We start from the raw sequence: 121,896 nt of genomic DNA on the forward strand, positions 1-121,896 counted from the left end.
TGACAAATGGGGACACGGAAGATGCAAAGTGAGTTACTGACTGCCCCAGTTGCTGGCTTTGCTAAATGTTTCCGCAGCTCTGACTCTCTTTGGAGATAACTGTGGTGACACTATCACACAAATTTCAAGTAACTCCATTCTTAGTAAGATGTCAGGAAGCCGCTCCAATATATAAAGACATATGACTGTGATTTCGGAGCTGGAAAAGGAAATCCCAAAGAGTTCTTAACTTTGAGAGACAATTGCAAAGCCCTTGAATAAATTTGCCTTCTATACTGCACTTAAGCCAAGGGAGATTTTGGCTTTGGGGAGCTCTGTGTAGTTAGGGGAGGGAGACAGAAAGCAGATGAAAGGAGGTGATGGCATAAGCTTGCACAGCTCCTTTATATTTTATGAAAGACATGCCTGCAACTTTCTAACTTAGCACATATTTTTATGGCCTTCTCTGAAACGAACTCCAACAATCAATCTGGCTTGCTTGCTTATCTTACCCTGTTAAGCATGACGTTTCTTGTTAGTGCTATCAAATAAACAAATACAGGGGGGAAAGGGAGAGTTTAGGGTTTGTGACTCACTAAAGGCTGAGTCGATGGGTCTCAAACCCTCAGTGAGCTCATCATCCTGGGAGGGTAGCCCATCTAGAAGAAGGAAAACTCTGATCCTAAACCTATGTGGGAAGTCTTCAGGAGTAGAACTGGCTAAGGATTAAACCCCACACAAATTCAGAGTAGAGTCCCTAAGACAACTGGATGGTGCCTGCTATTTCTCCTTCCAGCAAGTCGTTCAGCCAAACTGGTGCCGAACACATTGCTCTGCTTCCCTTTGGACCACATCTTGCCCTCTGGGCAGCCCAGCGCCTCCAAACACACAGCTCAGGCTTGCATCCCAGGGAGGTCATTTCAGTTCTCCTAATGCAGTGGTTTGACTTCACCCCTGGAGGCGCACTCCATTCTCTCTCTCTCTCTCTCTCTCTCTCTCTCTCTCTCTCTCTCTCTCTCCACCCCACACCCCCACAATTGTAGGTAGCAGCTCTCCAGGAAAATGCCTTTCTCAGCCTTGCTACCTGGGACAGCTTAATTTAAATTACTGGGGATGGAAACTGGTGCTTATAGAAGTACTCAGCCTCGGGCCTAGTTATGGACGCTGATGACCACAATGAAAACTACATGGGGAGACCTACTCTGTATAATCTGTGAACTGACCCTTACCTAACTTGCTGCGTTTGAGATGTATGCGTTACTGGCTCAATTTTAATTATTTATTTTAAACGTCTATAAGTCACCCTTCATCCACAAATGAATTTCAAGGGCAGCATAAAAATAAAGTCAAAATTACCACACACCCCAAAAATTGCTCTCTTACCAAGCACGCAGGGAGCTGAATCTAGAGCTTCTGGTGGGCTGTTAGTCTAGTGTGCTGGACCAGAGACGGTCTGAGCCCCACAATTGGGGGAAAGATTCCTGTACTGCAGGAGGTTGGAGTAGATGACCCCCGTGGTCCCTTGCAACTCTGATCCATAGTTCATTCTGGATGCATTCTCTGACCCAGCAGGACTCCACTTAAGTTCTTATGCCCACTGGTTTATCTATCTAAGTGTTTTTTTATGTGGTCTGGCAGCAGCTCTCCTCGATCTCATGCAAATCTCTTTCTACAGCTTGTTACTTGAGATCTTTTAATGTGGCAATGCTGTGTCTCGCAGCTAAGAACTTCTGCGTGCAGAATGTGTGCTCGGATCTGCCCTTGCACACTCCTGCCCCAATACTACTGTATCTCTCTCAGCAGAGTGTTTCTGATGTGGGCTACCTGGAGGTCTGCATGGCGCTGAGGTTGAGCAGCTTCTCTAGGCAGGCCCCTTCAGCGCTTCTTTGGGAACCTACGGACCAGGGGAATACAAAATAAAAAATGATCTGTAACAGAGGTGACCATGCATGTGAGCAAAAAGGAAACAAAGTGGGGTTACTGGGGCACAGCCTTGAAAATGATCTAGGCACTGCACAGAGAGGGCAGAATAAGCAACGTGTGCTTTCCTGAAAGTTTAGTAAGTCTTATCCAGTGAGGGGAAAAGACCAAACAGTGAAATTAAGGATAATTTTATAAATTAGCCCTTAAAAAAAAAAGCATACGCAGTGAAGTCTACTGTAATTGCAGGACTCCTGAGTCAAACACTGATTTTATAAACTCTATTAAATGTACACTGTAGGCATATATTGTGAAAAGCTACCCTGCTTCCTGGCACAGATTCTTCCACCACTTTAATTGCTCAAAAATATTAAACTTTTATAAAGAAAAATGCTCTGTGTTAATTTGACAAAGACACTGCTGCCTCCTTGTGGAATGTCATGTCTACTGTTTTTTTGCAGATAAAGTTGCTCAGATTCAGAAGGAGGTAGACTCCACTTTGGGAGCAGGGCCAGGGCGGGAGAGTGCTAGAGTTCTGTCTAGTCTTGTTACATGGGATCAATTCCAATCTGTTACCTTTGAGGATGTGGACAGGCTGCTTGGACAAGTGAAACCGACCACCTGTCTCCTTGATCCTTGCCCACCCTGGCTGATAAAAGCGAGCCGGGAAGGGCTGGGCGATGGGCTCTGCAGGGTGGTGAATGCTTCCCTCTGTGAGGGAGCCTTCTCAGACCCGCTGAAAGAGGCAGTCATTAAACCGCTTCTTAAAAAAACATATTTAGACCTGGCCAATATGGCCAACTATCGCCCAGTCTCAAATCTTCCATTCTTGGGCAAGGTGATTGAGCGGGTGGTTGCCGAACAACTCCAAGCATGCCTGGAGGATGCGGACTATTTGGATCCCTTCCAGTCAGGATTCAGGCCTCATAATGGGACTGAAACTGCCTTGGTCATGCTGGTTGATGATCTCCAGCAGGCTAGGGACAAAGGTGAGAGCTGTTTCCTAGTTCTACTGGATCTCTCAGCGGCCTTTGACACCATCAACCATAACATCCTTCTGGACCGTCTAGAGGGGCTGGGAGCTGGGGACACTGTCATACAGTGGTTCCGCTCCTTCCTCCTGGGCCGTGTCCAGAAAGTGGTGTTGGGAGATGAGTGTTCAGACCCCTGGGCTCTCACTTGTGGGGTGCCTCAGGGTTCCGTCCTTTCCCCCATGCTTTTTAATATCTATATGAAACCGCTGGGAGAGATCATCAGGGGGTTTGGACTGGGTGTTCATCAGTATGCAGATGACACCCAGCTCTACCTCTCCTTTAAATCAGAACCAGTGAAGGCGGTGAAGGTCCTGTGTGAGTGTCTGGAGGTGGTTGGAAGATGGATGGCGGCTAACAGATTGAGGTTGAATCCTGACAGAAGTACTGTTTGGGGGGGACAGGGGGCGGGTGGGTGTGGGGGATTCCCTGGTCCTGAATGGGGTAACTGTGCCCCTGAAGGACCAGGTGTGCAGCCTGGGAGTCATTCTGGACTCACAGCTGTCCATGGAGGCGCAGGTTAATTCTGTGTCCAGGGCAGCTGTCTACCAACTCCACCTGGTACGCAGGCTGAGACCCTATCTGCCCGTGGACTGTCTCGCCAGAGTGGTGCATGCTCTAGTTATCTCCCACTTGGACTACTGCAAGGCACTCTACGTGGGGCTACCTTTGAAGGTGACCTGGAAACTGCAATTAATCCAGAATGCGGCAGCTAGACTGGTGACTGGGAGTGGCCACCGGGACCACATAACACCAGTCCTGAGAGATCTGCACTGGCTCCCAGTACGATTCCGAGCACAATTCAAAGTGTTGGTGCTGACCTTTAAAGCCCTAAACGGCCTCGGTCCTGTATACCTGAAAGAGCGTCTCCACCCCCATTGTTCAGCCCGGACACTGAGATCCAGTGCCGAGGGCCTTCTGGCAGTTCCCTCATTGCGAGAAGTGAGGTTACAGGGAACCAGACAGAGGGCCTTCTCGGTAGTGGCGCCCACCCTGTGGAACACCCTCCCTTCAGATGTGAAGGAAATAAGCAGCTATCCTATCTTTAAAAGACATCTGAAGGCAGCCCTGTTCAGGGAAGTTTTTAATATTTAACACTGTACTGTTTTTAACACTTGATTGGGAGCCGCCCAGAGTGGCTGGGGAAACTCAGCCAGATGGGCAGGGTATAAATAATAAATTATTATTATGATCTACTAAACAAGAAGGCTCTCTCAGTCAGTGGCTCTCCAGGCGGGAATGCTGGGCAGGCAAGCCCTTCTGCATCAGGGCCAGTCTCATTTCTCTCGAGCAAAGCTTGAAAATGAAAAGGACATTGTCAACATTTTCACGGCCTTTATATAGTGTGACCACACACTGATTCTTATCTACAGTTCTGGTTGCTGCACCTCAAAAAGAACATTTTGAGTAGGAACACAGGCAGACATGAGGAACTGTGCCACGAGGAAAGGTTACAGCAATTGGAGAGTTTTGTTTAGCTTTTTCTAGAAAAGGAAAAGGTGGGGGCATGACAGATTTATGAAATTATCCATGGGTCACCTCCTGGGGCCCTGATGCCAGCATTGGGTGGGGCCACAGGCAAAAATGGACACTTCTGTACAGCCGGCTAGTGAAAGGTGTGCCTGGGGAGAGGGCAGATGGCTGAAGAAGTATCAAAGAGTCAGAGAATCACAGAGTTGGAAGGAACCCCCAGCGGTCATCTAGTCCAACCTCCTGCAGTGCAGGATTCTCAACCTGCAGGGCTCCATCCTGTCTAAAACTGGACCAGACCATGCCACGCGTAGCTTTGCAAATGTGCTAGAGACTCGGTGGTGGTGCCTGGGACTGACGTTTCCTGGTTTAAAGCATTCTGTTACAACTTGAAAACAAATGCTGATTTTCCTTCAAAGTGAAATTGGGCTACCCATTTACCATTCCTGTCTTGCATCATACAACCAAATCCCTGTGATGCTGCTTTCTCTTTCCAAATTTGACCCACCTATCCTTGGTCTAAGACAGGGGTCTGCAACCCGTGGCTCCGGAGCCGCATGTGGCTCTTTTACACCTTTGCCGCGGCTCCGGGGCGGATACTAGCGAGGGGAGGAGGCGCATTGTGTGCCCCGACACTCCCCACTGTGGCGGGCGCTGTACTGGCTGTGACATCGCAAGGGGGCAGTGCGTGCGTTAGTCACGCACTGTCCCAACGTCACCTTCCCGCTCGCCCGCCCACTACATGGTAAGGGGCATGTACGCTGGTCACTGCATTGAAAGGGGGCATGTACGCTGGTCACTGTTTTGAAGGGGAGTGAAGAACACACACACAAAAAAAGGTAACTTGTTAATTTAACGTTGATTTCTATGAGGAGGAGTAATTCTGAGGGGCCAAACAAAGAAGAAATAAAAAAAGTGACAAAAAAGTTATTTTTATAATGACGAGTTTTGCGGCTCCCAGTTTTTTTCTCTTCGGAAACGGGTCCAAGTGGCTCTTTTTGTCTTAAAGGTTGCAGACCCCTGGTCTAAGACAAACAGCACCACCAAACAAGGGGAGTCAAAGTGCTGGCATTGGAGGTTCCCTTTTGGAAAGGGGCCATCTGCTACATTTCAGGCTACATCAGATTATTCTCAGGACGAACTCCTTTATCTCTAGGCCGCGCACTAGTTCTACAGGCTGTGGTTGGGGGAAAGAGTGGTTTTTAAAGAGGTTTGAGCAGAGGCCCAAAGCATAACTGGGTCGCTTCAAGGAAATGATCAGTAATGGTAGAAAAGCTTTCCTAAGGTCCACTTGTCCCCATGCCAGTGATCCTTCCCGCAGCCAGAGGGGAGTTTTGTGCATGTACGAGGCCACACTGGTACGCAGGAGGGACGGTCATATAGCCTGCCTTGGTCAATGCTCTCTGGACACTGAAACACCCCACAGAACCCTCCACAGTCCACACGATTTCAAAGGCAGAAATACATGCGTTCCTCAGGTGGGAAGCTGACATGGAAAGGGTTTTCCCAGAAGAGGAATGTTTGAAAAACCACACACACACACACACACACACACACACACACACACACACACACACTGCTCTTTTCCTAGAAAAAGAGCTGCTGCAAGAACTCCCACCTTCTTTTTGACAGACAACCTTATGTTGTTGAGCTTTTTTTAGAGAGCGCCAAAAACAAAAAGGAAAACAATCTCAGCATTTTTTCTTAAAACTAACAGCTCTTTAGCAGCCTTGAATGTATCCAAGAGCAGGGGCGCCTTACCCACAGAGGCTAGTGGCACGGGGGCCACGGGGCCAAGTTCTGGAGGGCACCAGGGAAGAGGTGGAGGCTGGCATCAGCCTCCTGGCATCAGCTCGCCGCCCTTGCCCGCCTCCGCCGTGCTGCGCCGAAGCAGCTCCGCACCCGGAGCCTCCATCTGCCATGGCCACCTAAAAAAATCTGGGAAATGGGGGGGCGCCGGAGGGAGCTTTGCACCACGGCGCCGGATATGCTTAAGACGGCCCTGTCCAAGAGCAAAACTTTGGGTCTTGTTGTATCCACCCACCTACAGGGCAAGTGAAGATTATCTGTGAGCAAATGTGAAAAATTATGCACCAGAGCCAATGCAGCTGCCAATCTGTCCCTCAAGTGCCGCCTGCCATCTTACCCCATGTGTGGATTTAAGAGTTGATTTAAAACCAGTCTCAGGAGGACCTCTGGGTGCATGGCTCTGGCATGAATACTGTATGCCCTTTGTCTTGCATCAAGCCTGCGGCTCCCATGTTTTGTCACCAGATGGCAGAATTCTCCATAACAATAGCAAAGAGATACAGCAGAGAAGAATGACGTGGAAGAGCGAGCGGCAACTGGAAATAGTAGCTTTCAACTCATCTGTTTCTATTGAAAGTTTTACTACCATTCCCCCCCAAAAAAAATCAAAGAAAAGAAAATTCTGAACCGACATTCAATATCAAGTCTCTCCCCCCATTTTAAAGAGGTTTAAATTTTAGTTTATTAGATTTGCTCATAAATTTTATAATTTTATGCTTCAATGTGTCACTTGCAGAGAGTAATTAAAGAACACAGGTTCTTTAATCCAGCTAGGTTTTGCTCTTCCTGGCATCTGTCTGTCTCAGGAGACAATGGAGGAGAGCGCCTTTGGGCATAAAGTCAAGGTTGCAGCGCCTGCTGTGGCTGTGGAGGCCGATACGGGAGAGACATGTTTTGTTGCAGTCGGGGCAGAGGAAGGCGTCCGGTTGGGCTGCTGCAGATGCACCAGGGCACATCTTCTCTCTCCGCTTCTCCTAGGCTCTGGTCACTGCTGTGGATACATGACTTGAGTGCCTGTCTCCAGGCCCTGTGGCTGACTGCAAGGGACTCCCAGAAATCCCACGGCAGGGTCGATGTTGCCAGCCTTCATCCTTGGGGATCCTGCCATCTTCCATTCTACATGACCAAGGCAGCGCAGATGTCGTCTACACTGGTTGTACTCACCCATTAAATCAATGAGCATGGCTAAGTTTGGTCCATTATTTTCAAGAGGTCTGCTCTGAGTAAAACTTTCTTGCATGCCACCCACAATGTTTGAGTTGAAGCCCATGTATATTAATTCATATATAACCCTGGCTTTTCTACTAGTTCCATCATTTTGTTTAAATATTAATTCACAGCACTGCTAGATCCTCCACAGATAATAGTATGTTTTACATGTCTTTCTAGTCAACATCCCATCAATAACACAAAGTGGCCATTATAATCCGAGTGATCCTTCCTGTACCCAGAGGGGAGTTTTGTGCATGTAGGATGAGTTATTATAATTATAATTCAATTTCTCTCTTGGTTTTGCATTAAAGTAAATACACAGCATAGTGCCATTGTTTTTGGAAAGGAAAATATTAAGAGATAATTATAAGAGATAAGAGATAATTAAGCCTGGTGGGGGGTTGGGGGGGAGGCAGTGTGGTCTATAGGGCACAATTGGTCCTCAGGTAAAGAATGCTAAAAATGGGTGCCAATTCTTTTGAGAGCCTTGCTTTTAGAAAAGTGGGAGGCAAACAAACTGAGAGGTTTCAGAACTTCTAACCCAACCCCTCCACCAAAGCAAGTCATCTGGGACCCAAAGAATCCAAACAAATACTTACCAAGACTCTCCTTGAGAATCAAAAACATTTTTTTGACCATAAGAGAATTTTCTCTCTCTTTTCCATTGCATTCAGGCCAGGTTGTGTGCAGAAACACGTTGCAACATCTATTATCATTTCTCAAAACAAGCATGGTACTTCAAACAATGCGTTTACCATCACATCTAAGCTTGGCCTTGAAGCACAGCTAAAGGCTCTGGATTTCGGTCTATGTCTGATGGATCTGGATGCTCGACCCTGTACCACCCTCACAACAGATCATACCGACTCAAGGTTTATTCTCAGAGAGGCCACCACCATGGAAGAGGGTTGAGAAGAGGGCTGTGACACATAAGGACAATGAAAACTTCCAGTCTGGACCAACGGCACCGTTGCACAAAGGACCCCTCAGTTTAAAGGACCCCTCAGTTCAGAAACTAGACTATACATGAATCCTGTAAAGGAACTGGACTCAGAAACAACTCTCCTTGAGTTCAAGGGGGCTTACTCCCAGGCAAGTAGGCGCAAGATTGCAGTCTTCATTTCTTTACTGGGCTGATCTACTACAAGGCTGCAACAGCCATGCCGTTACATGCAGAATTGCTTTGATGTTTATCGGAGCTAAATGAATACAGCTTCTGTCTGTCTACCAAAGACAAGTAATAATTATCTGAAGGGTGGGAGAAATGGAAGGAGAACTGCATGAAGAACAATGGATAATAACAAAGGCTTTATTTAATCTGTTTCAAAATAATAATAATAATGAAAAAGGTCTAGACTTGTTACCACCCAGCTTCATCTAGAAATGCAAGGAATGTAAGAATTGGCGCAATCTATCATTTGGCACTGATGTTGCATATGTTCTGGAGAATTATCCTTAAATTTGTCTAATCTTATAGCAACACACCTCCCATGGTACAAAGAGGAAAAACAACAAGGATATTTCCGTTTGGACTGTTTTGTATTAGATTTATTACAATATAAAAGTTAGCTCCAGCCATACAGTAAGAGATCCCCATCTCTTGCAGACCTGCTGGCAGGGCCGGCCCACCCAGGAGACAAGGCAAGGCAGCCGCCTTGAGCAGCCCAAGCCCAAGAGAGGCAGGGCCGGCAGCAGCACTGGTTTCTGGCAAGATCTCGCTGAAATCTCATGAGATCTCACAGCATGCACAAGATCTCACAAGAAGCCGTGGTGCCAGCAGGGCAGGGAGGCAAGTTTCTGTTTCGGTTCAAGCGGCAAAATGGAACTCACCACCTCTGGTTCTGGGCGATCCATTGTATGTGAAGATCCCTGGAGTGTAATGGTCCAGGCAGCCATACCCAGCCCCAAATTGCCGGCAAACCCAGCTGTCCCTCCACACACTGCTTTTGCCTTGGCTTGAAAACATAAAACTGTTCTCCCTCACACCTGGTTTCCTATGTGGAGAGAGGACTTCCGTACGGAAGAGCTTTCAGTCATGTTAGAAGGGATACAGCCCAGGCATGAATGTATCTTTCACCTCAGTGACAAATAGGCCTTAGCATGTGCTAGTGATGTCAGCACAATTCTCCAACTTCTCATTTATGTAGAAATTTAGGGTGTTGTGGTACACCAGTGTCTGCCCTAGAACCAACCCTTCTGCCTTAGATGGTCTGTCAGTTTTTGTCATGAAGTAGTAACTGATTTTGACTCAACAAAAAAACAGGGGATTTTTACTCACTGCTTAAGTACATAATATCTTAATCATTTTGATGAATGATTTCTGAAATTCTCTGAAATTTTGAATTACTATTACTTTATTGAATTGTATCACTCATTTTTATGAATTTGTTGTTTGCTTTGTATATGCTATTGTGTTTGATAGTACAGTGGTTGCAATGTTTGTTGTTTTTCAATCTTATTGTGATTATTGTGAGCTCAACATTTGTTGTTGGAAAAGCAGAATATATAAATATTAAATCAAATCAATGTTAAATCACATACTATAAGTTATGTTGACTGACTACTTTGTGTCTTATATCTGGCCAGTTACACACCTCATGGAGTGATTTAGTGTTAAAAACCTGCCTTGGACTGGGCCAATGTTCATCTGAGTCAAGCGTTTTGTTTGTTATAATGATCAGACATGTGCTGGGAGTTTTTGAGTTTCAGGAATAGAAATATTTCCTGAAAAAAACATTTTGCTTATGTGGCCGTTTACTTGGATCATGTGCAGTTCCATTGTTTTCTCTACCTGACTGTTGCTCCGTCTTTCTTCTTCATGTATTCGTCTAGCTAATCAAACATCTTGTAGTGAACAGAATGATGTCACAAGGCTATAGCTACTCAGATTTGACTAACAACTTTATTGTATTTTATGTGCTGTAAGTCACCTTTCATGAAAGAGCAGATAATAATTGTTTTTTTAAAATAAAAGAATAAACAATACAACTACAGTGGTGCCCCGCAAGACAAATGCCTCGCAAGACGAAAAACTCGCTTAGACGAAAGGGTTTTCCGTTTTTTGAGTCGTTCCGCAAGAAGAATTTCCCTATGGGCTTGCTTCGCAAGACGAAACGTCTTGCGAGTTCTTGCAAGTTTGTTTCCTTTTTCTTAAAGCCGCTAAGCCGTTAATAGCCGCTAAGCCGCTAAGCTGTTAATAGCCGCTTAGCCGCTAATAGCCGTGCTTCGCAAGACGAAAAAACCGCAAGACGAAGAGACTCGCGGAACGGATTAATTTTGTCTTGCGAGGCACCACTGTAAATGTAAGTGAAATTTTCCCAAAGAATGTATAATTGCCAGATTTTCAAGTAGCACCAAAACAATCAAGTTCATTTATTGAGATTCTGCCTGAACCACTTTGTAAGTGATATTGCAGTACAGATTCTCACTCTCTCCAGTTAAGTTATTTGGAACCCTTCAAGATTTGGGAATGGTGACTGATTACCTGAATTACCAAATGTTTCAACAGTGCTGATTTATTTAATTGCTATTTCTATAAATGCACACACACAAAGCGGGCATGGGGACATGTGAATAATGTCATATAGTTAAGTCACTAGGTGGTATTGGACATAGTTCTATCAGAGTAGAGTCAGGATTTTTCAAGATTTTTCTGCTCTGGTTAGATAGAGACAATGAAGTCCTTTCCCCACTTTCTCAGTTTACTTCATCTTAATGAATGCAAATGGTATTTATGACCTGATCAACTATTTCATCATGCAACCTGCAGCTGCTCATTTCCGTAAATTTTCTTACATTTATATCCTGCCTTTCTTCAATCATAGAATCGAAGGCAGAGTATACAAGGTTCCAAGTCAGTCACGCTCCTACTGACCAGACCTAGTCCCTGATGGTCTTCAGCAAGATGTGGCCTTTTATACGGTCAGAGTCAGACCATGCTCTCATCATATACCCACCTGATCCGCTCTACGGAATATTAATCTGGCTCCCTTCCGATGACAAAAAAATAATAAATAGATTTTTCCCCACCTCTGTTTTGCAGTCCTTTAGATGCTGGAATTTGTTTCTTGCGCTAAGCAAGTTGCACTCAGGCTACATCAAAAGCATGTCCAGAATCCCAATCACTGGTTCAGTTCAGAAGAATGATTACAACCTTAAGCATGATGGGTAAATGTAAGGATATTAGCTGTTAGGATTGCTATTGAGGTCAGGATTTTAATAAGTTCCGTGTTGTGTACTGCCAGGATATCAGATTTATGCAGTTGCAGTTTGGGTACTAGCATTTTTAGCGTCAGCATTTTTGTAGCAACAAACCAGATAATGTCAGGGATTATTGAGTCCAGATAGTTTGGGTGCCTGCCTGCCTGCCTCCCCTCCCACTAGGAGAACCTTCATCAAACTGGTCTTTTACCAGAAGGAGAATGCAACACTTTTCTTTCACCAAAACCAAGCAAGACAATACAAAGGCTAAAAAAGGAGACTGTTTAGCTTTATATCTTTGGAAAACTTTAGTGTTAACCACATACAGTACATTACATATGCATTTTATTCGCCGCTAATAAACTGCAGGGTTCATTTCTTTCCATCAGGCAACATGTTCCAAGCATGTTTCCAAAACTTTTATTTTTTCCAGTTGTACTGCAAGACTCTGAAGAAAAGAAGAAACTGAATAGCAGCGTAATCGAATGCATTCCTATTTAGCATGAAGGGAGCAATACACACCCAAGATGTCCTGGGATTAACAAGTTAAGATCCAGCAGATCTCCAGCTCAGCCAGCCAATTCCCAGCTACAATAGTGCAAGCCCTGCACCCTGGCTATGCCAGCTGAACAGAGACCGGTGGATCTTATGCTGGCGTAAACCCTAAAAATATTGGTAATGCAGGAGAGTGACAGCCAGGAGCAGGGCCAAGCAGTGTCAGGGGGAGACTAAGCTGCACCCTAACTCCATGCAGCTCCATGCAGCTCTGTCAGCGCAGCAGAATTTACATTGGCGGAAATGGTGTAATTGTCAAACTCTGTTTCAAAGGCTTGTTTTCCTTTTGCCAGGCTTAAACAGCTCAGACAGCAGTAGCTGCACTCTGGAGCGGAATAATTTTTGCCATCTTCCTAAAGTTATAGGAGGATTGCAGCCTAAACCTGCAGCTGCTTTGGGAATGCCAGTGACCCAGATGGCATTACTACACCAACAAAGGCTTTTAACATGTAAGTATCAACTGTACGGGGACGCGGGTGGCGCTGTGGGTAAAAGCCTCAGCGCCTAGGGCTTGCCGATCGAAAGGTTGGCGGTTCGAATCCCCACGGTGGGGTGCGCTCCCGTTGCTCGGTCCCAGCGCCTGCCAACCTAGCAGTTCGAAAGCACCTCCGGGTGCAAGTAGATAAATAGGGACCGCTTACTAGCGGGAAGGTAAACGGCGTTTCCGTGTGCGGCTCTGGCTCACCAGAGCAGCGATGTCATTCTGGCCACGTGTCCCAGAAGTGTCTTCGGACAGTGCTGGCTCCCGGCCTCTTGAGTGAGATGGGCGCACAACCCTAGAGTCTGTCAAGACTGGCCCGTACGGGCAGGGGTACCTTTACCTTTTATCAACTGTACGAGGATTGATTCAGCTTTGCTGACCAACAAAATAATATGTAATACAACAATAATATTTAGTACACGAATTTCAATATTTATTGCAATCATTAACAGTCTCCACATACCACTAACTGAGAATTCCTTGAAGATGTATTTCGTGTTTAGATTGTTTATTATCCTGGGACATAAGACAGATTAGTGAAGCCCGACTACTCCTCTTAAGAGTGGAACAGAGTTTTTCAAGAAACAAAGGGTTCTTTCTGAAAAATACGGCTCCATTGAGTTCCACCTTGAGTAGCATTTGCCATATCATGGGCCAGATGAGGAGATTTCACCCCTCCCATATCCAAGAATCTGCTGATGAGTCTGGTGATTTTCCAGAGAGGAGGGGCGGTGTTCTGCTCTCTACTTATTCCGCTCCAGCCTAACATCAGTCAGTCAGTCAGTCAGTCAGTCAGTCAGTGTGTCGGAGAGAGAGAGACTGAGTGTTAGAGATCGTGTGTAGAGATAAGGTTGCTGCTAAGAGCAGCTGCAGGCACTCAGTGCGGTTCAGCATTCTTTATGCTTAGACCTCATTTAGCTCTGTATATAGTTGTGTGTTATAGTTGTAGATAGAATAAAGAAGATATTCTACAGAGCTGCTCTCCGAGTCGTTTATACTCTGCTATACTCTGCTATACTCTGCTGTGTGACGACTGTCTTCTTGTGGAAGTGAATCTCTAAGCTGTCCATAGCACTTTGACCTGTTCCTGTGTAGAAGGTGGTCTCTGGAAGTGCTACCCAGCTCGCCTAGCCCAGTCGGGGCTGAAGTGGATGAGTCCAGTTGGTGGCACTGGCTCAAGGGCGATGCTGACACCAATATCATTAAACTATATGTGTTTCCTTGATTCCCCTGGACATCAGCAGCTGCTGCTGGTGGAATCATATTATCATAGAGTCCCTAAGGATCATCTAGTCCAACCCCCTGTGTTATGTACTGAAGTTCTCACCCTGGGCCAGCAGGGGGATACTGTAGATAGTTATGCAAATGAAGGATCAAAAGTGACGTTCAGTGATTGGATAGTTTGTATGCAAATGAAGGATCGAAAGTGATGTTCAGTGATTGGATAGTTTTAGAAAATGGCAACAGTTACATTGTTCTGGAGCTCTATATAAGCAGGCTGACTGAGCCCCTCAGTCAGTTCTGTTCCAGCTTACAAATAAAGAGCTGCTTTGGAAGAATCGCTGTGTCGTCTGATATGTTCGCCCACAACTTAACACCCTGCAATGCAGGAATCTTTTGCCTTATGTGGGACTCAAACCCACAACACTGAGATTAAGAGTCTCATGCTCTACCGACTGAGCTAGTCCAAGTCCAGACAAGGTAAAACATGGTGCAATGACTTCAGGACACAGCAGAGATAGACTTTGTGCAGGAACACTTCTCTCTCTCTCTCTCTCTCTCTCTCCCTCTCACACACACACACACACGGTATCTCATACATCATACACCCCATTATTTGCTGTGCATTCCAATAAGCTGCAATTCCATCTCTAGAGGTTCATTGAAATGAACTGCGAGTTCAGCTTGGGCTACTCATCAGTATTTTATTCTTACCAGCCTTGTTACCCAGTGCTATTGCTATCTGCAGTGAACAGATACTATGACATACTCACTAAGAGACAGCGCTGCCAACCAGAAAATCCCCTGTCTGTCACCATTTCACTAGTGACCTCAGGCAATCTGCTCTACCCCGGCTCCCTCTCCTCTCTGCTAAATAGTGACAGGAACAGTAACTTACCTAGCAGGGGATGGGTTGGAAGATTAAGTAAAATAATTGGCCTCTTGGCTGCTGTCTTATTTTGTGCTGTAATTTTAATGTATCTGGTACTGTATGCCACCTTGTGATTTCAAATGAAAGGCAGCATATAAATGCTTTAAATAAACACACTGATATAATATGTACCTTGATCATAGAATCATAGAGTTGGAATAGACCACAAGGGCCATCGAGTCCAACCCCCTGCCAAGCAGGAAACACCATCAGAGCACTCCTGACATATGGCTGTCAAGCCTCTGCTTAAAGACCTCCAAAGAAGGAGACTCCACCACACGCCTTGGCAGCAAATTCCACTGTCAAACAGCTCTTACTGTCAGGAAGTTCTTCCTAATGTTTAGGTGGAATCTTCTTTCTTGTAGTTTGGATCCATTGCTCCGTGTCCGCTTCTCTGGAGCAGCAGAAAACAACCTTTCTCCCTCCTCTATGTGACATCCTTTTATATATTTGAACATGACTATCATATCACCCCTTAACCTCCTCTTCTCCAGGCTAAACATGCCCAGCTCCCTTAGCCGTTCCTCATAAGGCATCGTTTCCAGGCCTTTGACCATTTTGGTTGCCCTCCTCTGGACACGTTCCAGTTTGTCAGTGTCCTTCTTGAACTGTGGTGCCCAGATCATCTACAGCAGTCCAAGATTGTAAGCATGTACGTATTTCCTTGCCAGAAAACAGCAGTTTGTGATATTTACAGTCTGCACTATGCTCTCCTTTCGGTGTCCTTCCCCTGTTTGTTTCCTGTTGTGGCCTGGGAACAGGTGAGTGTGGAAATCTGGCCGTGCGAAAGTGTGAGTGTCCTGCCTGGTTAAAAACTCTTTGCACTTTGACAACTAGCATGTCAAGGAAAAGGCATCCCTGGCCGGCTGGCTGCCTACATGTAGGATCTTGAAAAATATATCTGAGGAAAGATTCGTACATGCATCATCCTGCCTCCATTCAATCAATCTGTGGGACGTTCCACATGCGCTGGGCATGTTTAGCCTGGAGAAGAGGAGGTTAAGGGGTGATATGATAGCCATGTTCAAATATATAAAAGGATGCCACATAGAGGAGGGAGAAAGGTTGCTTTCTGCTGCTCCAGAGAAGCGGACACGGAGCAATGGATCCAAACTACAAGGAAGAAGATTCCACCTAAACATTAGGAAGAACTTCCTGACAGTAAGAGCTGTTCGACAGTGGAATTTGCTGCCAAGGAGTGTGGTGGAGTCTCCTTCTTTGGAGGTCTTTAAGCAGAGGCTTGACAACCATATGTCAGGAGTGCTCTGATGGTGTTTCCTGCTTGGCAGGGGGTTGGACTTGATGGCCCTTGTGGTCTATTCCAACTCTATGATTCTATGATTCCAGCAAGAGCTGCACCAAAGGATTCTCCTCATTGTGTAGCTCTGCTGAAAGTCAGAAAGGGGGTCACACCAAGGACTGGAGAGCTGGTCTCCTGCTCCAGATTTCCTTACTTTGGAGCCGCCTTCCATGAAGCCGAGGTGGCTAATCTGTGTTCCTGCAGATGTGGATGAAATACAGCTTCCGTCCATCCCAGCCAGCCGGGCTGAGGGGCAGAAATTAGGCAGCATCTGGAAGGCCAAAAGTTAGCCACTTGTACTATAAGGCTACATAGAGGTTTAAAATGCAACCAGCGTGGGGAAACAGGTTATATGCATTCTCTATGCATTGTGTGGTTTATAGTTTGAAATTATCTTCTTCTTGAGACTACGGGATAGGAAATTGGGCAGAGACAGTGAGTGGATATCGGCGATCATCTGCCACATGGTAACTTACTATGGCCATACTGCTAGAGGTGAAAATGTGTGATAAAAGGAGCATCCGCACGCACTCACCATGTGAACAACCATGCCACCACAAGGTTATTTCACATGCCACAAACTGAGTTGAGTTATTACAGAACAGTTCCCCTAATATCTGGCAGTAAGATGTTGGGCTGGAAAATCACATGCATGGATTGAGCTCATTGCTTTTGGGGATTTAGGATATGACACTTCGTAGTTACATAGAAACTTTAGCTCAGAGTGGCAGAGAAGCTTTTACACTTCTTTCTCCCTGTGTTTGACATTAGATAGATGGACAAAAATGTACACACACCACTCAATCCCATCACTGATTGACAGCTTGGCAGCCTTTCCCTTCAGATGTTTTAGATAACACCTCCTATCAGCTCTGCCCATTGGTCATGCTGGCTGAGGAGCTGGAGGCCAGCAGTATCTGGGTACATCAGGTTGGGAAAGATGGCATTGTAAGATGGCTCACAGTCCTGCATCTGTTTGTTCACATTGTGTGTGTGTGTGTGTGTGTGTGTGTGTGTGTGTGAACTCATCGTCCGAACAAGAAAGTTCTGTTCTGTTTCAACCTCTACCCTATTAGCTACTGCAAACACATCCCCACTGTAACCATTACCGTCACCCCTGTTTTTCATTTGCTTTGTGGTTTGAATATTGTCCAAATATTCCTGCCTCCAGGGGCACATCTGCTTGTATATATTCCTTCTTGTTTATATAATGAAAAGCCAAATACTGGTGCCAAATGGTGGACCCAAGAGAACTTTAACAGGGCATCCAAGTCCTGCGATTTGGCACAACAGTGAGATTTCCATATTTGTACATTCAGGCTGCGTGTATATTAATTATTATTTGTCAAGTACTGACTGTGCTTGGCAGTGTGGAAAGCATGGAGGCAGACATAAATTCTGCTACACACAAAAACACTCTCTTTTTCTTTCTTTTCTATAGTCTATACTGTAAACAAAAGAAAGAACTTGACGGTGATGGTGAAGCGCGATAGCAAGTTGCTAAGGTGTCCTGTTGTCATAAAAGAACATGGCAGGAAAGAGAGAGCAATTCTGAAGATGGCAGCATAATGCTACGTTAGGAACCGACCAAGAACAAAGATATTTCACCAAGAACCCAGTAAATTTGCTGGTTTTGCTGGCTACCTGAGACTGCAAAACTGAGGGGTGTCATTAGGGATGAGTAGCCAAAAAAACAACAACAGGTCAGCTGCAGAAAAGAAGAGGCAGGACACGCTTCTTTTTATCCCACACTATCTTTTAGTTAATCTGTACATCTTAAATGAACAAACAGATTTGATGCTGGGCTCTGTCAAAATTTGCTAGGCCTGTCAAAACCCACGGGACTCTTGCCTTGATCAGCTCTGGGCTCCGTTCCTGAGACCAGAGTGCTCTGCCCCAGCTCCAACACAAATTCGAGGGCAGAATGTATCCCAGCGTTACCCATCCGGCCATGTCACAAAGCTTGTGGGTTCCTTTGGGTGGGTGGACCAGGCATTTTGCAAGCCTGAGCGAAGCACCAAGCAGAGGCCTAAAGCCATAAGCAGCCGTGGGCTTGTTGACTATTGTCTGGCGTGAGCTGAAATGTTGTAGGAGAGAAACGTGTTGGTGAATGAAAATAATAAAGCTTTCGAGAGCAGTATGGGCGTTATGCTTAAATGTGGTGAACATTTCTTTTATTGTAATACCATGTAAATAGCAAAAACCATGAAAGCCTAACCGCCCACATGCAGTTCTTTTAGCCTGTGTTGGAGGGGGAAAGCACAATTCCGTACGTTTCTCCTGCTATGGAAAACAGCTGAGCAACATACGAGTGGCATTCAGGAAGCAGAGAAAGAAGGCAGTTCCTGCCTCATTAGCACTTTATTTTTGTCAATCTGATATACCTTGGGAAACGATGTCTGCTTTTCAGGCTCAAAGGCATCATCTTACTGAGCACTATAAATGCAACCCTTCTTAATTTAGGAAATGCTCTGCTGCACATCTCATTTCCAGCAGTTTTCCCCACAGGATGAACCCACTTTCTGTACCAGACCCAGCCACGTCATGTTGTCCAGCTCCATCTTGCTTTTTAAGGATGTTTCGGTGACCAGTCAGTCAGTATAATATAGAGCAGGTATGGGGAACCTTTTTCAGCCTGGGGACCACATTGTCTCCTGGACAGCCTTCTGGGTCCAGTGGTGGGTGGCGCCAAGGGCCAAGTAGGTGGGGTCAAAAAAGAAAAGTGGCCAGAGCCACAGGTGTCCCTCTTACCTTTGAACATATTGTCGAGATGTCCCAAAATTCAGAACATTTGGCTAAAACATGATTAATGTTTGGAATGATGATGCTGTACAATCAAGTCATTGTAATTCTGGGGTGTCTGATAGATGTGGGAACTGAGCAAGTATATATAATTATAGTGCTGTTTTTCTAGAAAAAGAGGTGCCAGAGCTCACCATGAACTTCTCCCTTGTTCTCTTAGAGTGGCCATGGCACCCACCTGAGAAGTGTCGGAGCTGAGCTCTGGCTGAAAAAAAGTTATACATTTATCATTTGTTATTGGCAGAGAGGATTTTGATAGTTCAGCATTAGACAAAAGTAAAAGCTACTTGGAAATTAATTATTTGTCCTTGTTGAAATGTTTGCAACTCAGTTATCTGATGCTTGATGTATGAGATGAGATACAAAGATTCAGTCAAAGAAACTGTAATACAAAACAATATAGGCAGCATCTCCTCTTAACTGTGATCTCATTCAGACTTCTCTGGACACTAATGACAACCTCTTTGAGAGTTTTAATTATCGGATGTGTTTTCATTGACTGGCTGATCTTTCCTTAACTTGTGATGCACTGGTGAGTCACCGAGGTGAGGTCTCTAAGCAAGTTCTCCCCCCGGCTCCTGATGATCCCACCTCCATTCTGCTGCCCCTCACGCCACTTCTTCCCACAGGCTCACCTTCAGCTCATTTCCAGAGGCACCTTTGGGAGGGTGGCTGCTTTGTCTACTTCGAGGTGGGTGTGCACAAAACAGTTTGGCAGTCCAGATGCAGACCATAGTCCCCTTCCGCTCCAACCAACAACATTCTTTCCCCTTTGCTGCCACATTCTGGATCAACATACATTTCTGGAGATACTTCAAAGAGACATCATATGCAGAGACCACTGCAGTGATCCAGCCTGGATGCAGATAAGGCCTGTTGTGACCATGGCCAGATCTGATCTCAGGAACGGGACATGTTTTGAAATATTGTGCATTTTTGAAATTTTGACAAATGGGAACAATTAGAAACAAACCAGCATATTAAACTGGGCTCAGAAACAGATGATGAGCCAGTGCAGTTTAAAACAACAACTGGTGAGGCATATCGTCTGTGTGGTACAGCAGTCTAGCTGTCATCTTCTCTACTTTCTATAGTTTTACTCTTCACATTCTGCTGTGAGTAACCAGAGGGATCTGAAAACAGAATATTGTCCTTGATGAACCGTGGCAAACACCTGAAGGCAGCCCTGTTTCAGGAAGCTTTTAATGTTTGATGTTTTGGTGTGTTCGTGGCTGGGGTAACCCGGTCAGATGGGCAGGGTAATAATAATGATGATGATGATGATGATGATGATGATGATGATGATGATGTCATTTAAATCCCATTGACTTGGATGTCCCATTGTCAACCTGGGTTACAAACTAGCTGGTAATGTTACAATATTGCTTTTAGGAGTCCAAGAAAATAGGACTATGCAAGCAATGTCATCACCAGTTTTCCTTAAGACCATAAGAGGAGCCCTGCTGTATCAGACAAAAGGCTTATCAAGGCTGCATGCAGTTTATTCTATTTCCCCAATGTTTCCTTACCTGATAGTTTCTGCATTTTATTTGGTCTTTTGCATCACATAAAACCCACGTCTGGCAATCTAGCGGAATACAGTGAAAGTTTAGCACTCATTTCGGTGTTGATTGTTTCTGGAAAAAATCCATTTGCAACCCCATTAAGCCAGAAAATCACAGCAGTAAAGTGACAAAATTTGCAGCTGTATACTGGCAAAATGCTATTTCCTGCCATTTTCATGGGTGAATCAGAATCACACATGCGCAGAAGGTGTGGGGGAGTAGCAATGCTATCCGGTGATGTTCCTTGTGCCACACCGTGGCCCACTGAAATGAAATGAAATTTAGCATGACATGCTGGTGTATTGGTCCAATGGTCACAGTTTTATAATCCAACAGGTGCTGCAGTGTGAAAGAAACGTTAGAAATTGGGAGAGAAGCACTGCTCTTTTAATCAGTTAAACTAACACAGGAAACCCCATGTCTGAATGCAGCCCTAGTCCAGCACCCTCTTCTCACAGTGGCCAACCAGGTGCCTACAGGAATCCCCAAGCAGGACCTGAGGGCAACAGTTCTCTGCCCACCTGCAATTCCCGGCTGCTGGTATCTAGAGGCCTGCTGCTCCCAGCTGTGGAGCTACAATACAGTCATTGATCAATTTATCCTTCACGAATCAGTCAGACCCTCTTTTCAAAGCCACCCAAGTTAGTGACCATCACTAAAGTTTGCAGGAGTGAACACAACATTTTTACTATGCACTTTGGAAAGAAGGATTTTCTCCAACAACCTGTGCTGAATGATGGAAGATTCAGGGTGGCTCTGAGTTCTAGTATTATGAAAGAGGGAGAAAATAATTCCCCTGTTTGCTTTCTCTATATTATGCTTCATTGGGCACTTTGCTAATAGCATAACCATCGTCAACAACAACAACTTAGAAGAAATAAAAGGAGTGTGTTTCGTGTTCAACACCCAACCTTCTTCGCTCCCTTTCCTGAGTGCCACACAGCCTTTTATTTTTTCATTTTTCATTTTTGGTACCTAAACCATAAAAACAGTGCTTTGTTGATGAGATGACGATTTGTGATTGGGGAATAGAGTGGAGAAAGAGAGACAAGGTCAGGAGATAGACATTCCCTTTGGAATCTTCTCCCCCAAGCTGGCTCTTCCATGTCACTTGACAGTAACTTACTTCTAAGTCTCTATCTCACAACGGGTTAAGGTTGCCGCGGTGTCTCATGTGTTTCTGTGCCTTAATTGCTCTCTTATTAGGGTAAAGCAAAGCAAAGCTGTAGGTTTTCTTCTGCAGTATGAGTGTGGCTTAATTGCGTTTGGGAAAGGCAAAGAGGGGAATGGGAGCTTGCCAACATTCATGCTGTCTGTCATCCACAACCTATTGATGACAAGGAGTTGAAAGCTTGGCAGCTCCTCTTATAAACAGCAACCTGGACGATGAGGAATGGAAAAGATTATATGAAATATACAGACAAAAGGGGGGCATTCTTCAAGAGAAAATTAAACACGAACAAAGGGCACAGAACAACCCCAAACAAGGGCCTTATCAAAAGGAGAATGTTACATAAAATAGTTGCCTTTTTCAGTTAAAAAATAGATTTATGCTAAGCAACATAAGCAAGCATAAAAACACACAGTATTCTAGGACTTGCCGATCAGAAGGTCGGCGGTTCAAATCCCCGTGACGGGATGATCTCTTGTTGCTCGGTCCCAGCTCCTGCCAACCTAGAAGTTTGAAAGCACGTCAAAGTGCAAGTAGATAAATAGGTACCACTCCGGCGGGAAGGTAAACGGTGTTTCTGTGCACTGCTCTGGTTTCGCCAGAAGTGGCTTAGTCATGCTGGCCACATGACCTGGAAAAACTGTCTGTGGACAAACGTCATCTCCCTTGGCCAGTAAAGCGAGATGAGCGCTGCAACCCCAGAGTCGTTCGTGACTGGACCTAACGGTCAGGGGTACCTTTACCTTTACCTTTATTCTTATAACTGTAGTGCAAGTAGATATTGCTGTCATACAGTAGTACGAGTAACAAGGTATTTTTCTAAAAACACATTTAATTGATGTGAATTGCAGCTCCATTGTGGTATCTTAGCATAGAGACTTTGGGCATCTTCAGGCATTTGCCTGAACATGTGAATGCCAGAGTGTTTTGGGGGTCAGGGTGTGCATGCAAGTCCCACCCTATAGCCTCCTGCACTTCCTTCCCCATAATGTGTAGGAAAGGTGTGGCTGGTGATTCTGCTTGCTTAAATGCAAGTGGAATTGTCCTCACAATCAGTGATCTGCTTTATCTAGCTCCCCAGTGTCACTGAAGGCTCAACTTGCAGTAAATGAAAAGGAGTGGAAGCCCAGTGCACACCTTTTCTATGCAACATGGGGGAAGTTAGGGACTGAGCAGTGGGGCTGGGCTTGTATGCACATCCCTGCTGTCATCCACTCTTTGATGCAGCTGTCTGTGCAAAGCAAGAGGCTTTGATAAGCACAACAGAGGAAGCAGCCATTGTTGTTCACTAGCTAGCTTCATTCATATGAAAAAGACCAGCTCCTAGTACCTGAGAGGAACAAGATCTCTGAATGTATGCTAATACTTGGCTATGCACTGATCTGTTTGCCAACCACCAACACAAACACACACCTCCATTTGGCCTTTAATTAGTCCTGGCAAGAACAAAGCACTACCTTCAATGGTAAACTCACGTAAGTTGTTTGCATTCCTCCAAGCTAGGATGCCCTTTCTCTGTTTTGCTGCATTGGCCCCCTACTCTTTTGCACTTGGCAGCCAAGGCCAGGTGCAGTTTGTACCTAGATTGGCTCATGGTCTTCAACGTTGCTCCCTAAGAGTGCTTCTCCAACCTGTGGTAGAACACTTGTCTCATCGTACTCCGGGTTGTTGAGCACATTCACCTTGATCTCAAAGTCATCTCCTTCCTTTAACCTCAGTTTTCATTTCATTCACCTTTTGTCTTAAGAAACATCTTACAAGATTGTAAGCACTTGTTTCCAAGGCACCACATTGTTAAGCCTTTGTAGGCTCTCTTGAGGACAAATTGCTCCAAATGTAGCCGACTCCCCTCTTCCACCTTTCCTCCACTCCATGTTTGTTGTTTTATTGAGCTTACACAGAAATCTTAATGGGACTTGAAACCATTTGTTCTCCCTTGTCGTCATTGTTTTATCTTCCACCATAGCATCTACTAGAAATCCTTTAATTTTACCCTAGAATATTTCAGGCAAGGCACATTCTGCAAACACCAAGGGATGGGCTGTTGTTTGTGTCCAAGATGTGATCAGTGTCTAATGGGCTAACCTATCAGTTTTGGTTTCTCCGAGTTTGCCCTTTGTTCAGTCTTAAGTTCAGTCTGAAAACATGTTTTTCCTAATATGCACATTTTTGTATATGTACAATATACATTTGTCTAACATGTATATGTTATATGCATAATATATGCATTTTTGCAAGGAATTTCTCCGGTGTACGTTATTTTCACAAACATATGTTTTTGTGTGTTTTCCCTCCTAATAGAAACATTTCATACTTTTGTGTGTGTGTTAGAGACTGCATCACTAAACTCAGAAAAGTGTGAATTTAAAAGGGAGAGCTGCCCCTTGGTTTGTTTATTGGTTAAGAAATTTGAATAAAGTAGTCTCACATTAAACTATGAACCAATTGGATTTCTCCCTGACCTCTAGCTCAGGTCACTGTGAAACAGGAACTCTCCTTGGAACAGGTAACAATTGGGTTTGCAGTCCTTCTATTACTCTCTAACTCCTCCATTTCCCAGACCTCACTGTATTACCGTATCTCCTGTCACATGGTCCAAAAGCTGCCATTTGTATTTGAGCTTCCCCCACTGTATCTAGGCTTCTATTGCAGTCTAGATTGTGCATCAGTTCCATATATGGCAGCAGTAATGTTTCCTGCTTGCATCAATCTCTAGCAAAGAAGAAGAAGAAGAGTTTGGATTTGATATCCCGCCTTTCACTCCCTTTCAGGAGTCTCAAAGCGGCTCACAATCTCCTTTCCCTTCCTCCCCCACAACAAACACTCTGTGAGGTGAGTGGGGCTGAGAGACTTCAGAGAAGTGTGACTGGCCCAAGGTCACCCAGCAGCTGCATGTGGAGGAGCGGAGACGCGAACCCTGTTCCCCAGATTACGAGACTACCGCTCTTAACCACTACACCACACTCAAAGAAACTCAAAGTAACCATTTTACTCTAGGCATTTATTGCCTTCCCCCCTTCAAGCAGCAGACTACTTTACTCTTCAGTGCTGTTTTGACCCTTCTAATAGTAATTTAAAAAAACAAAAACCAAATTGAGACTCAGTGGTTCTTGCATTCCCCCTAGCTCTTAAGGGTACAGAGCTCTACAACTCTGGGTCCAAGTGCCAAGATCCATGCATCCAGCAGCACTCCAAACACAGAGCCAGAGGCTGCAGAGGCAGCAGCTAAGGAGTTGGGCCAACTTTTTGGACCACCAGGGGCTGTAGGGTTACAGCTCAGACCCTCGCAGTTGTCCTCCCCCTGAGCCTTGAGGAACGAGGCTCCCACTGCAATTCATTGGCCCAGTGCTGCAGGAAGCTCACCAGGAGGAAAACAATGGAACAGAGGATGAGTGCCCATCTTCAGGCCCGAGCATTGGCCTTTCAAAGCTGGGAGCCATCTACACGGGGTAGAGAGAGCCAAGAGACAGAGGCTTAAAGGGCTTGTTCTGCTTCCAACTTCTGTGGGAATAAGTTGCTTGCTTGGAGCTATCCATGGTCCTGTAACTCACCTCCTTCTCCTTAGGATCTGGCATCAGACCAGAACATGGCAGCAGTATTTGGGAAGTCTGAAGCCTCTGTGGGGACACATGTTAAAGGGACATATGGCTTGGTACTGTGTCTGTTTGAGTGGACAATGGCTTGGTGAATGCTGTATGAACCAAATTATGTTTCAGGGAACCATAAATATCCTTACCTGCAGGCTGGAGGAGAAGGTCTGGTAGATATGGACCTTCCTCATCTCTCAAAGCCACTGAGTCTATCTCAAGTAGAATAGATCCTACCTCTCATTCATCTAAGCAACTTTACTTATTGTTTTAGAATACTTGTTTATAATATACTGAAATTTTCTCTCTCTTGCTTTTAAGTTAGCTGGGCTGGAGGGAGGGTGGTGGGAAAATGATTGCTTTCTTATATTTTATTTTCCATCTTCAAGTTGTTGTTATATAAAACTTTCTATTCAGTACTTGCCCCAGCTCCGTTGTAATTTTTTCATCTTTTATATTGTAATCATCTTCATATATTTTTCTGTTTATCCTGGATCACGCTTTCACTGCTTTAAAGTCAGATATGTAATTTTTCACAATTTGTCAGCTTGCTAAGATGCAACTTATACTTCCAGGATAGGCCTTATAGTAACTTTTGGTGTGGTGTTGACTTTTTGGTCACTATTTATATGCTCACTGGAACAAATTGAAAGACTAGACTAAATTTAAAGCTGATTTTTCACATTGTACTATTGTTTTTCCCCACTCAGTGCCCCCGCAATCCTCTGCATTCCACTGTGTCATCTTTGGTCTTGCATCATAGGAAATCTAGTTTTGATTGTAATATACTTGTGTGCCAACTTGTCTTATGTGGGGGAAGAGGGGCTATTGTTTTGTTTTCATTAGGTATTATGTATTTTTATCTTATATTTTTATGTATTAATTAATTAATGATAAATTATGGGTTCAGGTCTGTGGCTGTGGCATTGTCTGGGAATAGCAAGAGAGGTCTCTCATTTCAGCAGTGGCAGGGACGCTCTGTGCTCTACCTCAAACTCACCTTATTGCCCACTGCATGACAACAACAACAACAACGAAAAGAGCAGCTGGATTGCTGTTTTGTCTTGAAGCTGCTGAAGGTACAGGAGCTTTGTCAGAGAGAAAAAATAATTAACCTTCCTTGCCAGTTTAGTTGTTCATGCCATAAATAATAAATGGATAATAAATAAAATTGTTGAATGAATATGCGAAGAGGGGAAGGGGAATTTCGCAGTGGTTATTGTTTGATGTTGGAGGAAAACACTCCTTCGCTCAGGCATATCAAAGTGGTTTTTGCAATGTATGATTAAAAATAGATATAGGGAATATTGAAAAAGGGAGAAAAGTGGGGTCAGCTGGGAATAATAGCTGACACAAAACTGTAATACATAGTTCTTCTGCCATTTTTTTGAGTTGGGGGTGGGAGAGAGTAACAAAGAGAACATATTGCAGTGAAAGAGCTGCTTGCCCAGTCTAGGATGGGCAGCAGTTGTGGTCCATCGCGTCTGGCCATGCAACCCCTCAGAGTAACCTCCATTAGGCATCTGACCACTGATAATCCTCAGGCCAGCCACAAGGCACTATGGGGATTCCTGCCTTACCTCCTTATGAATTTGGCCAATCCAGCTAGGCCCATCGCTTGGGAGTGGCGTGTATCCCTCCCACCCAATAAAACATGGTTGGCCCTCTCCTTGGCACCATGTTCTGCCATGGAGCAACACCCACCCATCCCGCCCTCAGTCAGCTAACCTTTTGTGTTAATTTCCTAGCATTTTTCTTCCAGGACTCTTTTCTGCGGGCTTTTGCTGTGGTTTTAAAATGGTTGCTGTATTTGGAGCCAGGAAGGGATTTCCCCTGCGGATTAGGCAATGATTGGAATCCTTTAGTCCAATCTCTGGCGGTGGTGGGGTGTGTGTGTGTGATCATCACAGCAGCATGATCGCAGAGTATCCCGTTAGAGGGGTCTAGAGGGAAGTCTCTCTCCAAAAGCTGAAGCGATCGGCAAATGGGCCATAGAGCTTCCTCCAGCGCTGTGGGAGAGCCATCTGTGTAGACCTGTGTCTTGTGATGGATCCATTATCCCAGGACTGACCTTGTTATGCCTGTTAGTTCTTCAATAGGGGGCTGAGGGATACACGCCAAATGCCTATGCCAAATCCTACCTACACCTGAAATCAATAAAGTTGTAGCCAGTTTAAAATCACAGTACCTTGTCGTATACTTCACCTTCTCACATTGGGCCTTGCTCCCGGGAGTGGAGGGCACTGCGAGTGGGACCGCAAAGATCTCCACTTCTTGAACTTTGAAAACTAATGATGTCCAGTGTGCAGCATGTAATGCAACAAACGGTATATTAACATTCATTTGGAATTATTCATTGGAAAGAAAAAGAATAGACACACGCTGATCAAACTTCTGCAAACAATGAACGAATATAACTAATCATGCACAGAATCATGTTTTTACTACTATGCCTGTTTTTTAATCAACAATTTTAAATGTTTTATTTTATATTGTTGTAAGCCACATATAAATTTTGCTGAAGAAAGCAAAGCAAGTACTTTCCCAAGATGAAATGTAATGAATCCCAGAAGAGAGGAGGCCAAGAACCCTCAGGGGCGCCCAGTCACATCGCTGACCACAAAAGGGACGTTTTAAAGCAGATAGTGGAGTCATCTGACCATCTGAAGAATGCTCCTTCACAATAGAAGTGGGATAAAACCCAGGAAGAGATGTTGCAAATTATTTGTCAGGGCAACTGCTACATCAATTCCATGAGAAACAGAGCAGAATTAGCAATCCAACAAATTTTATTTATGAAATAAATATCATTCTGTGTTTGATGTTGAGCACAGTATTACTTGTATTATGTATGTCTGAGATAGTTTTTTACACAGACACTTTCAAAAGGAATCTCATCTGCAACACCAGGGATGGGGAAGTGGATCTGTGGACCATTTTGACACAGGAGTAGGGCCACTCACCTGTTAATCGTCTGAGGTTACCCCATGGCATCAGATGAAGCATATTCCTTTGCAAACAAGCAGCAGCTGACTGGTGGCATCCAGCCTCTGCGTCCTTTCCCCACATGGTTTTATTTCAAACTGTGTGTGCAAAGGAAGTATAAAGGAAGCAGAAAGGGATATGCTTGCCTTTATGCTTTCTTTGCCCATGCTGTATGAAATAAAACAATTTGGTCAAAGGAAGTGGAGTTTGCAGGCTCCGCCAGTCAGCTGATTGGCAGCTGCAAGCCCCACTTTTGGCTTCAGTCAGGATCTTCCAAGTGGATCAATTCCCAGAGGGGTTACATTTGGCTCCAAATTTAAAAGGCACTAAATGCAGGTCCCACATGCCAAAGAACAATTGCCAACACATTTTAAGTCTCCTGGTTATTTCTTGGCAGCTGTGTCTATGTTATACATGTCAGGTGTGGGGCAGGTTGGTGTGGTTTTGGGAAAACAGCCTTGCCAACCTAATAAGACCAATGGGACAAAGAGGCCACATCTGGACCACACACCTATTCCTAACCAGAACCTCATCTACCCTGGAGTGCTGTACAATATATGAAGTACAAATCAGGAGGACAACAATTAGTATACACTTAATGATGTCTAACTGTATTTAGTAGAACCACTGTTGGTGTAGATATAACCTGATTAGGAATGGACAAACCTGTCCATTTCAGTTTCTCTCAGTTTTCTATTTTCCTACTCTTAAATAAGTTTCACGCCTTTTACTGTGGAGGAGAGCATAGCGACCAAGATAGCACCCCCCTCTTCATGAATCCATCTAATACTCTTTTAAAGCCATCTAGAAATTTTCCATGGTTAACTGAAAAACATCGGGAACAACAAAATAATTAGTGGAACAATATTACTTTCCAATAAGTGTTAAGATACGAGAATGGCAAATAGCTTAAAATACTTGATCATTTAATCCTAAACCCTCACAAAAACTTCCCTTGGAGACCACCATTTCCTGGGGGAACAAGTTTTGACCTCTCCAAAAGTCTTGTCATTTGTAATTTATTTATTTTTGCCCCATGTGTACTTAATGAAAGCCGCAGAGGGTATAACAGAAACAGAACCCAACAGCTGGTATATAAATATATGTGAAATATAAATATATATTCCCAATTTGATTTATATGTGTGTGTGCATCTGTATTTTTATATCTCTGCATTGCCATACAACACATTATGAAATCATTGCTGATAGGTGGTAAAGAAATGTTTTTAATAAATGAATATATTGAAATAACTGTTCGGATACTTCTCTGTGTGGAAAGGACAATGGTCAGAAGGACTTCAAATGTAATAATTTTCAGACAGGGAGAATGCAGTAGTGTAAATAAATAAACCATCACCATGCATAGATAATAGTAAAGGTAAGGGGACCCCTGACCATTAGGTCCAGTCGTGACCGACTCTGGGGTTGCGGTGCTCATCTCGCTTTATTGGCGGAGGGAGCCGGCATACAGCTTCCGGGTCATGTAATGTGCTCCCTTAAATGCTCCATCAAGCATTACTGTAAATAACCAAAAATGTTCTTTAAAGCAGCGGGGGACTTCCGGGTTAGCGCGATCGGCTAATGGCGGATTCCCTCCGAGCTCCGGAGGGAATCGGCTCTGCTGGAGATGGGTCCTGCCGCGGCGGCGACGCGGGGACCCTCAGAAACCGCAGGCGCTGAAGCCTGCGGACTTGGTGACTCGGCGGGCACCTTAAGCGCCCCCCGACCCACGAAGAGCCTTTTTAAAGGCTTCGGAGAGGGTACGGAGAGTGGCGTGGTGCTGTGAGTAAACCGCTACTCCAGTGGAGTGAAGCCGCGAGCCATGGCCGGAGAGCGCTGACTTTCTTCCTTGAAATTTGGACTGAAAAAATCAACCCGTGAGTAAAACGGAATTGGGACTGAAAAATCTTTCTTCTTTTTGAATTCGGTACGACCGGGGGATGTGCTAAAAGGAAGTCCGCACCCCCCTTCCTGCAGACAATCTAAAGCAAGAATTGGATAACTAAGGTGGAGAGACCATTCCTCTCCTTGCGAGATAAAAGATATTAATTTCACAATTGGCATAAGAAGTTTTGTGCTGGAGGATAAGCGTTGAACTTTAGAAGTTGTTGTGTAACCCCCCCCCCCCCGGACCCCGGGAGTGTCCTGCGTGTGAGCCTGTTGAGGAGACATAAGGAGTTTGACAGCTGTTGAGGAGCTGTCAAACGAGCTGTCAAAAGTAGAAAGACTTGTTATTTACCTTCTTTGTGGACTAAGTGTGTTACATTGAAACTTAAGTTGTTGGAAACAAAGAAGAAATAAATAACAAGGTATCGGACTGTTGGAAAAAGATTATTAAGTAACCAGAATCCCTCTAGGGGGAATTCTGAGTCATTACAATGGCTGCAGATGGAAAATTACAGGCCGAGCTTGAAAGGATGTTCCTTCTCGTGGGAAAATTACAAGACCAGAGTATAGATATGGCTAGAAGGATTGTGACCTTGAATTCTAAAGTAAGCAATCCTGCTGACTGTGCTGGGGACTTGACTGGAAAAAATTCTGCAGCCGAATCAGAAGAGATATTGTCAGAAATTGAGGAGAGGGAAGAAGGAGCGGAAAAAGTGCAGGTGGAAATGACCAACCAGAAGCCTACAATTGTGGAATACAAGGAAAGTAAGATGTGGATTATGAAAATTTGGACGGAAGATAAAAATGAAGAATGGAGTGATCTCCTCATGGGGAGATCGGAAGATTCATGGATTACAAATCTGCTTAAGATGAAAGAGGGAGCTTCCGGGACACTTGGAATATTTGAGTTGAAAAGAAGCAAGAAATATGATTGGAGCTCCACCTTTGAACATGGAGGACTGGTTGGAAGAAACTTCGATTTTACAGAGATAGAGCTCCTTCGAGACCTGCTGACCAACACAAAAGGCTACCAACAAAATCGGCAGAGAGGGACTGACAGAGATTTGAAGGCCTCGGACGTGAGAAATCCAGGCTAAGAACTGTCATTGTGGACAATTATTCTTTTTTTTAGGACTGAAACCGGGAAGGGGGGGGGAGGAGAGTAGAACTTTAAGCACTTGTATGTTTTTTTTGGTGTTTGGTTGTTAGGACTAATAATTAATATAAAATGGGGAAATTTGTGGAAGGGAATCTGGGTCGACCTTAGAAAAGGATGTAATGTTTATAACAGTTGTGTATAAGTTAAATTGGGTTAATTAAGAAGAACCAAGTTAAAAAACGATAATAATATGGTAAGGATGTGAGATAAGAACTTGCTGAACTAACTCTTGGAATTGGGATGCATGAAGGGGAGGTGAGGGGAAGTCAGGGAAAGTGGTTAAGAAAGTAAGGATTCGAAATTATACATGTTTGTTTTTGTCTTTGTGTGTTTGTATTGTCTATATAAAATGTGAAAACCCAATAAAAATTTAATAAAAAATAAAATAAAAAATAAAGCAGCAATGGGCATTTTTTTTTTCATTTCGTCCATGAATGATGATCCACTGTCCCATCTCACAGGAGTTGAGATACAGTTGCTACCTCCCCACAGCCACAAGTATCACACCATTCTGCTCCATATTAGTTCATGTGAACTAAATACTACCTGCAGCTTCCTGGCCACGATTGCAACCATAATTCAAGATACTTGCTTGACAATAACCATACGTTGAAATGGTTTATGTGAAAAAGATCCAAAGAGCAAAACTGCAGAGAGCAAAAGTATGGGTCTTTCTCCAAGACATTTCTGTAGTAGAGGAAAGTGCTCAAGGATTTTGGCAGTGTGGGTGGTTGTGTGATTTACCTCTATGATACAGCTGAAAAATAATAACTTATAAGAAAAAGGGGGGGAAAGCAACATGACACTTTGGAGATTATCTATAGCAATAATCTGTAGGGCAAGGATTTCTACCTCTCAAAGTCCTTCAAAGCCAGTTGCACTTTACAGCAACTGTAGGTGAGCAATGCAAACGACTTCTCCTTTGCTGTACTTCACAACCCACGTATTTATAGACAGTACCAGGCCAGCTTTTATCATAAGCACAGGCTCTGGACATCTGCATTGTGACCAGGAGAACAATCATAAATGTACCATGACATTTCCGAAAGTGACAAGACATTTTGGCATAAAGCATAGGCAGCAATATTTTTCACCCTCTGTGCTTAATTTTGACAATGGAAAGCTTGAAGGTTTCCCTCCAATTTACTGGGTTAAGTGTTGATCAGTTGTTTTGATAAGTAGATTGGAGAAGGAAGGCTGAGGTCTAAGTAGATACATAGCTTTGAGTGCAGTGGAGCCCCCACTTTGACCCCCAAAAGTTATGAAAATAACAGTTCAACTGTAGCAAGTATGCTTAGGACTAAACCACGGAGCCTAAGGCTTGCCAATCAGTAGGTTGGCGGTTCGAATCCCTGCAACAGGGTGAGCTCCCATTTTTTGATCCCAGCTCCTGCCCAACTAGCAGTTCGAAAGCACGTCAAAGTGCAAGTAGATAAATAGGTACCACTCCGGCAGGAAGGTAAACGGCGTTTCCATGCGCTGCTCTGGTTTGCCAGAAGCGGCTTAGTCATGCTGGCCACATGACCCGGAAGCTGTCTGTGGACAAATGCCGGCTCCCTCGGCCTATAGAGCGAGATGAGCACACAACCCCAGAGTTGTCCATGACTGGACCTAACGGTCAGGGGTACCTTTACCTTTAATGTTCTAAAAGCAATATTGCAGTTACTATATGCATTTTAAAAAAACAAAACAATTTTAAAGCCAACTTCATTATTTTAAATCCAAATTTTATTCCTTCCCAAACCCCACCATGCTAAATGTAGAGTTATTGGAATAAGCAGCAACTGCTCTGCCTGTCCATTATCTTCTCTTACAATCCATAAGAACTGGGTATTGATGTGGAACACCCCTCCACCAAAGAAAATAACAGCCACCCCCAAACTCTCAGATGATGTGTGTCTGAAAATAGCAAGAGTGCAAACTGTCATTGTTTAGCGGTTTCACCACCATCTAGGAGACAGATTCTGTGAGCTTACAGGACAGCCTTGGCCAAGTCCCTGTCTGGGCTAAATATTCAATAATTTTTCCTAATACTTAACTTGTATTACTAAGACTGTATTTAATGCCTATCAGTCTGGAAGACAAATAAGGCCATGAAAATAAGGGCGTAAATCTTCATATGATGGTAAAGGGAAACATAGCAGTAAAATAAAAAATAAAAAGTGGTTCTATGTTGCAAATCAAGCACTGCTAGTTGTCTCTTTTTGTTTCCCAGTGTATTTCTTACCAATATAAAATTTGGTGTGGCACGAGCAAATTTTTCTTCTGAAAGTGTGGCTCAGAGGGAAAAGTTTGGGAACCACTGCCATAAGGGATGCCAGTGGCCGCCCCCCGGGGGCCCTGTTAATGTTTGTGGCCCCTGGCATTTGCCCCACCCTGTTGGGTGCTGATGCTACGCCTGCTAAAGCAAGCTGGCCCCCAAGACTGCCATGCTAGGAAGAGCAACGGCCTTCAGGGATGCTGCTTCCCAGCCATGCTGACTTTATGCCTTGGGATGTCAGCCACTGGGGAAGAGCAGTGGCAAAGGCCTATTGATCGCATGTCCTGCATGCGGCCTTTTCATGGCATCTGGCTGCCCACCGTGGGAAACCATGCTGTGCTAGATAGGCTTGGTGTGATTCGGCAGAGCTCTTCTTATGTCTTTATAGCTTAGAAATAATGTTGCATAGTTACTCCTTAAAACCTATCAGGGAGTGTCTGGTCACAAATTTCCCTCCCTGATACTGGGTATCCGCTCCATGTTTTCCCTTTCACTCAGGTTCGATTGGCAAAGATCAGGAGTAGCGCTTTATCAATAATAGTACCCACTCTACAGTATGCTACCCCTGCAGAGATTTGTCTGGCAACTTCCCTGTTGACATTTAGTTGAAATAATTTCTATTTGTGAAGTGTTTCTGTTCCTGGGGGTATATTTGAACTGGCACTGTGAGTTTTTGATTTTGGTATTTTATTGTATGCAACTTTCATCCCCTTGTGGCAAACGTATAAATATCCTCAGATTACAAATATCCAGTTTTTCCTACTGTTTTCACAATCACAGTGCTAAAAAATAGCAAAATGTTAATTTACAGAACCATTCCAATGCATTGTTTTCTGTGATTTTTGTGGGATTCTAAATCATTTGCAAAAAGTGATGTTTAAATTGGTGTTTGCATCTTCGACATGTGTACATTGGGGTGTAACTGATTTTTAATCTCACATTAATAGCATTCATACATGGAGACAGATAATTTAGTTCTAAAGGCCATGTACACTTCCGTTAACTTTGCATACAGTACATCCCTACATCTGGTTTGGAACAGGGGCGTAGTGGGGGGGGCAGCTGCCCCCCCCAAATCAAGTAAATAAATAAAAATGCTTAACTGACCAATTGCATCACAGATAACTTGGTTCTGTCCCCACTAAAATAAAGCCTGGCTATGCCCATGTTTGGGAAGTGGCCCTTCTTTGTGCACCTCTACGCGAGGTCCGAAGGGTGGCAACCCAAGAGTAGGGCCTTTTCAGTGGTGGCTCCCTGTTTGTGGAATGCTCTCCCCAGGGAGGCTGGCCTGATGCCTTCATTATACACCTTTAGGCACCAGGCAAAAACGTTCCTCTTTAACCAGGCCTTTGGCTAATTGACATCCCCTGCTCTTTTAAAATGTGTTTGAGGGGGCCTTATTCGGTTGTTTTTGTTTTATGTACTTTCCGGTTTTATATTCTGATTTTATCCTGTGAACCACCCTGAGACCTGTAAGTATTGGGCGGTATACAAATTTAATTAATTAATAATAAGTGTTGTACCCATGACGTTAGCCACAGTCTGTACCTATTCTGTACCTGTCCTGTCATTTTTGACAAAATGCTGTGTTCTGATGTGTTCCCCTTGCCAAACCTGCTTCAATCTTAATTGAGAAAAAGAATGACCCAGCCTTGCTTTAAGTTGGTGATATGTACAAAGCATTTGTGTCAGGTCTGAAAGTTGACTACCGAGAGATGAAAGTAAGCCAGAAGAGTTACTAAGAGTAAATTCTCCATCTGCAGTAGCCACTGAGGAGTTTGGGACACGGACGGCTGATTCTCTTGTGCAGAGATTTTCAACCTTTTTGGGTCCATGGGTCCCTTGACCAACTACATTCTTTCTGCAGCACCCATGTGCAGTGGCGTAGCGTGGGTTGTCAGCACCCGGGGCAAGGCAAGTAATTTGTGCCCCCTAACCCGTGGATTTGCGCCCCCTAACCTGTGGATTTGCCCTAACCCCAGATGTTGCGCCCGGTGCGGCCGGCACCCCCTGCACCCCCCACGCTACGCCACTGCCCATGTGGGGCTCAGGAGCCCAGTTAGGTCACCCTTGCCTGCAGAGCTGGCAGCCTCTCACCCTTTTTCAAACACCCTCCCTTGTGAAGTGTTCCCTTTCTGAGCTGCCCCTCTCCTGCCCCAAAGAGAGGTGCCTCCTCACACTGCCCCACAGGGGCCTGGGACTTGTCATCTGTCCATTCCCAACAACGAGGGCTGGCGGACTGGCAGGCTGGGCTCCCTCCCTCACTTGCTTGCTTACTCCAAGGACCCCTCAGCTCCTGGAAACCAGCACCCCCTGGCCAGCCCCAGAGACACCATTCACATGGGGAGCTTATAGCCAGGGCTGCTGCAACACACAGCTGTGCAAGCCTTGGGGAGGCAGAGATGCAAGAGGGCATCAGAGGGAGGGAGGGAGGGAAGGAAAGAGAGACAGAGACCAGCATTGCCAGGGGCACACTTGAGCATCATTCAAGGCACACTGGTTGAAGACCACCGCTCTAGTGTACTGTTACCAGCATGGCTTTATGACGACTCACAAGAGCATGCTACAAGTCACAGTAGCCCTGTGACATAGATTAAACTGAGCCAAAAGTGACTTCTGGCTTTGGGTGCAGAGAGTTCTGCGCATTAGTTTCCTCTGAATTCTCCCCCCCCCCTTCATATCATGTTTGATTGTAAGCCATGACTTCACAATGTTTGCCACATTGAGAACATTAGCAGAAGGGCAAAAAGAGAATGTAGCAGATAAATACATAATGTATGAATCACAGAACAGTAGGGAAGGGACCCTGAGGGTCATCTAGTCCAACCCCCTGCAATGCAAAAATCTCAACTCGAAAAAAACCTTCAAAGGAGGAGAGTCCACCACCTTTCGTGGGAGTCTGTTCCGCTGCTGAACAGCTCTTACTATCAGAAAGTTTTTCCTGATGTTTAGCCGGAATCTCCTTTCTTGATGGCACTGGTTCGAGTCCTAGCCTCCAGAGGAGAAGAAAACAAACTTGCTCCATCTTCCATTGTGACAGCCCTTGAGTGATTTGAAGATATTTCTCATATCTCCTCTTTTCCAGGCTAAACATACCCAGCTCCTTCAACTGTTCCTCATAAGGCTTTCCAGACCCTTGATCATCTTGGTCGCCTCCTCTACACACCAGCTTGCCAACATCCTCCTTAAATTGTAGTGCCCAGAATTGGACACAGCATTCCAAGTGTGGTCTGACTAAGGTAGAATAGAGTGACACTATAATTCCGTTGATGCGCCTAGAATTGCATTAGCTTTCTTTCTGCTGCCGCATCACACTGTTCCCTCATGTTCAGCTTGTGGTCCCCCAAGACCCTTTTCACACGTGCTCCTGCTGCCCAGCCGGGTGTCCCCCATCTTTCTTTGGTGCATCTGCTTCTTCCTCACAGCCACAGACTTATAGGGCAGGGAGGGCCCCCGAGGGTCAGACCCGGAACTGCTGAGCCCCTCGGACCCCAAGGTCCTTTCCACACGTGCGGCCGGCCGAATCCCTCACACCACTCCGCCCCCCCCCCCCGGCCTGTGGCTCCGCGGCTGAGGAGGCGGCGACCCAGACGGGGTCGGTGGGCGAGGGCGGCCCCCACTGCGCCCCTCGGAGTGGTCGTCGCCCCCCCCTCCCCCTTTCTCCTCAGGCCGGGGAGCGAGCGAGGGAAGGAGGCGCCCGGAGGCGCGTCTCTGAGGGGGCTCTCTCTCGGGGGTGGTGAGGCGCCCGCGCCCCCCAGGAAGAGGTGGGGGCGGAGGGGGAGGGGAGACCGGGAGCCCCGTTGCCAGAGATGGCTGCGCGCTTTAAAAGGAGGAGGAGGAAGAGGAGGAAGAGGAGCGAGAGGCAGAGCCGGGCTCCGTGAGGAGAAGTGAGTCTTGGCGGGAGAGCGAGCGAGGAAGGGAGGCGACGCCTTGGCGGGACAGAGAGAGAGGCGGGCGGGCGGGGGGCGCTGAGGGAGCCACCCTGCCATTGGCGCGGGGGCGAGGCGGGCACCCCCTGCCCAAGGAGGAGGAGGAGGAGGAGGAGGGCCGGCCTGCCTCTGCCTGCCTGCCGGGGAGGCGGTTCTCCCGCCCGCCCCGCCGAAGCCGCGATGGGGGCCGCTTCCCTCACGCGGGCGAGGCAGGCGAGAGAGGGAGCCAGCGAGAGCGCGGCGGCTGCTTCTTCTTTTCCTGGGAAGCCCCTGGGCGCCTCTCCTTCCCCTTCTGAGGGCTTTCGCGGGCTTTGTTGTTTTCCCAGGTTCCTCCTCCGCCTCGTCTCGGAAGAAGGTAAGGGACCCACCGCGCTCTGCCTGTCACGCGTCTCCCTCGCCCGGCTCGTGTGTGTGCGTGCGCGCGTGTCTGCGGCTCCTGCCTTCCGCTTCTAGATCCTTCTTCCCGGCTGCTTCGGGGCTCCGAACAAAGCGGAGCGGGAGGCGGAGGAGGAGACGGGGCGGCGGGGGTCTCCCCCTCCCCATCCGCCGCCGCCAAGCAGGGAAGTTAGTCCGGAGTTTGCCGAGTTCCCGCGGAGGCTCCTCCGGGCGAAGGAGGCATTGCAGGGCTGGGCGGCTGCAGGACGCCGACCTGGGCCAGGCGGGCTCCCCCGTCCCTCCGCCGCGCTCCTGCCGCTCTTCCCCCGCCGCGCGGCTCTTTCCCGGAGCATCTCCTCCCCCCCCCCCAATTTCTTAAGAGCCTCCTGCATCTTCTCGGCGGGTGACTTTGCAAGGGGTCACTCTGCAAAGCGCTCCCTAAATCCTCGGAAGCACATGCTCCCTCCAAACCCGGCACTTTTTCGTTCCTGCGCATATGCTTGGCTTTTTCTTCCCCCTTTGATAATAGTAATAAAATTGGAAATGTTTAAATAATTCATTGGAAACCGGCTCCAACCCGGATCATCCTGCAGCCCCGGCAAGGCTTATTAGGGATGCTCAATGAAATCCTCAAGTGTTTCTTCCGGGTAAAATGTGCATAAGGTTGGCTCTGTATCCTGCTGACACCAACGCGAGAAGTTAAATGTAATTCAAGGGGGTTCGCAGGTCAAGTCCTGTTTGCTCAGAAGTAAATGCCATTGAATTGCGTGAAGCGCAGTCTCTGCCACAGGACTAACTTCAGCTGCCTTGGGGTCTTGGAGTTTGGGTTAGAGCATCGCTCAGTGGATTTCTACTGGACAACTTGTGTCCTCTGCCCTACATTTTACTTTGTCAGGGGTAGTAATAAGACAAAAATCGAAGTCATGTCAGTGGCTAGTAACCTAAAGCACTGTTTTTCTGTTTGGGATCAGTAAGTAAATTCATTGCCTTCACCCTGCGGAAGCACTGATGTCTGCTTGAAGCATAATTGTTATGTCCCAGTATGTTAGTTAATGTTGGATGTAGCAAAAGTCACCAGCCCATGGTGTAACAGACTATTGTTCCCGCACATCTGTCAATGAAATTGAGGGTATTAAATTTTGAAAGTTCCTTCTAGTAAAGCACAGTGATATGTATGTATGTATGTATGTATGTTCAAGGTAGCAGGCCATGGATAATTCCTTTGGGAAAAATACTGGAGAAACTATATTGGAGTTTAAGAATCTGAAAGAGAACAGTAGGATGTAATGGACCTGGAAAAACAAAAACAATAACAACAACAGTAATAACAATAGTTTAATGTTTTTGGACATGTAAAATTGGACACTTAAATTCATACTGTGTTTAAAATGCTTTTGCCTTAATAAATGTATTTTCTTGAAATCTTATTAAGTGTGATCCCATATGCTGTTAAGTATGGCAAAAAGCTGGTATATGCTAGGCTGTAATTTAGCCATGGAGTCGTAATGATATGTTTAAACTGTCATCTCAAGGTTTATTTCATTATCTCACATGATAGGCAATTTTTATTAAATTGCAACCTTAAAATTTCTACCTGCAGGGAATGTATATTGTATGCATATATAAGTTAGCGCAGTGCATATTTATGAACACTCCTTTTCTCCCTCTTAAGGTTTAGGAAGTGATATGACTGCTAGGATTTTTGACATCTTGTAAGCAATGTTCTATCTAGAGTGTGACTGAGGAATCTATCTCACAATTGATACCAATACCTTTAGCTGCTTTTCTGAATTAGGAATTCAGTTTTACAATAATAATGTGATCCAATCTTAAAGGTAAAATCTGTAGCTTGTTCATTTATAGTAGTGTTAATGTTTATTTCTATAGTTTACGTCTGTTTGTTATATTGGAGGTGTTATTGATCTCAGTGTAAAGATGGCCAATAGTTGTTACAGTCCTCCTATCATCTATAGATATCGGGGTTGTATATCTTGGAAACTGGTTTACCCCTAGTTACAATTCCCAGGGCCCTTAACAGACTACAGTTCCCATGATAATTGGGGGAGGGAGGGGCATGTTTTAAATGTATTGTGTGTACACGGCTTAAGTTTCTGGGCCACTTATGAGAAGCAGCATATTATGGTTTTGTTGAACAACCTTTATGTTGCAGTATAACAAATAATACTCACAGAAGTTATGGAAATAATTGTTCACTTCAGACAGTCCAGGAAGTTCACAGACCTCATTTGCATTGTTTTACCTAAACAATTTCAGTCCGACCATCTTTAGTAGATGAGGCAAAAACTTCCAGGGGATGTTGCTATTCACAAGGGAGAGTTAATTACTTTTTATAATAGAATACATGAATACCAGTGTCATCCTTGTTTAGATTGTGATGTGCCTGGAAAGGGTCCTACTGATCGCGTGTTTTGTAAGATCTTATGTCTGGTGGCTTACCTGAAGCATAACAATTAACCATTACCACGATCATCTGCAGTTTAATTACTTAATTTGATGATAATACCGCATGTGAAATTTGTTGCCAAATCTTGTTCTAACAGTCTTGCAATGGAAGGCCATTTTCAGTATAAGATCACCTTCCCTTGAAAACCTTGCCTACTATGCTGGCATCATATTAAATATGTCACCATTTTTGGTTTGGATTTGGAAGGAGTTGGTTGATTGAGGATGTGGAATACAGTACTTCCTTTCTGCATCATAAACACGTTAATGAAAATTTGAGTGTAAAACCATCTACCCCTAGTAATGAAGTCCTCTTACTCTCTCTTTGTCTTTACATTAGGTGTGTAGGAGAGAAGAAGGGGGGGTGGGGAGGTGGCACTATGCTTGGCAGCTTTAAGCTGTTTCCCCCCTCCCTACACCTGCCCACAGAAGATAGATAACGAGTAAATTGATTAAACGATGGGTTAAGAGATTTAGGTTATACATTAGAAATAGTGATGAATAACCTGCCTAAAGATGAAGTAGAACCCTTCTAGAAGTGATATGGAGAGCCATGTCAGATCCATTGGTGCCTTACTTTAGAAAACAGAAAGGCAGTACCGTGTGTTGTGGAGGTGTGTTAAGGGGTGTGGTAATAGTGTGGTAAGGGTTATAAGGGGTCAGTGACCGAAGACAGCAAAGGGGGACAGATTTGGATCCAGAATTGGTGTGTAGGGGTGGAATTGGAGTGCTCTGGGATTTATTTGTGTGGGGACTATGGGGCTGAAAAAACGTGAGACTTGAGTGTCACAAGGCATTTGGAAGCTGCAAGCTAGCTTTTTACGTTTGGGTGTTCCTTTCCACTGAAAGTAGAAGGCACTTTTTCTTCTTTTTTGCTGGGAGTGCTATTAACTTTTGTTTTTGTTTAATTTATTTATTAAATTTGTATATTGCTCTTCATCCGTTGATCTCAGGGCAGTTCACAAAATACATACAACAAAATACATAATAAAAAGAAAAACAGAAAACAAATTCACTATGAATTTATTGATAGGTGAATATTTTTGCCTGAATTTTCTAAACATAAATCCTTAAACGAATTGGTCACAAAAATCACTGACTTAGTTTCTAGTGATAGTACCAAGCCAGACAGCAGATGAAATTACTGCATTTTTACTATTTTAAATTCCACTATTTCACATTTAACTAATACCAACAGTGTAAAAGTTCATTGTTCAAAAATGATAAAGCTCCTGTCCAAAGGCCTTACAAACCTTTTTTTTCTTTCGGGGGGGGGGGTACCCTAACTCTAATGTGTAGAATTGCAACCTAAATGATTTGCACTTTAACTCATTGGTATTGTTTGATTATTAAGGAGAGGATGAAGATTTTTTAAAATTATAGGTTATAACATATACCTATGTTTCTTTCTGATTGATTGAAAACGAAGAGACCTGTAGCACTTGAAATGCTATAATAATAATAATAATAATAATAATAATAATAATAATAATGGCTTAAGCTTTTTTTGATTACAGCCCACCTTGTCAGGTGCCAAAGGATTATTTGTTGCTTTTGCAACAAAGATTTGTGAATAGATTTCTGGAAACCTGCATCATTTCTTGTTTTACACGAGGCATACATGCAACAGCATCATTCATTTTTTTGTTTAAACTTCCCTTTATAAATGCTTTTAAATAAAATGACTATTGTAACATAAGAATCATTTTTCTCCATTAGTTTTAGAAACTAATTAAAGAGTGAATGTTTTCTTTTTAAAAAAAAAATCCCGTTAAATTCGTTAGGTAATTAACTGGCAGAAAGCAAATGAATTGTTCTTAAAATCAGGCTATATTTTGAGTTGCAACAAATTTAAAAAGTCTAGCACGGTAAAGGAAAACCATTTTTACTATATCACAATTTGATCATTGTAGAAACTAAATCATGGAAAAACATTTAATATCTGGATTTGGAGTCATTAAATAAATAGATGGTCAGGTGTCATTTTGATGCAGAACACTGACAAATATAATTAGTCTTTCACTGTGAGTCCTAATTTTCCTGTAAATGAACAGTTCCTTTGTTTTCCTCTTACATTTTGCATGGAATTAGTCTGATTTATAAGAACTTACCAAGAAAATGTTATCCTTCTTGTCTACAATTCTTTATTTATGGACTTAATTAGATTTGGAGTCTGTCTCATTTTACAGATATAAAATGAAGATAGATTGTTCCTATCCTATATATATGTTAGACAAGGACTTGGATAAGAGTGGGCGACAATTTATGTACAGTCACAGGTGTTCATACATGCTGCACTCAAATGGAATTTCCTGGGGAGAAAGCAAAACAGAAGTAGGGGAAGGGAATGCTTCATAAAGAAAAATAAGGAGAGATGTTAGTATATGAAGGATCAGAAATGAGAAGTGAGAAGACAGGGAGGTGAGGCTACTCTTCATTAAATTACTCCTAGAGACAAGTGATGGTACCACAGAAATGTTAACAGAGAAAATTAAGGCATGGGATGGTAAGGAAACATGCAAGGGAAGAGAGCTTTGAGGAAAGGGACCAGGATGTCTGTCCATGTGTCTTCTTTAATAGCGGACAGTCCTCTATTTGAAGGACTGTGCCCAACTCCAATAGAGAAGGGGGCTTACCAACACCAACTGGATGGCTCTTCAACAATACCTGGGCAGTAGACTGAGAAGACTCACAAGGAACCTGATCAGTGTCCTCTCTTCTATGATGAGATGTGTTTCTAGTTGTTGAGTCTGAATTTGCATCTATACATTTAAATCAGCATCTGTTTGTCCTCTTTTTTGGTTATGCATTTCTTAACCAATTCCTGATCCACAAGAGGACCTATCCTTGTATTCAGTGACTGCTAAACCTGCTCAGGAGTCTTTGGTGGGATATTTTGTCCAAAGCTTTTTGAAAGTCCAAGTACACTATGTCAGCTGGATCACCTCTATCTGTACACTTGTTGACACTTTCAAAGAACTTTATCAGGTTTATGAGACAAACCTTCCATTTGCAGAAGCTATGCTGGCTCTCGTGGTGACAGCAGCCACGAAATTAAAAGACGCCTGCTTCTTGGGAGAAGGGCAATGACAGGCCTAGACAGCATCTTGAGAAGTAGAGACGTCACCTTGCCAACAAAGGTCCGTATAGTTAAAGCCATGGTTTTCCCAGTAGTGATGTATGGAAGTGAGAGCTGGACCATAAAGAAGGCTGATCGCCGAAGAATTGATGCTTTTGAATTATGGTGCTGGAGGAGACTCTTGAGAGTCCCATGGACTGCAAGAAGATCAAACACATCCATTCTTAAGAAAATCAGCCCTGAGTGCTCACTGGAAGGACAGATCGTGAAGCTGAGGCTCCAGTACTTTGGCCACCTCATGAGAAGAGAAGACTCCCTGGAGAAGACACTGATGCTGGGAAAGATGGAGGGCACAAGGAGAAGGGGGCGACAGAGGACGAGATGGTTGGATAGTGTTTTCGAGGTTACCAGCCTGAGTTTGACCAAACTGTGGGAGGTAGTGGAGGACAGAGGTGCCTGGCGTGCTCTGGTCCATGGGGTCACGAAGAGTCGGACACGACTAAACAACAACAACAAAATGCTGGCTCTGCTTCAGTAAGGTTTGTTCCCCAGTGTGCTTGGTTATTTTATCTTTAACAATACTTTCCACCAGTTTTCTGGGGGCATTCAGCTAACCAGCCTGTAATTTGCAGGATCTCTGCTGGATCTATGTTTTAAAAAAACATGTTGCCTTGGCTACTTTCTAGTCCTTGGGTATGGATGCTGCTCTGAGAGACAAGTTACATATTTTTGTTAGAAGATCAGCATTTTCACATGAGTACTCTCAGTTGGATTCCATCTGGACCCAGTGATTTCTCCGTTTTTATTTTGTTTATTTGTCCTAGAACCTCATCTCTCATCACCACCATCTCCCTTAGTTTTACAAACTTACCTCCTACAAAGGTTAGTTCAGGCACAGGGACCTGCCCTATATCTTCTGTCATGAAGACAGATGCAAAGTATTCATTCAGCTTCTCCTCAACCCCTATCATTCTTTAGCATTCCTTTGACTCCTTTATCATCCAAGGGTCCAACTGTCTCCTTGCTACTTCCTGCTATTAATATATTCAAAGGACATCCTGTTGTTGGACTTAACATTTTTAGCCATGTGTTCTTCAAATTCTATTTTAGCATTCCTTACTGTCTGCTTGCACCTCCCCACCCCCAAGTTTGTGTTCTTGTTTCCTTTTTGGGGACAAGCCTTCAGTTTTTTGAAGAAAGCCTCTAAAAGCTGCTTTGACTGTCCTTCCTTGGAGGTTTTTAAGCAGAGCTTGGATGGCCATCTGTCATGGACGCTTTATCTGTGATTCCTGCATTGCAGGGGGTTGGACTAGATGACCCTTGGGGTCCATTGGGGTCCCTATATTTGAAGCTTTGACCCTCTTGACTTTGTCTTTCAATTTCCTTCTTACAAACTTTCTCTTCATTTGGGGGAAGTTTCCTCTTTTGAAATCAAATGCACTGTGTTGGATATTCTTAGCAATTGATCATTTACATGTATATTTAATTTAATAGCACCATGGTCACTCCTCCCAAATGGCTCAACAGCACATACATCTCACATCAGGTGCTGGGTGCCTCTCAAAATTAGGTCCAAGATTGCCACCCCTCTGGTTGGTTCCACCACCAACTGTTCTAGGCTACAGTCAGTTAAGGTCTCTAGAAATTTTACCTACTTGTCATGACTGGAGCATATATGCAGCCAGTCTGTGTGAGGGTAGTTTCAGCCACTCATTACTACAATGTGTCCTCTTTTGATGCTTGATTTCATTATTCATCTCAAGATCTTCCTGGACCCCTGGGGCCCAGTATCACCACCCACAATGAGTCTATAGAAGTATTTGTCACTTTTGGGATTTCTAGCTAGCAGGATTCAATGCTGTCTGTGATGTTCAGAGCGACACAACCTTAGGTACACCCTTCTTTTTGCTTCCTGTAGACTTTATATCCAGAGATAACAACGCCCCACTGGTTCTTTCCATTCCACCAGGTTTCTATTATGCCTACTATATCAATGCCATCCTCCAAGACAAAGCACTCCCACTTGGAGGTGTCTAGCATTAGCATATAAACACTTATATAAATCTCTCTTTGGTACTTGTGTTTGTCTTGTGGTCCTTTGGCCTCTCTGAATTTCTGTCCTGTCCCCTGCACTCTCAATGCCTAGTTCTCTGCCAGCCCATTTAATTTTTCCTCAGTTTACTCAGTTTTACTTTGTGGTTGAACTGGTCACTGCTGCAATATCATTTTAGCTGATCTGCAACAGGCTCCACTGACCCAGGCAATCACAGACTTATTCCTTCTTACAAGTATGGATGCGGGACACTCAGGAGATTTTCTGCCTAATAGCCTCTTGCCTTTTAGTGACTAGTCCTACAAATCTGGAAGTGTACTTAGTTGTAATTGACCATTATATAAATAAACTGCTCAAAAACCAAAGTGGTTTAAAAATGTTTCATGTTTACTTCTAGTTAGAAATAGGCTTAGGTTTTTTGGTTTTGAATACTAATCCATAATTGTGCTGTCTTCAAGAAAGTTATGGGAGTGGAGAGAGAAAGTGAGAAATCACTATAGATTGCAGTTTAAAGTGTCCCAAAGGATTTGGTTCTCCTTTCAAGATGCTTGTTTAACTCCCATTGACAGTAATGGCAGATATATAATGCAGTCAAATTTTAATGAGTTGGCTTGTAAGTGCATATTTCCATGCTAGGCACAGTTTCAACTTAAAATTACACTATTTTGAAAAAGGTTCATTCATTTACATTTTCAACTAAGACGGTTATTTCAGGGTTCTCAGTTCTGCCAGTATTTACGCACATCATAGACTTCAGACTGCAGATGCCTAAATGTCAGTTCATACTAGTATTGATGTCAGTTCCATAAATTGGTGGAAAGTTACTGATTAGGTCAGTGGTTTTCAACCAGTGTGCCTTGGCACTCTGGGGTGCCTTGAGTGATGCTCAGGTGTGCCCCAGGCAACACTGGTCTCTGTCCCTCTTTCCTTCCCTCCCTCCCTCTGCTGCCCTCTTGCATCTCTGCCTCCCCAAGGCTTGCACAGCTGTATGTTGCAGCAGCCCTGGCTATAAGCTCCCCATGTGAATGGTGTCTCGGGGGCTGGCCAGGGGGTGCTGGTTTCCAGGAGCTGAGGCGTCCTTGGAGTAAGCAAGCAAGTGGGTGAGGGAGCCCAGCCTGCCAGTCCCTCGTTGTTGGGAATGGACAGACAAGTGCCAGGCCCCTGTGGGGCAGTGTGAGGAGGCACCTCTCTTTGGGGCAGGAGAGGGGCAGCTCAGAGAGGGAGCACTTCACAAGGGAGGGTGTTTGAAAAAGGGTGAGAGGCTGCCAGCTCTGCAGGCAAGGGTGACCTGACTGGGCTCCTGAGCCCCACATGGGTGCCGCAGAAAGAATGTAGTTGGTCAAGGGACCCATGGACCCAAAAAGGTTGAAAACCTCTGGATTAGGTAATAGAAATCCCAAGCATATGCTTTTAAACATAGAAAAGCATATGCTTTTAAAATCCCAAGCATATGCTTTTAAACTCTGTTACCTCCTTCACTCCTGAAGGCGGAGGTGGTCCTAGATGCTGGGTTCCTGGGAGTGTCACTGCCGTTGAGAAACAAGAAGTGATGTGCCTAATTGAGGAACTAATTGGAACTCTGCAAGCAGCAGTTCTAGCAAAGTGCTTCATTGTGTAGGTAGCAAGAGAATGAGGATTACAACTGAGGTGAAGGGGGTAGTGCTTCCTCCATGTGCAGGAATTTGCATGCATAAAAGTGCCTCCAGACTGTTGGAGGGGGTCAAGTGCTTACCAATAATTTAGGTTTGTGCAAATTTAGGTTTGCACAATCAAAGTGGGTTAAAGTGCTAGGGCACCTGAGTGGAGCAAATCAACATATATATTATATAAATGCAGACTTCCTGCAGTTAGGGAAGTCACAGAGAAATGCACAGGAAAGTGTAGGATGAATGAAGAGTTAATGGGAAGTGGCTCACCATGTAAGCTTCATGTAAGCAAATCTATATGAGGTTCAGTATACAGGCCATAGAGAGGAGCACTGAGAAGCACACACAGATGAACTGTGAACAGGCTTCAGAAGGTAGAAACCTGCCTATCTTACTCAGAAGCAGATGAGCTATCAGGTGCTCCTCCATCTCTCTCACACACACTTTTTAAATTGTCTGGAGAGTTCCAATATGTACAGGGACTGCAGCACAAGAGAATTGAGAATTTAACCCTTCCACGTCCAGAAAGGTCAGCCCCCCCCCCCGGTTTTGGCCTGCTAGCAGAGGCGAACCTTGGTAATATGGCCCTCTGTGTGACGCCAAAATTTGACATCCCGCTGCCTTCCCAAAGTTGGGCAAGTGCTAACTAGGCTTGGGGGGGGGGGACTCTAGGTTCCTGTCACACCTCCTTCCCAAAACCCAGCGCTTACTAGACTTTGGAAAGGAAGCCAGGAGGTGCCCCCTTGCCCCCTGCGCTCTGTGTTGGGGAACCATTCGTGCTGCCGGAAATCTGCCTCTACTGCTAGGAAAACCATATATGTGTCTTATTTCCAAATAGCCTCAGGGAGGGATGGTGGTAAATCTGCTCCCTCTGTAGTACTGGTTAGATTAGGCCTCCAGCATTTCTGTATGAAGAAAATGTAAAAAGACAAAGGTGCATTTAGACATCTCTGGTGTGTATGTAGCTTAGCCCTTGTAGGATTAATAATTTTATGAAATACTCATCTGATTATACCATCTTTTCCCACTGGATATCAGTTCATTCCTATCTCCCCCTAACATTCAATTTATCCTTGCATCATCAGCATGTTATAAATTTGCAAATCTCATATGAAAATGCACTTGTCTTCTCCACACTTTAACCTCTTAAATTCCACATTCTCTCTTGTTATTTTTATGTATTTCCAATCTTCGGTATAAATATTATGCTGTATGTGAGCAGTTTTTTGTTTCAATATTAGTTTGGCAGTTATAAGAGATAATCACTATGGGGGTGTATCTCTGGGGTTTGTGAAATACACTGTATAGGTATAGCAAAAGTTGAACAGGGAAAGAGAGACATTATGAAAGCAGAAGCAAAGAGTTAGAAAAATGGAAATCAGGAAGAAAGAGTTCAGAGAAATAGTGCCTTATCTGTAAATAAAAAGAGCAACTAAAATGTGATTGAAAAATGGCAAAATGCAAAAGATGGAATTACTTTTTGTAGACATGTCAACAATGATGGAATATGTTAGAGTGAAGAGTAAATATTCTTCAGCAAAAAAAGCAAAAATCCAAAGTCCAATAAACACCTATTCATCTCATAGAATGAGATTTCTTTATTAAGGTGCATAAAATAATAATGTATTGCCTCTGAAAGGTCACACCAGGCTAAAAACTACAGTTCATTTTACATGCCACAGATAGTTGTATTAGTCCTTTTAGTGCAGAAAGCAAGATGTGGAAGCTCTCAGAGCATCTACTCACAATGCCACTGGTTTCTAACACTCCTGGCTATGGCCCTGCTGCTTGAGGTTTTCCTTGCCTCTTGAGGCATCCAGTGATCCATTTATCCCTCCGCACGTCAGAGTTCCATGTACAGGGGATTTGCTCGTTCTTTTTATTATTAAATGTATCTCAAACAAAACTTTACAGTATTCATGATTTGTGGAAAGGAGCGCAGAGTCTTGAAACAAGACAGACTGTGTGGGTTGTATCCAGTGATCCTGTTAGTGCAAGTACTTCTTCCGCCACAACACTCTCCTCTCCCCTTCTCCCTCTGTGCCCTCCAAAAGTTCTCTAGAGGGTTGGGGGAAAACTCAGAACATATCTGGAGTGTGCATGGAGTGAGGAGAGGAAGGGTCAGTTGAGGAAGGGTCAGTTTTATCGCACAAGCAGAAGTCTCTGTGTGAATGGAATGACTTCTTTAACTACAACCCTGTGAGCCTACTATTGTGCTTTGGCAAAAATGACAGAGAGGAAGGTTTAGACCATGGGTAGGCAAACTAAGGCCCGGGGGCAGGATGCGGCCCAATCACCTAAATCTGGCCCACGGACGGTCCGGGAATTCACGTGTTTTTACATGAGTAGAATGTGTCCTTTTATTTAAAATGCATCTCTGGGTTATTTGTGGGGCCTGCCTGGTGTTTTTACATGAGTAGAATGTGTCCTTTTATTTAAAATGCATCTCTGGGTTATTTGTGGGGCATAGGAATTGGTTCATTTCCCCCCCTTCAAAATATAGTCCGGCCCACCACATGGTCTGAGGGGCAGTGGACCAGCCCTCTGCTGAAAAAGTTTGCTGACCCCTGGTTTAGACCAACAGGTTTGCAGATCCCTCCACTTGCAAGCTGTCTACAAATGTGGGCTCATACAACTATGTTCTCCTTGAGCAGAGGGCAGAAACTGCAGTTGTCTTTTGATACAACAGAATAACATATGGCAAATCTTCTCCAATCCAGCAAGACGTTTAACTTGCATCTAGTTTTAGACACTTGACTAAGTTGCTTATAAATTAGGTAAATAGCTACAAACCTTCTCATTTTGCATATCTTAAAAACATTAACAAAACAAATTATGAATGTCTATTTTTGGATCAGAAAGTATCACAACCTGGGGCTGTTAAGCCCATTTCATGGGAATTTCCCTCAAAAGTGCTAAGTGCTAATTGTGGTATGCTTAATACCAAAACCTCCATCTTCATAGTTTTCAATTGCCACAAAAATGCTAGGTAGGACCTTCATGAAAACCCTTAAGCCGTCATGGCCTCTCACTTTGTCATAAGGTAAAGGTAAAGGTACCCCTGCCCGTACGGGCCAGTCTTGACAGACTCTAGGGTTGTGCACTCATCTCACTCTAGAGGCTGGGAGCCAGCGCTGTCCGCAGACATTTCCGGGTCACGTGGGCAGCGTGACGAAGCCGCTCCGGCAAACCGGCACCAGAGCAGCACACGGAACGCCGTTTACCTTCCCGCTATAAAGCGGTCCCTATTTATCTACTTGCACCCAGGGGTGCTTTCGAACTGCTAGGTTGGCAGGCGCTGGGACCGAGCAACGGGAGCGCACCCCGCCGCGGGGATTCGAACCGCCGACCATGCGATCGGCAAGTCCTAGGCGCTGAGGTTTTACCCACAGTGCCACCCACATCCCATTTGTCATGCAGAGTCCCAAATTCCCAGTTGCAAGCCTTCCCTCCCCCTCCTTGTAAAAAACCCCCCATCCAAATCTTTCCCCACCTTTTCATTCATTGCTCCTTCCATCTCCTGGCCAGGGAAAGAGAGAAGCAGCAACCTACTTCAGCTTCTCATTTGCACAGATTTACCAGCTGCTCAGCAACACTGCACACAATGGGGAGGGTCTGCTCTGCGTCCAAACCTCCTAGGTCCCGGCCCAATTTGTTTGCATTGCTGCCTCACCTTTCCTTGCCAGTTTCATTTGGGAACCTCAAGTATCACTGAAGTGTGTTTGGGCATTTCCTCTTTGGGTCCTTCTTTGAAAAAGATGCAGAGAGATCTGATCCTGCAGCTTGTCCCTCTTTGTGGCTTAAAATGAACCAGACTAGATTCCTGGAGTGTAGGGGCATTTGGGGAGGTGAGGAGGGGTCTTTCAGAGGAAAAACCCCTCCCTCCAAAGCCCTTTCCTGCCTGGCTTCTCACTTGGGTGGGGAAAAGACATTGATTTCTCCCATGAGCTAAATTGGAGTCGCCTTCTGAATATTGGGGCATGTGCAGAGTGCCCATTCAAGACACCAGCATTCGAGCCAAGAGGCGGGGGCTTAGAGGAAACTTGCTACAAACATTTAGATTGTGCTGAGCCACTCTCTGACTCAACTCTCACAAGTATGCTGACTCACTCTTTAAGGAACCAGCATATACACTCTGGTACTAACCCATAAAATCTTTTTTAAATGTCAAAATCAGCATTTTGAATTTTTCTCAGAAGTGGACTGGTTGCCTATGCTTCTGTTGATAAATTGCATGATTTCATTTCATTTCACTTTCAATTTGTATACCACCTTTATACATTAGTGTGCTCAAGGGTTAGAAATGACAAAATATATAACAATAATCACATTGGTTCTATTTTCTACTATAATAAGGTAACAATCACATTGTCATTCTATAACAACTCAAAATGTCTTTAAAATATGTGATCGGCTAAATAAACCCAAGATATGCAATGTTGTAAATCCTTTTTGAGTTTTCTTCTGAAGACTATGGTTCTATTTCTGTGTTACAGGGTTTCCCTTCTTTATGCAGAAAATAAAATGTTATTGGGCTGATACAACTTATTTTATCAAGAGTAAAATATTGCACTTACGATGAAGCATGCATTTTGCTTTTACAGCATATATATTTTATGAGCAAACGTGGATAATAATTTAAGTAATAATCATCTCCAAACTGTTTCATGAATGATGGTTTGTTGTCTCACAAATTGAATGTGGCCTTCTGGACTTATAATAATGTTTTCAATATAGCTAGCAAATTGCCCATTCCCAGTTTATTACAACTGAGTCCAAATAAACAATGAACATTTTTTTCACACAGTTTTTGCTGTTTTTATTCTTTCAAATAGAAGATGTGATTTTCCTTCAAATCAGGTTGTCAACTCTCCCCCCCCGCCCCGCCCCCTGGTAGGCCAGTGCTGTTTTGGAGGGGCATAACCATCACTGTGATCATTCCAGTGATATTAATTCTGTTATTTTTTGTGTTTTTCAGGAGGTGCAGCACTGACAATGTGAATGTGCGATGATGAAAACATTTGTGGTTTGAAACTGTAAGTTTCCACTGTTGGTGCTTGCAGAGAAAAGTATGAGATTTTGAGACTGGAATGATGAAATTATTTAAAAAATACGTTAGTTTGGGAGGTGATAAAATTCTGATACAGTGAACAAACAAACTGATGCCAATGATATGGTTAGAATCCAAAGGGGAAGCTGCACATGACCTAGTGCTCATGCATAATTTTTCCAGAGTTTTCTGCAATCCCCCCACAAGCCGTTAAACTTATTTTTAAAAAACCTACCAAATTTACATAGTTTGATTTTACGAAGGGAAACGTGGCAAAACGGAAAGTGCAAAGACAGCATTATTTCCAGTGACATGTTCATTTACATTTACAGAATTGTGTGTATGCTCCACCTCAACCTGCAGATCTCAGGCTATGTAATAACATACTTTTAAATACGCTGGAAGTGAATAATCAATGCAAAACAATAGGCTGCAGGTTTTGAAAATTGATTATTTTGGTGGAGTCTTGAGTAAATATATAGAAAAGCAGACAAAAAATGCACAAACCTTAGTCATTATTGTGCTATTTGTTTGTCGTATTTTTAAAGATGTGGGAGCCACAGTTTAGATTTGGTAGATCCAGTCTTCATAAAAAATAATGTCATGAAAATTCGTTAAAAATATTTATGTGAGAAAAAATAATCATTAAAGGAATGTACATTTGTGACACCCATTTTCTGGATTCAACAAAGCATGTTCAGTTATAACTGTTACAACATTCCTCTGGGTAATTCATGGTTTTATGAGTGCCATTGAACCATAGGAGAAAACAGACCTTATACTGATTTCTTTGGAACACACACTTGGTTGTAATCTCTTCACGCACAGGCATGCGGTAGATTGCAGCAATAATATAAACCTTCACTAATACGCTTAGACTAGGGGGGAATTAAAATTAAATAATTGTGTTTGCAAAACATTAAAACTGACATGCAATTTCTAAGCATTACTGCATTGTTCAGTAGATTTGTGATTCAAAGTCCTTACCATTGGAACATGTTGTGCCATGTGTCCTTTGATAAGTTTGCTTTCCTCCTTACTCACTCACTAACACACACACACACACACACACACACACACACACACCAAATCATCAAGTTGCTGAGTTGGAGAGATTTGTAATGAGATGTTCAAGTTGTTAGCATTTATCTTCCTCTCCTAAATCTCCTTCTGACATTAAATAAAGTGTATTTCAGGCAGATTAACTGTCAAACACTTATGCCAACTACATTTCCCCCCAATCTGCTTCTAGGTTTTCAGAAGGGAAAGTTGTGCATGATGAGGTACGGAACGAACATGGATATTTTTAGCCAGTATAGGAAGATAGTGGAGATGACCCCCTGAAAAAGCACCACCATCCTCAAACAGAGCAAGCATGGCTTTTGCCCAGTCGCACATTATGACAGCTAGAAGGCATCAGCACAGTAGACTAATAATTGAAGTTGATGAGTACAGCTCAAACCCGACACAGGCTTTCACGTTCTACAACATTAACCAGGGACGTTTCCAGCCCCCACATGTGCAAATGTAAGTATTCTAGTTCTGTTATAGCTATACACAGACTTCTGAATGGTTATTGCTATGTCAATGTGGTATTTGATGGGCCAGTCAAAAGCGGGAATCGAGGGAATAGTGTTTTGGGGGAACATGTATTTTTATTAACAGATGCAAGGGGGAACACTGTGTTGTTTTACCTTGATATTTAATAAAATGGCAATAGGCAATTGCAGGAGCTTAGTACTGTATTATACCCTTAATCAGTAACCACCCCACACCCTTATATGAACAGTTATTTTAATATGAAGCCTTTTAAAGAACAAAACAAGTCTCATTGTTTGGCTAGAGATTCAAGAGATCTGCACTGACAAAAGAATTGCAGCAACTAATGAAATAGTGTGAGCACCCATATGACAAATCCTACTTTGATTCTGACAGTATGTGAAAGGCACAGGGTGCTTAAAGTGTAATTAGATTAATGTGTTTGTTTTGACTTTTTGTGTACCGTGAAAACATCTGTAAAGTTAATTGCTCTGAAGGGTGATTTACTTTTAATGTAACATGGAAGATCATAACTGCAAAATGAACAGTGCTAATAAAGTTGAGAGCCTTAAGGAAAAGAAAAGAAAATATTTAGCCATAACAGTCAAATGAAGTATTGACATTATTGTAATATATTTTGGTAAAGTATAAAAACTAGTACAGTATCCTTTTTCTCTTTAGGTTAGTGAACTGTAACTTGACCAGGATAGGAGTAGTAATAGACTTAATGACTTCAAAACTATAGGTCATGTTTCTCAAAAACCAAACATGCACTGTGCACATTTGACATGCAAACAGAATTATGTTGGCCCATTACCTGGGTCTTCTGCCCCCGCTCCCTCCCCTTTTGAAGATGGGGACAACATTTGCCCCCGCCTCAAGTCTGCAGGGACCTCACCTGTTCTCCAATAATTCTCAAACATCATAGACAAAGGCTCTGAGATTACATCCACAAGCTCCTTTAGTACCCTTGGATGCAGCTCATCAGTCCCCGGAGATTCGAATTCATTTAAAGTAGCTAGGTGTTTCCTTACTACCTCTTTTCCTATCTTGGGCTGCAGCTCCCCCTTTACATCATTTATTCTGTTATCACTTTCCTTTTGGGTGAAGACAGAGGCAAAGTAGGTGTTGAATAGTTCCATCTTCTGCCTGTTTAGGTTTTGTTGGGTTAGTGTTGGTTAATTGTTTAGTTGGGGTTGGTGTTTATTTTAATTTGGGTAAAACGATGATGATGATGATGATGATTACTGTTGAATTATTGGTTTATCTATTTAATGTTTCATTTTTTATTACGTTTTCATATATACTGTAAGCTGCCCTGAGTGGCTGAGGAAACCCAACCAGTTGGACAGGAAATAAATAAATAAATGATAGCTTTTCTATGTCTTCTCCACGCAGAGGACCTACCACTTACCTATTTTTCCTCATGCTTTGGACATAGCCAAATAAAAGTTTTTAAAATTTATTTTTAGCCTCTCTTGCAAGCCTGAGCTCATTCTGAGCTTTAGCCTGCCTGTCCTCTCCCCTGCAACTGTTGGCTACTCGTGTATACTCTGTTATTTCCCCTTTCTTTCATTTCTTATATGTGCCTTTCTTAACTCTCAGCTCATTGGTAAGCTTCTTATGCAGCCACACTGATTTCTTGTTGGAATTGTTGCATTTGGGTCTTCATTATTTCTGCTTTTAGAGACTCCCATCCATCTTGGACTCCCTTCTCTTTGAGTATTCCTGACCATGGGATTTCATCCAGTAGCTCCTTAAGCTTTTTGAAATTGGCCTTCTTAAAGTGCAGAATGTATGTCTTTTGCCTCTGTATCATGAAACCTTGGAAGACATGATCATTTTCTCCCAAGTTTCCAAATCCTTCCACTTTGTTGATCAGTTCTTCACTGTTGGTGAGGACCAGGTTTGAGATAGATGAACCCCTTGCTGCTGCTTCTACCTTCTGTCAGATGAAATTGTTGGCGAGGCCGTGGAGGAATTTGTTGGACCTTACATTCTTGGCAGAGTTTGAGTTCCAACAGATATTGGGGCAATTGAAGTATCCCATGACTACTGCATCTCTCCTTTTTGAATGTTTGGTAATCTGCTCTAGTAAAGCATCATCCAAATCTTCAGTCTGGCTTGGCGGTCTGTAGCAGACTCCCACAGTAAGGTCGCTGTTGTTTCTCTCTCCTGCCATTTTTACCCATATACCCTCAATCTGCTTTGCATACTCCAGGTCATGGATTTCTTCACAAGTGTACACCAGCGTTCAAATCAACTGCCTCTCAGCCTAACCCACCTCACAGGTTGTTGTGGGGATTCAATGGGGAGGGGGAAGCAATGTTTTATTCTCACCATATCGTAGAGCTGGCGATTTCCCATTCAGAACAGTCGGGGAAGGAATAATCATACTTTTAAGTCAACTGATTTACAGCCATACAGTCAGCACTCCTCCCTCTTCGCTCAGGAGGCTTTGCAGGGCTATCCCTGAAGCCAGGAGAGCAAGCGGGATCGGTGCACACCGATCCCTCTTGCCCTCCTGATTTCAGCAAAAGCAAGCCTCCTGGTTTTTCCCCCACCTCCCGCAAGAACTGTGCGCTCTTTAAAGGGAGCGCGGCTCTTGGGGGCTTTTCTGGGAGGAGGGGGAAGGGACAGAGCCGCACGCCAGGGATAGTCACGTGAAGCCTCCGCAGGGCAGCGGGGCGAAGGCTCCCTGCTGCCCTGCAGAGGCTTCGCACCGCTAAGGCAGAAGCTAGAACAGCTAGAGGGAGCGCTACCCCAAAGCTGCTCAAGAGCCTGCCCGCTGCTCCCAGGGCTGGAGGGGGAAGCCCGGGTTTCCCCCGCCAGCCCCAAAGAGCAGCTCCAGGGACCACACATTCGCTCCATAAGACGCACAGACATTTCCCCTTAGTTTTTAAGTGGAAAAAAGTGCGTCTTATGGAGCGAAAAATATGGTAATTATAGTGGGAAAGTAGGACAAAGGGAGATTACTTCCAGCTACAGTTTCACCTCTGAAATTGCCTCAAAGATCTTCAGAGAATATTTGGCCCATCTACCTTACCTGTTCTGTAAGGGTTTTTTGAGTTGGTAATTTATTATTCATTTATTGTGTACAATAATAAAAAAGGTGCTCATAATTTATAAATACTAAGTTTAATCTGAAATGTCTTAATAGTAGCCTGAACCGGGCCTGGAACATTGCAGGCAAATAACTGTGCACAGTGTCTCCTTTTGCTGATTAAAAATACCCTAGAGAGTGGAGTCAAAAGACTGGTGATTTCTTGGAAAATTTGGACTGAGAAAACCTGACGCTACCAGTACCTAGTTCTGCCACACTTTGTATATCTGTATTGAAATTTTTTTGCCACCCTATCTGGGTTCAAGCCTGGTTTTTCTTTATGTTCTGGCTGGCTTTTTCATGATCACATATTTTGTTGTTCCCTTTAAAATGCTGACTTCTGGAACTACTTTTTAGACTATGTTATGCATCATTAAAATATCTAGGAAATAGACTGCCCTAGACTGATTTATGAAAAGGGTATGTTTCATTATATCTAACTTATATGAAGTGGTTACCATCCAGTTGCACTGTGAAACTTGGGGGCTTAATACTCTATGCAAAGGTACACAATGCTAGATAGTTTTGGATTAAGTGTTTATAATGTATTGCAACATGTGCATATGAAACTTAACAAAAAATGGCTGGTGAAGCACTGCTATGGGGCAATTGAGAGAAAGAGGAAAGCATGCCTTTCCAGTAGCCATTGGGAGCTGGCAGTGGATAGTGCTGGTGGCTCTGTCAGAATTATGCAGGTATGTGGCTGCTGACAGCTCGCTGTCCTCTGGCACAGGTGCAGGTTCCTGACCAGCAAGGGCCAGCAATAAGCTTCCAGGCTGTTGACTGAGCCCTACCCTCCACTGCTGTCTCCTGACAATTATCAGTAAGGATGTGACCTGCCCCTAGATTGTATTGCAGTGGCAGTGCAAGCAAGATTTCCAACAGCAAACTGCCTCATCAGCTGCTGGTAGACACAACTCCATTTATACCCTATTTTTATGTTTGTGTTTCAAATGATCTCTGTTAGAACTGGGCAATATCTGCTTTCTAACATTGTAATATATCGCCAGCCACGGAGCTGCACATCTTTTGCCTCTTCCTGGTGAGGCCGGGCTGGCAGTGCCACCCGGGGTGGAGCACATCAGCTGGCGCGCTGCATGCCATGGCCCCACGGAGCCACCGGTCTCCCCGGAACCACCCCAATGATGGTCTCACTGTGCAAGCGGCGGCTACCAGGAGCCACCGTTCTACTCAGTGCAAGGAGGAACCAAGGGAGGGGAGAGCCTGCCAGTGGTTGTATGGCCAGGGGGAAAAATGAAGTCACTGGCTAGCAGGCAGGCAAGCCCCGTTCCCGAGGCTGGTGGCTGGGCTGCGGAGGGAGGGTGTGGCCAAGCACCAGTGGCCTGACTGAAGTGCGCAGTGCTGGCTGGGAATGGCACTGGGGATTCATGAAACTTTGCCTGATAGGAAATTCTGAAATCACTCTCACAATTTTATCTTTAAACCAGCTTCAGGCAAAGTTTCTCTATATCGCCCAGGCCTAACCTCTGTACCTGTTGTTAAACAGCTATTTTTCTTGAGCTTTTTTAGACTGGTTTTCCTTGAAAGCTTACAGACATTTCAGTTATGTATAATCTATGTTAATGTAAATATTACAGAATTGGTTATTTAGGCTGTAATCCTAACCATGTCTACTCAGAAGTAAGACCTCTTAAATTAAATCAGGTTTACTCATAGGTGAGTGGGATTAGGATTGCAGCACACACTCAAAATATCTGTAGATCTGCAATCCAGATCATGTAAACTGTTCTCTCTCCAAATTAATATCACTACAGAAACGCCAGTTGTTGATTTAACTATTGTGAAAAGTTGAAAAAAATGTATTTGAAAAATATATTTAAAGGTTTTCTCTAAATGGTATGTTAACTGAACTTCAAGAAGAGGTATTTATTCATTTGCAGTAAGGAAAAAATAGCTATAAAGTAATAAACATTTATGATTTATTTTTACAACAATTTTGTCCAACAATTATGAAAACTCTGAAAAATGTACTGCTTGTCTGCTTGACTATTCTGAATTGCTGTGTCATACATGGTGAGAGTGTATTGGATTTGCAAACTAGATGTGTGAAAAACACAATCATGTGATTACATTTTGTAATAATTCCTCAATATTTTTTACATAGGGTGGATCCTGTTCCACATGATGCTCCTAAGCCTCCAGGATACACACGTTTTGTCTGTGTATCTGATACTCACTCCAGAACAGATCCTATCCAAATGCCATATGGTGATGTTTTAATACATGCTGGTGATTTTACTGAACTGGGACTGCCTAGTGAAGTTAAAAAATTCAATGAGTGGTTAGGTGAGTATAGCGTTACAAATAATTTCTAAAGCTAGTTTCATTTAACCAGTGAATAAAACCATACCTCTGCTTCTGAGAATTATGAATATTAATTTTGTCATCAGCACAATGACAAAATCAGATTACTGTGTGCTTCAGCTATAAGAAGCAGCAGTTTGAAGTCATGAATTTTTGCTTCCTGAATTTTTAAACTTTGATGCAACTCAACAGTTGAACCTTTGATGATTTGCATAACAACTCTTGCAAACATGGCAAACATTTATTTACCCCAGAGGCTGATAATTTTTCTGTTTGTGGCTCAGCTGCACTGCAGTCCTGAAATCCAAACAAAGCAAAGCACGAGCATGTAGTTGCTGCCTTGGCTAGAGATGCAGATGCCTTTTGTAGGAACTGTTGGCATTGTTCACTGAAATTCTCTTCCATTGGGCAAGCAAGCAAGCAGTAATCTACATGCACTCCTGTATTGTTTGGAGTAGGCGTTTAAAGTATAAGCTTTAGTTTTGCTTCACTAAGTGGCTGCCCCACTATTCCCATGAATCATGGATTTCCACTTTGACTGATATTTTCCTGAATTATCTCTCAAAAGAATAGGGAAAATGGCTGAAAACTGAGATTCATACATAGCGTTGAATATTTTTAGACCCCGTTAAAATGAATGGTCCTAAAGTAAGCATGTAGGATGAAAAAATTCTTTTTGGTATGAATGAACACAATAGACTTCATATGTCATGAACTGATTGAAGCAGTGGTATGAGTTAAGACTTATTTTAAGCAAAGCAAGAAAATGATGAGTGGTGTATATTTTTAGAACTGTTGAGCCTCTTGTCATTAGAAGGCTAGCCTAACTGGTATAATGATGTGTGAATTTGTATATATGCGAATGTATATCAGTGACCAGCTTTAATGATGGAAAGCTTTGCAGCAGATGGTATTAGAGAGGTGCAGCAGGTCGAACAATACAGAAAGCATTTTGAGTCTTAAATCCTTTCTGCATCCACATTATGATGGAATATTCAGATGGGTAGTTTGAATGTGATCAGAGATTATGCCCTGCTCCTTTAAACTGCTTTAGCGAGGCAACAACTTAGTCCGTGTTTCAGTGTTGAACAGTGCTGATGTGTAGAATTTAAAGTCAGTTTTCTGTTTCATATCATGTTGTGTCCCTGTGCATTAGGCATCTTAAACATTGAGGGCATTTTCGCACATGGGGCTTAATACAGTTCTTCCTTTAACAGTAAATTCGGTGGGTGAGTGCCAACAGGGAATGGATCTAAAATAGGGCCAATGAGAAACATATTGGCATGTCTGGAAAACCCTGAAGATTGTAGGATACAGAGACTGTAGAATAAAATCTTAAAATCCTAAGGGTGTAAGAACCCCAAAAGCAGTGCAATGAAAACTGAACATGCTGTTTTGCAAAGGCAAAAGGAGTTCTTTATTATGGCGCTCTAAAGCAAACGCAAAACTCAAGTAGTGAAGAAATTCTGAAACTTATTGAGCAGCAGGCTTATCATACACAATATCAGAATGGGCTAACATACCAGGCAAAAGACAATCCCTCCTTCCTTTCAGCTGCTGGGACAGTTGAAAAGAAAAACAGAAAACTGGAGGTCAGGGGAAGAGTAGACTTGCCTGCTTGAATGGAATTGGCCGTGTGGAACCCTGAACAGGAATACTCCTGTTAGGATGCAAGAATACACTGCAACATTTTGTTACGGGTGTTTCTTGTTCTCTCTGGTAGTGAACTGGGTGGTTGGGTGCCTGTTAGTTTGAAACAAAATGAGGACACCAAAATCAGGAAGGTGTTTCTACATACTCAGGGAACCCTCTAGAAATGCTGGAGTATATACATTTGTAAAGGAATATGAATAAATATAAAAGAAAAGAAAGGTTAAATTCAACTCCCTAGAGCTTCCAGAGTTGAGAGCGTAGGGAAAAATAGAGTAAGATATCATTGCCTGAAGAAGGAACTTCCAGGTACACAATGAATACCAAAGAATACCATTTACATTTGCTGTTCCCTGTTGTTGGGGAGTCACAGCTACACTAAAATTCTGATTTACCCCCCATTGTTTTCTGTGGGCACCTTTGACTTTTGTCTAGGGGTGAATAAAGATATAAAAGAATCAGAAGTTTGGCAACTTATGTGTCATTCAGTTTAGTGTGTGGTTGAGAGAAGTTGAGATACAAAATGTGAGGGTGTCAGTTGAGGAAGGGAAGAAACGGAGGTTTGGAGTAGTGTTCAAAATTAGCCAGGCACATTTTGCACCTGGCTTTTGACCACTTGCGACCAAGTGAAGATGCCTGGGTGCCAGGATGATGCCTGACCTCTCCACCATCTGGAGGTGCATGCCTCGGGATCATTGGATCTGGACTGTTTTCAGACACGAATACCTCATCCTGTAGAATTCTATCAGTTATTTTTTATCTGCACAATAGGGAATAAATTTCTGGAACCAAAATGTTTTTTCTGTGCAGCCTGAGCAGGAGCAGTCACCATTAAGAAAAAGAGGTAGGAATTGGCCAATATATATTTGGACTGTCCCTGGATCAAGTGACTTTTCTTCTTGACGTTCTCAGAGCTCTTAACCTAGCTCAAGGTTGTCATTTGAAATAGCCAGATGTTTAATCAATCACAGTCAGTCCAGAGCCATCTTGCCCCCAAAGGGGAACTAGACATTCCGTTTTGGTGACTGTATCCTTGGTTTAAGGAGCTATTTGGCACTCAGCTTATACACCTGAGTTTCTAACACTGGTTGGTGGAGGGGAAGAATGATTTGCTTAGTGAGTACTCTGGAGTGAGGGGGTGGGTGTGCTATATGGGGATGTTTTAGGAGGAAGGAAAGTAAAAAGGACACCTTTGCTCTTCCCCATTCTCTAGCGGGAGATGCTGTTTCACCACTTATTGCGAGTGGAGGGAGTTTGTCCCACTCTCTGTCTGGGAGGGTGGCTAGGCCCCTCATCACATCACCAGGGTGGGGTTGCGCAACCATTGAGAGCAGGCTTCCTCAAACTCGGCCCTCCAGATGTTTTGAGACTACAATTCCCATCACCCCTGACCCCTGGTCCTGCTAGCTAGGGATCATGGGAGTTGTAGGTCAAAACATCTGGAGAGCTGAGTTTGAGGAAGCCTGATTAAGAGCAAGGCTTTGGCTATTTCCTTGCTCCCTATCGAAATTCAGCCTACCGATGTTCAGTTTCCAGCCACAGATCCTTTGTTCCGTGGCCATTTAATCCAGTCCTGTGCAAGACAGTTCTATGAGCTGACCAGGACAATTATGTTTTCTAGTATTCTTTTTCTGAAAATTGTTTCAGCTAGCCATTCAAGCAAGAATGTTTACTTTTAAACACACACACACACACACCCATAGTATTTAGAGTCATTAGTCCCATCTCTTCTAACAGAGATTTGACAGGCATCCTTGCTATGGCCTTTCAGGTGTCTCTTGAAGATCCTTTTTAGGCTGACAGGTTTATGCAGCTGTTTAAATTTTCTTTACCAGCCAGTCGTTGTCAGAGTTATTTTGTACTGGTCTTCTAGTGTTTTATGTTTTAGTTCAATGATTGTACACCACCTTGATATTATACATGCGATGGTGGTATATAATTTTTTAACATAAATAAATAATATAGTATGGTGGGACTGTGCAGAATAGGGCAATAAAACAGAGTGGCTCACAGACGAGGGAAGCAGAAAAATACTAGTTTGTTAAAGAAATAAAGGAGTCCTCTTTGGGAAAACTGAGGACTGCCCCCATGAAAGCCAACTTGAGTCCTTGTCAGGGAAAATGTGGGGGGGAAAGAAGTGAGTAAGTAAGTAAGTAAGTAAGTAAGTAGACAAGAGGATAAGCAGAGCCATCCATGTAACCATCTAATCAAACTCAGAGTTTTATGTAAGAGAGAAATTAGGATTGGGGGAGCATGTGTTATCATAGCCCAACCCCATTTTTGCTCTCCTCCCCATTATCCCCCCCCCCCCATTGCAGTCCTTTGGGGGTGATTAATTGGAATCAGATGGGAAATCATTTTCACTGATCCATGTTAATGGGAGTACAGCCCCAACTGCTTAAAAGATCATGGATGGTGAGTGAAATTAGTATCGTAACGGCCATTTTCCAATCCAATTGTTATGAAGAAGCATCTCTAGCAGTATGCGCTACCCAAGGTGTGGCTTTAATTCTATTGCAGTACAAGAACTGTCAGCCAGAAGGACTCTATGGGAGGCCAGTCATCTACTCAGAGCTCTTAGCCAAGTTCAGATGTTTAGGAGATGAGTAATTATATAAAATTTGGGAAACATCTGAAGGCATCCCTATATAGGGAAGCTTTTTAAGGTTTAATGTTTTACTATGTTTTTATATTTGCTGGAAGCCACCCAGAGTGTCTGGGGCAACCCAGTCAGATGGACACGGTACAAATACTACTACTACTACTACTACTACTACTACTAAATTATTTATACCCCACCCATCTGGCTGGGTTTCCCCAGCCATTCTGGGAGGCTTCCAACAGAATATTAAAATACAATAGTCTATTAAACTTTAAAAGCTTCCCTAAACAGGGCTGCCTTCAGATGTCTTCTAAAAGTCTGGTAGTTGTTTTTCTCTTTGACATCTGGTGGGAGGGCGTTCCACAGGGCGGGCGCCACTACTGAGAAGGCCCTCTGCCTGGTTCCCTGTAACTTGGCTTCTCGCAGTGAGGGAGCCACCAGAAGGCCCTCGGCGCTGGACCTCAGTGTCCGGGCAGAACGATGGGGGTGGAGACACTCCTTTAGATATACTGGACCAAGGCCGTTTAGGGCTTTAGTTGTAGTTTCCGGGTCACCTTCAAAGGTAGCCCCACGTAGAGCGCATTGCAGTAGTCCAAGCGGGAGATAACCAGAGCATGCACCACTCTGGTGAGACAGTCTGCAGGCAGGTCGGGTCTCAGCCTGCGTACCAGGTGGAGTTGGTAGACAGCTGCCCTGGACGCAGAATTGACCTGCGCCTCCATGGACAGCTGTGAGTCCAAAACGACTCCCAGGCTGTGCACCTGGTCCTTCAGGGGCACAGTTACCCCATTCAGGACTAGGGAGTCCTCCACACGGAAAGAGCACACCTAGCTGACTAGCTTTGAGGTCAGTCACCTTCTCTCCCCTCTTAGCCAGTGGTGCGGAAAGAAAGTTGAAGGAAGGTGGTATATTGGCAGCAGGGGGAAATGGCGGAGGAAATGTTTTTTCTTCCTTTGCCCTGTTTCCACTTGCTTGTTGGCCCTCTCTTGCATGCATAATGATTCTGTTAGTGCGAAAGGTTACATTAGAACAGTTCCCCAGCTTTCTTGTTTAGTACCGTAGTCCTAAAGTTAGCTTTTCAGTTACTCATTTGATTTTCCTGTTCCTGGCAGAAACTTATAAAGAGTGCTTTGCCTTCAAATACTCAAAAAGGTGTATGTGGTACAATATATGAATTCTGCGGTTTTAGCTGGAATGCCATTTGTGACAACATGTTGATTTAATTCATACTGGTTCTATAGTAGAGAATTTTTCTCTCTGCTTTTGCTGTTTCCTTCTTGTTGGTAGTATCCTCTTTGGAGAGTGCATGCTCTTTTAGTGGGATACGGTTTTAAATATCAGACAAATAGTTCTCGGGGTTTTAATTAGTATACAATTTATTTACGCTAAGCATATAAAAACTTACCCAGATTCCTTGAAAGAATTTCTTGTTTTCAATAAACCACCCCGTGTGCCTCTTCCTCCCTCCTTCTCCTGCTCTCTTTATGTCTGTGATCTTGCTAATTTGTTTGAAGGAATAATTGACACCATATGGCAAGAGCTTTCACCCTTTCCCACATATTCTTGCTACATCCCAGATTGCATTATTTAACCCTCCCCTTACTACTTTTTTTTATTACTTTCTTAGATTTGGTTCCTCTCATATTCAAATATATTCTGCCATTTTCTCCAGCCTCAGAAATCCTTTTCTCATATTTTAATGCCTATCAAACTGTCCTTCTTTCATAGTTGTGTCCCTTTTCTTTGTGTTTGCTTATTACATTCTTCCAGAAGTTTCCATGCATTCTTCCAAGTGTTGCCCAACTCTATTTACTTAATTTTATTCTTTTTATAAATGGCTTCCCATAAAATAGCTCAAAGTAATTTCACAGTAAAAACATCAGCAGTTAAAAACAATTCCATATATACAGAAAATTAAATACAGTTCAAAATATTAAAAACGATTTCAAATCCAACACAGATGCAGACTGGGATGAATATCTACACTAAAACGGATTGTTTTAAAAGGAAGGTCCTAAGTAGGAACCAAAAGGCAACAGAGGTGGTACCTGCCTGTTAGTTAATGGGAGGGAGTTTCAAAGAGTAGGTGCCATCACCCTAAAGGCCTGATTCCTGTATTGACCTCTTGATAAGATCCTATAGATTGGGTATATAAGGGGTGAGAAAGTCCTTTAGGTATCCTGGTTCCAAGCCGTGTATGACTTTGTACACCAGAAACAAAATATTGAACTTAGCTCAGTTGAACTGGTAGCAAGTCCAATTCTTTCAGCACTTGTGTAGCATGGTGATACAAGTCTGCCCCAGTGAGCAATTCAGCTGCTGAATTCTGCACTAGCTGCTGCTTCTCAACCAAACTGAAGGGCAAAACTACACAGAGCACATTGAGGTAATCTAGTTACCTGCAGCGGTCTGATTATCCAGGTCCAGAAATGGCTGTAGCTGTCTCACCAGCTGAAGCTGGTCAAAGGCACTCCTAGCCACTGAGGTCACCTGGGCCTCTAGGGACAGAGATGGAGGACCTGCAAACTATGAACAACTGAGCAATAACCCAGACTTGGGAACCGCCCACCCGCACACCTCTGTCTTGTCAGCATTCAGAGGTAGTTTGTTTGTCCTCATCCAACCCACCACTGAGTCCAGGCAGCAGGTACATGGCTTGCAAGCATGACCTCTCCTGATTCACATCTTAGAGGTAGATAGCATCACTCTACTGATGACTCTTTCTCCCAAACCCCTAATGGCTTCATATTACTGACAAGGTGGCAGACCATGGCACCCCACAGCACAACTGCCAGGAGATTGAGCAACAATCATCTAATACTGTTCTGTGAAACTGATATAAGATCTGAACTGTAAAACCTTGCCTCCAATAACCATCTTACCAAGACTGTTCAAGAGAGTAACATTGGATCAAAGACCATTGGGAGATCGAGTAAGGACAACAGCGTCACGCTCCTCCTTTCCTTCTCCTAATAAAGGCCATCCATCAGGTCAGCCAAAGCCAATTCAGTCCCATAATCAGGCCTGAACCCAGAATGTTGGGGGTTGAAATACGCAAGAGTCCCTGCAGCTGCCCCACCCCAACTCTCTGAATCACCTGAAAGGGGGTATTTGCCACCAGGTGGTACTTGTCGCAAAGCAGTGGGCCCAGGCTTTCATGCCTTGTCTCCTGCCATCTACTGCATCTACTGCATTTCAAAATCTAAGTATTGTTTGCTTTTAAAGGCAATATGCACAACTTCTCAGAAGTATCTCTCTACCTATTCTCATTTTTTGACTAAATCCTCCTCTCAACTCTTTTGGATAGTGCCATTTCTTTAGGTACTCATTTCCATACCATAATCATAAAATGGCATTTATTTTAATAGTAATTAACTGTTGGTTAGTGGTGTACTTCAGAAACAGCACCAGTAAATGGCCTCCATATAAGGATTGTAGAGAAGATTTCTCATGTAGTACATCCCATAGTTACTCTCTTAAAAATCCTCTACATGTCTATAGTCAGAAGCAGTGATGTGGAGAGGTAAATTATCCAGTGCTTTATTTTGTTGAAAAAAAATCTGTTTCAAAAGTCCATTAGTAACAACGAATGGGGCAGATTGCAAATGCAGTACTAAACAAGTATGGCAGTTTCAATGTTTTTAGCTTTGCCTGAATTTGCCCAGGGATTTCCCCCCAGAAAATATCCCAATTGATTTTTTTCTAGAAAACCCACATCACTGGTCAGAAGCAAGTCCCATTGAGTTCAGTGGAGGTTATACCAAGTAAGGTAGTATACGTTAGTCAATTTTCTTAGAAAATGACTTGTCAGACCACTATAAATGTAATATTGGATATGGAAAGCTGTTATCCTCATCACATGTACTTGGAAGTAACTTGTATTGAAATCAGTGACACCTTCTTTTAAGTAAATTGGTCTAGTTTCAAAATGGAGGTATATTTTTGAGCCAAGACAATTTTTCTCCCGTGTGTGTGCGTATACACCCACACCCACCTTTTTCCTTCCTATTAATATTGGTGCTGGGTTGTAGTATTTATTTGATATTTTAATGTTTAATTTAATTGCTAGCTTTTATTATTCAGTGATGCTTAGATATAACATTTTATAGGTTATTTAGTAAGGTGTATTCATTTTCAATGTTAATGTAAATTTCCCAGACATCACCCGAGTGTTTAAACACAGAACTGTCAATGAGATGCTTAAAATGCAATCTAAGACAGTTACACTGTCTTTACTGGATCACTCACTTCAGTATTCTAAAAGGTTGAAATGAGAAAGAGAAAGCGTTAAGTGAGCATTTATATGGTTGCCAGTGCTCTTACAGAATACTAAAATCTGTTCAATAAAATATCTGCAGAAAAACAGAGCACAAACTGCTGTTAGGAGCTTGTGTATATGTCTCGCTGAGGTTAGTTTATCATTTGTACTATTTATTTCCACACATAGCATAGGAAAGGATACAAAAGCATAGCCATGTAAAATGGTTAGGCTCAGTTCTAGAACTGATGCTCCTTGCAGCAATTAAAACCAACAAAAGAAGGAACAAGTCTTTGTGGAATCTAGAGCAGATCAGAAATGTAGTGCACACAGACCAAGAGTAAACACTGGTAAACCAGGCTGGTCTAAGGCAGAGGGGAAGCAGCTTGCCCCCTACTTGCACCCCCCCCCCCCCATTGCTGGACTTTGGCATTAACATATACTGTTACTTTTCTTTCAGAGATCTAAACATGTGTTACACAGCTTGTGTGTGTGTGTGTGTGTGTGTGTGTGTGAGAGAGAGAGAGAGAGAGAGAGAGAGAGAGAGAGAGAGAGAGTTTTCAGTGAGAAAATGAAGTGAAAGGAAAGAAAAAAAATATTTGAAACAGTGACACAATACAAAATATAGGTATACAAGTAATGCAGTTATTCCAACTAATGTGAAATTACTTACATGACATGATAATTTTAAAAAATGCATTCCAAATAGAATTGTATTTATCTGTGTCTAAAAGTAAACCGTTCATATATTGTGATAGTTGTCATCTCGTCTATCCATTGCTAAAAGAATAGAAAATCCAAGCCATAGAGAATTCCCAGCTTCCCTCTACTATCTGTGTCAGACCCTTGCTGTCTCTCTAAAATTCTTACTACAAGCCCTACTTCCCAAAACACCCTCTCCCCTTTCTCTGGAAAATAGCAGTGATTGACAGAAGAGAGGAGATAGGTTTGACTCTGTCCTCCCCACTTCATGTGCGTGGGGCACTGACCAGAAGAATGCTGCACTACAAAATTGAAGGACATTTGCCCCATTGGCTGCACAGCTTGCCTGGGAAATGAAGATAAAAGGGAAGCAACAAGCCTTCCCAGTCTCTTCACCCTGTATTATCTTGCTGCTTGGGTGGGCGGGCAGTGAGATCTTTCAGGGATGGGGAAGTTCATTTTGTCAAACCATGGATTACATTGACTTAAAATAATTTTTCTTCAGTTTTTTTTTTTGGGGGGGGAGAACTTGGCTCATTACTGGTTGTTGTTACTATTACTTATTTTATTTATTGATCATTTTACAAAAATAATCTCAAAGCAACACACAAAGTAGAAGAATCCATACAACACAGCTCAAGGAAATAAAACATTAAAATCAGCAATAACAAACTAAAAGCAATGATCACTAATAGATAGGAAAAATATCTCTCAACCGAACTATAGTAAAAGGTAAAGGTACCCCTGCCCGTACGGGCCAGTCTTGACAGGTTGTGCGCCCATCTCACTCAAGAGGCCGGGGGCCAGCGCTTGTCCGCAGACACTTCCGGGTCACGTGGCCAGCGTGACAAGCTGCATCTGGCATGCCAGCACAGCACACGGAAACGCCGTTTACCTTCCCGCCAGTAAGCGGTCCCTATTTATCTACTTGCACCCGGGGGTGCTTTCGAACTGCTAGGTTGGCAGGCGCTGGGACAGAGCAGCGGGAGCGCACCCTGCTGCGGGGATTCGAACCGCCGACCTTTCGATCGGCAAGCCCTAGGCGCTGAGGCTTTTACCCACAGCGCCACCCGCGTCCCCAACCGAACTATAGATTATAACAAATTATAAGATTATAACAAAACTCCTAGTTGATCTACAGCTAGTTTGGGAGAGCTCACCCATCAGTACTTTGCATCCAACAAAGCAGTAATAGATTTTGGAATGATGTTCTCTGCCCATGTTGTACTCTGCTGACCATTCAAAAGTTGTAAACTTTAATGTACAACTGCAGCTGCCCCCGCTTCTCCTGTCACCCTCCGTCCTCTGCCCAAGAGCTTGCAATTAACCTCTTCCTGCTTTTTATAAAACGTAGGGCTGCTGGGAAGGCTGTGATCAGGAAAGATAGGGTGCCTAAGTGCTAAGGTGACCTTTCTGGTGTAGGTGTAATAAATCAAAGCTGGGAATCATTTTGAGTAATATAAGTACCACAAACGGGTTTTCAGAACCTTGGCAGTATTTTGTTTATTCTTGAAAAACATGATGAACAATAAGGTGAATGGGGCCCTTGAAATGTGGTAATATCCTACTTTTGTTGCTTCAGTAATACAGACCGCAGTGTCTCATAATGCTGAAATCCCCACTATAAAATCCACAGTAGTTTGAAAATTAGAATACTGTGATTTAGCTGGCACATAAAATTCACCCCAATCCATTTCATATTCCTTAATTTGTAAAATAAATGTTCAAAATGAATAAACAAAGCAATTATCAGCTATAAGCTATAGACAGACACATGCCCAATAGACTGATACCATCAAATTAAAGAATGAAGTGAAAAATGAAAAACAGAACTCACACTCACAAAGTTACTGGTGAAGAAGTTAGGGATATAGAGAAGATGCAGTTACACAAAAAAATCAGAAAAGTGGCTAATTATATTTTGCTCTAGTTATAGATGTATATACACCTGCCAACTGAAGATTAAATTTCAAGCATCTGGTGAATTGGACTTTAGTCCCCAAAAGCTTATGCTACAATAAAAACAAGAAATACAGCAGATTTATAAAGATAATACTAAAACATGTTGGAAGTATGGGCAGTGGAGCTGAGAAGACTCAGAGCTGGTGTCAGGTGAGCTTCTTTGGAGAAGGAATTCTATATATGAGCTTTTACAAATGAGAAAACCCTGTTCCCAGTCACTATTCATCTGCCATCAGATGGTGCGTGGACCTGAATGTAGACTTCTGATGATAAATGAGGGACTCAGGCAGGTATCTGTGAAAATGGCAGTCCTTTTGGTCCCTTGACTACATTCTCTATTCATTCCCAGCCTAACTGGACTCTGGTAACTCTTCAAATGCAACCCCATGTATAACACTTTGTAGTAATCAAGTTGGGAGGTTAACAGGTCATGGGCCACTGTGACCATGCTAGCTCATAAAGGGTTTGCAACTTACGTATCATCCTTACGTGAATCACCAAGCATTGAACCTAATATTTTAGAAGGTTTGCAACTTCATTCAGAATAGATTATACATCATGCCCCTGGTTAGGTGAAACATCTACAATGTCTCACCTGGACTAAACTTCATTTTATTGGCCCTCATCAAATCCATTACTGCTTTCAGATGTTGTTTCAGCATGTCTACTATCTCACTTGAGTCCCAACAAAAAGGAGCTGGGTGCCATCAGCATACTCCAAATCTTCATACAATCTTACTCAGCAGCTTCAAATAGATGCTATGGGAGACAAGATGGAACCTTTGGGATCCAACAGCATAAACACCAAGGAGCCAAACTGTGATTTCCCACTACCGCTTTCTGAGCTGGCTAATAATGTACAGTTTCCCCAACCCACATTCTTCTTGGGATCCTATATTACAAGTGTTCTTCTCTCTCTTATTACACCAAAAACATAGGCAGTATACAGAACACGATAAAGAGAGACAGAAAAGGTTTACTAGGGCATTGAGGGCTTCTTTTAACCTGATCATATTAGGAAATATATCAAAGGGTAAGAGCTTTCAAATTTTATATATTAGGCTAATCACTTTGCCCTGTTATTTATTAATAATTTGCACTATTTGATTTATCATCTGAAAAGCTAATTTAGACATGCCTAAATGGGCACCCAGTCAATTTCTTCCTCTTCTTTGAAAGGCAGGCTCTTTTTCTATGTTAAGAACTGGTTTTCAAACTCCTGTAAGTTTCAAAACTGGTTTGTCATGCAGTAAAGTACTTCTGCTGCTCAAGAAAAACTTGCCTGTTAGGCAGAGAAACAGTTGCGTATTTCTTTACATCCTGGTCTTGGAAATTAATTCGAAATCATTGGAAATAATACACAAGACTTTCTAGTACAGAAGGATTTTCAATATTTGTGGTAATTGCCATGCCATGTCTGTTACATTATGCTTAAGTGATGGGAAATCGTATGTTATCTTTCTAATTCATAAAAGAAGTCCAAATGCAGAAGCAATTTACCTTGCAAAAGAATGCTTTCAGAGTACTCTGAAACGGCAAAAGTATGCTGCATAATTTAACTTTAGATCATAAGACTGCACTCCACCAACCAGTCTATATTGGAGTAGCTATGGATGAGTGTTAGTAGGATTTTAGTGCAACCACATTCTACTGACTTATTTGATTGGAATATTCCATCCTGCTCGCTCCAGTCCAGTGATTTACTTCAGATAGAGTAGCTTCCTCACTTTGAATGGCTTCTCCATGCATTTGATTAGGAGCATAAGAAGCTGCTGCCTTGTACCAGGACAGAATGTACTTGTCCATTTAGATAAATATTTTCTACTTAGGAAAAGGTATTTCATATCAGCTGTTACTAGTTCCTTTTAGCTGGAGATGCCGAAGACTGAACATAGGATCTTCTGAATGTGGGATGCAAAGCTCTGCTGCTGTGTTGTTATTTATTCATTAACCTTGTAGGCTGCACTTCATTTCAAAAGAATCAGAGCCATTTCCAATGGACTATAAAACAATATGTTATACAAAGAAACAAGAAACATATAAAACTAAGTTAATTTTAAAACCATCATTGATGAGAGCAGTGGTTTGACACATCTCAAGACCTCAGATTGTCTAGATTTCATTCACTAAATTCCTGGGAGAACAGATAGATTTTAACCTAAGGTTACCAGACATCCCCATTTCCTGGGGACAGTCCCCGGATTTACAAATCAGTCCCCATACAAAATCCATTGAAGTTGAAAAGTGTCCCCGGATTCATTGAAAAAAATCTGGTAACCTTATTTTAACCTGATGCCTGAATTCCATCAAAGCTGGGTCATTCTATGCCTACTGAGGGAGAGAGTTCTAGTTGGGGTTTTTATTATGGATAAGGACTGATCCCGTATTGCCACTTGCCGTGCAACAGCTGACAACAAAAAGGGTGACCTCTGCCAACCTCAGAGTCCAAATTGGTTGATATAGGAAGAGGTGTGGCCAGGCTATCTTGGTCCGGGAACAACCACAGCTAATACACAGTCCTAATACACAGTGGAAATAGTCACTCCTTGCAAGTTCAGAGCCTCAAGTTCAGCACTGAATCTGACACTTGAGGGTAAGTGCGACTCTCAGCCTCTTGGGCTTGCTGATCAGAAGGTTGGCAGTTCAAATCCGCATGATTGGGTGAGCTGCCATTGCTCTTTCTCAGCTGCTGCTAACCTAGCAGTTTGAAAGCATACCAGTGCAAGTAGATAAATAGGTACCACTGCGGTGGGAAGGTAAACAGTGTTTCTGTCCTCTCTGGTTTCTGTAATGGTGTTCCATTGCACCAGAAGAGGTTTAGTTATGTTGACCATGTCTGTGGACAAATGGTGGCTCCCTCGGCCTGAAGTGAGATGAGCACTACAACCCCATAGTCACCAGGGGTTCTTTACCTTTAGCTTTACCATTCACCCAATTTCCAGGCAGGGAAACCACCCGTGCCTCTGTCTTCTGAGGATATGGCTTCAGTTTATTGGCCCTCTTCCAACTCATTACTGCTTCCATAGACCAGTACCTCCCAAGATGTCAAATACTGAGGACCAGGGCTGCAAGCAAGCAACTATTTGTGCATGTGAACATATATAGCTCTGTGAATGAGAACTACTGAGCAGCAAGTTCTGTGGTTGAGCAAGCATAAATATTTATAATATTATGGCCTAATATTGAGTTTGGGGAAAATAATCAGGTCATTTTCTGTAATGTAAGGCTTACTGACTTGCCACTAGGTATGGAGAAGCTTGAAAAAAGCTGTGCTGCAAACTCATCAAAAATAGAGTTGTTAACTGAACAGCTGACGGACCTATAACCACAACGATGCAACTACCTCTATGATAAATGTTGCTGTACATTTAAAGTCATTTGATAATTTGCTTAAGTAACATCCATAGACAGCAGCGTGACATCAATACATTATTTGAAGCAACAACTATATCCAGCTTACAGGCTTTAGTTTAGTAGATTTAGTAGGTTTAGATGAGCTGGAAATCATTTAGAAATCACAGTGGAAATGGAATTGTTCATGCAAGTTTAGTACAGCGGTACCCCTGGTTACGTACTTAATTCGTTCTGGAGGTCCGTTGTTAACCTGAAACTGTTCTTAACCTGAAGCACCACTTTAGCTAATGGGGTCTCCTGCTGCCGCTGCGCCGCTGCTGCACGATTTCTGTTTTCATCCTAAAGCAAAGTTCTTAACCTGAAGTAATATTTCTGGGTTAGTGGAGTCTGTAACCTGAAGCATATGTAACCTGAGGTAATACTGTAATGAATTTTCTTCTATATTTTAGAAGGATACTAGTTTGAAGCTTGTTAACAGCTATAGCACTTGTGTGATATTAGCAGCTCATGTTGGTGTCAACATATATATGAAAAGGAGACAAATCTTTTCAAATTGCAATTGAAATTATATCTTAAATTTCAAGAAGAGTTTTGAATAAATCTAACTTTATCATAAGGGCAGAAAATCCTGATGTGCATTAAAGAATAGAGATGAAAGAGAGTGGGCTTTTTTATTTTAAAAAGTACATATGTCCAGGTTATATTAAAGCTAGATTTGTTAGCTATCATTTCAAAATACATATTCATGTAGATGAGTAATTCTGATAGGATTTCAGGGTAGGGGGATCCATTTTAGCTTGTATGGAAAAATAGGTGTCTAGGGGGAAAATGGGGAAGAATGGATATTTACCGAAGTACTGTACTAATGTATATTGACAGTTAGGGCCATGTGAGATGTGATAGATGTGTTTTGTGTGTTTAACTATGGAAATGTCATAAACACACTAGGAGCAGGTATTTCAATAGCAAAATATGTACCTGAGTAAGATGTGCTGAACTTTCTCCACACCTGTATTTTACCTTCCAGGTGCTTTTTGCGTAGTTGACCTCACTTCTAGTATCAGAACTCAAATGAGGAGAACAGTGCTTGGGGAACAAAGTTGGATCATAAATAGTTGATCAATTGACTAGTCAAATAATGGCCATGCATTTAAGTAAAAGATACTTAAAACCTGAACATGTTTGATACTTTTAGTAATGACACAAACAAATTTGTCAGCTATTATTGTGAAACACTGAAATTACCTTTTAATTTGCAATGAATTATAACTTTTAATTATGGTAAGTAAAATTTCTACAAATGTGCAAAAATCACTGAACAATTCTTCACTTTGGTTATTAGCCCACAAGAAGCAAATATTTATTTTTATTTTTTTAAAATCATATTTATTGAAATTTTCAGAAAACAGAAAGTAAAGATAAGACAAAAACAGAATGCATTTAAAACCTTATTTTCATTATCCACTTTCTGGGACTCCCCCCCTCCCCCATCCCTGCCATATTCCCCTTTCATATCGTTAGCTCAACAAGCTCTCCCTCCTAATTTAAACTTAGTTTGTTTAGCCCAATATTCAAATTTAAGCTTATACAGTCCTCATCATTACCCTTGATAAAAAGCAAAAATTCTCTCCCCAAGGTCCCCCCCATTTTCCTTCCACGAATTCCCTTTTTTTTTAATAAAAACACCCAACAAAATATATAAAGAAAAACAATATAAAGATATAAAAAGATAAAAAGTATATAGAAAAAAGAATTCAAAAAATAGTTGCAAGCCTTTGGATTCTAGTTCTCCCCCCCCCCTTCCCCGGTTTGAGTTCCCCCTGTCCACCAATCTATGTTGTCTGCCTGGAATTCTTAAATCCATAATCAGATTTTTCCCCCAGTCCCTTGCCAGTTTTTTTTGTTTTTTTTTAAAGCTTAAAGTTATTTTTATAGTATTTAACTTCAAATCTCCAATCTTTGGTCTTTAAGGCTCCCCCCATTGTTCTTTCCATGTTGTAGTCCAGTTTCATCTTGTTCCGCTGCTGAAACTTTCTAATTCAGAAATTTAGTAGCTCTACAGGGGATTTTGTTATTCAGGAACAAAAACTTGCGTTCAGTCCCTTCCTTTCTTCAATAGAGAATTCTATTGTCTCCTTTAATGTAAACACCCCTGTAGACATAATATTGTTTCAGTTTTGCAGCTTTCCCAGAAGATAACCAGTCCTGTAAAATTCCGAAGGTATTTTTCCACTTACAACCATCTTTGTAATGTCCCGAAACTCCTCTAGGGGGATTGTTATAACTTTGTTTCCTCTAGTCCAAAAGTCTAGTTGTTATTCCATATTTTCACCATTTTCGCCATTTTGTATCCGAATCTTAGCAAATTGTAACAAATTTAACCAACAAAGTCCTCAAAACAGAGTCCTCTTTAAATTTTTCCGGCTTTGACAGCTACTTTGACAGCTGTCAAAGTCTCCGTCTCTTTTCACCAGGCTCTCTCTCCAATCGCCCCGGTTCCCGGGGGGGGGGGGGGGTTACGTTTTCCTTCTCCCTCCACTCTTCTCCTCCAGCACAGTTTCTTGTAGTTTCCCATCGTGAAATTCTTGGTTTTTATCAAAAATACAGTTCTTTCGAGACCTTGGTTGCCCGGTCCTTGTTTTAGAATGTTTACAGTAGGGAGGGGGACTGACTTCCTTTTTGGATCCCCCCCCGCTCGTACCAAATCCGAAAAAAAATTCCTTTTTTTCTCCTTTTAAACCCGGTTTTCCAAATTACTCACGGGTTGTTGTTAAAAGTCCGAATTCTCAATGGAAGAAGTCAGCGCTCTCCGCCGGATGGCATGCGGCTTCGCTCGGCAGGGCTAGCAGAGGACTCAAAGCACCGCGCCTCTCCCCGGCACCCGATCCGTAGCCTTTAAAAAGGCTCCTTCACGAGTCGGGAGGGCGCTAGCGGTGCCAGCCGAGTCACCATGTCCACGGCCTCCGTGGCCGTGGGTTTTAAGGGTCCCCGCGTCGCCGGCGCGGTAAGACCCAGCCGCTGCCGAGCAGGCTCCCTCCGGAGCTCGGAGGGAGTCCGCCATTCGGCGATGGCGCCGAAGTCCAAGAAGCAAATATTTAAAGGGTTTGACTTGCCAAGCACTTGAAGAAGTGCAAGCCGTATTGCTTTCCTAGGTATAACCACTATGAGTTTCGTCTTTGGACTTCCTTTGGAATGATTGGCAACATCGGTGGCATAATTTGAATATGCATACTTCATTTTGGGGTTTTTTAAAATAAGTGTAACAATAAATGGGTTTATTGTGTTTTCTCCCTACCATTTAGGCAGCCTACCATATGAATACAAGATTGTGATAGCAGGCAATCATGAACTGACGTTTGACCAAGAGTTCATGGCGGACTTAATCAAGCAGGACTTTTACTACTTTCCCTCTGTATCCAAGCTGAAGCCAGAAAGCTACGAAAATGTGCAGTCTCTCTTAACAAATTGCATATACCTTCAAGATTCAGAAGTGACAGTAAGGGGCTTCAGGATATATGGCTCCCCTTGGTAAGTATTTAAAAACTTAACAGAATTGATTAATTCGAAAATTGTGCTCATTTTGATGGTTATACAACAGGAAAAAATGGAAACCCGGGGTTTTTTTACAGCCAGAACTTACTGTGTGGTGAATTCCAGCACCCCTTTTTAGTGTTGCTGCCGGAATGGCTCTCATAGCTGCATGCTGGAGACGGCATGCAGTAGGTTGCTGCGATCTGGGCAGCAGTGCACCTCTTTTTCTTGGTAGTTCCTGCACCTCTTTTTCTAGAAAAAAAGCTCTGTAGAAACCATTCCATATATTTTATAATAAGGTTTCAACAGTTAAATGATTTATAAATTAGATGAATTAAGAACTTTTGATCAACTAAAAAGTGTCTTCAATTTATCAGGGAGCAGATTATAAATATTTGAATACAGATCCTTATAAAAACTCTGTATAGCATGGAAGGATATACATATTCTGCCTTCCCTCATACACAAGAGGAGGCATGATAGATGTGTTGAAACCCAGAATAATCCCTGGCATTTTCAGATAAGCCTTTTCCTTACTGGCAGACCCCATCTTACATAAGATCTCCCATAAAAACAAAAGAATGATGATAGGTTGCCACCAGAGACAGTGAATCTCCTGCCATATCAAAGGACTGATCAGCTGCCAGAGAAGCTTCTATACCCTAGTGCCAAGGGTTCCTCCCTTCAACCCATTTTGAAGTCTATGGGAACCTGAGAGCAAAAGAAGCAGGAAAAGATGGATGTTTTGCCCAGTCATGAGATGTGCTCTATCTGTAATGGCACCGGTCTCTGTGGCCAATCAGGAATTTACTTGGAGCCTAGTTATTATGGGTGCCACCCTGGGTGCCTTCAGGAGGGATATGAATTGAATAAATAATAATAATAGTAACTAATAGGTAAAGGTGAAGGGACCCCTGACCATGTGGTCCAGTCGCAAACGACTCTGGGGTTGCGGCACTCATCTTGCTTTATTGGCCAAGGGAGCCGGCGTACAGCTTCCGGGTCATGTGGCCAGCATGACTAAGCCGCTTCTGGCGAACCAGAGCAGCGCACGGAAACGCCGTTTACCTTCCCGCCAGAGCGGTACCGATTTATTTACTTTCACTTTGACATGCTTTCCAACTGCTGGGTTGGCAGGAGCAGGGACCGAGCAACAGGTGCTCACCCCGTCGCGGGGATTCAAACCACCAACCTTCTGATCAGCAAGCCTTAGGCTCAGTGGTTTAGACCACAGTGACACCCACGTCCCTTCTAACTAATAGGTACCTACAAGTAAAAAAAAGCTAATCAGTTCTGGCCAGTTAATCTTTGTGAAAAGAGGCTTAACTTGAGGGTGTATGTTCAGAAATACAGTGGAACCTTGGTTCTCGAACTTTATCTGTTCTGGAAGTCTGTTCGACTCCCAAAATGTTCGAAAACCAAGGTGCGGCTTACGATTGGCACAGGCGCCCTGGAAACAATAGCCAACAGCCACATCAGATGTTCAGCTTGCGAAAAATGTTTGAAAATGGGAATACTTCCTTCCTTCCGGGTTTTCGCCGTTCAGGAGCCAATTTGTTCGTCAACTAAGCCCTTTGAGAACCAAGATTCCACTGTAACTACGAATCCAGGTTCACAGTGGAGGTGAGAAATCCTGGGCGCTCCGGGTGGCGCTGTTGAGCTACTTTGGAGTATGTGGAACTCATCCTATTGGCTATAAGTCCTGGAAGACCAGCTCCCTTCATTGCAGGCCTTTTCCCACCAGACCTGGGAGTGCAGGGCCCTGACTAATTTGAGCTACGAAAGTTGAGGCTGCTGAACAAACTCTTGGGCTGGGGTGTTGTTTAGGACGTTTTGTTACAATGGTGGTGGGAGGTTGTTCCTGTTATTGATAGCAAATTTTTGAATTGCTATTTTAGCTTTCTTATTTATATGGAAATTGTTCAATATGTCCGTGTGTATATATAGAGAGAGAGCAAGCTGCCTTGAGCATGGTTTTAACTTTCAAAAGGCAACATAAAAAAAAAAAAATGATTGCTTGCTCATGGGTCTGAGGAGAACTCCTGTATGAAATTCTGCAGAGTTGTGTTTGATTCCAACATTTTATGGTGTGAGTCAATGGCTACATAAGAAATTTGAGACGGGTAGCCCTGATAGTTACAATGAACAAATAAGAGTCTTCAGACACCTTTAAGACCAAAAGATTTATTATAGCATAAGCCTTTATAGTCTACAGCCCATGTCATCAGAAATGTAAAATATTATTCTTGGAGCCAAAGTTGGCATGATGCCAGAGATGTATGTGAAATACATCTCCCCAAATCATCACTTTTGTCTTACTCTTTTGATTAAAAGCAGCTGCAGGTTATGGAGAGCCAGCGTGGAAAAGGGAGGGATATCCAACTCTTCCCTTTAAGCTGACACCCTGATGCAAATCCCCATTCCAAAGCCAGTATTAGTTGTGGAATGGAAAACATGCAGAAAATGTATTTCCCTATGTTTTTCCCCAGTGTTGATGGAGGGTGTGAATTAAGGAATTAAGCTTACTGAGGGCCAATGTTTTTAAAAGAACATTGGAAGAGAAATTGTTTGATATATGTGATAATAGAATATAGTGATGGGGGATTTCAATGGAGTGGTCTCGCTTGATGAAGCATCGAGAGAAGTATAGTGTCCAGATCAAGGGAAGTAATAGACTCCAGACCACACCTGGAGTCCTACGTCCTGTTCTGGGCACTACAATTTAGGAAGGATGTTGACAAACTGGAATGTGTACAGAGTAGTTGGATCAAGGGTCTAGAAGGTCTGAAAACCAAAGGTTTGGAAACCAAGCCTTATGAAGAATGGTTGAAGGAGCTGGGTATGTTTAGCCTGTAAAAGAGGAAACTGAGAAGAGATATGATAGTCATTTTCAAATATCTTAAGGTTTATCACATGGAAGATGGAGAAGTCTGTTTTCTCCTGCTCTGGAGGGTAGAACTCAAACCTATGGCAAAATTTCTGACAGTAAGAGCTGTTCGGCAGTGGAACGGTCTCTTGGGAGGTTATGGACCCTCTTTCCTTGAAGGTTTTTAAGCAGAGGTTGAATGGCCATCTCTCATTGATGCTTTAGCTGAGATTCCTGCATTGCAGGGGGTTTTACCAAATGACCCTCAATGTCCCTTCCAACTCTACACTTGTATAAGATGTATCCAGCCATGGTGATGCAGGAACTCTTCTTCTTCTTTGCCAATCACTCGTAGCCAAGTAAGATTGTCTTCCATGAACACGGTCTTAACAGTGAGTCTGTAAGTGACTGTGGAGGCCAATTCTGGATCCACACGTCCTTCCACAATGGGGACATAGGTTTCCAGCGGGGAGTTGATCATGGTGAGGGTTTGCCAAGCATGCCTTCCTCTTAGCACGTTTCTCCCTTTTGTCCTGAGTTTGAGCGTCTTCAAAGTTGATGACACCTTTGGTAAAGGCTGTTCTCCAGTTGGAGCACTTGTAGGCCAGTGTTTCGTAATTGTTGGTGTTTGTGCTACAATTTTAAAGATTTGCATTGAGAGAGTCTTTAAACCTCTTTTGTTGACCACCAGCATTACACTTTCCATTTTTAAGTTGGGAATAGAGTAGTTGCTTTGGAAGACGATAATTGGGCATCCGAACAACATGAGCAGTACAACAGAACTGATGTTGAAGAATCATTGCTTCAACACTAGTGATCTTTGCTTCTTCCAGTACACTGGCATTAGTTTGCCTATCTTCCCAAGTGATATGTACATTTTTTCAGAGACACTATTGATGGAATCATTCAAGGAGTTGGAGATGGCATTTATAGGTGGTCCATGTTTCACAAGCACGCAGTAAGGTTGGTAGTACAATAGCTTTGTAATCAAGTATTTTGGTTTCCCTGCAAATGTCCTGGTGCTCAAACACTCTGCCCTTCAATTGGGAGAAAGCTGCACTCGCAGTGCTCAGGTGATGCTGGATTTTGGCATCAATGTTGGCCCTTGTGGAAAGATAGCTGCCCAGGTAGCAGAAGTGATTGACACTTTCCAACGTTACACCATTGAGTTGGTTTTGTGGTGCTGCAGAGAGGTTGTTTTGTGCTTGTTGGTGCAGCACTTTGGTTTTTTGGATGTTGAGTGAAGGCCAAGCTTTTCTGCAAAGATATTTTGGGTGGTTTGAAGGTCATCCTCCGAGTGTGCACACACGTTGTCATCAGCATACTTATGCTCTATGACGGAAGTTATGGTAACATTACTCTTTGCTTTCAGCCTACTCAGATTAAAGAGCTTTCCATCTCTTCAATATATGATTTCTACTCCGGTGGGGAGTTTCCTTCAACAATGTGTAGGATCATGGAGATGAAAATAATAAATAGAATTGGGACGATAACATAACCCTGTTTATCACCTGATCCACTGTGAATGGTTCACTGAGAGCCATTGTTATCTGTGATTGTTGCTGTCATATTATCATGGAGGAGCTGAAGGATGCTTACAAATTTATCTGGGCACCAATTTTCATAAGGAGAGTCCACAGGGCATTACGATTTACTAAGGCCTTAGTCAGGTCAATAAACACCATATACAGGAGTTGGTTTTGCTCTCTGCATTTTACTTGAAACATTCAAGCGGTGAAAATCATGTCCACTGTCCCCCTAGAAGGTCTAAAACCATTTGGGGATTCAGGAAAGGGAGCCTCGGATATTGTGAGGTGACGGTTTGCTAAGATCCTTGCAAGAATTTTGCTGGCTACAGCTAATAAAGAGATACCTTGACAGCTTCTGCAATCCATTCTTTCACCTTTTTTTAAAAAGATATAATTTTGGCATCCCTAAAGTCTGTTGGGATCTCCTCTCTCTCCCAGATTTTTTCGATTAGCTTGTGAAGTTGTGTAAGTTCAATTCCACCCACTTTGAAGACTTTGACAGGTATCTTATCAGGCTTTGTTGTTTTTCATTTGCTTAATAGCTGTACACAACTCTCCCAGTTTTGGAGATACTGCAGGCTCATTTCTAATTTGTTTTTGTGGGATTTGTGAGAAGACCTCAGCAGCTATGGGGGAGTTGTGGTTAAGGAGATGCTGATAATGTTCTTTCCAGTGCAGTGCAATAGCTTCTTTATCTTGTAGAAGTGTGGTACTGTCTGTTTAGCCATGATTTGTTGGCCCATAGATAGTCTTTGTGGCTTTAAAGAAACTCTGTGCATTATGAGTGTCGGCTAAGTGCTGGATCTCTTGAGCTTTTTTTACCCACCAGGTGTTTTTCCATTCTCTGATTCTTCTTTGAACCTCAGCCTTAGCGTTGGCATAAAGTTTTTTCTTAGTGGCACAATTTCTATCTCTTTGCCAGATCTGAAAGGCCTTCCTTTTCTTGTCAGTCATGCATTCAGTCTCACTGTCATTCTCATCAAACCAGTCCTGAGGTATAATCTTCATAGCCATCGTGGAATTGGTGATCTGTCCAGCAGTCGTTGGCACTCAGCATAGTTCTGGTAAGAATTGGTGATCTGTCCAGCAGTCGTTGGCACTCGGCATAGTTCTGGTAAGGAGCACATCACAGTGATCTTCAGCTCATACAGTTTACATAGCCTAATTGTTTTTCACAATCACTGGGTGATAACCTCACCAAAGTGGATTTTATTTTTTGTGATTTTGTTTCTATGTGTTCTGTAGGATTGAAATGTCCCAATTTTTCATAAAGAAGATGTGTATTCCACAGTTCCATTGAAGTGCAAAAAAGTACAGAATATGATAATACTGTATGTGAAGAATATTATGTGCTTTGGGGGGATCAACTTCTGTTTTAAAACCATAAGATTTCTAGTACTGCAATATATGGCTGCTAAAATAGAAGTGAAAGCATTTGCAAAACATCTGGTAAAATATCAGAAGCCAGTATTGTGGTTACATAACATTTTCCATTGGTCTTCAGGTAGTACTTTGGTGCCTTGCCAAACTTCTTATCTCATCCCTGGTGAAATCAGGAAAAATTGTTTTATTTATACAGGTTGCAGAATGCAGCTTTTTCTTTGCCATTTTGGTAGTTTTAGTACAGCATACAGGGAATACTGGGTGTGCATAATCAAGGTGTATACTTATATTGGAAGTTCAATAAACCCACAGTAAACTTTGTTACAATTTTAACCTTTTTAAAAAAATACTGAGGTGTCTGGTTTACGGTTCTACATTGTTGTTCTTTACAAGTCACATAAGTCTGGTATATAGGAAACAAATTGTCAGACCTAATGCACATACCTCAGTGTGAATTTTCACAGTGTGAGTAAACTGTGAAATATATTGCAATTTTTTAAAAATGAAAATTGGCATTCACCAGCTTGATGCTTGTATTGGTGTTAATCCTCCCCACCTGCTGATTGTTGTGCATTTATCTAAATTTAAAACCACATTTCACTTGAAATGCACCCATTTATCTCCAATATCCAAATGGTTTTGTATTTTCTGCCTATCCACCTGCTGTTTTCAGTTTGATCTTCCAAGTTAATTTTGTGTCTGTTATACATACAGCCAATACAAAACTAAGATTCTACAATTACGAAGTAAATAACTGCCATTCCCAATAGTATTTTTTTCTGTGGCATACCACTTTTGGCACCTATTACTAATTTGTAAATCTAATGTAAACATAGTAATTATCCTTTGACAATATTTCTGGACTCTTTCTTGGTATCTTCACAGTCGAAACATAGAATCATGGAAGTAGATGCAAAAAAGACCTGCATTGCAGGTACAAGGAAAGAAAAGTAGTGGTGTTCTTAAATAATATATTCTGCACTGCGGAAACAGTAGATGATGTTATACAATAGCAAACACTTCCCCAAATTGCAGAGAGATCCTGCTGAAGCAGAACCTTGCTCTTTCTAGTGGCAGCTGCTGTGCCCAAATGGCTAAATGAACTGGACTTCCCTCCTCCTGACAGGTTCCGTTCAGTGTATTGCTGTCATTGCCCAAACAAATAGATATTGCTTAATCAGTAATACTTAATTAATTAATTGCTTAATCGAAAGGTCGGCGGTTCGAATCCCTGCGGCGGGGTGCGCTCCCGTTGCTCGGTCCCAGCGCCTGCCAACCTAGCAGTTTGAAAGCACCCCCAGGTGCAAGTAGATAAATAGGGACCGCTTACTGGCGGGAAGGTAAACGGCGTTTCCGTGTGCTGCGCTGGCTCGCCAGATGCAGCTTTGTCACGCTGGCCACGTGACCCGGAAGTGTCTGCAGACAGCGCTGGCCCCCGGCCTCTTGAGTGAGATGGGCGCACAACCCCAGAGTCTGTCAAGACTGGCCTGTACGGGCAGGGGTACCTTTACCTTAATCAGTAATACTTAATCTTTGGAATAAGAATGGGGTAAGATGTGAGACTCAGGTCATTGTTTTCTGGAAGCTCCTCACCCCTCTTGATTTATCCTCATCTGGAATACCAGGCAAAGGGCAAGTGCTAGGAAGAGGTTTTCAAACACCTGCCTCTTCTTACTGTATGAAGGAGATCGCTGCCTCCGTCCAGAGGCTGGTTTGGATGAGTCATTAGGCAATGTGTTAAGGAGTAGTAAATTGTTCCCTTGTAGGTTATCATATATAGGATTGTAGTTTTCCACCATATAACTATGGTTTCATTGTTGCTTTCCAAAAGTGGTTCTGGAAGTTAGTCATCCTCATAAAGCCTCAAAAGATCAGAATTATAATGTGGTGGGTTGATGCAAATATATACCCTGCATTTGTCTTATGTGCTATCCATTCTATCCATTCTTCTCAGAAGGAAATGAGCTTTCGCCAAATAAAATATTTTAAGAGGTGAGAAAACAATTGAACACTCTGTTCCTTGATAAGATTGATGTAGAGTTTCTTCTAAATTTGCTGACTGAACAGGGTATTTGATGAGGGAAAGTGTGCAATTATTCCATTGCACTAGTGAGGTTCAAATAAGCTGTCAAAGAAAACTGGATTCAGATCTTTACTCCTCCTCCCAGTTGATAGATGTGATTACTCCTTTTCTAACTGGGTTGCACAAACATCATCCCAACAGTTGCACAAGAGCACATCTGGATAAGGCACCTGGTCTTTTGCCTATGTTTTCCCAGCTGTTACTGTGCTCTTTCACATATACAGTATAATTAGCGAGCTTGCTAATCACATTTATTGGCCAGCAGCACAACCTCAGAATTTGAAAAAGTGTTCCTGTGATCACTGAAATTGACATCCAATAACTGATCACCAGGGTTGCTCATGGAATCTAGAACTCCAGATTGGCTGGAATTATTCACATGATCATAAACACAATGTTTGAACCACTTAAACATTGTGTTAGGATAATCTGACCACTGCAGTCTCTATATTACTTACAGCAACTACCAATCCACAGTGTCACCTTATTTCCACTTATTTCATTCATTCCTCTTCTACTGATGATACTTCTCAGAGCTTCTTTCATTGTTCATTAAACGTTTCTCAATAAGTAAAATACAATGCATAAGTAAAATACTATGCAACATCAAGATTGATAGGTTTATTTCGTACTAAAGATCCAATATCAGTTTTGCTAGTGATTGTCTTTTCTCAGACACTGTGCAGATTTTAACTATTGTCAAAGTGCATATCAATTGAAATAAAATACTTATTTAATTAAATGTAACTTATTTAAATATTAGTGTCCACTCCTTTGTTGAGAAATTCAGGATTGAATTTCTGTCTTCAAATTAATGTTGAATTAATCGGAATATAGCTTTTAAACTTGCATGCCTAAACAGTCCGCTAAAGTTCCGAAACGTTTGAAAACTGAAAGCCGAAACCTCAAAACGGAAGCCTTAATACGTAAAACTCAAAGCAGAAGCCATGTTTCCTGTTTGACTTCCGAGGCATGTTAAAAAAACAAGGCACTTACTTTTGGGTTTTTGGCGTTTGAGATCCGAAACATTTGACTACGGAGGTGTTCAAAAACCAAGGTACCACTATATTGCTATATGATGGGAGGTTGGTGTCTTAAATTTGATGAGGTTTAGTATTCTTTGGAGCATAGAGAAGATACTTTATTTCAGATGTTCAGTAAATTAAAGTTAAATGTGAAAGATGCTTAATCTTTTCTTTAAAATATAGAATTGATCAGCATGTTTAAAAAAATTATTTTAGCATTCAATACACACCATTTTTATTAGAGCATTGAATTGACATTTTATGCCCAATGTTGTACTTATTCGGGTTCTCCATTCTAGAAGCCACCTTTTCTCTTCAAAGCTCTTCATTCAGGTATCGTTCTCAACTCTGACTCAAACATACTCCCAGCAAATTGCAGATGAAAACAGATACGTGCTTGCACCATCCCTGTTCTCACAGCATTTGCTACTTTGTGAATACCTCATCCTTCATAATGGCTATAGATTGCTGAAGGCTTTTCACTGCCTAGCTGTATACTGCAAATATTTACCCAGCACTAATCTACCCACTGATTGTGTATAGGCCAGGCTAGGTCTGGGGGAAAAACATGGGTGACTATCTCAGACAAAACAAGCATGCAGTGGTTTTGCAACAATGTCATATAGATTCTCCCTAAATTAATAAGTGAATGAAGAATTACAATTCCAGAGAAAGGAACTAGTGTGGAAGCAACCAAACAGTTCTGTGCCATGCACAGTTTGTGTAATTGTGTTATACTCAAGCAGCATACAGTTAAAACTTCATTCAATGTGAATGCTATCATTTCACACTTTTAAACAATATAATGCAAAAGTATGGACTTCATATAACTTTTTTCAACCACGTGGGCCTTACAATCATTTATTTAATACTTAGCTATTTTGGAAATGGAAAGGAAAATAATGTATTGATGTAATGTAATGATGTCTTGTGGTGTGTCTATTCTAGACCTTTATGCTTTTCACTTCTCCTTTAAGGTCTCTATTCACACATACTATACACACTGTGCCTAGTAGCTGAATGTTAGAGGCGATTCCACTGAAAAGCACTGTGAATGTGATATGAAAGCTCAGTCCATGGAATACAGTGGTGATATATTCACTCACAGTAGTCATCATTTGAGGCTTCAGTCATCAGACGATGTACATTCATTGTTAGAATTCCTGCTGCATGATTGCAGTTATAGGATTTTTGTCTATCACATGACGGTGTATATTTTGACTCCACAGAGTGGGAAGTGACGGAGACAGGATGTTTGTGTTACTGTGTTCCATGAAGTGGGACTAGTGTCCTTTGTTTTTTCTCTTTGCTGTCTAATGCTAAAGAGAGAGGGACCCATGTTGCAGTACTCTGTGTGTGTTTATATGTAAATAAAGTAGATTAGCCAAAATGCTGAGTTGCTGAGGTCTGTTACGCAACTGCGCAAACTCTGCGGATCCCGAAGTGTGCCAGTGTCTGTTGGCACAGAAGGAAGCTTTTGAAGCTCCTGAATAATCGACCAGGAGGGAGAGAACATGCCAGTCGGGCATGTGTCTCTGCCAGGGTCCTACTCGATTGTAGGCTGAGCTCCTGACATGCATATGGGTGCTCTTTGTCCCAGAAATAATCAATGTATGTTTCCTGCACATTCTCAGGGTTTCCATATGTTGTATTTGCTTGCATGGGATTAAACGGCATCTAGTTTCTAGGAATGTGAAGTACCCAAATATGTTTCTGGAAAGTATCCAGCATTTTAGCTTGTACTAGCAGACAGAATGATCACTGTATGGCTGAACAGGTACATTTTGTTGTTGTTGGCACAAATGGAACAAATTCAATGCAAAAATGCGAATACAATAATACTGAAGGAGGCTGGGGCAGTGACAAGGAAGAAGGTCAGTGAGTGAACCCATGCCAAACTTGCATGAAGCACTTGCACCATTTTAATGATGTATGGGGCTTTGTATAAAAAAACAACCGTGAAGTAGAATACAAACAGTGACAGATTATAGTATGTGATATAGCATGTGTCTCCTCAGCAGGTACAAAAAATGGGATGAAAAGCTCCTCCTCAGTCACAACCAGGGATGAGCATCCAGTTAAATTTAATTGTTTGTTTCCTTGCTTATTATAATGGTCATATATGCAGGATAATTTCAAAAGTATACCAGACTTTTACTTGTATGATTGTGGTATGAATTTTCTTACTTCAGCACAATGATTTTAAATCTTTATTTGCTATACCGTAATCAGTCAAAAATCTTTGCTTATTTTTGAAGGGTGTTAATCCTTGCATGCATGTATTATGACACGTAGTTCAGTTTTCAGTTACTTAAGAGAAAATAATTGAATTTTCAGAGTAAGTTAAGAAGTGTACTCCATTCAGCTGTCTTTTAATTTAAGGCCTACAAAATAAGAGACCTGTAATTTCACTATGGGGAATTGCTTCATTTTCAAGCAGTTCATAAAGCACAGGAATTTTAAAAAACCAATCCCCGAAAGCATTTCTTTTTCTTTTTCCTCGTTTTCTTAAAAGTTTAATTTTATGAGGAACATCTGGTTTTTTTTTTTATGTTTTAGGTGTTATTTTTTGTTTATGCTATAAAATAAAAACTTCTGCTACTAATTGTTCTTAATTTAATAGGGTGTCCATTCTTAAGGGGCAATCTTGCCATTGTGCATCCATGGATAAACCCCATTTACTTGCCATAAAGGCAAAAGTCACTGTACAATTACTTATATTTAAGTTCCATTCATTTCTGTGGTATATAGGCATATGCAGCTGGGTTGGAGCCATTTAAACTAATGGGTTAGCTCCAGATGTGCAGTATAATTCTGCACATGTTTACTCAGATTCAAATCCCAATATGTGTGTAGAATGAGACTTACTCCCAGGTAAATGTGTATAGGATAGAAAGCTGCCTTTGATACTCCAACAATGCTTCCCTCCAGCCAATAATTTTAAATCTGAGTAGAATTCTCCCTTCTCTTCTGGCCACAGTTCTGGTCCAATGGGGTGAGGCAGACTGCCCATTTACTTAACAAATCCAAACGGCCAGATTTTGGTTGTCTCTGTAGAAATAACCAGGAGCTCACTGCTATATCACCTATATATACAAATTGTGTACAAATGAGAAGGTGCATGGCAGAGCTTTTTCTGAAATATCCTGTTTGTGCCATTGTTTTAGTGCACTTAATTTGTCGTTAACCAGATAAACAGAAGGCAGAAAGTCAGAAGAGGTGCTTTTTGTCCTCTTTATTTTACTGAGATAGTTTCAGCTTTTAATAATTTTTGCCTACATATTAGACATATAATATACGCGCGCGCACACACACACACACACACACACACGTTTCAGTTTATTATTTTCTGCTTATTTAACTGAAGCCTGCTTTGAATTAGAAAAAAAAAGTTGGCAAGCAGCTATTCCATATGGTCTAATTACTTTTGGTATTTTGGAAGGGGAAAAAATGAAAGCCTTATGTGAGAAATTAAATTGAAAAGTGGATCTTATTTAGGCATTCCTTGTAAATTTTTAAAATATGTTTATTACACATATATCCTACTTTCTTTAGTCTTTTGCTCTTCTCAAATTTATCCCCCACCAGCAGTAGTTCGTGGAAATTTATCAAATTATGTAAGCCACAGAGGTTAATCTTCAGGATTCCTGTTCACACAGGGAAATTCCCATTCTACAAAGAGTCTCACACATAGCTTGGTCTTGGCTTTGTTTGTTTCAGACTGGACTGTGTTTCCTAAACCTGGTAGTTCAGACACAGTTCTTTTCTGAATTACAGCTGAAGGCACACTTCACTCTTTTACACCACAAAAGTGCGAATAAGCCATCATTAGAGGAGTCCAACCTTTGTTCTTCATGGGTATACCTAAAAAAAGCAGTGACACATGGAGAGATGCCATGAGTGTGTGTTGGTACATACACTCATGAATAAACAGAGCTGCAGAGATGGGATCCCCACCCCCACCTCCAGAACCAGGATAAAATGGTCCCTTTTTCTGGGAAATATGTATTTATTTAGGAGTATTTATACCCTATCTACTAACCAACGTTATAAATAGGTAGAGCACTGCAATTTCATCCATATTAAAAATGTATTTATTTGCACATTAGCAAACCCATTTTTAAAAGAAAGAAAAAAATAGCACGCAAGTCCAAGCAATAGGGGTCTCAGCCACCTGTGTTCCAGCCAAGGCTTCACCCATCTACTATGCTGTTTTTGCTGTGAGAATGAATGAATCTTTATTTGTGTCAGCCATCGGCCATAGCAATAAACCAACAATACGATATACAAAGAATAGAAATAAGAAGTCAATTATATAAAATACACTTTAGGGTTTTGAATCAGTAGTCAAATAGTGGATCTTATTCTAATTGCCCCAGCTAAAAACCTTGCAACCTTTGCTGTCACCTGCTTAGTTTGATCTGCCAAGAGAAAGGACACTGTGGCAATGGTTGGGCGACCTGGAGTGGACAATAAAAGAGGGGTGATAACTTCATTCCTCAGGCATTGAGAGTTTTATTGCAAGGTAAAATCTCCCTTTGTTTCCAGGCTCATAATGGTAGTTTCCCCTCCTCCAACTCCCTTCCTCTTCCATTTCCTCCCCCTCTGAGCTCCTGTGACAAATGAGTGCTTTGCTGTCACTCAAAGAGGAGTTTATAATCTTCCTGCTTTTAAAAATGGTTGTATTTAAATGGGGGATAGACATTGTGGGCCACATGGTCAGCCCACAACCTGCATGTAGCCCTCGTGGGGCTCCTCTGTGACCCATTAATAATAATAATAATAATAATAATAATAATAATAATAATAATAATAATAATAGCAATGTTATTATTTGTACCTTGCCCATCTGACTTGATTGCCCCAGCCACCCTGGGTGGCTTCCAGCATATACAAAAACATAAATAAAACATTAAACATTAAAAACTTCCCTGCCTTCAGATAATCTTCTAAAGGGTGTATAGTTACTTATCTCCTTGACATCTGATGGAATACCGTTCCACAGGGTTGGCACCACCACCGAGAAGGCCCTGTGCCTGGTTCCCTGTAACCTCACTTCTCGTACTGAGGGAACTGCCAGAAGGCCCTTGGAGGTGGACCTCAGTGTCCAGACTGGACGATGGGGGTGAAGATGCTCCTTCAGGTATACATCAAATATCTGGCACCACATATTTTGGTACCTCTAGCAACTTTGCTGCCACCACTGCCAAATAGGGTTAAACCTCCCCTCCCCACATGCAAGCTTCCCACATACATGACTCTCAGGGCAAAAAAATTTCCCGTCCGTCTTATATGACTGCGTCTAAAGCTTTAATAGCTCTTTACCTGTTTCCCCTAATAGTCTGATGTTGCAATTGTATTTAAACTATATAGGTGAAGGCTAAATGGAGAAAACTGGAACAGGTTGTCAACAGCGTCATCTGGATTCTCCATAAAAACTGAGTGGATGACTGATGTCAGACTACACAGCAGGGTGGTTCCTTTAGAGTAAATGAAATGCACATGTACAAGGGCAGCTGGACGTGATATAGATGCACAATATCCCACATATGTTGGGACAGCCTTTAATGTGGATACCATATTTAGCAACTTAATCTGCCTGTTGTTCTTTCTGAATTCAGCTGTATCCTCCTTCATTATTCAGAGTAATGTGGAACTTGCTTCCAGTTCGATTGACTTGTACAGAGGCATCCCAGACTACTATTCCAGTAGCAAGCTGAACAAGGCAGTATTTCTTATGTCTCATGTCTGGACAGACACTGGTTTCCTACAACAAAACCTGGTGGTAGAGACCATCTGTACTCTGGAACAAATTGCAAGAGCTCTTTCTAAGATGTCCTTACCCTAGGAAAACCAGCTGGTGTAGACCTTTCCTATACTTATGGATGGCTCATTACCTATTTGTATGGCCAGTTGGTAGATCCCATTGAATAATTTCTGAGCATAGAATTTCTGCTGATTCTAGTTATGCACCCCTCTGAAGACGGATAACAATAATCCAAGTGCCACTGGATGCTACAGTAGAGTTTAGCAGCAAACATAGTCAGTTTAGTCAGGCCAGGTGATCTGTGTATTATTTTTTAAAAATGAATTTTATTAGGGTTTATAAAGAACAATACAAAGATTATTGTCAAAGATCTCCTTTTTTGTCCAAACTAAAACATGAATTCAGAGACTAAAAAGAGAAAGAGAAGAGGAAAAAGAAAAAGGGCATTGTAAAGAGGCATTGATCACCTCCCTGGCCCAGCCAGCTGTTCCCTGCATATCAGACTAAATTTTGGCAGAATCGGGGTGGGTGGGGAGGAAACACAATTGTATATATTCAGCATTCTGTTAACACTGTTTTCTATGTGTTCCTATCTTGTCTGTCTTAGTTATGGAGATAAAACTGTCTTAGTTTTATTTTCCATTGTTTTATAACAAATTAATTTTTAGAAACAATCATTTCACATTAGTCACAGCTCAAGTCTTTCTTCTTTCCAGTCAGAGATGCATGAATTCTCTTGTTAAACAAAAGGTGAATGATTCCATGTGTAATTTGAAAAAGGAGGAAAAGACAATAGCTACTACCAGAAATGCAAAAAAGAAAAGAAAAAAGTACTAGCAAATTTTGATTTCTGTGTCTCATTTTCCCTTTCATTTAAAAAATGTTAATTTAAGGCAGAATCCCTTGGAAACTTCACCTGTGCCTCATTGAAATTTAAATGCGACATGGAGTTCTGCCATACCCTTTGGGGCAAACAAAGATGGTTAAGAATGTTGTGAATATTCGAGTAAAACAGTGAGTACTGCTATTAGAATACTTACAAATGAAATTGAAGAGAGTAGGTGCCTGTTCACATTGACCCTGTTAGCCTCTGCTGCCACTTCATACTTTTCCTGGCCCAGGGACCCATTTGCTTAATTTGGGACAGAGTAAGTCACTTGCTGTAGGGATGCGGGTGAGTAGGGACGTGGGTGGCGCTGTGGTCTAAACCACTGAGCCTCTTGGGCTTACTGATCAGAAGGTCGGCGGTTCAAGTCCTCGTGATGGGGTGAGCTCTCGTTTCTCTGACCCAGCTCCTGCCAACCTAACAGTTTGAAAGCATGCCCAAAAGTGCAAGTAGATAAATAGGTACCGTTCCGCCGGGGAAGGTAAACAGTGTTTCCGTGCACTGCTCCGGTTTTGGTGTTCCATTGCGCCAGAAGTGGCTTAGTCATGCTGGCCACATGACCCAGAAAAACTCTGCGGACAAACGTCAGCTCCCTTGGCCTGTAAAGGGAGATGAGCTCTGCAACCCCAGAGTCGTCTGTCAGGGGTCCTTTACCTTTAAGTCACTTGCTAGACACCCCAGAGACCCCAGCAGAATATCTTCTCGTGAGAAAATGGGCTAGGACTGCTGGCCAACACGGTTAACTTTTTCCTCACTCACTCTGCACTTGACCTGTAGGGATCAACACCTGGAGATGGGAGGGGGGCTTTCTCCTCCTTCTGCTTTCTCTTTCTCCTTTGTGGAGTTTAAAACTACATTAGGGCAATAACTTTTATTAGGCCAACCAACATGTCACCAAATAGCGAGTAAGGTTTCAACTTTCCCTGGTGCTCAGTAGTAGAGCACTCTTTGCATACAGTGGTGCCTCGCAAGACGAAATTAATTCGTTCCGCAAGTTTTTTCTTCTTGCGAGTTTTTCCTCTTGCGAAGCACGGTTTCCCATAGGAATGCATTGAAAATCAATCAATGCGTTCCTAAGGAGACCGTCGGGGAGAGAGGGGAAGACGCGCGCGCCTTCCCCTCTGTCCCCTGTTTGAAGCAAGGGGTGGAGGGGAGAAGATCGCTTCTCCACGTTGCCGCCCCTTGGTTCAAAAGGGGTCCGGGGACAGAGGGGAAGACGCGCGCGCCTTCCCCTCTGTCCCTGGAGATTGCGGGGCTGGCAACGGGGAGAAGCGATATTCTCCCCGCCGCCCCTTGCTTCAAAAGAGGTCCGGGGACAGCAGGGAAGACGCGCTGTGCTTCCCCGCTATCCCCGGAGCTTGCGGGGCAAGGTTCGTTTTGCGAAGCAAGCCCATAGGGAAATGCGTCTTGCGAAGCGGCTAAGAAAACGAAAAACTCCTTCGTCTAGCGAGTTTTTCGTCTTCCGAGGCATTCGTCTTGCGGGGCACCACTGTAATGAAGAACTGAAGCTTAATCCCCAGTGGGGAGAGGTAGGGCTGGGAGACACTCCTGCCTAATCCCTGAAGGGCTGCTTCCAATCAGTGTGGGAGGTTCTGAGCTAGATGAATCCAAGGGTCTGACTTGCTATAAGGCATGTTTGTGAAAATGTATTATTATCAGGACTGGCCCACCCATCAAACAACGAGAGGTGACCGCCTCAGATGGCAGGATCCACAGGGGCAGCAGATCTTGATGTCCCCCCCCCCCAATTCCCTTGTTCCTGATGTAGATTTTCACTCAACTCTTCCTCCCTGGCTATGGCGGGGCAGCGGGAGGTGCCAAAATATCTTGGCGTCCCTGATTAATATTGTTTGTTCACTAAGTTTCTGAATCATTTTAGGGCTTCCTTTTGAATTATTGCTTGTTGACACTTTCAGGACAAATAACAGTATTCCGCAGCTATCTGTAACCAAATATTACTCTGATGTTATTGAACTTGGTTGAGTAGATTGTTAAGGAAGTTCTTCCATGCAAGCCCCATTAGATGAATAGGAGCTGTGCAAAAGGCTGGTTTATAACTCCAGTTTCTTTCAGTGAGATGCAGAGAATCATGACCAATATATCTGGCTGGCCATCTCACCACTAGAATTAAGACCACCACTGGAGTCAAACAGGGATGCATTTTGGCACCTTTCCTGTTCAATTTTTATATTAATGACCTGGTTAAGGAACTGGAGGACCTACAGTTTGCCCCTGTCACAATTCTCGACCAAAAACTCTCAGTTTTAATGTATGCTGATGACCTAGTACTTGTATCTAGAACCCAGGTGGGCCTGAGACGACTGCTTGCAAAATTAAGTTCATATTGCATGAGGAATGCTTTATCTATAAACTATGATAAGACGCAGGTCATTGTATTTGGGAAGCGTTCCAAAAAGCATGTTTGGCACCTGGATGAACACATCATAAACCAAGTCAATACGTTTAAATATCTGGGATTGATTTATTCAGAAACGGCATCTTGGAATACACAGCTATCCAATATCAAATTGCAAGCCTTTAAATCAGCAAAAGCCATTCTGAAATTCGCTGCATGTAAAGGTGGAAATCTGGTCAACCCAGCTCTATCTGTGTATAAAGCAAAAACAATGGCCCAGATTTTATATGGTGTAGAGGTTTGGGGTACCTCAAAGGTCTCCGGTCTGGAACCCCCACAGAATTATTTTTTAAGAGTTCTTTTAGGTTTACCCAAAGATGTGCAATCTGCCATGGTCAGGTTGGAAACTCACATGTTGAGCATAGAGAGCCAAATAGATAAAAGAATTCTCTCTGTACCAATATATTTAGAATCTGGGAAACTGGAAATAATATGATGGAGTGTGCAGGATTGAAACAATTTTATTTCATCCGCATAATAGGATGTTGACAACAATAAATGTCTCTTAGTTTAATGTGAAAGCCTTAGTTTAATATGCAATTTATTGATGAGCTACAGACCACTACAAGAATACATTGTTTGATAAACTGAAATAAGGGATTCACCAGAACAGTCTTTATAAGGCATTTTTTCCCAATTTTGGGACAATTACAGCAATGTCTTCCTCTTATAGATGGTGTATTTGTCCAGATTACAAAATATCTACATTCTTCAAGTAATGTAGGAAGTAGAAAGTTAAGGTTGCAATCCTATGCATACTTTTCTGAGATTATCTTTAGCAGGGGTTGCTTCTGCATGTATATGTGCCAGACTGAGCTCTAAGGGTGTTTTGTTGTTTTTATTTTGCTCACCAATTTATGTAAGGGAGCATTCTTACATTACTGTCAGTGGCTTGTTTAACTTACATGAATGAAGGCAGGTACAGTGGTGCCTCGCAAGACGAAAATAATCCATTCCGTGAGTCTCTTCGTCTAGCGGTTTTTTCGTTTTGCGAAGCAACCCTATTAGCGGCTTAGCGGATTAGCGCTATTAGCGGTTTAGCGGCTTAGCGGCTATTAAAGGTTTAGCGGCTAAAAGGCTATTAGCGGCTTAGCGGCTTAGAAAGGGGGGGGGAGCGAAAAAAAATCGCAAGACTCGCAAGACGTTTTCGTCTTGCGAAGCAAGCCCATAGGGAAATTCGTCTTGCGAAGCAACTCAAAAACGGAAAAGCCTTTCGTCTAGCGGGTTTTTTGTCTTGCGAGGCATTCGTCTTGCGGGGCACCACTGTATAGATTCTTTATTACACTTATAGTTATCTGCATTTAAACTAGAAAAAAGAATACTTCATGTTCTAGGGCCAATTTATGGAAACAAAATAGTGAAATTCTTGATTGTACTTTTCTGAGAAATGAGACCACAACCAGATTGCATCTGGACCTTTTTTCCTGTGTTCATGCCCTGTTCATTTCTGCAACTGTTAAAGTCATTTGAGGGGCGTAAACCCTCAATTTCCATGTCAATTAAAGATCAAATCCACAGAAAGCACTATAGCTTTCTAAATTACATGTACAAATGCGGTACGTCCTATTTAAATAGCACCATTTGAATGACACTGGCCCTTTTTAAAGCAGAAGTTGAATAAAACCAGAAACTGATAAATAATTAGTCTGAAATTCGTTTGTCCACTTTTTTTTAGTCTCACTTATTTCTGTTATTATGGTAGCAGAAATGAATACTTCAGAGAAAACTAAAGTGCTAATTATAGCTAAAGAGGTCATTTATAAGAGGTTAAATTGGTTTAATTAGAATTTATTTGAAGGTTACATAGGAGTACAAAGAGATGTTAAGGGGTTAACCCATAAGAGATTATATTGTAGTCAGTGTTCTGTTAAAGTTTGAATTAATTTTTCCCATGGGTTTTTCACATTCTAATTTTCAACTAAATGAGACATCTGTTTCAGAAAAGGAAAATTTGCTATGGTTGTCATAGCAACTATCATTCTGTAGGAAAATTATTCCAATGGTTACTTTACAGCAGAGAGGCAGACATTCGGTACATAAAGCAGCATCCAAGAGCTAGCAGAAATTCAGTCCTTTTGTATTTGACCTGTAAAAGTTGTTCATACATTTTAACATAAGGTTAATTAGGCTGTAAACAATTTTTTTTGCCATTTAGTTCTTCTCCCTGGAGCCTTGTGTGTAGCAAAACCTTTTCTGTCACAGCATTAACAACATTCAGTTTATATGGGATACAGAATACTGAAAGAAATTTGTTCTCTTTTGGAAAGGAAATCTGTCAGAATACAGTGCTTTGTCATGAATACTTTTGTTTCTTTAGTGAAATGCATGGCCATTTAGATACATTAAGTAGATTAACGTTCCAGAAATATGTGAGGGAATGTTTTCCAGACATCTGCTTAAATTTTACTTCTTTTATTTATTAATCAAGTGAAAGTAAAATAAAAGTATAAAGTGAAATAAAAAGTTGTATGAGCCATAATTTTTTTTAAAAAAAATCATAGAGAAGATCCTAGAAAGGTACTCAGAACCTTAGTTCCAGATATTTAATCAAATGCTCTAAATTAAGTGTGAAGATCTTTTTAAAATCATTAAGAGTTTCCACATAAATACAATAACAGCCAAATTGGTCTAAAGAAGATAAACAGGAAACAAGCAAGAATAAGCAAAACAGGGGAATAAAGAAGAAGAAAGAGAAGAGAAATAAGAGAAAACAAACACAAAGCCCTCCCTCACAATGATATCTTAACCCAGGGGTCAGCAAGATTTATCTTGCCTGGGCCAGATCGGTCCCGCGGAGATCCCTGTGTGGGCCAGATCACACGTGCACCTGCAATTTTCGGCGTCTGCGCGTGCACACCTGTGATTTTCAGCATCTGTGTAGATGTGATTTTCGGTGCCACAGAAGCAAGTCCCCATGCTATGCCGGTTTAGCGCAGCACGCAAGCAGGCAGCTCGGTTCGGGGGCAGTTCAGGGGCTGGTCAAACGACCTCCGTGGGCTGCCTCCAGCCCATGGGCCTTAGGTTGCTGACTCCTGTCTTAATCCTTATTCCACACATACTGTAGAAGAGTGAACCCTCCCAGCTCTCACTGAGGAGCTTCCCCCTCTTCCCCCAGCCTCCCACCCTGGGAGATCCTCTCTCCCTGCCCCTCACACAGGGCCCTTCATCTTCCGTTCATCACCTTCCTGTGTGTATCTTCATTAATCCAAGGTAGGAAACCTCAAAAAACAAAGCATAAGTATAGATAGAATTAACAGAGAGATTAGAAGAATTAAAGATAATAGAAAAGGCAGGGGAGGAAAAGAGGGTCCTCCGATTCTCTGTCTGTCAATTATGTGTATGACAATTATTCAAAGATGGTACTCCAGGATGACATCTAGCTTGTATTAATGTCCAGTTTTTTCTCAATCTACTAGGGGTTGTTTTCTCAATCTTCATGCCAGGCATCTTCATGCTTGCCTTTTTCCATACAAAAAGTACATAAGTACTTCAATTATTGTTGTCGTTAAGTGCCCAAAATAATCCCTCTCCAATCCAATGTGATGAATTTCTCCTCAAGGGTTCCAACAAATCTTAATAGTGTAATAGTCCATACTTATTTGCTTGTTGTGTCTTCATTAAACCATACTCAGTTCTATATATTCCAGTCCCATCATGCTTTATCCTGGTTTGAGGAAATAGGGAGAAATCCTTTTTCTTCCACGTCTTCCATTCTTTTTCCAAATCAATTGCCAAGAGCTTAGAAGCTTTGTCTTCTCTGGTCACCTCAGTTTGTGCACTAGGCCCTTTCTCTCTGCCATCTCCAGTTGTCTCTTAATGTCTCTGATTGTTAATCCATTAATCTCTTCTGGCATCACAACAACATCCTTTGTCTGTTTAATGCCTCCAGGCTTTCCATGGAAATCTAAATTAGGGGTGAGGATCTTGTGGATCTTCAGATGTCACTGGACTCCAACTTCCATCAGCCCCAGCTAGCAGTCCTAAACCCACAAACATGGGAGTAAGCCCCATGTCAGCAGGACTTAGGGCTTATCCACACTTACCTTCCCTGCATGCTTTCCAGGCACGGGCTGCACTTTAAAGCTGAATCGGAGCAAACAGCAATCTGTGAAAAACCAAATTGCTGTTTGTTGCACTTCAGCATTAAGTAGCAGGTTTACACGGGGAAAGCTCTGGAGCAAAAAGAAAGTGTGCTTGGAGATGGTGTTTTAAAGCATGGACCTTGTGAGTAGACACTTTATAGGATTGCAGTTTAAATCATCTTTAAATGGAGGGGGGTGTCATAGGATTATTCACAGAATCACAGATTTGTAGAGTTGGAGGGGAAACCCAAGGGTCATCTAGTCCAACCCTCTGCAATTCAGGAATCTCAACTAAAGCACCCATGACAAATGGCCACCCAACCTCTGTTTTAAAAGCACCAAGGAAGGAGAGTCCACCTACTCCCGAGGGAGACTGTCCCACTGTCAGACAGCTGTTACTGTCAGAAAGTTCTTCTTGATGTTTGGTTGCAATCTCTTTTCTTGTAACAATCTCCCTTTTTGTTACAGTGCACAAAGAGCAATAGTTTCCTTCTTCACATTTTACATTTTAAAGATTTTTTATAATGATTCACGAAAAGTTACCTCAATGCTATACTCCTAGCATGGTTTTGAATGTGTGTCTGTTAGGCCTATGAAGTGTGTGGAGAGGCAAGAAATAACCCAAGGCTCGTGCACCAGATCTTTTCTAGGGTTTCATCTTTCTAGCCAGATTTTGGTCTGGTTTGAGATTATCATAAGAGAGACAGAATAATGGCAAACCACACGCCTTAGCGCTACCTTTGCATAAAAGAACAGCTTCAGCTTCCATAACTTGGCGGATCTTAATATATACTACAGTTCCAAGGGAAGAGAAGGATGGACATTTCTTGTCCCATAATAAGCTGATCATTTCTATTCATAAAGGAAAACACATTTTCTAAGAAGAAAAATGTGGGTTATGAATATTAGGACTAAAGGAGGAAATGATAGCAGTGGGATTTTGCATGTATTGCTTAGGACGATGAAACCCTCAGTGGTGTGAAAAAATAGAGGTTATATTTATTCCCTTGTTATACTTTACTGTAACTATAGATTTCTCTAATATTTGACCTTTTCTATATGATAACTTTGTTATTCCTTATTCCATTCGTTTATCCAGTATCAGCTTTAAAAATGCACCAAAAACTCCAATGATATCTGTAGATATCTAGTTGTAATTGGGGGCACCTAGTCAAATATAGCATCTGATGATCCTGCAAGCAAATCCATATCACCATTTGCATCAGAAGATGCACCCAGGAAATTCAGTGGGGCTTGGATGAGCACTGTCCACTGGAAATCCATTGGAAATCACTGGGAATCTGTTTGTACATTGCAAAGACATTCATTGACACAGTTCCCATAACTAATGGCAGGGAAAACAATAGAATAGCAGGGTTATATTTTCATTAAAAGCTCATTTTTTCAGATTTGTTGAAATATGTAATGAAAGTAAAGCTTTGTTTAGACAATTTTGAGGGAAGCCAATTTCAGGCTAAGGAATGGTCATAATTCCAGCCATACTTTGGTCACTGTAGCCTGGCAAAACAATCCACAAATGTTATTTGCTTGCAAAAATAAAAATGACCATTCTGCTCCTGGCTGCAAGTGGAGGGATGGAGAACTGTGCCCATCCTGTAGCAGCCTATAGTGTTTCTATTCTGGGCATAGAGCAGGAATGGAACATAACATCTTTTGATGGACAGACCCTGGGTCCACCTCAGTGGCATGCGGTCAGTGAACTAGTGGGACTAGGCTAGTCCCCTAAATGTGGTTGAAACTAGCATGATCTGCCCCCATGACGTATTCTCAATTTCTCCAATGGAAGGGCTTGAGATTGAGCGACCTTGGGCTGCTTCTCACCCCACCCTTGCCATTCTCCAATAGGTCAAAAAACCACTCGAAAAGCCCCCTGACATTCAAGCTATAGAGCCCACCTTTTAATAGCTTTTAATAGGCCAGGTGTTGAGGCTGCCTGTTTCCTTTTGTACCTACTGGCCTGTTTGACCTGCCAGTCACCTGGGGCATGTAAACGATTGAGCCTTCTGAGGGAGGTCAAGAGGCAATGGGCCATAGTCCTGTCTCAAGTTCAAAGTGAGTGGACACCACTTGTCCACTTCCTGGTGACCTGGCAACCAGTGGGATAGACCTGGAATTAGATAGTGATTAGACTTGCAGTAGGAGAGGGGCTAACTGTGTCTGTGTAGGCGGTTGGGGTTTTGAACTATCTGTGTGGGTCAGGGAGGGAAACCCAGTTTTGGTTCCCTAAGGATTTGGAATCCTAGAATGGGTTGAGTGGATGTTGTATGGATAGCTAAGCAGTGCCGTTTAAAAGTTTCTCTAAAAGGGTTCGTGTCTTTAAGTATTAATTACAGTGTAATTAATTAAATAAACATATAGTTTTGTTCCAGACATTCCTCCTCATGCTTTGACACTCTGGGTGGGGAGCCTCATTCGCTGGGCAGCCTTCGCTGAAGTGCAACACCTTGCTGCTGTGAAATCTGAAATAGTCAATTGTAGACCTCTGCTGTGTAATACAGGATTTTTAAAATTATCTATTAACACATCCAGAATATCAGTCACATTACCCGGCACCCATCTTAAGTGAGGGTGTCTGTCACACATCTCTCCTCTGCCAGCCGGTTCACTCGTTTGCATTCAGTCCCTTGTTGCTTTAAATATAAGGTTGGACTACTGTGATGTTAGAGCTTTGAAGTCCTGTATGCCATTTTAAATAGTGAAACTTAATTTTTGCAAATTTCTTCAATGAGAGTTCTTTAAAATATGGTTTTGGATGTGAGGCATTCAAATTTGCTATTATGTTTGTGATTAGACATTTAGCTTGGTAAGCCCATGTTGGATGAAGAAACACATAAAGTGCTTTTGGAAAACCAAAGGATTTTAATTTTACCTTCTGAAAATGTCAGGTAATGCTAAATAATAAAAATAAATATTAATATTAATATAACTCCATGTACGTGAAATCATTTTTAATGATTTCCATGCAATTTTACAAAGCAAAACTAAATTAGATTAATTTAACCAAAATATCTTTTGAATTTCCAAGTCTTGTTTCAAATTTTTAGCACCCATCATTTTTTGTAATTTGAAAGTTGAAAAAATCAGCACACACCTTTCATCATGCCTTAGTCTACATGGAAACAGTGGTGGACTTTAAAATTTCAACGGTGCCCTGTGCAAGGCCAAAATTTGGTGCCACCTCTCAGCTTCTTTTCTACTTAATTCAGTATGTTATAGTTGCAAATCCCTGTAGCACCCAGTAGTGTCGGTTCCCAGTGCAGCAGAACCAGTAGCTCTGGCCAAAATCCGCCTCTGATGGAAACCTGTTTGGGGGGTTTCCCATGGAAGAGGAGTAAGGAACTCACATCAATTCAGGATTCTCATACCATTCTGCTCACACAAGTAGACTTCTACAGTCTGTGTAGTGCAAGGCAACTGCTGACTTACTGTGAGAACCAGCCATCATTGTGTCTATCTGAAATGTTTTGTGTGCAACCAAAAAGAAAATCAGCCACTATCTAATATATTCCTTTTTAAAAAAGTTCTGGGCTGTATGATTGTGTATTGTTGCTGCCACTATAGAAGGAGAAAATTAAGGGGAAAGGTGATAATTGAAAATCTGGAATTGAGAGGATGACAGGATAGTATACACCTATTCATGTGTAAGGAGAAACAACCTCTGTCCAAGTTCTCTATAGAGCTGACAACATTTGAATTGTCTTTCACAAAGACCTAGTTTCATTGAAAAGAATGTAATGTACTACATTCATGAATGTAAAGGTAGTATATTGCATTTTATGTTGCTATATTCATACATCCCCAGTATGGATTGACTGGGTGGATCCTTGGAGTGCCAATGCCTCAGTGCAGGAGGGAGTCATAGCCTTCAAAGCAGTGGTGGGGTGGCCCCTTTTTAAGAAGTCCTCCCTGGACCCTTAATTGTACTGCCCTGTTGCATATATTCCTTTCCTGGGTAAGGTGATTGAAGGGTTGGTATCTAGTCAGCTTCAGACATACCTGGATGAAAACGATTGTTTAAAACAGTTTCAGTCTGACTTCAGTCTTGAATTCTCTGCTGAAACACTCTTGGTTGCTCTTGATGAACCTTTATTGGGAGAGAGAGATGGGTGGTGTGGGAGGGGGGAAACGCTCTTCTTTTGTTTGTCCTAGACATCTCAGCAGCTTTTGATACCATTTGCTTTGGAGCAGCGCAGGTTTGGAGTTGGACCACTGGTCCTCGCTGCAGGTCCACTCCTAGAAAGTGGCATTGGGGAACTTTTGCTTGACCCCATGGCATTTGTGCTGTGGAATCCCACGAGGATCCACCGTGCTAGTCGACATCTATGAAAGCTGCTGGAAAGAGTCATTCAGGGATTTGGCACCGGATGTCACTAGTATGTGGATGACACCCAGCTCTTTCTCTCCATTCCATTTGAATTGGGAGAGGCTGTGCAAAGTGCTGGACTAGTTTCTGGAGACAGGCATTGGCTTGATGAGGGCCATTAAGCTGAGACTGAATCCTGATAATACAGGTAACTCATAATGTCTGGGAATTGGAGATATTTCGCCTGATGAAGCAGATGTGTAGCTTAGGGGTGCTCATTGACCCGCTGCTGTCCCTGAAGGCCCATTGGTGAGGAATGCCTGTGCCCAACTCCACCAGCCATGGTCATTCCTGGACAAGGATAGCCTGACTTCAGTACTCCACACTCCAGCAATGTCACACTGGAGTATTGCAGTGAGCCCTATATGGGGCTAGTCATGGAGATGGTCTGGCTGTTATGCTATGTAGTGAAAGGGATCATCTAATAATGATTCTTAAACCACTACACTGACTGCTAGGGCCAATTCAGGGTGTTAGTACTGGTATATAAAGGCCTAAATATCATGGGGCCCATATATTTTAGGGAGTGCCACTCCAGTATCTGCCAACCCATGCTCTGAGATATGCATGAGAGGCCCTGCAAATTGTGATCCACTGACAGCCTGCTAAGCGGTAATACAAGATACAGAGTCTTACCTGTGGCAGCACCTCATTTGTGGAATTCCCTCCTGATGCAGCTGTAATTTTGAGCCTCAAACCTAGTTTTCCATTTGCTTATGAGTTCATTTCATTGTTACAGATTGATGCTGGTATGCAGCTCTGTGTGTGTTTGTAATTGGCTGTATTTTGCATGATTTATTGAAATTTTTGCAGGAGGGATGGTGGTCTAGAAGTGAAAATGGAAATAAGTAAATATTGGTGAGCATATTTCCTATCTTAACATACTAATTTATGAGCTTTTCTATAGCTGGTTACTGGCGTGGGGCAGGGGTTAGACGTGCACCATAGGCCATAAAGGCAATGGCTGTTTACAATAGCATCATAAAGAGACCATGGAGTGTTAAGGAGATATACATGGGATCAGTTCCAGGTGTACTTGTATGGAGACAAAACGATGGAAAATGATGCATAGGAAATGAGAGCCAATATATGCATATTGACTTCTCTCCCTGATGTTGGCAATAAAAGAGGAAGCCTGTTAGATTATCTTTCTGTCTGTAAAATAGGATCATGCACTAATATTAACCCTATATGTTTTGCATATGCCTGTGTCTTCCCCATCTGTAGTAGAATTTAGTTAGAACTTTTGAGAACTGGAAACAGGAGTAGGGAGGGATGGTTTTCACATCTGTCTTCAGTAAAACCTTGTAATTCTGATAGTCCTGGAATATCGAACTTTAACATTAAGGACTTCCAAATGAAAAAGCAATACTACAAAGACTATAAAGGGGGTGACATGATCAGAGAGAGAATATGTGTTCTCAAAAGAGGGGAGGAGCATTCTGGAGCATTTCTGCCATTTTTTTCTACCAGTAACTTGGAACTTATTCTCTCAAATAAAATTTATTCTATATTCAGGCTAGTTTGCATTTATAATAGCTCCTGGAATGCAGTATTCTACAAACATTACAAAATACACACACACACACACACACACACACAGGAAATATGAAAAAAGCTTCAGAAAGATTTCAGACAACACGTTAATTTCTGAAAGCACTAGCAATTCATCAGTAGTGGAAGAAGATAAATTGCAGCTTCAGGGGCACTTCCTTTTGTCTTTGCCGTGCAGTATACAAAGAATAGTTCAGAGCATTTCTTGAAAGAATTCTCTGTCTTTTGTTGATGTAGCAAGGAAGTAGTGTAAAGCCTTCTCCAAAGTAACATCTGTAAAAGAAGTGTAGTTGATGTGCCTATATTGCTAAGCACTAACATTGCAATTATCATAAAACTTATTAAATTATAACAGTCTGTTGTTTGTTGTTCCTTCTGTAAGGGATATAGCAAAAGCCCTATTCAGCAGTCCATCAGAAAGATGAAAACCCACAAACATATTCAAGAGTATCAACCCCACACTCCATTACTTGTAGAATTGCCAGGAAGCAATTGTTTGCCACTGTAGTGATAAATTTTAATTACTGAGATTGCAATCCCTTTAACTTCCTTACATAATGAACACAGTTTAAAATAGTAACTTCAGAGTCAAATATTTGAATATGAAGGATTGGAATAGTAATAATTAGCATATCAAATGCCAGAATAAAATGTTATATACTAGTAATTGAGTAATTGGAAAGATTAGTTGTTAATTTCAAATTTTGGAAACCAGAGATTTAGTTTTTTGTTTTGTTTTTATCAGATTCTTCTTAGAACTGTCCCCTCCCTTCAATAGGAACTTCAGTGCTGCTGACATTGCTGTTAATATACATCTCGATTTAGGCAATTGCCTTTCGGACCATTAAAAATGGTTGGACATGCCATCTACAGGTGAAACTGCTATCTTAATTAAATACCATATCAACTGATATATTTGTTTAATAAGATAATTTAGCAGGCTAAGCAGGCATGGCCAATTAATTTATTAAAAACATTTAAGCTGTGGACAGAGTTGTGTATAATTTAATACACATTATTGTTTCCAGTACAGCTTTAATAATTGGCAAGGATCATACTCTTCTATATTGCTAAATATATTTTACGTAATAGCAGTAAAATATGTTTTGATTTAGCACACATTTAATCTGACCCTGTGCATGGACCAAATCATCCTGTGTTGTTGTTTGACTCATTAACAGGCTGATATTACAGCAAGCTGCACACCCCTAATCTCCAGGTTAATGTTCATAAGGTTGGGTGGCAACTGTTTAGCTGTGTATTACTTGAGGAGTTGCTGTAGGAGGGTATGTTTCTTGAATAACTATAGAAAAGGCAAGTCGGGAAAGGTCAGTTTGTCACGTAATAGTGCTATGCCGTAGGATACGAAAACTTGAGTCCCTCCCAATGCCTTGTTCCAGGGCTGCATTGCCTCAAGGACAATCCATCAAGGTCTGCAAACTGGCAGTGGGTGGAGCCAGAAACAAAAAAACTAATCCAGCATAGACAGCGCTACTTCAATTTTCACTATGGCTACCTCACATTAGAATTCCCAGTTTATTCTTCAGTAAACTACATTGGGTTTGATGGGTTATTCTGAAGCAGGAATGGGAGGAGAAAATTTATTCAGTTTGCATGTAAAGGTGAATCTATGCACTTTCTGAAATGATACACAACTAAAACACAGCCATCCTTTGAAATTTCTGCGTCTCTTAATTTTGCAGTGGCGTGCTCCAACCAAATACAAAATGCATATATGCTAAATTAAAGAGTGCATAAAATGCACATATCAATGAAAATAACGTACAAAAATGTATTAGGTAGCATTGGTTTGCAATAATGTGTGAAACAGGCAAAATTGCATATATCCCTGTATATTAGGATAAATTTGCACTAAAGTGCAAAACAGTATAATATTTTAATACACTGAAATTGTAAATGTTTGTATGGATTACTCTGTGTTTAAATTTGGTTGGTAATTGAATTGTTCTCATGTGTTTGGCTAAAGTTGGTCACATGGGAGGTATCTAGTGAAGGAGATTATGTAAAGCAAGATTACTGTATTTTAGAATTTAGCCGTGAACACTGCTAAGTTGAATAGAGTGTTGGAGTGCATCTTCTCTGCTTGAAAGAAACAGAGCAAAGCTGCAGAAGAAGGTAAAAGTGGAAATCTCTCATAGGATCTGCAAGGCATGTCCTAATTGAGAAACAGGAGGTTGAGTGCTGAGCTCTGGAAAGAGAAGAAAATACAGTTGTTTGGAAGTTAGAAAAAGAGACCGTAAGGCCATGCTTAGAGAAGCATGTGCGTTTAAATATTATGTTCTAATTCATCTACAACTATAAGTTTCTGCAAGTAAGTTTTTGAATGTCAAAGTCTGGACATTGGTTTAATTTCCAAAGAATAATAATAATAATAAATTTTATTTATATCCCGCCCTCCCCAGCCGAAGCCGGGCTCAGGGCAGCTAACAACACTAAAACAATGCCACATTATAAAAACATTATAAAAATTAATTAAAATACAAATTGATGGCAACCATAAACTAAAGTTTTCTAAAGATTGCCAAAGGAGGGAGTCAGGCTGCGCCCTGACGAAAGGCCTGGTGGAACAGCTCTGTCTTGCAGGCCCTGCGGAAAGATGTCAAGTCCTGCAGGGCCCTTGTCTCTTGCGACAGAGCGTTCCACCAGGTTGGAGCCGCAACCGAAAAAGCTCTGGCTCTAGTTGAGGCCAGCCTAACCTCTCTGTGGCCTGGGACCTTCAAGATGTTTTTATTTAAAGACCGTAAGTTCCTCTGTGGGGCATACCAGGAGAGGCGGTCCCGTAGGTACGAGGGTCCTAGGCCGTATAGGGCTTTGAAGGTTAAAACCAGCACCTTAAACCTGATCCTGTACTCCACCGGGAGCCAGTGCAGCTGGTATAGCACCGGATGAATGTGATCTCGCAGCGAAGACCCCGTAAGGAGTCTCGCTGCGGCATTCTGCACCCGCTGGAGTTTCTGGGTCAGTCTCAAGGGCAGCCCCACGTAGAGCGAGTTACAATAATCCAGTCTGGAGGTGACCGTCGCGTGGATCACAGTGGCTAGGTCAGGGCGAGAGAGGTAAGGAGCCAACTGCTTAACTTGGCGGAGATGAAAAAATGCCGGGTGTCAGTCATATACTGGTATATGATTTGAGCTTCTTAGCTACGTTTTCATTACTCTCACTTCAACCCAGTATTCACAAACTGATATGGAAATGTGTAGAACTGAATTTAAGATTAGACAAATGAGAAACTGAGAGAACAGAAATTGACCTGTCCACATATATAAAGTACACAAACCAAAATAGGTGCTGTTAGTAATTCTTTCCTTAATTGTGTGCTACACACACACCACACCACACCACAATGCAAACCTTTCCATTTGTTCTACACGGCTTGGAGGAATATTCCCCAAGCCATGCAACCCAGAATATGTACCTGTATCCATTATGAACAAAGTTGAATGGAATGTTTCGTGGTTGGTCTTAACTGACTAATCCAACGTGTATATAGCACTGAAGAAAATCTCTCCCTTTTTTGGCAGGCAACCTTGGTTTTATGGCTGGGGCTTTAATCTTCCGCGAGGCCAAGCACTTTTAGAGAAATGGAACCTAATTCCAGATGGAATAGATATTCTTATAACACATGGACCACCTCTTGGTAAGAAAACACTGAAAAATGTTTCGGATCATTATTTATCTGTGTTGTGTCATTGCAAATAATAGTTTGTAGATTCTGCTGCCACTTAGAATGTGTGGGTTTAAAGGTGTGTGATTCTGCAATGCTTTAGAGTGAAACAGTATTCCACTCATGCTTGCAGTCCTCATTTCTGTTTTTTATACAGTGGTACCTTGATTTGCATACGTCTTGATTTGCATACGTTTTGGATTACAAACACGTCAAACCCGGAAGTGCGTGTCCCAGTTTGCAACCTTTTTTTGGATTACAACCCTCTTTGGGGGGGGGGGGATTACGAACATTTTTTTTTTTTTTTTTGAGGCCCCATTGGCAAAAGCGCACCTTGGGTTACAACCTGTTTTGGTTTACAAATGGACCTGCGGAACGGATTATGGTTGTAGACCAAGGTACCACTGTATTAGGATTTTATGTTGTGAAGCACCCTCAGATCTATGAGTATAGGCTGGTATACAAATTTAATTAAATAAAATAATAAATAAATAATTACAGGACGCTTTAGTGATTTAATGATTGAAATAACCAAGATTATAACAATGAAATAGGAAAACTATAGTGACACATTGCTTATGCAGTGTGAAGTTCTAGTGTACTGCTACAAGATTTTGTTTCTTTGCGGTGTCTGCAATATGTGCTATACTGCAAAGATGCATGCAGAGCTCAGTGGAAGCAAACGGGCATTCCAAAAGCACACACATAAAATATATGCTAACCTTGCATTCCCAATGTGTATGTTCATTGGAACATTTGAATTCCTATGCCTGGAAGTCTTCACATGTTTGATGAACATGCTTTAAATCATAGAATTGTAGAATTGGGAGGTTTCCAAAGGTCATGTGTAGCAAAATCAGCTCATGTTCCTCAGAGAATGGGATGAAATTTTTTTTCCACAACAAGATGTTCATTCACTGAAGGCCAGCTTTTTGTAATGAGCTGTGGAGTCACTGGTTTATCTTGAAAAACTGAATCACCTCCCATACTTCAGCTTGCCTGCATATTTAAAAGCTAGTGTAATATAGTGGTTCATGTAACATGAGCTATGATCTAGACTTTCCCAGTTCCAAGTGCATCTCAGCCATAAACTCACTGTATGATCTTAGACATGACACTGTCACTCAGCCCTCCATTTGCAATGTGATGACAATAATACCAGCCTATCTTCCAAGATTCCAAGGATTAGTGAATGAATGCATGTGAGCAAGATAATATATGAACTTCCAGAGTTAAGCACTTTAGAATCCCATCCGATGTCAATAACCACACAACTTTTAGAAGACCTTTGAAGGCAGCCCTGTATAGGGAAGTTTTTAATGTTTGGTGTTTTATTATGTTTTTATATTTGTTGGAATCTGCCCAGAGTCGCTGGGGCAACCCAGTCAGATGGGTGGGATATATTAATCATAATCATAATATCATGGAACTGTAGAGTTGGAAGGGACCAAAAGGGTCATCAAGACCAACCCCATGCAATGCAGGAATCTTTAGCCCAACGTGGGACTTGAACCCACAACCCTGAGATTAAAAATCTCGTGCTCTACCAACTGAGCTCCTACTTACGTCAATAGGAGACATTCGCCTACATGCTTAAACTCACTAATTTTGAACAATGGAGTATAAAGCTAGATAATGCTCTAACTCCTAAGTGTTAGGAAAGACCTCTGGAAATGGGTTATTATTCCATTCTGAATCTTTGTTGGGACTTCTTAAATTTCCTGATAGATACAGGTTGCTTATCATTTATCCTCGCTGCAAAATATTATTGATGGCAACAGTTGCTCCATTAATATCTCTTTTTCTTGTTGACGTACTTTAATGAGCTGATAGTTATGGTGCCATATGCTTTGTAAAAAGAGGAAAATTCGCTGTCTTACTATTCCCCCCGCAAAAAAAATATTACAACACTGTTGAAAGTTTTGGGGACTTTCAGTGGGGCACCCTAGAAAGTGCATTGGAGATGGTTATTGCTCTGTGACATTAGATTTATTATAGACTCCAATAAGATGTAGCGGCTGTCTGTTTCATAATTCCAGTGACAGCTTATTTCTTCTCTATAGGGCCCATGGGATGACGTTGCAACAGGCTGTCTGACTTGAATCCTGCTCCTTACATTAAATCACAGACAGCTTTGAGCCTAAGCCAAAGAGGTTAACGGCAAAGTTCTTTTATAGCTAAAAGCTTTCCAGAAATAATGTTAGAAGTACCTGTGAAGATACAAGTTTAGTTGTAGTTAACAAAGCCCCAGAGATTAAAGCTTAATGGCCCACCCAAAATCATCGTAGTCTTTGTTATTCATTGTGAAAGTTGGAGAATGAGATGAGAGCTTGGGAAGTATGAAAGGAATGGGCAAGAGTGTATGGCTGTAGCGAACCTGAGTGGTGTAAGGAAGTATTCAGGTTTGAAAACTCATTGAGTGCTGAAGGTCTCACTGAATGTGACAGCAAATAGTGATATCGTGTCCTCATCACAAATAGATATGGGGAAAAGTTCGGGAGTTATGTTGCCAAATGAAGTTAGGGAAGCAGTAATAGACGTCTGGAATAAACCTAGAAAATTGACATCAGAAATACCCTTTTAATGCCCCCAGTAACGGGGGGGGGGGGGCAGTTGCTCATTCCAACAAGCTAGGTAGCTTTTTAGGTGGAAGGAATGGAGGCAAAAAGTCTTTGTGAGGATTTTTGACTTGTTTAAAACTTTATCATAACTCTCCCCCCCCCCGAATACCCATGATCTTTTGATGAAATTGGTTGCTTAAAGGTGCATCAGGGGTTCTAAAGGCATGTTCATTGATGAGAAGGAATGAGGGATTTGCAGATCCTAATCAAGAAATTTCACTTTCATAGAATTATTGAATCATAGAGTTGGAAGGGACCACGGAGGACATGTAGTCTAACCCCCTTTCATGTTCTACCAACTGAGCTATCCCAGAATCATGAATTTTGTAGCTTTAGTGATTTACCAAGTTTTGGAATTATCTTGTATGCATGTTTCACTTATGAGTTTAAAGATAATTTGGTACTGCTTAAGAATGCTCAGATCAACATATTTCTGGCCCATGTCATCCATCTATCTTACACTTTAGTCTGTGAATGTTGTAAAAAAAAAAAAGTTTTTAAATAATGGCTTTCTAAGTGTTTTCCTCTCAAAATCCATGTTTTTTAAAAAATGAGCAAAAACAAAAGCTGCCAGAATATTCAGGAAGTGCAAATGCCAGTGAAATAACTAAGTTCCCATCTAGTTTGGGGGGGAGGTATGGATCAGATCAGTTCATATCAGAATCCTCAAATACCAGAATCCTCAACCACAGTGCTCACTTGCCCACAGAAATGCACTTTGCCTTTTCTCTGCCACCACTTCCTACAAGTATATCCATTTATAACTAGTTTTACATGCCTGGGGTTATGCTGCTAATAAGGTGGTTAGGCAGGAATATTTTGATCTTGTTGGGACCCAGTGGATTTTTACTTTGAGTAAAAGTGCATTGTTTAAAGTGAGTTGTTTAAAGTGCATAGCAGGCCATCCTGAGCCCTTGGTTCAAGTTAGAATACAATATGAATAAATCTCTACATCCATCCCTGGCCTAATTCAAAATTCTTTCTTTTCTCTAGGGAGGACTTTTACTCCTTTTGTCTTTTGTTTTTAAACAAGCTTTCATTTCTCCTTTATGTCTTTATCAAACAGCCTGTTTGATTGTTGGTGACAAAGATTTATACTTTCCTGCCAGTTACAGATCCCTGTTTTCAAGTAACCAAGCATAGGGGAGGAAGGGGGAATCTAAAGCAATCTCTAATTGTTAGCTAGGTGTAATCAATTATTCTTAGTTTGTGTAGTCAGGTGTACATAATAAGCTGCAAACATATGGGAAAGCTTCAGAAGGCTGATATTGCATGCAAACAGAAACATGTTCAACATAAATAATGCTTAATTTAATGGAGAAGTTAATTTCATGGATTTTAGTTTGCAAAGTTTTTGAAGTGGAAATACTTTTTGTCTTTACAGACAGGCTTATTTATAATTAACTATTTCCAGCCACTGGACCAGCCGTGGTTTGAGTTTCAGTCTCTGTTTGCTGCTCAGGACATTCTATATGGGAGATACTTTTCCCATTATGTACTTTCGCTTCCTTGTCCTTGGCGGAAGGGTGATGCTGGTGATGTTCTGCCTCGACCGTCGGAGGCAGTGTGGCTCTGAATACCAGTTACTGGAAATCACAAGTGGGTAGGATCTTGCATGCTAGCTCCTCACAGACATCTGGTTGGCCACTGTGAGAGCAGAATACTGGAATAGATCGGAAATAGAACGGTTTCTTCCACAAGACCCTGCGCACCCTCTTGCAACAAGTGGAAGCATGAAGAAACTAATATGTATTGCAACACTTTGCGCCAACTTTGCCTTTGATTTGAGGCAGGGATGCTTTAGATCAGGAATGTCCAACAGGTTTTCGATCTACTGGTAGATCCCCGTGAGGTTTTGGTAGATGGCGGTTGATCTCCAGTTCCCTTTCCTTTCCCTTTCCTAAAACTGACTCCTGCCACGCCCCCTCGCCCCGCCTTCCATTGTTGTATGATCTCTGGAAGGGAAGATGGAGCTTTCTCTGTGCTGCTGTTTTGATCCATAGCGATACTCTTCTGAGTGACTTTACCCCTTTGTCCCTATCCTTTAACCCTCCCAAAAACAGAACTCCCACCCCCAAAAAGGTTTTTTTAACCCCTAGGTTTTAGGGAGGAGAAAGGGGGGCTTTCCTCCTCCCTAAAAGAAACTCAACAACTTTGAGTCGAACCCCCTAAAAATGGGGGTAGATCACTGCCAGTTTTTAATTCTGAAAGTAAGTCGCAGTCTCTTAAGAGTTGGCCACCCCTGTTTTAGATTATATGCCATTATTATTATTATTATATTTATTTTGCATGTTGAGCACCATATAGATAACTTTTAAAAACTTTGCTAATCCCAGCAGAACACAGAACTGAACAGAAGCATTTGGCATGCTGTAGGTAATGTGCACAGAATTTTGGTTAGAAATCTTCCATATGGCTGAAAGTGGCAGAAAAAGTGCCAGAGCATTAAGAAGAGGCTGCTGGGTCTCAGGCTAAAGGCTCACCTGGTCCAGCATCCTGTTCTCACAGTGGCCCACCAGATGCCATGGGGAAGTCACAAGCAGAGTCTGAGCACAACAGCCCTCTCCCCTCCTGCGCTTTCCAGCAACTGGTAAACGTTACACTTATGATGTCGCATGTTTTTATTTCCATACTGTAAGGCTCCTTCATTGTAGCTCCTCAATCTCTAGCCATTGTTTTAACATAGTAAGCATCACAAAGAGGCAATAGGAACGAGAATGGAAATGAGAGGTCATTTTCTGACCTCAGCTGGCAACTGCTAACATCTCTCACCCTACTGAACCACAGCACTAACAACGAGTCTTTAAAAATGGCGCGCTATACTGCGGATTAAGCACTTCTATTCCGAAGATTAAAAAAGAGTAACTACAATATTCCCCACCTTCAGATAATTTTATTCTTGTCAGGAATGTTATTAGAAACTCCAGTATACTGTGCATGAGATTAGGTACTCTTTTCTTCTCGCATGGGGACCACAATACATTAAGTCATCAAATTTCCATTTCCATTCATTTTAGGTGTTTGCCTGTACTCCATGAGAACTTGATATTAGGCACCATGGTTTGAACATAATGGCTGGTATTCAATTTATTTCACTAGGACTCAAAGCAGAAGAATAGCTGGACGCAGGAAAACAGCAGATATGTCTTAAGCTTAGTAAACTATACATTTAGTTTAATATTAAACCGTAGATTTGTTAACAAATATTTATTAGCATTTATTTAAAACCATATCTACCACACACACACACACACACACACACACACACACACCCCTTTGTTGTTAGCAGTAAGATTAATCTTAATCCCTTTTGTTTGCATAGTTTGATTATTCCATTTTATTTAAATGCACTTTCAAAGATAATTCTTCACAAAGACACAGTCACAAGAACTAGGGAGAGAGGTTCAGTGCTGTGCATTTTTAAAATTCAGGTTATAAAATTCCTCAGATAATATCTGTTTTCTTTGTTCTTCTTTTGTACTGTATCTTTTATTCTAAAGGTTTCTTAGATTGGGTTCCTAAGAAAATGCAAAGAGTGGGATGTGTTGAGCTGCTGAATACAGTCCAGAGACGAATACAACCCCGTCTTCATGTTTTTGGACACATCCATGAAGGTCAGAAAGCCTCTTTTTGTGTATAGATTGAATTCCAGGTCAGACTTTCATTAGATTCCGGACGCCACCAAATACAAATTGAAGAGGTCCAACTTCTGTTACTATTGTTGAAGGCCTAGGTTGTAACATACTGTGTTAATACTGATGTCACCTGAATTATGTCCACTTTAGTTCCCTAAAATTTCTAAAAGAAAAGCCATAGTACATGGATCCGGAGGAGCAACTGCCTGCTAGTTACTAAACAATGTCAGTAGTTTCCTTTTCCAGAATTGATCTGACATATTTATCTATCTTTTTCTAAAACAATAGTGCCTTTATTTCTGTTACGAACATCACATTATAAATAATCAGTTACACTGATTCTGAAGTCAATTTATTTGACAGCACAACCCTTTTGAAACTCAAGGAAATTTAAAAACCGATATGAAATATAGCATGGCGCTAGAATATAGAATCATAGAATTGTAGAGTTGGAGGTCCAAGCCCCTGCAATACAGGAATCTCAACTAGATCATACAAATAAACATTTCACAACTCCCCCCAGGCACATGCATGTCAGCTCTGGAGCCGACTGCGCATCCAGCGCTGGCTCTGCCCTGCTTATAAAACCCCAGAGCAGACTGGAGTGAAGCCTTCTCACTCATGGTTCGCTCACCTGGCCCTGGCCCCAGCAACACTGCAGATTGGCCAGTTTTAATAGGGGTTAGGTGGGAACCCCAACGGCCCGTGGCGCCGGGAAGGCAGGCCAGGTGCGGCAGACTAGCTTGTCTCCAGGGAGATCATGGGTGCTGCGCACTGGTCTGCAAATGGCGCCCACCGCCAGATGGGCGAGCAGTTATTTCCACACATGGATACTTGAGATAGACTCTCTTGCAATGTGCATAATTAGTCTTTTGTGCCAGCAAAACCAGTGAAATCAATGCTGTCACAACTTGTAGCACAAATACTACCCAGAACTAAATAGTCCACTACAGTGCACTGGTGAGTATGTAGTGTTTGCTTTGGCAACAGCATGATAAAGGATACAGAACATTATTTATTGCAGATGACAGGAACTTAAAGAAAACAAGTAGGAAACAGCAAGCTAGATGTTATCCTGGGACGCTCAGGTTCCTCAGGGAAGAACTCCCAAGTAAGTTCTATAGACAGCCTTAGAACAACAAGCTCCTCTTTATAGTGTCTGCATGCTGTGAGCAGTAGAAATCTTTCCCCAACCAGCCAAAGCTACATCTGCAGTTGTCATTTATAGAACCTTGGGGAGGAATAATAACATACTGTTCTCTCCCCTCTAAAACTTTTTTCCTATCAAAAATGTCCCACCTGAAACTATATTTTCTGCTGCTCCCTTCAAATGGTGACAGAATCACCATTATTCGAGTGCTGTTGCCAACTGCTCATTCTGCAGCCAGGGCTCAGTTTCAGTTTATCGAGGGCTGATGAAATCCTAAATTCTCTCTCCCTCTCTCTCTCCCTCTTCCTCCCTCTCCCCCCCCCCCCCCCCCGTCAGAGTTTCTTCAAACATTTCCCCCCATTCTTATCTCCAGCAGCTGTTCAGTCTCACCCCTTTAAAAACTGTTTAGGAAAAGCTACTGAACTTTCTAGGCAGTGCAGCTACTTAGGAGCTGAAGGATGGAGCCTGCAATGTTTTCATGGCATTTACAGCCTTTTGTTTTTTAAAGGTCTCAAAAAGTGCAGGAGTATTGCCAACTTTATCATGCTCTTGTATGTATTTATAAGCCAAGACCCATATATGAACAATATCTATCAACTGAACTGAACTGAACAGGTTTGCTCTTAAGAGCCCATTCATCTTAAAGATACAGTAATGCATATCATCGTGAAGTAAGTGCATAAAGTAGAAAAGAGGCAGCATGGAAATTGGGGTGAGCTGTGTCCAGTGGGGAGTTGAGAAGAATATGGAGAAGGCTGAAGGAAAAGGAATGGAGGTGACAATAGGAGCAAAAGGGGGCTGCAAACAAAGAGGGAGTAGGAGGCATGGAAATGCGCTTGAAGATAAAAGCAGGGACATAAAAAAGGGGGGTGTCTTCATAAGGGCTGGTGAAAAGCAAGCTTAGTAGTTGCCTGGGGTGGGAAGAGGAAGCTCTGGAATGGATGGCAGTCCAGCAACACCTGCAAGAGTGACATGCAAACATACAGAATAGAGACAGGAGTTGCTTTGTTCCTTTTTTCCTCCTCTTGCACCGTGCTGAGTTCAGCTAAGATTTGGCTTACTGTGTTATCTGAACATGGGCTTTTGGCTAAAATCTCTTCTCACTAACCACAAACTGTAGCCAACATTTGAAGGATTGATGTAGAATCCTGACAAGACAGAAGTACTGTTTTTGGGGGACAGGGGGCGGGCTGGTGTGGAGGACCCCCTGGCCCTGAATGGGGTAACTGTGCCCCTGAAGGACCAGGTGCGCAGCCTGGGTGTCATTTTGGACTCACAGCTGTCCATGGAGGCGCAGGTCAATTCTGTTTCCAGCGCAGCTGGTACGCAGGCTGAGACCCTACCTGCCCGCGGACTGTCTCGCCAGAGTGGTGCATGCTCTAGTTATCTCCCGCTTGGACTACTGCAATGCGCTCTACGTGGGGCTACCTTTGAAGGTGACCCGGAAACTACAACTAATCCAGAATGCGGCACCTAGACTGGTGACTGGGGATGGCCGCCGAGACCACATAACACCTGTCTTGAAAGACCTACATTGGCTCCCAGTACGTTTCCGAGCACAATTCAAAGTGCTGGTGTTGACCTACAAAGCCCTAAACGGCCTCGGCCCAGTATACCTGAAGGAGCATCTCCACCCCCATCGTTCTGCCCGGACGCTGAGGTCCAGCGCCGAGGGCCTTCTGGCGGTTCCCTCATTGCGAGAAGCAAAGCTACAGGGAACCAGGCAGAGGGCCTTCTTGGTAGTGGCACCCACCCTGTGGAACGCCCTCCCATCAGATGTCAAAGTGATAAACAACTACCTGACATTTAGAAGACATCTTAAGGCAGCCCTGTTCAGGGAAGTTTTTAATGTGTGATATTTTAGTGTATTTTTGGTTTCTGTGGAAGCCGCCCAGAGTGGGCGGGGTACAAATAATAAATTATTATTATTATTATTATTATTATTATTATTATTATTATTATTGATGTGTGAAAGCTAATGTTTTGAGTCCTTAATGCCATTTAGTTCACACTGAGGGCAGGTAATGAGGAAGAAACAGGAATATCGACTCCTCCTTCAAGCACAGTAGTAGCCTAACACCTCCATTGTTTCCTCATGCAAGAGGAATAGGAACTATTTCCTCTTCCAAAACCAGGGGTTTGGCAACTAACACATGTTACTATTGTTCATTTCTGAGTTTAATCCAAAAATGTCCGTTTATAATACAAAATGGATTTGGTTGTTTGAGCACGTAAGTGACCTTCAGGTCCTAATGTTCACCACCTGGAGGTCCAGACCCTGCTGTGACCTTCAAGCCGAGGCCAAGGACCTCCACATCATCCCTGCATGCCAAGTGGCAGTTTAGTGAGAATGGCCTCATTCACACCCTGAAGACCACAGCAGGGTCTGAGTTCCCAGGCCTTGGCAAGATGGCTTCCAGAAGAAAGCTATTGGGGCTGGGTTTCAACACAGAGCTACTTAAACTGTAGGAAGCAGAATTTGAGCATACCTCCACACGACTTCCCTGGACACTGTCCCCCTGGGTGACAGTGGCCAGTATTTTATATTGCTTCTTCTTGAAATGTTTTTGAACATTATGGAAGTTAGAATGCTGTTTGCTTATATTCCGGTGAAGACAGATGGAGTGACATCATTCAGTAGAAAAGGGTGCTTTAGCCTTTTCAGCACGTAGTGATGCTACAAAGCCCTTGTCATGGGGTTTGATGGAATGAGGTCACCATGTAAAACACCACTGCACTTTCTGCCACCACCCAGGCTTGACTCTTTTCGAATGCCAGGACATGGCAGAACCCTAGATGTGGTCGCTGAAGCTCTTTTCCTGATGAAATGCAGAGTCAAAATACTTGAAGAATATCAGGCTAGAATTGCTGTTACTGCCTTTGCCAAACAACCACTGTTTTGAATTCCCGGATTCTCTAATGCCCTCCAGTGAAAGTTAATTTGAAGCTAAAAAAGAGAGATTATATATGGTCTGGCTGGTGGTTTAGCTCCTGTGATTTGTACTGCATTTTATTGTGATGGTCTTTTTGTATTTGAATCATATGCCAAGCTGGATTTTTCAGACTTAACTGTGATGGGGGGGGATCACAGTTATTCTGTATATTATTTATTCTGTTTTTACTTGATTTTGTTACAATGCTTGGCAAACTTGTTTGATGAGATGTCTTAACAAGTACAACTGAGTAATAATAACAACTATCTTTTTAAATTCTAGGTTACGGAGTTATGGCTGATGGAACTACCACCTACGTGAATGCTTCTGCATGTACCGTGAATTACCAGCCACTCAATCCACCTATAGTTATCGATTTGCCTACTCCAAGGAACACATGATTATCACACGCAGAAGTATGAAGCCTGCAACCTGCGTAAAACATTGGCTAGCAGCACAGAGCTGCTGATGTAAAAACTAAGCATACGCTAAATTATGAACGTGTTTTTCTTTTCTCTTTATGAAATAACTGGAGAGGCAAGAATGGACAGACATCAGAGGTATCTGGTATCACAGCCTTCTAGAAATACTTCAACAGATCTAACATTTCATCATTTTAAAAAGACTTTTTAATACAGAAAAGGGGTGTGCATTCCATGTTATATCAAGAGAAATCAATGCATTATGTATATTCCATGTGCTATATTGAACTTACTAAAATGACATGACTCTTCAGCCAAGTGGTTCTTTATGAAGGTTTACAGTTTTCATGTGTGTTAAATGCTAGCATTTGCTCATTTAAACCTGGTTTCACAGGATAATCACAGTGAGGGGAAAATATAATTGTGCTAGATTCTTGGGACTATTATTACAGATATAAAATGACTCCCCATGTATTTAAGAGGTCAAAAGAAGCACATTATTATGGCACATAGTTTTCAAATCTATAATCTTCCAGTCTTGTAAAACCGAGTATAGGAGAATTTTAAAAATCTTCTTCCATCTGATATTAAATATGGAAAGTGATATTATGGTGGAGATTACCGAAATGCAGTATACAGCACAAAAAAATTGAAAGAGAAGTAGTTTAAATTAAATGTAAACTCAGGAATTAAAAAGCCCCCTCCCCCCCAAACCCCTAATGAATTCTGCAGCTGTTAAATCTCATACAGGGCAAACCTAATTATATTTCCTTAGAAGTAAGTTCTACTGTCTGCAACCGTCTGTACAACAATGTGCAAATGCGACTTGAAATACTTGCTGCATTTTCAGCCGCTACTGTGTCCATAGCCATAGCTTTTGCCCTTGCAGCCCAGTTCTCAAAGGTCAATTCCACACTCACCCAAGCTGGCAAATGTGCGTGCATGCAGCGGATCCAAACATGTTTAAGAACTGCGGAACAATCCACATGAGCACATCACAGGGAACATAAATGTGGATTTTAACTACTATATTACTATATAGACACATAACTTCAGGAATGTGGAGTTCAGGGTCAAATCTGAGAGAGGTACAGAATGATAACTAGATTTGTTGCTTGTTCAGTACTCAATTTGACGATTGGTTGCAATCCATGGAACATGGAGCGCAAAAAGACCTTATATGTTCTGAAAATATATATTACTGTGGATCAAATTTACTCACAAGATCGGATGTGCAGATATAACTTTGCACAGAAAGGCTACTGCAAACCAGGCTACATGGCAGGTAGATGGCAGATATCTCTGGCCACCGTTGCGAGAAAAAGCAAAGCCGCTACGACAAGTGGCCAGTTTGCACCAGCCTTTCACCACATTGTCATTCCTCCAAATGAAGGAATTCTACATTGTCAACCAGACTTTTAATGTGGCTATTTTTATAATAAACCTTTACTTAAGTTTTCTGGTGACAACCCCAGAAAATAAAATAAGCAAGCTTCCTGAAACAGATAAATGAGTCTAAAATGTTTACAATAACTCATAGCACTTCAGAAACACTTAAAAAAGGAGGTGGAGCATATTATTAAAATAAGAGGCCTTTCCTTTTTTTGCCTCAAGAACATTTCTATGTAAGTCAGGATATATTCTCTGAGGAATATTTTTCCCCCTGATAATATTTCTTTGGAATATTGTGCATTTTTATGTATGAATGACATTAAGAAGCTTTTGAGGTCATGAAAATTTTTCAGGTGTGTTGACTCATTTTGGCATAACTGGATTGTTGTTGTAATTTTCTGTCAAGCATGTTAGACAAATAAAAATCTTTTAAAGCTACTAATTGCGTGGTGTACACATAGACAGGAACAGGGCGTTTCACATTCAAAATGCTGCAGTTGTGGACTCATTTTTTGTGTGTGTGTCTGCTTCGTCATACATTAGAAAACATTTACCAGCAGATCTGACGAGGCTTGGTGTGCCATTTAAGGCAAAGTGCCCCAGTCGGCCATTCTTCTTTGCTCCTGCTCTCACTAGGCACAGCCTCCTAGTTAAATTGTTGACAACGCTACGTCATCAGTCAGTGGGCTGTCATGGATGCTTGTAGGCCTTCCTGGGCCATCTTATCCCACGAGGTCTCATGCCGTCTGAAGAACATAAGGTCCTTCCACAGAACAGGGTGTTGTTTCAGCTTGGACAGTAGTAAACTTTGAGCAGGCAGTCTCTGGGGCCACCTCACCCACATTGTCTTCCTCCGAGGAAGGGCTGCCTTGGAGCAAGGCATGGGGCTGCTTTTTGGTTGTTGGCTGGCCTAGGGTTCAAGGCACATGCTGCTG

General features: G+C 42.3%; 1 protein-coding gene across 9 annotated transcripts; it reads left to right on the plus strand.

Annotated features, from left to right (window-relative positions):
• The first annotated feature begins 37,233 nt into the window (after positions 1-37,233).
• On the plus strand, positions 37,234-121,399 carry MPPED1 (metallophosphoesterase domain containing 1). 9 transcript variants are annotated; one of them, XM_028728727.2, is made up of 9 exons: positions 37,234-37,414; positions 52,051-52,108; positions 53,375-53,649; positions 58,890-59,071; positions 76,920-77,145; positions 108,666-108,781; positions 114,930-115,043; positions 116,089-116,175; positions 119,430-121,399. In XM_028728727.2, the coding sequence occupies exons 3-9, from the start codon at positions 53,498-53,500 to the stop codon at positions 119,546-119,548; spliced, it is 996 nt and encodes a 331-aa protein (XP_028584560.2). In that variant the 5' UTR covers positions 37,234-37,414; positions 52,051-52,108; positions 53,375-53,497; the 3' UTR covers positions 119,549-121,399. The 9 variants fall into 9 exon arrangements, 7 of the variants coding, with proteins under 7 accessions (XP_028584560.2, XP_028584559.2, XP_077786888.1 ...); XM_028728726.2 differs by lacking the exon at positions 37,234-37,414 and adding an exon at positions 37,539-37,811; XM_028728728.2 differs by lacking the exons at positions 37,234-37,414; positions 116,089-116,175 and adding an exon at positions 37,553-37,811.
• Positions 121,400-121,896: the final 497 nt, after the last annotated feature.

Source organism: Podarcis muralis, chromosome 6, assembly GCF_964188315.1.
Source record: "Podarcis muralis chromosome 6, rPodMur119.hap1.1, whole genome shotgun sequence".
NCBI classification, from domain to species: Eukaryota; Metazoa; Chordata; class Lepidosauria; order Squamata; family Lacertidae; genus Podarcis; species Podarcis muralis.

What these genes read in the sequence shown, in the direction of transcription:
- MPPED1 (XM_028728727.2), top strand. Translation starts at nt 53,498, where the DNA reads ATGGCTTTTGCCCAGTCGCACATTATGACAGCTAGAAGGCATCAGCAC. An exon ending in AAAATTCAATGAGTGGTTAG is followed by an intron (nt 59,072 to 76,919) that starts GTGAGTATAGCG and finishes CCTACCATTTAG; the next exon opens with GCAGCCTACCATATGAATAC. An exon ending in TTTTGGACACATCCATGAAG is followed by an intron (nt 115,044 to 116,088) that starts GTCAGAAAGCCT and finishes TATTTATTGCAG; the next exon opens with ATGACAGGAACTTAAAGAAA.